The 129,589-nt window shown below is 54.1% G+C and overlaps 4 protein-coding genes and 1 long non-coding RNA gene across 8 annotated transcripts; 2 read left to right on the plus strand and 3 right to left on the minus strand.

Annotated features, from left to right (window-relative positions):
* The first annotated feature begins 1,247 nt into the window (after nt 1–1,247).
* ITPR3 (inositol 1,4,5-trisphosphate receptor type 3) lies at nt 1,248–67,702 on the plus strand. 4 transcript variants are annotated; one of them, XM_032647749.1, is made up of 58 exons: nt 1,248–1,626; nt 16,055–16,125; nt 25,563–25,684; nt 27,293–27,379; nt 27,896–28,054; nt 28,243–28,341; nt 29,614–29,697; nt 30,311–30,457; nt 30,713–30,808; nt 31,369–31,419; nt 31,621–31,763; nt 32,754–32,853; nt 32,946–33,106; nt 33,721–33,862; nt 35,263–35,424; nt 38,130–38,302; nt 38,846–38,965; nt 39,359–39,541; nt 40,411–40,662; nt 40,750–40,894; nt 41,405–41,546; nt 42,216–42,415; nt 44,369–44,498; nt 45,022–45,079; nt 46,526–46,691; nt 47,674–47,838; nt 47,915–47,989; nt 48,376–48,501; nt 49,277–49,399; nt 49,482–49,682; nt 50,999–51,250; nt 51,502–51,627; nt 51,738–51,863; nt 53,673–53,793; nt 54,356–54,546; nt 55,089–55,237; nt 55,389–55,497; nt 55,627–55,717; nt 55,825–55,994; nt 57,187–57,361; nt 57,527–57,711; nt 57,973–58,173; nt 58,319–58,429; nt 58,923–59,018; nt 59,140–59,241; nt 59,331–59,417; nt 59,984–60,094; nt 60,186–60,378; nt 60,620–60,745; nt 61,136–61,308; nt 61,990–62,154; nt 62,823–63,015; nt 63,480–63,584; nt 63,672–63,799; nt 64,576–64,741; nt 65,391–65,551; nt 66,687–66,848; nt 67,433–67,567. In XM_032647749.1, exons 1-58 carry the CDS (start codon nt 1,538–1,540, stop codon nt 67,499–67,501), a joined length of 8,016 nt encoding a protein of 2,671 aa, XP_032503640.1. In that variant the 5' UTR covers nt 1,248–1,537; the 3' UTR covers nt 67,502–67,567. The 4 variants fall into 4 exon arrangements, with proteins under 4 accessions (XP_032503640.1, XP_032503639.1, XP_032503642.1 ...); XM_032647748.1 differs by having other exon boundaries at nt 1,277–1,626; nt 60,186–60,396; nt 67,433–67,702; XM_032647750.1 differs by lacking the exons at nt 1,248–1,626; nt 16,055–16,125; nt 25,563–25,684 and adding an exon at nt 26,190–26,209 and having other exon boundaries at nt 60,186–60,396.
* LOC116761678 (ubiquitin carboxyl-terminal hydrolase MINDY-1-like) lies at nt 23,044–24,005 on the minus strand. The gene is given in 2 exon segments (XM_032647755.1): nt 23,044–23,667; nt 23,670–24,005. Coding segments are annotated over 2 exon segments (924 nt in total). The 5' UTR covers nt 23,970–24,005.
* Nucleotides 67,703–69,253: 1,551 nt separating the features above from the next.
* On the minus strand, nt 69,254–91,027 carry LOC116761677 (ubiquinol-cytochrome-c reductase complex assembly factor 2). Its single transcript, XM_032647753.1, has 4 exons — nt 90,856–91,027; nt 73,342–73,416; nt 72,434–72,503; nt 69,254–69,440 (listed from the first exon to the last, which is right to left on the minus strand). Exons 1-4 carry the CDS (start codon nt 90,991–90,993, stop codon nt 69,313–69,315), a joined length of 411 nt encoding a protein of 136 aa, XP_032503644.1. The 5' UTR covers nt 90,994–91,027; the 3' UTR covers nt 69,254–69,312.
* Nucleotides 91,028–101,654: 10,627 nt separating this feature from the next.
* LOC116761679 lies at nt 101,655–104,774 on the plus strand. Its single transcript, XR_004352077.1, has 3 exons — nt 101,655–101,838; nt 101,971–102,141; nt 104,158–104,774. It is a non-coding gene; the product is annotated as an uncharacterized LOC116761679 (long non-coding RNA).
* Nucleotides 102,148–114,219, minus strand: IP6K3 (inositol hexakisphosphate kinase 3). The gene is made up of 5 exons (XM_032647752.1): nt 114,033–114,219; nt 107,844–108,054; nt 106,582–106,757; nt 105,397–105,572; nt 102,148–102,750 (listed from the first exon to the last, which is right to left on the minus strand). The coding sequence occupies exons 1-5, from the start codon at nt 114,217–114,219 to the stop codon at nt 102,331–102,333; spliced, it is 1,170 nt and encodes a 389-aa protein (XP_032503643.1). The 3' UTR covers nt 102,148–102,330.
* Between the last annotated feature and the right edge of the window lie 15,370 nt (nt 114,220–129,589).

Here is a 129,589-nt window from a genome sequence, read left to right on the forward strand (position 1 = left end):
CTAGGGGTCTTTGTGAAAAAGCCACAGGCCCAGGGGCTTTTCTCTCACTCCCCCTGCGTGTCAGCAGCTGTCTCTCTGCTCTTCGCTGCCTCACCCCTCCCCGGGTCTTTCTCCTTCCTGCTTCAGTCCTCAGTCCCCTCCTCCCTTTCTCCCAGGGACAAGCCTCCCCCTTCCCAGGAAGTCAGGGTGGGGTGGGGTGTGGGGTCGGAAGGGAGTAAACGTGATCGAATGGCGGTGGCAGTGAGCACTGTATCCCAGAAGCAAAAATAAAGGACTAGGAAGCAAACACCCAAGCACCCGGGAACGGAACAGAAAGTAGGCGAGCTGGGGACGTGCGTCTGAAGGGAGGACTTCGTGAGCAAGAGCTCAGCGGCGACACCGCAGCGGGTCACTCACAGGGGGCCGGCACTGGCCTTGTGCTTGTTGGCGCTCGGGTGCGCAATTAACTAGCGAAGGTAGTTTTCACTCCTGCCCCCCTCCCCCCGTTAAAAGAAAAGAAAGAAGAACCCGGGAGTTTTGGAGCCAACTCCTGGAGAGGGAACGGCTGAACTGATTCGGAAGTTGGATCTCTTTGTACACAGGAATGCGGAGAGAAAAAAACAAAACCCACCCCATTGCTTCATTTCCCCCTCCAAGCCCGAGCACTTTCTGTTGTGCAATGAAAAGGCTTTTCACGTTGAGAAAAATGAATCCCGATTTGCGCTGCGAAGGAATGAGCGCGCCTCTCGGAGCGAGACGGCTCTCAGCTGGGCGCGGAGACGGCGCGGTGGCCGCAAGGCGACCGCGGCCTGGGCGCTCGGAGGCACCTCCTCCGCGCGCGACTCAAGGTAGCGCCCGCGGGGTCGTTGGACTCCCCCTTCCGCGGGCTGCTGCACGGCTCTCGGCGACCCGAGGGCCGAGGAGTAGATAGTTCGGGGAACCTCGAGGGCGAGAGCCCCCAACTACGGCTGGGCCTCCTGGGGATGGCGGTTCCGCGAGTTTGGCTGGGGACTCGCCGGAACTGAAAACCTGTCCCGGGAGCCCGCTGGGGCCCCGGGAGCCCGCTGGGGCCCCGGGACCCCTCGGAATCGCTGGGGGCAGGAGGCCGGCTCGGCGTCCGGGAGACCGGGCCGGGACGCGCTAGGGGCGCCGGAGGAGGGCCGGCACACGTGGGTGCCGGCGGGCGGGCCGTGGCCGGGTGCGGGGTGGGGGCGGGGTGTGGCTTCTCCGCCTCCCGGGCGAGATTTACATGTGTGTGTGGCGGCCCCAGACTTCCTGCTCTGCTACGCTGCAGGTACGCGCGGGCCGGGCCGGGCGGGCGGCGGGTGAGCCGAGACGCGGGCACCTCCTCACCCGGACGCCACCGCCGGCTCCCGGGCCGCGCCGCGCAGCCTTCCGCCCCGGGGGCTGCTAGCCCGCCCCGGCCGCGCCAAGCGCCAGGCTCCGAGGTGGGGGCGCGCCCCGCTCGGCCTCCCCCGTCATCTCCGCCCTCAGCACCTAGCCTGGCCGCGCGCCCCTGGGCGCCCCCACCGCCCAGGCTCCCCGGAGGGCCGCAGCCATGAGCGAGATGTCCAGCTTCCTCCACATCGGGGACATCGTTTCCCTGTACGCCGAGGGCTCAGTCAATGGCTTCATCAGCACTCTGGGGTGAGTGAGCCGAGTTCGGGGCGGGGGGGCGCGGTGGGCCCTGGTGCTAGTTGCGTGCGTCCTGCTGCCTCCCGCCGACAGAGGACCTGGACGTCCCCAGCTTTAAGGAGAGGGGAAACGGCTCGCCTCCTTTCAGAGAAAGGAAGTGAAATGTTTGCCCAGGTAAAGTCGGGTGCCCAGCCGGAGTTGTCAGGAGGCGTCCCCCTTCGCGAAGCCTCCACCCTGGCGCTCTCGCCCTTCTTCAGAAGGGGCGGGGAGGCCGAGACTTGCTCTGCAGGTGGTCCTTGTAAGGGGGCAGGTGGGTGGCTGGGGCGTTAGTTAGGGAAAGGCATCCGGGCCTGGACGTGACCGGCTCTGGGGTGGGGCGGAGCCGTGGCGGGGTGGGCAGGCTCAGCCCGTAGTCCTCTAGTAACAGACCTGTCGCACCTTTGAAGGGTCGCACCTTTTCCTCCTAGCTCTCTTCTGCCCTGCGCCCCCCCCTCCCCCGCCCCCATCACTAGGAGTGTCTTCGCAGCCCTCCCCTTACAGGCGTCCCAGGTTCCTGCCGGCTGCCCCCTTCTCCCCGCCTCTCCCTGTCAATTTCCTGAGTAGCTCATCTGGCGCCTCTGGGTCCCTGGTCCCAGGATCTCTGGAACACTTTACCACCATTAATTAATTCTGGCTGCCACCCCACAGGGTCTGGATAAGCAACGAATCAATTCAAGGCCCTGGAGAGAGCCAGGCCTGAAGCTGGCATAGGGCAGGGCAAGAATTAGAGCGAATGGGTTTTATCTTCAGAGAGCAGTTGAGTGAGTCGGTGGGGATGGGACGTAAGAGTGATTTCTCCACCTCTCCAGCCTCAGGGCAGGGCCTGTTACCTTTGTCACATTTTCAGTCTGGGTACTTGTGTTAAATGGTCTCATCTTCCCCACCACACCCAGCCGTTTTATTTTAGGGTAAACCCACCCTCTTCTGCCGACCCTACCCTCATCTGGATGCCAACCAGCTGCAAGGTGTCCTCTCCCTGGGGGCTTCGGAGGACAGCCTTGGCACTCTAAACCCAGGGCTGGCTCGCCCTGAGCTGGGGAGGTGGGAGTCACCTGGCTCCCTTGGTGTCTTGTTGGGAGTTTAGCTTTAGTCCTGTGGGAAAGATCGGGAGGGTTGGAGGTCTGGCTTAGCCAACGGGGAATGGATGCTGACTTGGAATTCCAGAATACCTGCGCTCCTTATCTCAGCACCCTCCAGGCCTTCTCATTCCTCTCCCCATTCACATGTGGACTCCCCAGCCCTGCATTCCCTCCCGGCTACATCTCACTTGTCTTTCTCAGTTTACTAGAGGATGGGGTAAGCTGCATCCGTGGCACATAGTAAACACGTCTGATAGCGCTGAGGGAAGGAGCAGAGACTGTGGGGACGTGGGGGATGCAGGGACAGATGGTGTCCCCCTGCCTGGTGTCTGAACAGTGCTGGGGGCTTTTGGGAAATGACCATCTTCTCTGTTGGCTCTGAGTGCCAGGCTCAGGGCTGAGCACACTGTGGGGGCTTTTTTTTTTTTTTTTTTTTTTTTGCGATGCGCGGGCCTCTCACTGTTGTGGCCTCTCCCACTGCGGAGCACACGCTCCGGACGCGCAGGCTCAGCGGCCATGGCTCACGGGCCCAGCTGCTCCGCGGCATGTGGGATCTTCCTAGACCGGGGCACGAACCCGTTTCCCCTACATCGGCAGGCAGACTCTCAACCTCTGCGCCACCAGGGTAGCCCTGTGGGGGCTTTTTTAGCACCTGTGAGGATCTAACAGAACCAAGGCCGTCCACACAGGCCTCATCCCCTCACTAGGGATTCCCTCTATTGCTTCCTAGCACAGCTCCCTCCCGCCCTGGCCCTTCCTGCCCCAGGAAGCTGCTTCCTCCAGTCCAGTTTGATTCTGAGGCAGGGCCTGGTGACCGCCCATAGCCATTCTACTCCAGGGGCCGGTTCCCAGTGCAAACATCTCCAGGAGCTCCCAACTTCCGCCGATACACGCACGCCCACCCTCCCGGCACTCCCACCCTCCCAGCCTGGCCTTCTAGCACTGGCATGTGCTGGCCCCAGCTTAACTTTCTATTTTTTTTTTTTTTTTCACCACCCCCTTCACGACCCTGACACTCCAGGTGCACCACCTGGATTGGGATTCCTGGAACCTTCCCCACGCTCTTGCGGTCTGGTGTGCTCTTGTGGTCTTGTCCCGGTCTCTTTACCTTTGTTCCAGTTGCTCCTGCCCTTCAGCCAGCCTCCACCTGAGTAAATCTGACCCACCCTCTCAGACCTGGTACAAATCGGCCCTCCTTTGTGAGATCCAACCCCCCTCCCCCACCCCGGCAGAATTAACCCCTTTTCCCCTGTGCTTCGCACTGCTTTATACACTTTCCTCTCTGGTGTTAATTGTGTTGTTTTACAATTAGTTGAAGGTTTCTCTGTAGAGCCCTCTAACACTGGGCACTTTGCCAGGATTATCACCCCATTCCTCCACTCAGGCACTGTGCCGGGCGCCTTCTTAGAACTTCACGCAGTGAAGGAATGGTTTCTAAACACCCTAAGGCATCGCTACTCAAAGTGTAGTCCTTGGTTCAGCAGCATCAGCATCTCTGAGAAGCTGGTTAGAAAATACAGTCTCACAGCCCTGCCCGTCCTGCTGAATGAGAAGCTGCATTTTGCGCCCCAGGGGATTTGGAGCCTTAAAGCGAAGCATTGCTCTATGTGATTCTCTCTCTGCTCCAGCCTCACCAGAATCTTTCTGCCTCCATCCTCAGCTCTGGTCCCCTTTGCCTTCATCCTGGCTGTTGGTGCCCATGTCTGCGAACCCTGGAGGCTGATTTGACTGAGTTCCCAGGCGATCGCAATGCTCGGTGCCCAAGAGGTGCCAAGTAAGGGCTGGAGAAAATGAATTTGATGAGGACAGGGGCAGCCTTGGTGGACAGTGGGACTGGCTCAGCTGGGGGAGTAGAAAGGGGGGCGGGCATTGTTGGAGGAGGGAGTCTGGGGCAGCTTCAGATTCCAGCCAGGCTCTGCAGAGCCAAGTGGAGGAGGCCAATTAGAGCTGCCTGCGTAATTACAGCTCCCAGTGGAGATTGTACATTAACTCTGGGTTGGGAGGATGGGAGGGGTCTGGGGAGTGGATCCTGGAGCAGGTTGAGACCTCAGCCGGGACGGGAAAGCAGGCCCACGCCTGTTCTTGGGAGGAGAGCATGGCCGGGGACACTGCCTTATCCCTCACTCCGGGTGGGAGGCAGCAGAGGCCAGGGCTGCAGCAGCGGGTTAGGGCCACTTCAGGTGAAGGATTTACTATGGCTCCCGGCCAGTGACTGTGGGAAACCGGCCCTGCGTGCAGGGTAGGCCCCTCAGAATCTCACGTCCAGTTCCTAGAAGGTCTCTTTTGAGTGCCCAGAGGGGTGGCCCCCAGACCACTGGGATAAGCTGGGGAGTGCAGGTGAACTGGGTCTTGCAGTCGAGCTCCCAAGATTTGTCAGATTGCCTCCGCCTGCACATGGCTGGGCCTTGGAGCACCATTTGGGGGCTCTCAGGGCCTCTGGACCTGTGTCACCCAGGGCTGGGTGATCTCAGGGAGTAGGGTCAGAAGTGACCTTGGGATTCCGTGTCTACCTTCCAGCCTGATCTGCTTCCCCAGGAGGGTGGTAATTGGAGGTCTGGACCCAGAAAACGTGGAGGTAAATGTGGAGGAAGTCCCAGGTCCCCAGGGTCAGTACCTGCTTTGTCACTAACTGCATGGGTGATTTTGGCAAGGTCCGCCCTCTCAGAGTCTGTTTCTATCAGCCTGGTTGTCCTCTGAGGTGCTCTGTTTGCACCCGAGAATCTCCCTGGGGGTCTTTAAAAAAAAATTCCAGCTCCCATGTCCCATGTCAGACCAACTGTAGTAACATTTCTAGGGGTGGGCATCTGAGGTTTGGATTTTTAAAGCTCCGCAGTGCTTCTAATGTGTACCTGGGGTGGGGGGGTCCCTTCTCAGGGCCCTCTCAGGCTGACAGGCTGTGAGGAAGCCTAGCTATTGGGTCTGCCTGCCCCTTGGTCCAGAGAGCCCATCTCTTAGCCTTCATCAGACTTCATTAAGTCATTCAACAAACATCTAATGAGCACCTACTATGTGCCAGGCACTGTTCTAGTCACTGGGGAATCAGTGATAACCAAGACAGAGTCCAGCCTGTTCTAGTCTGTACAGCGGAGAGCTGGAAGAGATGGTCTTTAAGGGCCCTTTGTGCCTTAAGTCCCTGAGACTCATGTGATTTCAGGAGGGGGCGCTGCCCCTCCCGTGCAGACGACATTCCACTGGCAGATTTCAGACCTGCCCTTGGCTTTCACTTAATTGTGATTTCACTGGAATGAGATGTTGGACTTAGCCCTGTCCTGTGCCGCAAGGCAGGGTCTCAGCCTCCACTAGGTCAATCCATACAACTCATGTTTTTTAGGAAAATGTATATTTTTTTCTTTCTTTCTTTTTTAAATGAAAAATTTTTTTTCGCCGCGCCCTGTGGCTTTTGGGATCTTAGTTCCCTGACCAGGGATTGAACCCAGGCCCCGGTATTGAAAGCTCTGAGTCCTAAGCACTGGACCACCAGGAAATTCCCATACATATTTTTTTCCTGATTAAAAAATAATATATGCTCCATGGAGAAAACTTGAAAAACTAAAATAAAAAATGATCTGTAATACCACTGTGATTATATTGACAGCCTCTATATGGGCTTTCTAGCCTTTTATGCACATAAATAAAGATTTACAAAACAGTATCACATTGCACATCTGGCTTTGTATCCTGTCTTTCTGGGGGGAATACATTAACCTGTGTTTTCCCATGCGTGCCAGCCTACGACTGTTGTGGCCACAGAGCATCCCCTGGTATGATGTACCTTCATTTATTTAAGCAACTCTAGTATTGGGCATTCAGCTGGTCTCTAAATTTTTTGCTGTTCCAAACAATCTGCCCTGAACATCCTAGTCCATACATGCCCGAACACTTGTCCAGTTATCCTCTCAGGATAGATTCCCAGAAGTGGAATTCTGAGATCAAAGGGAAGGCACATCTTTATTTAATTTTTCCTGCCGCGCCGCGTGGCTGCGTGGCTTTTGGGATTGTTCCCTGACCACGGATTGAATCTGGGCCCTCAGCAGTGAGAGCTCAGAGTCCTTACCCCTGGACCACAAGGGAATTCCCAAGGCACATCTTTTACCTTGCTGGCTCTTTCTAACTCTGCACACTTCTCTGGTGGCGGAGGAGGTGGAAACGGGGACCCTGTGCCCTGGGGGATCTAGCCCACTTCACATCACGAGTTTGAGAGTGTTGTGCTAGGGATGTGGGGAGTAATACCAGCCTCTGCCCTCGAGGTTGGGCCAGGTTGGGCGTGGCGGCTGCAGTGGGGAGGGGGTGAAGTAGAGAGAGGGGTGGTGTGTGGGTTGCCTGAGGACAGGATCAGCCCCAAGGTCCCACCGAGGGACTCCAGGGACCCAGGCTGCATGCAGCTCCTGGGCCTTAAAGAATCCTGCTGTAGCCACTTGCTTACACTCTGTCCTGCCCGACGTTCCTGACCCCATGTCCCCTCCCCTCCCCTCCCCTTCCTGACTTGGCCCAGTGGGGCTGTGGGGTGGAGGCTTGGGTTGGGGGTGGAGTGCTGTGCTGGATTTTAGGGTGGGGTCACAGGAGCTTTCTGCTGCCAGTTTAGGGGCAGGTGTTTGGGTTTGAGTTACCCCTGAGCACACGTCTCCTGCAGTCTACCCCCCCCCCGAGGCCTGCTCGCCACACTTCACCCCACGTGGAGCTGGGGGGCTCCTGCCTGGAAGTGGGGGCTGTGAGGGAGGTGGGAAGGAGGCCTGGGAGGGGGGGAGGAGAGCAGACCCCAAATCTCCAGTAAGTTCATCACAGGCCTCTAAATGTCAGCTCTGAGCTCCCCCAAGTGCATCACGCAGGTCATGCCCAGTAGTGGCAGTGGTTCCCAGCAGTTGTGCCTGTAGCCAGCCTGCTCCAGGGAGGACCCCTGGCTTAGTGGGGCTAAGCGATTTGCTGGGGTGGGGCTGGGGGACGTAAGCCAGCAGGAGCCCTGCGCGCCACGCCACCAGAGAGGAGGCTGCAGGACTCTTCACACCGGGGTGGAGATGAGACTGGGTGCTGACAGCACAGTGCATCTGGGGGGCAGGGAGGATACACTGCAGAGGGCTTCCCACCTGAGGAGGTAGACAGTAGGGACTCCTTGCAGGGGATTGAGTGGGGGAGTCAAACGATCACTGTGGTGTGTAAAGGTACATATTTGTTTCGCTGGCAAGTGGGCAGAGCCAGGAGAGACAGTGAACGTAAATCTTAGCCCAGGGGCAGCTGCAGGTGTTTGAGGCAGACACCTGTGCATATCTGGTTCACAGATCCCTCTCCCATCACTCAGCCAGCCAGCCATCACCCGCTTCTACCAGCCTGCGGGAGAGCCGGCTCTTCAGGGTCCGAGTCTAGAAATGGGTGATGGGGGTGATGGAGGTCATGCGAGGGAGAATTCAGTCTGTGTCTCAGAGATGCAGCTGATGATAGTCGGACTTCACCGAGTGTTTACAGCTCTGGCCTGTGCTGTCCCTTTGACCCCTTACCACCAACCGGAGGCGTATATATAATTTATAAAAGTAGAGAGAGGGACTTCCCTGGTGGTCCAGTGGTTAAGACTCCATGTTCCCAATGCAGGGGGCACGGATTTGATCCTTGGTCAGGGAACTAAGATCCCGCGTGCCACGTGGTACGGCCAAAAAAAAAAAAAAAAAAATAGAACCATTGAGAACACCCATATATCCACCACCTAGACTTAATCGTTGTTTACATTTTGCCATATTTGCTGTTTCTTCTTTGCTGAAGTATTTTATGGTAGATTACATGCATTGCATTTTTTTCATCTCTGCATCCTTCATTTTACAGGAAATAGGCTATGTTCCTGTGTAACCACAGTGCTGTTATCATACCAATTAGTAATTTCCTAATAGCGTCTGATGCCCAATCCATAGTCCAATACACTCAATTGTTCTCAGTCTAGCCTTGACCACTAGTTTCTTTAAATTAGGATCTACTCAAGGTCCACGTGTTAATTTGATTCTTATGTCTCTTAAGTCGCCTTTAATCTAAAGCAACGCCCGGCCCCCACCTCTTTCTACCTCCCCCGGTAAGCGGGAGGTTGTAGACTTGTCTCACTTTCTGGAGTCATCAGGGCTGCTTTGCTGCTCTATTTCCCAGAGAGCCGAGCAGGGATGTGGAGGAGGGTGGCCTGGGCTTCACGGCTGCCCTGCTAAGGCTCCTCCAGCCTCAGTCAGGTTTGCGGGGCTGAGAGCCCAGTCCCCGCATGGAGAGCAGGAGAGAGGCCTGGGCAGGGCAAGGCCGACCTGTGAGGGAAGGGTGGGCTGGGTGGCCCAGGGTTGCCCCTCTTCTCGGCCTTTTCTTGCGTCTCCTGCTCCCCATCCCTCTTCTCCTTGGCCTAACAGAGACCCCAGGACTTGCCAGAGCCCACCAAGTCCTGAGAGCCAGCAACCCAGGCCTGTGGCAGAGGCAGAGCCCCGAAGGCTTGCGCCCTGGCCAGGGGCCCTTCTTTCTGTCGGGCCAAGTTTAGTCACTTTTGCTGCCTCTCTTCCTCGCTGTAGAGGCTCTTAGGGGTTCCCTGAGTGTGTGGCTTACTGTCCTTCCTAGACTTGAGCTCTCTGAAGGGATGAGCCATGCTTGTTTTAAATTCCATATACTGGTCCCTTCGGTGGCTCAAAGTGGATCCTTGGTAAAGACCTGTAGAGGTCAAGTAAATGGATGTTTTTGCAGGGATGCAGAAGTGAAGTTCTTTTCTCCGATGGGGCCAGTGATCCCAGCCAGTGAACCTGGGCTCCTCTACCAACATTTCTCCCCACCCCTACCTAGTGGATGTGACTTTGGTTTTTTGGGGAGGGGGAATCCAAGGCCCCAATCCTCCACCAGCCAATCCCAGTGTTCTGACAGTGCCTGCCTTGGGAGTGGCCTTCTGTGGGTCTAGCCTAGATCTGTGGGGGTGGTGGCCAGTGCCCTGGGCTGGGAGTCAGGGGATCTGGGGTTTGGAACTGGCTGTTCTTTAATTGTTGTGTGACCTGAGCTCGTCAGTTTCCCCCTCCACCCTCTTTTCCAGGCTAGATCAGGGAGGGGCAGTCTGGGGACCCTTTGGGATTTCCCTAGTCTGGTGTCCTCCTCCCTTAGCTGCTCCTCTGATAGTCACTTGCCCCACTTCTAGCTCCCTTCTTCCTCCTGTTTATCTAATCTTTCCGGACAGCACTGACCTGCCCCACTGCCTTTTCCATGGCTCCCACCTGGATCTCAAAGTCCACCCTGGTCAGAATGGGGCCAGCCAGGCCCCTGGATGCATGTGCCTTTCCCTCTTCCTTCAGACCAAGGTCTTGGGGTGCAGACCCCGGGGGCATTTCAGGGACAGCGCCCTTCTCCACATCCTTCTAGAGCAGAGATGTCCACCAACTCCTGCTCAGAGGGTCCAGGGCAGGCCTGCCCACAGGCTTCCTGCCCGACCCTCCCTGCCCCTACTACCCCCTCCCCTTGCCCACTCTACTGATGCCCTGTTGGGCCCTGCACAGTGCAGGCTCAAACTCATCTTGTGTCACCCAATGGATAGAAGGCTTACAGCAGACTGTCCTCAGGGCTCCTGAGTGTCCACTGGGCTGGGGGGGTGGGGGGTGGATTGCACAGGTGAAGGTCGTGGCTCCTGTCCTCACAGCACACAGCATGGTGGACGTGAGCTTCCAGAGGGTGGGTACCACACCCAGCACATAATCCCTTTGCAGTAAGATTTTGTTGAACGGATGGAGACCTAGATCGTATAGGTGCCATCAACTGACCAGCTGTGTGGCCCAGTGGTCCCTTAAACTCAGTGAACGTCACACTGGACTGTGGTAAGAATGGAACGAGGTATCGGGTGTAATTTATAAATTAAAGTGTTCTGCACATCGGAGCGTCGGATTTTCTAAGATGATCTTGGCTGGGGTGCCTTTAGTTAAGGGGAGATGCCTCATGTGGTGGAAACGGGGCAGGGAGCTCTGCAGGAGCCTAAGCGCGGCCTTGAAGATGGCAGGACTCGGAGGGAGCTTCTGCGTGTGCAGAGGCGTGGAGCGGGGGACAGCGAGATCAGAGGGCTGGCGGGGCGCGGGAGTAGGCCCTTCCCTGGATCTTGGGCGGAGGTGGACGCGCTCAGGAGGGGAGGGGGACAGTGAAGCGACACGGCAACTTCTCCCAGGAGAACCCGGCTCTGATTACAGCGCCAGGTGCGCATCGGAAGCCGGACACCAATCCACACAGATACCCCCACCACAAGGGAGAACGGGGGAGCTACGGCCCGGGATGTAGGTGCCATCAGGTGGGGAGGTCCTTCGGAGCCGCCTTCCGCGGGCTCACGGGCGCGGGGTGAGGAAAGCGCGGGCGCTGGTGGCTTGTCCCGCGCCCAGCCCCTCGCGCCCGCCTCCCACCGCCCCCGGGCGCTCCTGGCACAGGCCCAGCGTCCTGGCAGCGGCCTGCAGTCGGAGGCAGGCCGGGGCGAAGCCGCGCTCGCATCCCCTCCGCGACACGGCTGGGGCGACTGCCACACACTGGGAGGCGAGTTTCGCTTCTCGGCGGGGGCGGGGCTCGGGCGGGCGGACGGAAAGCGCACTGAGGCCTCGGCGCGTCAGCTGGGCGCGTCAGCTGGGTCTCGGCGGGCCGGGGCGGGGTTTCGGAGGGGCGGGGGCGGGGCGCTCGGCGACCACCTCGCTGCCTCTCCCTCTACCCCGAGGGACAGAAGTCCCGCCGCGCCCTCTGAGGCTTCTCCTCCATCAAAACTTACCTGTCTGCTGTAACTTACCTGTCTGCTGCTTACCTTGCAGCCCATCTGATAAGGGCTTTCCTGCTTATCTGTTAATGGCTTCACGGGACACTCCTCCCATCCCCTCCCGCCCAATAGCACCTTCTTGGGATACCTCAGTCCTAAGGAGTAGGTTCAGAGGAATGGAGGGGAGGCTTGTGAGGGGGCGCTTGGGGACATTTTGGGACTCTAAACATCCTGCTGCTGGCTGCCTTCTTTGCCTACGGACTTGGTGGAGGGCTGCCCTAAGCTACAGCTAGGAAATGAAATGATGGGAGGGGCGAGGCGCCATCCCTTAGAGGTTGCAGGGGAGGGGTACAGAACGTTCCCAGGGAAGTCGATTTTGCTCATCCAGAACCCACACTTGGAGGAGGGAGGGGGTGGAATGTTGGATCCAGGAGGAAGTTCTGAAAGTCCCATCTTCCTGACCTTGTTTTCCCGATACCTTGTGGGAGCCCCCTGCCTTTTTTTTTTTTAACCGTCCACGTGGCTTGCTTCTCTGTTCTTACCATTCCTGACCCCTCTTGGCTGCAGGTCTGGGATGTTTTCCTTCCCAACCTTGCTTGAAATTCTCCTCCTGGAGGCCATGCTCCCCTACTGACCAGTCCCTCCCCTTTTCTAAGTGGCTTCAGCTTGCGCTCCCAAAGCAGTGCCCTGCTTTGTAAACCACTGGGCACTGGGGAGGGGCTGAGCTGGAGACAGCAGGGTTTCAGAAGCTGTGCCAGAGTGGGCGGGGACAGAAGGACATCCACATAATGACCAGGCAGATTTGTGCCAGGGGGATTAGGAAAAGCACGCCAGGCATCCACTTTTGCATGTCTTTTTCCTGGGGGATGGAGGGGTCTGGGGTGAGGATGGGTTTTCCTCAGACAGGGAGTCTCTGGGGAGGTGGCCTACACAGGGCCTTGTGCACTGGTCAAGATGGTGGCTGTGGGGACTATGCCAGCCTCTCCTCAGTTGCACCAACTTCCATGATGCCCTATGGCTGTCCAGCACCCCCAGCAGTGCCAGGTGCCAGGCCCTGGCCGAGGCTTCATCCCCTTCCCTACCAAAACTTACCATCCTGTGTCTCCTCCCCTCAGGGCTTTGCCAAGAGAACCAGCTAATCTGATTCACTAATCTCTGACAGGAAATTCTATGAATTATTCAAGGCTTTGCACAGCTTCTGCTTCTTCTTTCACACCTTGTCTGATTGACCAAGCTCTGACCTCTCCCTTCCCTGGACGAAATCCACAGATTGGCATCAATGCATATTCCTTATGTCATGAACTCTTCTGAGTATGTGACTTGTCTTCCTGATGAGATTTTAAACTCTCTTAGGGACCTTATCTTTTGCTTCTTGTGGACTTCCCACAGCAGCTAGTAAAATGATTAATTCACTCAATATGTGTGTCCTGTGTGCCCGCTCTGCACCAGGCAGGTGGTCCAGATGCTGAGGGTACAGGAGGAAGCAGAACAGACACATCCCTGTCCTCATGAATCTTCCATCTCAGGTTGGGGAGGATAGGAGCCAAAATAAATAAAATATATAGCAGGCTGGGTGGTGATATGGAGAACAGGGAGGAAGATGAGAAGTGTGGGAGAGAACAGTTTACAGCTTTTAAAAGGATAGGGAGGGAGGGTGTCCATGGGAATGGGTCATTTGAGGCGAGATCTGAAGGAGGTGAGAGAGGGAGTCAGGAGGGTGTCTGGGGCAGAGAGTTCCAGGCAGAGGGAGAAGCCAGGGTCAAATCTCCTGGAATGTTTGAGGAGCCTGGAGGAGGACTGTGGGGTGGAGCAGAGTGGGCCAGGGGCTTGGGGAGGAGATGAGGTCTGAGAGGTAAGGTGGTAGATCATGTGGGGTCTTTCAGGCCATAGTGAGTTCTTGGGTGGGTGGTTCTCTGAGATGGGTGGTTCTGGAGAGTTCTGAGCAAAGAACTGCCCTGATTTAACTGACCTTTTAAAGGGATCCCTTTGCTGCTAAGTGGGGAACAGGCTGTAGGGAGATGGGGGGGGGGCAGGAGACTAATGGGGAGGCAGTTACATCTAGGTGAGAGCTGGTGGGGACCTAGACAGGGTGGTGGTGGTGGCATGATGAAAAGAGGTCAGATTCCATACATATATATATTTTTTAATTTTTTAACTTATTTAATTAATTGATTAATTAATTTTTTATTTTTGGCTGCCTCGGGTCCTAGCTGCGGCACGTGGGCTCCTCGTTCTGGCGTGCAGGCTCCAGGGCTAGTAGGCTCTGTAGTTTGTCGCACGCAGGCTCTCTAGTTGAGGCGCGCGAGCTCAGTAGTTGTGGTGTGCAGGCTTAGTTGCCCCGCGGCATGTGGGATCTGAGTTCCCTGACCAGGGATCAAGTCCGCGTCCCCTGCATTGTAAGGCGGACTCTTTACCACTGGACCACCAGGAAAGTCCCATCATATGTATATATTTTTAAAAATTTTATTGAAGTATAGTTGATTTACCATGTTGTGTTAATTTCTGCTGTACAATAAAGTGACTCAGTTATCTATATATATTCTTTTTCCTGTTTTTTCCATTATGGTTTATTACAGGATATTGAATATAGTTCCCTGTGCTATACAGTAGGACCTTGTTGTTTATCCGTCTTATATATACTAGTTTGCATCTGCTAATCCCAAACTCCCAGTCCATCCCTCCTCCATCCCCTCCACCCGCAACCATGTCTGTTATCTATATCTGTGAGTCTGTTTTTGTTTTGTAGATAGGTTCATTTGTGTCATATTTTAAAGTCAGATTCCATACATATTTTGAAGATAAAGCCCACAGGGTTTCCTCACAGATTAGGTTTGAAGGGTGAGTGGAAGAGAGGACCAAGGATTGACCCAAGGTTTTGGGCCCAAGCAATTGGGAGGATGGATCAGCTGAGATGGGGAGGACTTCAAGGAGAGCAGGAGCTCAGCTTGTAACGTGCTGAGTTTTCGATGACTGTGGACATCCAAGTGGAGGTGTGGAGTGGGCAGTTAGATCTATGAATCTGGAGTTTGGGGGAAGAGGGATGGCAGAGGTGGAGGTGGGAGTCATCAGTGAATGTATAAGTGGTGCTTTGAACCCATGCTTGTGGCCGAGATGACCAAGGGTCAGTGCTGATGGAGAAGGGGAGAGGGCTAAGGACTGAGCTAGAGGCTGGGGATGGGGAAGGGGACCAAGTGAGTCCTCGCAGCAAGCTGCCCTCTCCCCTCCCCTCCCTGTCACGGAGAGGTCCCCCACAGCAACCCCTGCACCCCCATGCTTCTGGGACCACCTCTGTAGAGATGAGAGCTCCAGGGACCTTGAGATCAACCGGAGGTTTAGCACAGCTGGGGCAAGGAGGTTGTGAGGCTAGCTAGGGAATGGGTGGAGGTCAGATCACAAAAGGCCTCGTTGGCCAATCCAAGGAGGGGAGGCGCAGAAGGAGGCTTTGGAATTAGCTCTGTGGCTTCAGACAAATTATTTAATGTTCAAACCCAGTTTCCTCCTCTGTAAAATGGTGCTCATGACTAGCCCCTTGGGGGAAGTTGGTGAGAATTCAGAGGAAGTGGTTGTGAAGTGCCGAGATAGAGTTGGCCTCTGAAATGGTGGGTCATCATCATCACTTTATCCTAGAGGCTGGGGTGGCATTGAAGAATGTTAAATGCAGGAATGGGTGGATGGATGGATGAGTGGGTGTCCTCCAGAGACTCAGGATTAACCTCAGCCATGGCTGGAAGGGAGGAATTTCAAGCCCAAGGGTGACCAAAGCAGAGAGTGTGAATTGGGCCTGACTGAAATCGGGAAGGTGCAAGGTTCACTGTCCTGTCTTTGAGACCCGGAGGCCTGTCCCCGTAGTTTGGTGTCTCATAAGCTTCTCTCATCTGTTCGTCTGTCTCTAGGCTCTCTGTGCTTCTGTTTCTTATCCTGTTTATCTTTCTGACTCTGTCTTTTCTGTCTCTCCCTTCCTCTCTGTGTCTCTGTGTCTCGGTCCCCTTCTCTCTTCCTCCTCTATCACCTGCTGCCTTTTCAGGTCTGGGCAGGGTCTCAGGGCTATGACAGGAGTTATATCCGCAGTGTGTGACAGCCCAGACTGGCAGCAGGTCCCCAAGGGACAGCTCCAGCTGGGGGGTCGGGGCTGGGCTGGGTGTGTCTCTGAGCTTTTTGTGGGGTCTCCCCCATGCCCATCCAGGAGACCTCGTCTTTTAACAGTGGTGCCAGGAAAGGGGATGACCTGATGGCAGTGGGTTGTCAGTGATGGAGAAATTTCTTTGTTTTGTTTTTTTAATTGAAGTATAGTTGATTTACAATGTTATGTTAATTGTACAGCAAAACGGTTAAGTTATACATATATATACATTCTTTCCTTTTTCGTATTCTTTTCCATTATGGTTTATCACAGGATACTGAATATCGTTCTCTGTGCTCTACAGTAGGACCTTGTTGTTTATCCATTCTACATATAAAAGCTTATATCTTCGAACCCCAACCTCCCACTCCATCCCTTGAGAGGTTTCTTTGGAGGCCTCCCTGGTGCCCTGGAACCTCCTGCCCTGAGGGAGGGACGGGACACCTGGGGAGGTGGGTGTCTTCTTTCTGCTGACCCAGCTGCCTTGTCGCCCAGGTTGGTGGATGACCGCTGTGTCGTGGAGCCCGCGGCTGGGGACCTGGACAACCCTCCTAAGAAGTTCCGAGGTGAGATCTCTGCTCCCCCCACTAACTCCCCTCCCCCTCCTGGCTGCTGAGTCATGGACCTCGGACAGAACCCATTCAACCCAGGGCCCCAGTGCGTGGGTTAGGCAAGGTGCCGCCCACAGCCCCCTCACACTGCTGCCTGTGGAACCCCCATCGGCTTGAACGATGCCATCTCGGCAGGATGGCCTCTGCCTTCGTTTTCCGGGGACCACACCCCACTTCTCAGGGGCACACCCACTTCTGGCTGGGGGCCTGTTCTCCCCTGACCTCCCTACCACCCACAAGGCTTTCTTTGTCTGTGTGACTGGGCGTTTTCTGAGGGAACAGGGGAAGAAAAGAGAATCTCCTCAGGTGTTAGGAGGCCCAGGGTGAGAGCCCTTCTCTGTGCTGCATGGTGAGGGGGTTGGACCCCATGGTTCCCGGGCAAGTGCCTTCCCTCTCTGTGTCCTCCGAGGTCAGTGGGCGCCTCAGCCCCGCCCCACAGGCCCGGGGGCCCTCGTGAGGATGAAATGATATCCTGCTGTCACTGCGCCCTGCAGGAGAAGGTGTCATTGTGGTGATTACTTGTGAGGCTGAGACAGACAGGCAGACGGAGCCTGGGCGTGGTGGGCAGGTTGGGAGCAGGCAGGAACACGCCAGGCTGTGCCACCTTGACTGCCCACGTGGCTGCTCCTCTGGGGAGAGAACAGCTGGGATTGTCCTCGAGAGGGATGCGGTTGAGGGAGAGGAGTGGGATTTACGACAGTCTTGTGGCATCCTTGGCGCTCTCTGTCTGCTGGGGGCCTTGCCTATCTGTCGGAGTGTGGAGGAGATAGAGGGCTCCTCCCAGGCTGCAGGGGGGGCCCACATCTACTGTTCTGCTTCCATCGTGTGCCTCTGAGTGGGGTCTTAGGTCAGGACGTGCCTGGCTCTGTGGGGCCCGCCTCTGGCACTGGACCTTCCTCACCACCGCAGACCCCTCTGTCCTGCCCCATCTGGCCGCACTGCCTCTCACCTCATCCCCTACCCCTGGCCCTCCCTCGTTCCCTTTCGCCACACCAGGCCCGCTGCTTTTCCTCACATTTATTAGCTGTGCTCTGGGTAGAGATGGGGGTTCCGGGTGGTCGTGTGGGCTGCCCGCTTGGAGGTACAGCCCTGGCACTTTCCCGGAGCCAGGAATAGGAGAGCTTTGATTTCTGCTCTAGCTGAGGGTTTTGGGTGAATTCTTGGGAAGAACTTAGAATGGAAGAGAGTGGTTGAGGTCCCGAGGCTGGGCGGGGCCAGGGCAGGGAGGGGACCGGGGCTGAAAGGAGAAGGTGGGTGGTGTGTCTCGGAGTGTGCAGTCAGCTGTGTGGCGTGATTGGCGGTGACAGGGAGGTGGGTGTGGCAGAGGATATTTGCCCCTGAGTTCCGGTAGACAGAGTTTGGGGCCAATTTTTGACAACAAAACAGCTACTTAGCAGAACAAGTGCTCCTTTGACTTCTTGTCTGCCTCCCACTCCCTCCTTTCTCTTCCTTTTTATTTTCCCAAAGCCCGTGAGCAGGGCCCACCCCAGCGTCGGGGGCTGCTCCGTGGTCCCTGAGGCTGTGCTGGGCACCCCCAGCTCCGGGAGATGCCAGAGGGGCTCAGCCCCCAGCCTCCTCCCCACCCACCCTGCTCCTGGCCTGGCCTGGGTGTCTTGGTGAGGCGGGCAGAGGCCCCTCTGGACCCCCTGTGGCCCAGTGTGGACCTGAGGAGAGCCCACCTTCTGGGACAGAACCAGGTCTCTGTGCAGCCCCTTGGCTGGCGAGTAAGTTGGAGTGTGAGAACCTGGGACAAGAGACACAGACTCCAACCTCTTCAGCTTTGAGGTTGAAGCCCAGAGAAGAAAGGTTGAGCTTGGCCTCCAACCCTGGAGTCCCGGTTCTCATTGTTCCATGTTTCTCCTGCAAACAGCCCCTCCCTGGAGGGAGGTCCCAGCAAGGGCATGGGGACCATGGCAGGCATTTTAGAACTTGGTCGGAGCTCATCAGAGATGGCCAAGGTGTTCTGAGGCCACCCTGGGGTGGGCCCGGCCTTGGCTGGGAACTGTGGTGTCTCCCTCTCTCCCCGCACGGCTCGCGCTGGGTCGGCCAAGCCCGTGAAGCCCCCGCCCTGCCTCCATCAGCCTCTGGTTAGCTCCCTGTTTGTGGTTTCAGCTCCTGCACCTTCCAAGGCCATCTCAAGCCCCGACATGTTCAGGGAATTTTTCCCAGAGTTTGCAGGGCCCTGGGAGGCCCAGGCTGCCAGTGCCCCAATGTGTAGGGCACCCCACGCCAGCCCAGCCTCCCCGACCTCCGCTTTGTTGTAGGGGTCTTGGGTTATGGCTGCTCAGAATCCTGCTCTCCTGGCCGGGCCAGGTCTGGGCAGGTCCCCTCCCACAGCATAGGCGTGGGAGACCCATTGCAGAAGGACGTACCTCCCCGTCCACCTGGGAAGCTCAGTGCTCACACCCCCGGCTAAGGCGACCCCACGAAATGTGTAGCAGTCACTTACCCACGTAGTGGGCGGCAGGTGCTGGGGAGGGGGCTGATGAGGGGACCTCCCTGTGCTTGCACCCTGGGTGCCCTCCGCCCCCAGCCTCATGCCTCTGCTCTACCTGCCCATCTTCCAAGACTGGTTTATTGTTACTTTTATTAAGATCCGCTTCAACTACTAAAACGTAAAAGTAAAGAGAAAGATAACACACACCTATGCACCCACTACTGAGCTCTCTCAAATCCTTTTTCCTGTGTTTATTTCAGGTCTTTTTCATTTTTAAAGAGATAGCATCTTATGCATGTAGCCAAAGCCCCGTGTGCCTTCCCCTGACCTCTTTCTCTTCCCCCTCCCCAGAGGCAGACACTCTCAGAAACTGGTATGCCTCATTCAGGGGCCTGTTTTTATACTTTTGCTTTAATACGTAGAGGTATTTCTATGATGAATTATATAGGGTATTCTTTTCCATTTTTCCAACCCTGTATGTTGAAGGTAGCCTTCTGTACAAATCTTTCTCTACTTTTTTCATCGGTGGCTTCTCTTGTTGCGGAGCACAAGCTCTGGGCGCGTGGGCTTCCGCAGTTGTGGCACATGGTCTCAGCATTTTGTGGCTGACAGGCTCTAGAGCACAGGCTCAATAGTTGTGGCGCGTGGGCTTAGTTTCTCCGCGGCATGTGGGACCTTCCCGGGCCAGGGCTCGAACCCGTGTCCCCTGCATTGGCAGGCAGATTCTTAACTACTGCGCCACCAGGGAAGTCCTCTGCACTGTTTCTGAGACTTATCTGTATTGACCTGCATGGCTCTAGTTCATCTGTTTAATTGCTATGTAATATTCCACTGAGTGAGTAAACTGCAGTCCTTTTATTGGTTCCCCCGTTGATGGACGTTTATCTCATTTGCAGTTTTTGGTAACTGCCAACAATGCTGCAGTGAGCCCCCTGTACACGTATGTCTCCCTGGGCTCGCGGGCAAGAGTTTCTTGGGTGCGTTCCAAGGGAGGGTGACCTGGGTGAGAGGTATCTCTCCTGTCTTGCTAGGAGCGGCCCTGCCGCCTTCCATGGGGGCTGTGAGTGTTTACCCCCACCCCTCGCCCCCGTTCACCCCTGCCGGACTGTGGGTGCATGGGGTGGGGGTGCTCTTGCTGCACCCCTATCCTGGCTACACTTGGTTTTGTCCCACTTAATTGTCTTCCAGCCCGCTGGGTGTGAAATGCCATCTCACTGTGGTTTTAATTTGCATTCCTCTGACTACTAGTGAGACATCTTTTCATATGTTTATGAGCCACTTAAAATCTTGTTCATCATCTTTTCTTTTTCCTCTTTATAAAAGTAATACAGGGCTTCCCTGGTGGTGCAGTGGTTCAGAGTCCGCCTGCCGAAGCAGGGGACGTGGGTTCGTGCCCCGGTCCGGGAAGATCCCACATGCCGCGGAGCGGCTGGGCCCGTGAGCCATGGCCGCTGAGCCTATGCGTCCGGAGCCTGTGCTCTGCAAGGGGAGAGGCCACAATAGTGAGAGGCCCGCATACCGAAAAAAAAAAAAAAAAAAAGTAATACAAATACAGGCTCTAGGATCCAGCAGATGGGAGCATCCCATCCCACCCTCACTCACCTCCTGTTCCCATCTCCAGGGACAACCCTACTAGAGAATCCGACTAGGTAGTTTATTCATCCAGTTACACCTCCAAATGTTGTGCAAACATCCATCGAGAATCTGCTCCCACGGCCCTCTCCCATCTCCACTGTTGTCCCTCCAGGTAACCACTTTCTTTAGTTTCTTACACATCCTCCCGTGGTCCTTAATGCAACTGCAAACATATGTTCAGACTTCCCCGATTTTCTTACACTGGGGTAGCATTCTATATGCACTGCTCTGTTCTTTGCTGTTTTTACTTTATGAGTCTTACTGTGGATAATAGATCCTACTGGAGATCTTTCTATATTAGTATATAGAGGTCTTGAGCTCTCTTTCTCTCTCTTTTTTTCACTTAAAAACTCATTTTTGTTCATATCCTGGACAACTGTGAAAACAGTGTTCCTATGGTTTACATAGTTTTAAGCATTTCAAAAATAATTTTTTTTCAACTGTGGTGAATAGCCACGTGAAGTTTACCATCTTAACCACTTTTAAGTGTACAGGTCGGTGACATTAAGCGCAGTCTCATCAGCCATCACTGCCGTCCATCCACAGAACTGCTTTGCCTCTTGTGAAACTGAAGCTATATATCCATTAAATAATAACTCCCCGTTCCCAACCCATCCCTCACCCCAACCACCGGCCGACTTTCCATCTGTATGAATCCGACTAGTCTTAAGTACGTCACCTGAGCAGAATCGTACCTTATCTGTCATTTTGTGGCTTATGTCACTTAGCATGATGGCTTCAAGGTTTACCGGGATTGCAGCCTGTGTCAGGGTTTCTGACCACTCCCCCCTCTCTCACAGCTCCATAGCTGTCCTTCATGTGGCTCCATCGTAATTTATTTAACCAGTCCCCTCTCATGGGCACGTGGGCTGTTTCTAATCTTTATCATTCCCGACAGTGCAGTGAAGACCCTTGTCCCTTGTCATTTTGTACAAATGCAGCTGTGCTCTTGGAATGAAGGACCCGTAGGGGGATTGCTGTGTCCAAGGGAGGGGGCATCTGTGGCTCTGATCTTTCGTCTTGCGCCTTGTCCAACAGCGTAATAAGAGAAAGCAAACCCATTCACCCTTCTCATCGGTTCTTCTGCTTGCTACCCCAGGTTTTGCTTATTCCGGGAGAGTTTCTCTCTCGGCCCATCCCTCCACTTTCTCCCCTCCCCCTGCCCCCAGCAGCATGCTGGCGCTGTTGTAGATTCTCCATGGTCACCTTTATTAACCCAAGTGTCATAGTCGCACCTGAATTTCTCATTCTGTCAAGTCCTGCAGTGCTCCGCCTCACGTCTGCCTTCCACCAACCACGCGCCCTTTTTTAGTTTTACATCAAGACTGAATAAGCTTTGCATTCTCTTCTGTAACCGCAATGGAGTCTTCGGGGTTCTGTAAGTTGAGTCTAAATGTTAAAGATTAGAAACAGATGTTTACATGATTTATACCGAGTTTATGTGTAATTGTGGCTGGATAACTTTATTCCCTGTGCTCTGTTCTTGTCTCGAATCCCCTGCTAGTGCTTTGCAGCCTTGGTTGGGCAGCAAAACCATTTGGGATCGGGGGTGGGGGTGGGGTGTGCCTTTCACGATGCATATCTGCAGGCCTTGACCCCTACCAAGATCTATGGGGGAGCTGAGAGTTTGTATTTTTTAAATCTTCCCCCGCCCCAGATGATTCTGTGCAGTGGTAGTGAGTTTTTGGAGTATTGCATACCTTAGTTTCGGGGAATGTCAGCTGACTTTGATAAAGGAATATCCTCTTGTCTGTAGCCTCACCAGCCCTGTGCCCCCGCACCCACAGGTGCATTCCCCCAGCACACACAGTCCTTACAGTAGGACACCCCCCTGGACCCAGACTTTTCTCTTGGCCTTTGCTGCTGCTGGTCCTGCGTGGGCCCGGTCTCCTGGCTACCCTTTCACCCTCTGTCCTCTCTGCCCTTCTGCCCCACAGTTTGGTGAGAAGGAAGGTTCTGGCCCCTCTTGGGTTTTGGACAGGGTCGCCTTTGGGCAAAGAGCACAGCAGAGTAAAAGCATGGAGATGTGCATTGCTCATAGGGGTGGGCCACAAACATTTTAGAGGGCTCAGATCATTTATTCATTCAACAAGCATTTTTTTCCCGACTTGTGTTTCTCTTCTTTTTTTTAAACCATTTTAGAAAATTGAAGTATAGTTAATTTACAATGTTGTGTTAGTTCCAGGTATACAGCACAGTGATTCATTCAGTTATACATAATGTGTGTGCGTGCCCGCGTGTATATATATTCTTTTTCAGATTCTCTTGCATTATAGGTTATTACAAGATATTGAATATAGTTCCCTGTGCTATACAGTAGGTCCTTGTTATTTATCTATTTTATTTTTTATTTTTTTCTCAGGAAAGAAGTTTTATTTCCAAACCCCTAGGAAGGCATTACAAATAATGGAGATAGAAACCCAAATTAAACCCTGAAACAAACAGATGGCTGGATACGGGTGGGCCTGCAGGAGCAGAAAGTAGGGGAGATGTGTTCTAGACGGGGACCTCACCCTGCAGCCCGAGTCTGTATATTAATGTGACTATTCTGGGGAAGGGGAGTTGGGAATCAGAAATCCTCACCCCACCAACCCCAGTGTTGCCCGGGATGGTTGGGAGGAAGAGGAGGCAGCACGTTGGGGCAAAGACGTCACCAAGTCTGACCTTGGCATTTACTGCCTGCTCTGATCCCCAACATTCCATAAATAAGTTACCCTGCATATCTCAAGTTGAGCTGGGGAGCAAGCAGAATAGCCCCAACCTCTGAAAGCGGAGGCAGGGCAGCCTGGAACTGAGCGGGGCTACAGGAGGACACAGTCGGACTCTTGCTTCGGCCTTTGCCGACACTCGGCAGCTGGGCGTCCAAATGCGGCTCCTCTCCCCTGCGGTGACAGGGCCCGTGCTGACGCGGGCTGGGCTGCTTGGCGCTGTTGGTACGCCTCTTGCTGAGGTTGCTGGGCCAGCTCCAGGTCGCTAAGACCCAATGTGCCTCGCGACGGCTGCTGCCGCTGCAGGGACAAGTAGATCAGGTAGTCCTGGTCCACCTGCTGCTGCTTTTCTGGGGAGCCACTCCCACCTTCTGCTCCAGGTCCCTTGCCCAGGGAGTGACTTAGGTGAAAGTCACAGTCACAGAAACAGCCGTCTCCGTCCACGTTGCGCAGGCTCTCCCACACCACTTGCTCCTCCTGTAGAAAGCCCTGGTCGGTGACCAGTAGGTACAAGTGACCCTTGTGCTTAGTCATAGTGCTAAAGTGGTTGTTCTGGAAAAAGATGCTAAGTTCGCCCTCCTTGGCAGCTGTTGTTAGCTCGCACAGACCATGGTAGGTCAGCTGTGCGGCGGTGGTCTCCAGGAACTGCTCTGCAGTCAGGCCTTCTGTCCCGAGGTTGGTGTCACTGGAGTGCTTGCAGGTGATGATTGGTTGTAACTCAGTTGGTTACAACTGAGTTGGTTGTAACTCAGTTTCCCACCTGCGCTCACAGCCTCAGGACTCTGTGGGTCAACAAGCCAGCCATGGTACAGAGGTATGCCTAGTAGGTCAAAGACACTGCACCCGGGTGTATACTCAGAATCAGAGACACCTGTGAATAGCACATTGCCATCCAGACCTGTGGCCAGTTTAGGCAGCACGGTCATTGCATCGTCCACATTCTGCTGAAAATTAAGCTGAAGTCCTTCTGACTTCTCCTGGGGCTTGGTGGACAGAAGGCAGTCTCCAAGATGGGCCATGACCTCATCCGGTGTGATCACTTCCTTCTGAGGTGGCATCTTCTATTTATCTATTTTATATATAGTAGTGTGTATATGTTAATCCCAAACTCCTCATTTATCTCTCCCCCCAACACCCCCCATCCCCTTTGGTAACCATAAGTTTGTTTTCTGTGTCTGTGAGTCTCTTTCTGTTTTGTAAATAAGTTCATTTATCTCATTTTTTTAGATTCCATGTGTAGGTGATATCATACGGTATTTGTCTTTCTCTCTCTGGCTTACTTCACTTAATATGATAATCTCTAGGTCCATCGATGTTGCTTCAAACAGCATTATTTCATTCTTTTTTATGGCTGAGTAGTATTCCATTGTGTATATGTGCCACATCTTCCTTATCCATTCATCTGTCCATGGACATTTAAGTTGCTTCCCTGTCCTGGCTATTGTAAATAGTGCTGCTGTGAACACTGGGGTGCATGTATCTTTTCAAATTAGAGTTTTCTCCTGATATAAGCCCAGGAGTGGGATCAACAAGCATTATGTGACATATATATAAAGGAGGCATGAGGCAGGGCCCTGTCTCTGAGATCTGCTCCCCCAGGGGCCCCTGTCCAGGTTCCCAGCACAACCGTCTTCCTGTGTTTCTGCTGCGGGAGCACTGCTGATTGTGGAGGCACTGCGGCCTGGGAGGGGTCTTAGAGGCTGTGAGCCCAGCCCTGTGCCCTCCTGGGATTCCCTCCTGTGACGGGGTGCTCACTGCCTCCCAGCACGGCTCATGCTATCGTCAGGCCCAGTCCCCATGCCAGCGTTTCACCGGGATCCAGAATCCTCTATCCCTTCACATCACACTTTAGAATAGGATTTTCCAACTCATGCCTCCTTTCCAGAAGTAGAAAAATCTGACATCCTTTCTGGAGTTTGGGCTTGTGAAAATCATTGATGCTTTATCTGTGTCCAGAATAAAAATCAGGTAATAAAGAACCTGTTTCTGGAATTCTGATTGGCACTCTCTTAGGTTGAGTTCCCTAGAAGCAGAGTCTACAGCGGGAGCATTATTGAGGAGGGGTCCCAGGAGGAGTGTGAGGGCGCCGAGCAAGGAGGTGGTTTCGGGGGAAGAGAGGCCTCAGGCTCATCCCACAGGGACCACTGCAGGCGGTCCCCTCCTGCTGCCAGTGGATGGAGGACACCCCTTGGGGGCTGGGGGGAATGTAACTTCCCAGGCATCTGTGGGCAAGATGGGGGAGGGCCAGAGAAAGGATGCTGATGTGAATGGTCAGCTGCCAATGTCCACAAAACCTGGACACAGACGGGGCATGGGGTGGTGGCCCAAGGGCCTCTGATAAATCTCCCGTGGGGAAGAGGGCACGCGTCCGCCTCCCAGGGGGGGTCCCACTCTCCGACCTTCTTCTGGGCCCCTCCATTCTACTCAGCACAATCCAGGATGCTCCGAGTTCCACGGGGGTCTTCTGACCACTGCCCCTCTACCCAAGAAGGGCGGCGGGGTGGAGAGGGGTGGGGAGAGCAGAGGTGGGCTTTGGGGGCAGGGCTGCAGGCCAGGGTTTTCCCCTGAGCCCCGCATGAACCGAGCTCCCTCCTTTTGCCCTCCCTCCTCAGACTGCCTCTTCAAGGTGTGTCCCATGAACCGCTACTCGGCCCAGAAGCAGTACTGGAAGGCCAAGCAGACCAAGCAGGACAAGGAGAAGATTGCCGACGTGGTGCTGCTGCAGAAGTTACAGGTGTGTGCACGCGCAGGTGTGTGTGCCCTGTCCCAGGCCGCGTGCCTCAGTGAACTGTGGACTGCACCTCAGCTGCCAGCCAGTCCTTCAGCTGGACACCGCAGTGCAGTGAACGGCCTGTGCAGCTGTACATGGAGTTACCAGGGGCTCCTAGAGACAGTGGCTCCAGCGAACCTGATTTAAGAACTAGTCTTGACCTCACCACTCATTTTATAGAGTTGGAGCCTGGGGCCCTTCAAGGGGACTGGGCCATTGTGCTCATCCTACGAGTTGGCAGTGGGGCTTAGACGGTCCCTGGGTCTCTGGCCGACCTTGGTGTGTGGTGTGAGGGCCTGGTGGTTGCTCTCAGGCCTCTCAGTTTACATCCTGGGCGGTTCTCTCTGGACAGAGCTCAGGGCGTCCAGCCCAATCCCCATGGAAAAGAGAGTGGGAGGATTGGCTGTGGTCAGCAACGTTGCAGCCTGCTTCTGAGACCCTCCCCCGGACCTGGGGCCCCGCCCCCCATCAGGCAGACCTTGCTTCCCGGTATCCCCTTCTCTGAGGAGGTGGTGTGAAATGGGCAAAAGGTGGGCTCGGGTGGGCCCCACCCACAGCTGTGAACTGGGCTGGAAAGAGGGGGCTGGGTGTGGGCTGCTGAGCTCTGTTATAAATAAGGTCGTCTCTTGTCCTGGGCTGGGGGCCGTCGCAACTTCTTCCTGCTGCCGCCACAGGCCCAGGCTGAGCTGTGGATCTGGCTGGGCATAGCGTATTCACGCGTGCGCAGACACTCAGAACCACACGTGGTCACACAGCCGTACACTGTAGGTTTGTGGAGAGTCACGTGGTACCTGGCATGGCTCCCCAGCAGCCATCCTCCCACCAGCCTCCGGCATGAGGCCCGGATAATGGGACTGAGGAGATGAAAGGGGCAGAGGGGCCACTGCCCTCAGAGAGAGCCGGTCTGATGGAGGAGACAGAGCCCCCACCTCCAGGACCCCCCAGTCTGATGGAGGAGGCACAGTGTATCCTCGGGCAGCTTCCAGTCTAATGGGACAGAAGGACCTAAAATGGTGTCCTCAGTGGGATGCAAACCAAATCCTGGAGGCATCAGGGTTGGATCTGTCAGAGTTGGATGTGGCTCGTCAGGGAAGGCTCCCTGGAGGCGGTGGGCTAGGAGCACACACAGTTTGGGGAGGGAGGGTCACAGAGGAGTGAGGGTGGAGGGGAGGAGGAAATGCCGCCAAGCACACCTGCTGGTGTCTGGGCTGGGCCAGGGGTCCCCTGCTGGGGCGCCAGGGGTCTGGTGAGGCAGGGGAGTGAGGCACAACCTTAGGGTATCTGCTGGGGGTGTTGGGGCATCGGGGGCTCACAGGCCTGCTGGCTGCCCCCTCCAGAGGGAGGTGGCGAGGAGGGGCCTGAGGGGAGGAATCTGGTGCCGCTGGCTCTGTGCTGTACACACTCTGAGCCTCGTTCTCTCGTCGGTAGTGGGAGGAACAGGCCAGATGGCCTCAGGAGGGTCACTCTGGGTGCAGTGCCAGGACCTGCATGTGTGTTGGGGGGGTGGGAAGATGTGTGCCTTCAGTAGCAGGCTTCTGGGCCCACCCTCCATCTCTGTGCATGTCTGTGCAGCATGCGGCCCAGATGGAGCAGAAGCAGAACGACACAGAGAACAAGAAGGTGCACGGGGACGTCGTGAAGTACGGCAGTGTGATCCAGGTGTGACGCCGGGGCAGGTGTGGGGGCGAGGGGTGCCAGTGCCATGGCACCAGCCAACCCGGGACTGTCTCTGTGACTGCGTGTCTGCCTCTACACGTGCGCGTTGCTGTGTGGCCTGAACGGCTGTGTGCGTGGGTGTGTGTTCAGCACTGTGGCCACCAGCACAGATTCTGGAGCCCCGAGGTCCAGGTTCACATCTTGGCTCTGTGACCTGGGCAAGCGACTTCACTTCCCTGGGCCTCTGTTTCCCCAAATGGACAATCAGGCCAGTGATAGTACTTCCCTCTGGTTGCTGTAAGGTTCCTCGAGCTACTACTCTTAGGGTGTTTAGAACAGCGCTAGCTCTTTGTGTGATCACCCGGGTGCTGGACTGGGTGTGTGACTGTGCGTGTGGCCATGTTTGTCTCGGTCTGTTTGTCCAAGGGCCCAGTGTGCCCCCCAGCCCCCCCTTTCTGATGGGCTGGCCTCCTGGGGTGACCTCACCCCCCCACTGCTTGGCCGCCCGCCGCCTCTCAGCTCCTGCACATGAAAAGTAACAAGTACCTGACCGTGAATAAGCGGCTGCCGGCCCTGCTGGAGAAGAACGCCATGCGGGTGACACTGGATGCCACGGGCAACGAGGGCTCCTGGCTCTTCATCCAGCCCTTCTGGAAGCTGCGGAGCAACGGGGACAATGTGAGGACAGGGCTGGGGGGAGGGGCCTGCTGGAAGGCGCAGGCCACAGCGCCAGGGGGGCTTCTCTAGGGTCTTTGGTGTGGGGACTGCATGAGCTCATGCCTGTTTCTTAGGGGGCAGACTGGCCAGAGGGAAGCCTGGGGGCCCCGCCGTCCCCACCCTCACTCTGCTGCATTCTGTCCCCATAGGTGGTTGTCGGGGACAAGGTGATCCTGAACCCTGTCAACGCTGGGCAGCCTCTGCATGCCAGCAATTATGAGCTCAGTGACAATGCTGGCTGCAAGGAGGTGAGCGGGGCGCTGGGCTGAGACAGGCTGGGGTCAGGGGCCTCTCACGGGAGTGCTTGCTCCTGGACAAGTGTCTCCCGAGCAGCAAAATACAAAGAAACTGTAAGGGACTAAACCTACCCGCACCCATGCACAGTCAGGGCAACGATGAACAATAAGATACAAAAACGCCAAAAACCAGCTGCTACTTCTGAGGTCCCAGGAGCAAAAGCCAACTACTGCACGTGATCCCCGCACCACCAAGGGGGCGCCACCGAGGGGGCGGGCAGATCGCCTAAGCCACGTCTCCGACCTAACCCATGGATCCGCCCCGACCTCAGCCCATTTAAGGGACCAGCTTGCCCGGCCTCAGGGAGCAAGCAAGGGCACCTGTTCCTTGTTTTCACTCCCTCGTGCTGTAGCCTTGCCTGAATTTCTCATCTGGTCTCTTATCTATTTCTCCTGATTAAAGAGGCCAAGAACCTGGATTGGTAACAGGGTGGTGGGTTGATATAGACTGGGACCTAGGACCCTTTATGGGAGTGCTTGCCCTTGCACCTGGACAAACATCTCCTCAGGCAACAAAATACAAAGAAACTCTGAGAGACTAAAAGGAACTGCACGCGTGCACAGTTGGGGCAAGTTGTGAACAGTAAGGTACAAAAAGGCCGAAAAAACCAACTGCCATTTCTGAGGTGCTGGGAGCAAAAGCAGGGTACTCTGCAGGGCACCACCAAGGGGGTGGGCAGGCCACCTAAATCGCCCCTCCGGCCCCATCCATGAACCCGCCCCCGCCCCCCCCACCCACCGCCATATAAGAAGAGTGAGCAGGGCCACCTGTGTCTTATTTTCCCTCCCTAGTGCTGAAGTAGGAGTCCTGCTAAAGCCTTGGCTGAATTTTTCACCTGGACTCTTACTCATTTCTGTTGATTAGAGTCCAAGGACCCTGGTTGGTAACGGCCAGCCCGGCAGCGGATGGGTGTCCACGTACCCCCCCCCCGCCACCCACCCAGGGTTGCTTCCTCCAGTCCTGTCTACAGCTGGAGGGGCTGGGTGGGCCTCCCTGCTCCCTGCCTGTCTCCCAGTGTCTGCCCACATTCTCCACCCCACTGGGTGGCGGCCCCAGGGCAGCTGGGCTGGGGTTTGGGGGCCCTGGTTGGGAGAAGACACCCCCCTGTGCTCTAATGGGGGCTGGGCTGGCCTCCCCTCACCCGCTTCGGGTCTTAGGCACAGGCCCACTCCCCAGCGGCTGGGGGCCTGCCCGGCCTCACGGGTCTCTGTGCGCTTCCGCAGGTCAACTCTGTGAACTGCAACACCAGCTGGAAGATCAACCTGTTTATGCAGTTCCGAGACCACCTGGAGGAGGTGTTGAAAGGCGTAAGGACTGGAAACTCCCCGGAAACAGCCCCGCCCCACCCCCACAGGTCCCCCTGCCTGCCTGCCCCCACCTTCCGAGCACCCAGCTCTGCTCCCTGTCTGGCCCTCCCCTCCATGCTGCCCCTTCTCTGCCTCTGCACCCCCATCCGGCCTCCCTCCACTCCCACAGGGCCCTACCCAGCAGCCCCAGCTGGTCCTCCCCTTCTCTTGTCTCTGGCCCCACAACCCCTCTGTCCATCCTTTCCCAGTCCTGGCTGCTCTCACTTTGCTGTCTTGCTAAGGGGGTGGCAGTGGAGTGGGGGTCCCCATCCCCCCACCGTGGGGTGGGCCCAGATTCTTTGAGCACCCTGTGCCCTCGACACCTCTCCACGGTTCTAGGCCAGGCCCCCTGCCCTTTGCCCTGTGCCCTCTCGGACAAGGATGCGAGGCTGTCGGGTCGGGGCCTGTAGGACATAAGGGGTTGGCAGGAGGGGCCGCCCTCTCGGAGGGCTAGGTGTGCACCCCACCCTCGGCTTGCTGGCTCAAGAAGGAGCTGCGCCAGTATCTGAGACAGGTGGGCTCCTCCCCCGGGAGGGTCCTTGTCTGCCCCGAGCCCACGCCCTGCCGCCTGCAGGGAGACGTGGTGCGGCTGTTCCACGCAGAGCAGGAGAAGTTCCTGACGTGCGATGAGTACAAGGGCAAGCTGCAGGTGTTCCTGCGTACCACGCTGCGCCAGTCCGCCACCTCGGCCACCAGCTCCAATGCCCTCTGGGAGGTGGAGGTCAGATCCCTGCTTCCGGCACCTGGGCCCCAGCCCTCCTCTGCAGCCCTGGGCTTCCCCCGCTCCTCCTCCCCCTCTAGGGTGGGAGGTCCACCCCCATCCGTCTCTCGTCTGAGCCCCTCTGCAGCCAAGGGGCCAGAGAGGGTCCCAGAGCCATCCACTCAGAGCTCTCCAGGCCTGCGGTGCCCCTCCCCGCCATGCCTCCCCTTCCCCAGCCAGCCCCTCCTTCCTGCCTGACACGCCTGCACCCGCCAGGTGGTCCACCATGACCCCTGCCGTGGAGGAGCTGGCCACTGGAACGGCCTGTACCGCTTCAAGCACCTGGCCACGGGCAACTACCTGGCTGCTGAGGTGAGTGGGGAGGCAGAGGGCATCCTGGGAGCTCAGGCCGTGCGTGCACGAGCATGTGTGCCTGGTACCCGTCTGCACAGAGATACATGTGTCTGTGGACCCTGGCTTCTCTGCACTCAGGCATCTACTTAACAAATACTGTCAAAGACGTGCATGACTATGAATAAGTCTCACAAATATGACTGTGTCTCCTACTATGTGCCAGGAGCTATTCTAGGCACTGAGGATACAGCAGTGAGCATGACTCCCAGCCCTTGTGGAACTTACATTCCACATCCTTGTCTGTCCGTAACGCACAGGCTTGTGTATATTGGGGCATTCATGTGTGTGTGTCCGCGTCCATCTGTGGGTCTTTGGAGAGGGGCCGTGGAGGACAGGGCCTGGGGCTGTAGTTGGTGCCTCCTCCATGTCAACAAGGAGTGGCATGAGTTTTGGGGCTGGGATGGGCACCCTTGGGAGGTTGGGGGGGGTTCCTGACTGCCCCAACCCAGGGCCACATGTAGACTGTATTTTGGAGTGGGGTCATGTGGATAGCCCCCCTATCTTGTATCTCTGAGCAGGAGAACCCCAGCTACAAGGGTGATGCCTCTGATCCCAAGGCAGCGGGAACGGTGAGGACCAAAGGAGGGTTCCAGGGCCGGGAAGAGTGACTGCACAGCTCTGGGGTGGGCGGGGGTGGGGCCGGGGAGGCCACGAAACCCTGGGAGGTAGGTGGGCAGGAGGGAGACGGCCTCTCAGGTGGGATCCTGGGTGGTTTCAGGGGGCCTGAGAGGAGGGAGGGGCTCCTGCCTGAGTTGAGGTCCTCACCACAGGGTGCCCAGGACCGCGCAGGTCGCCGGAACGCTGGGGAGAAGATCAAATACCGCCTGGTTGCTGTGCCCCACGGCAACGACATTGCTTCTCTTTTCGAGCTGGATCCCACCACGCTGCAGAAAACCGACTCCTTCGTGCCCCGGTAGGTAGGCGCCGTGTGCCTGGGTGCCGGCAGGGGTGCCCAGGCTGGCACCTGGACTCCCTGCGCCCCCCACTCCTCAGTCCATCCCCTCTGGCGATGCAGCTCTGAGGCCTGTAGGCAGCTCACCACCACTGAATGCTTGCCATGTGCCCGGCCCTGGGCCCTGCACCCTGGGAGCCACCTTGTGCTAGTTCTTTATCAAAATGCCTTTGCTCCAGGGTTCTTTAAAGCCAGTCAGCCTGGGGCTCAGGCACAGGTGGCATGACAGCTTGTCCAGGGTGCATTGGATGCGACGGCTGGACCTCCTGACTTTTAAGACCCGCCCCCCACCCAACCCCGAGATTCTAAAATGTAACATCAGGAAACTTCCTGGGTGTCAAGCAGGCTTTAGCATTGACTGGCTGGCTGATCTCAGGCAGCTGATTCTGTCACTTTGCCCCAACTTCCTCACCTGTGAAGTGAGACTATCAAGTTGCCCGTCAGCAGGGCTGATGGGAGAATTAATTGAATCACTGTAGGCCCACGATCCCTTATCGGAAACTCGGGGCCAGATGTATTTGGAGATTCAGATTATTTTTCATTTCTGAATGTTAATTGTATTTCATAATCAAAGACGTGAGTATTTCCGCCGTGAAACGCATGCGTAGTTGACACTAAATGGGATAGTTTAAATAGCCTCATTTGTCCCAATGAATTTGGGTCCTGAGCTTGTAATTAAGCCTGGGCTTTCAGAGCTTGGTTCTGGGGAGAGCGGGCAAGGCATGTGGGCCTGGCAAAGCGCAGCAGTTAGTACAGGGCCTGGGGGCCATGTTGCTGGTCTCTCTTCTCTGGCTCAGGCTCCTCACCTGGAGGGGACCCGTGCCCCTGTCCTACGGCTGCTGGGTATGGAGGCAGGTGGAAGATGGGAAGCCCCAGGGGTTAGAGCGGGCAGACTGCCGGGTCACGCTCCGTGGCGCACTCCCCCTGCTCTCTCCGCCCCCCTGCCTGCAGGAACTCGTATGTCCGGCTGCGGCACCTCTGCACCAACACGTGGATCCAGAGCACCAACGTGCCCATTGATGTCGAGGAGGAGCGACCCATCCGGCTCATGGTGTGGGCCCATCGGGGCTAGGGGGCTGGGCTGGGGGCTGGGCTGGGGCCCAGGCTGGTCCCTGAGTGCCCTGCTGACCTCTGTCCCTGCAGCTGGGCACGTGCCCCACCAAAGAGGACAAGGAGGCCTTCGCCATTGTGTCGGTTCCTGTGTCCGAGATCCGAGACCTGGACTTTGCCAACGACGCCAGCTCCATGCTGGCCAGCGCCGTGGAGAAACTCAACGAGGGCTTCATCAGCCAGAATGACCGCAGGTGGGCCTCAGGGGCAGGGTTGCCGAGGTTTCCTGAGAGCCCTTGTCCTCCTGGGGCCTGTGTTTCACAAACAAAGGAGTCACAAAGCAGAATCTGGATAGGCTGGATGGGGGCAGGGTGACAGAGGTGGGGACTGGTCCCTGCGGGGCCCTGGCTGACCTTGGACCCCAGCCTCACTGCTCACATACTCCAAGAACTAGCCTTTTGATGGAGCCATCATTACCCTTGTTTTACTGATGGTGGGATTGAAGCTCAGAGAGGTTAAGAGACTTGCCCAAGGTCACTCAGCTAGGAAGTGGTGGATGGAAATGCAGAGCCCTTCACATCAAACACCCCGCCTGTGCCCTATTGGTTCTTTCCAGATCGGAGTATCCTGAGATTCTTTGTCTAGAGGGCACTTTGGAGCCAGGGTGGGTGGGGTGAGGGGTGTGTTTGGAAAGAGTTTGGGGTGAAGCTGGGAGAGAAATGGAAGGCAGATGATGGGCTCTGTGTTGTGACAGCAAGGCTGGCACGTGCGGAAGGGCTGGTTGCCCCAGGGGGCATGTGACGGGGGTCCTGGGGGGTGCCCAGGGTCGGCACCTCACACTCGTCACCCCTGGCATCCCTTTGTGAAGATTTGTTATCCAGCTGCTGGAGGACCTGGTGTTCTTCGTCAGCGACATCCCCAACAATGGGCAGAACGTGCTGGACATCATGGTTACCAAGCCCAACCGGGAGCGGCAGAAGCTGATGAGAGAGCAGAACATCCTCAAACAGGTGGCCATGCACATGCGTGGGGGGTGGGGGGCCTCGGGGAAAGGCCAGTGACCAGGGAACAGGACATCTTTTGCATGTGGGATCTTAGTTCCCTGACCGGGGATTGAACCTATGCCCCCAGCATTGGAAGCACGGAGTCCCAACCGCTGGACCGCCAGGGACGTCCACTCCTGCTTTTTTTTTTTTAAATTTTGGGAACAGGATGTCTTGTGAACGTGAGCTTGCCTTTTCCCATCTCCAGCTGAGCTGCAGTCTCCCTGATGTTTCTCATCAATTCCTTTTAAAAATTAAAAAAAAATTATTATTATTTTTAAAAAATGGAGGTATGGTTGATCTTATCATCTCTTAAAAAAAAAAAACAACACCCGCAATATTTATTGCACTCTTACCATGTACCAGGCACTGCCCTAAGTGCCCTACATGAATCGACTCATCTGATCCTCCCAACCCGGGGAGAGCTTATTTATTAATCATTCTCCCTATTTTACCCATGAGGAAACTGAGGCACGCAGAGGTTGGAGTAACTTGACCGAGAATCCACAGCTAGGAAACAGCAGGGCCAGGATTTGCACTCAGATATCAGTCTGAGAACTTGAGCTTTTTTTTTTTAAAAATAAATTTATTTATTTTATTTATTTATCTTTGGCTGTGTTGGGTCTTTGTTGCTGCGCATGGGCTTTGTCTAGTTGCAGCGAGCGGGGGCTACTCTTCGCTGCGGTAAGCGGGCTTCTCATTGCAGTGGCTTCCCTTGCTGCGGAGCATGGGCTCTAGGCACACGGGCTTCAGTAGTTGTGGCACACGGGCTCAGTAGTTGTGGCACACGGGCTCAGTAGTTGTGGCTTGCAGGCTCTAGAACGCAGGCTTGGCGTTTGTGGTGCACGGGCTTAGCTGCTCCGTGGCACGTGGGATCTTTCCAGACCAGGGCTCGAACCCATGTCCCCTGCATTGGCGGGCAGATTCTTAACCACTGCGCCACCAGGGAAGCCCAAACTTGTGCTTTTTAAAAAAATTTTTTTTCTAAATTTTTATTATGAAAATTTTCAAACATTGAGAAAGTATTGAAAGAATAGTACAACGAACACTGCCTGAATTCACTTGTTACCACTTTGCCAGCCTTGCTTTATGTAACCCTACATCCCCACATCCATCCTTTTGGACAAGGCAGGCCTGTGTCTGGTCTCCTAAGCTCTGGCCACACGGGCCTGGCCTGCCTTTTCTCTTAGCCTCAGGAGAGGGGAGTGAGAAAGGGGTGGGCGGGGGTCATGGTCTAGCTTAGAATCAGCTCAGGGTTAATGTCAGGGTGGCTTCCAGGCAGGGTCAGTTCGGGGCTTAGGATTCTTGGGACAATTAGGGGTGCAGGCAGATGTGGGGATCCCTCCTGACTCTCCCTGCTCCCCTAGATCTTTGGCATTCTGAAGACCCCGTTCCGTGACAAGGGGGGTGAGGGCCCCCTGGTGCGGCTGGAGGAGCTGTCGGACCAGAAGAACGCCCCCTACCAGCACATGTTTCGTCTGTGCTACCGTGTGCTACGCCATTCCCAGGAGGACTACCGCAAGAACCAGGTGGGCTGCCCGCCGCCCTGGAATGCTGCCCCTTCACCTGCTGGCCGGCTCGCTCCCTCCCTCACTCCTGCTCTCGTTCACTCAGCACGTGTTCACCAAGGCGCACCGCGGTGTGCCAAGCGCCGTCTCAGGCCCCAAGGATGAGGATGCTGCAGGGAACCAAACCAGATAGTAGGGCTGTCCTCACGGCGCACAACCTGGCTCCATCCTTAGAGGGGCCTCATGCTGGGTTTAACTCTCCACTGTGGCTGTCTTGAAATTCTTAATTTTTGAACAAGAGTCCTGCTATTTCTTTTTTTTAATATTACCTCTAGTTTATTTATTTATTTATTGAAATATAGTTGATTTACAATGTTGTATGAATTTCTACTGTACGGCAAAGTGATTCAGTTATACATACATATACATTCTTTCTTTAATAGTCTTTTCCATTATGGTTTATCATAGGATATTTTTAAAAAATTAATTTATTTATTTTTGGCTGCATTAGGTCTTCGTTGCTGCGTGCAGGCTTTCTCTAGTTGCGGCAAGTGGGGGCTACTCTTCGTTGCAGTGCAAAGGCTTCTCATCGAGGTGGCTTCTCTCGTTGCAGAGCATGGGCTCTAGGCGCGTGGGCTTCAGTAGTTGTGGCGTGCGGGCTTCAGTAGTTGTGGCATGCGGGCTTAGTTGCTCCACGGCATGTGGGATCTTCCCGGACCAGGGCTTGAACCCGTGTTCCCTGCATTGGCAGGCGGGTTCTTAACCACTGTTCCACTAGGGCAGTCCTATCATGGGATATTGAATATAGTTCTCTGTGCTCTACAGTAGGACCTTGTTGTTCATGCATTCTATATATAAAAGCTTACATCTCCTAACCCCAACCTCCCACTCTGTCCCTCCCCGAACCCCCTCCCCCTTGGCAACCACCAGTTTGTTCTCTATGTCCGTGAGTCTGTTTCTGTTTCATGGATAAGTTCATTTGTGTCATATTTTAGATTCCACATATAAGTGATATCATACGGTATTTGTCTTTCTCTTTCTGACTTACTTAGTATGATAATCTCTAGTTGCACCCATGTTGCTGCAAGTGGCATTATTTTGTTCTTTTTTATGGCTGAGTAGTATTCCATTGCATATATGTACCACATCTTCTTTATCCATTCATCTGTTGATGGACATTTAGGTTGTTTCCATGTCTTGGCTATTGTAAATAGTGCTGCTGTGAACATATCTTTTTGAATTATAGTTTTGTCTGGATATATGCCTAGGAGTGGGATTGCTGGATCATATGGTAATTCCATTTTTAGTTTTCCGAGGAACCTCCATACTGTTCTCCATAGTGGCTGCACCAACTTACATTCCCACCAACAGTGTAGGAGGGTTCCCTTTTCTCCACACCCTCTCCAGCATTTGTTATTTTTAGACTTTTTAATTAATTAATTAATTAATTAATGGCTGTGTTGGGTCTTCATTGCTGCACACGGGCTTTCTCTAGTTGCGGTGAGTGGGGGCTACTCTTCGTTGCAGTGCTCGGGCTTCTCATTGCGTGGCTTCTATTGTTGTGGAGCATGGGCTCCAGGCGCACGGGCTTCAGTAGTTGTGGCACGCGGGCTCAGTAGTTGTGGCTTGCAGGCTCTAGAGCACAGGCTCAGTAGTCGTGGCGCATGGACTTAGTTGCTCCACGGCATGTGGGATCTTCCCGGAGCAGGGCTCGAACCCGTGTCCCCTGCATTGGCAGGTGGATTCTTAACCACTGCGCCACCAGGGAAGCCCTAGACTTTTTAATGATGGCTATTCTGACTGGTGTGAGGTGATACCTCATTGTAGTTTTGATTTGCATTTCTCTAATAATTAGTGATGTTGAGCATCTTTTCATGTGCCTATTGGCCATCTGTATTTCTTCTTTAGAGAAATGTCTATTTAGTTGTTCTGCCTATTTTTTGATTGGGTTGTTTTTTTTGTTGTTGGGTTGTATGAGCTGTTCGTGTAGTTTGGAAATTAAGCCCTTGTCGGTCGCATCATTTGCAAATATTTTCTCCTATTCTGTAGGTTGTCTTTTCATTTTGTTTATGGTTTCCTTTGCTGTGCAAAAGCTTTAAATTTGATTAGGTTCCATTTGTTTATTTATTTTTTAATTTCTTTTGCCTTGGGAGACTGACCTAAGAAAACATTGGTACGATTTATGTCAGAGACTGTTTTGCCTATGATCTCTTCCAGGAGTTTTATGGTGTCATGTCTTATATTTAAGTCTTTAAACCATTTTGAGTTTATTTTTGTGTATGGTGAGAGGGTGTGTTCTAACTTCATTGGTTTACACGCACTGTCCAACTTTCCCAACACCACTTGCTGAAGAGACTTCTTTTTCCCATTGTACATTCTTGCCTCCTTTGTCGAAGAGTAATTGACTATAGGTGTGTGGGCTTATTTCTGGGAAGAGTCCTGCTATTTCATTTTCACCGGGCCCCACCAATCATGTAGCTGGCCCTGCCAAACAGACAGGGTCCCTCCCTCGTGGGGGTTTCACTCTGGTAGGGAGATGGATGGTGAGCTAAATAACTATATTACATAAAACTGCCCTCTGCCCGGAGCTGGCATCCTCTCCTGGACCCCTTAGCTTCCTAGGGTCGGGGTCCCCTGCCGGTGTCGGGTCCTTGTCTGGGGCCCTGGGAGCAGTGTTCTGGAGCAGAGCTGGGCTCCCTGTGACCCCCAGCCCGGCCGCCCCCCAGGAGCACATCGCCAAGCAGTTCGGGATGATGCAGTCCCAGATCGGCTACGACATCCTGGCCGAAGACACCATCACAGCCCTGCTACACAACAACCGCAAGCTCCTGGAGAAGCACATCACCAAGACGGAGGTGGAGACCTTCGTCAGCCTGGTGCGGAAGAACCGGGAGCCCAGGTGGGCCCCCCTCCCCTGCCATACCACCCCCCTCCCCCCTCCCTTTGCTGCCCCGGGGGAGAAAGCTGCTGGCGCTGGCTGTTAAATACTGAAATCCTTCTGCACTTGTTGACAAACTGCCACCTCTCTGAGGCCCTGGCCCCCCCAGCCCCTCCCTATGTCCCCTCCCATATTTGGCCCAACCTAGCAACAAGGGGGTTGACTCCTGGTAGAGCAGGAGGCCCCCAGATCCTTCTCCAGCGGCCAAGCCAGTGCCTGCATTGGACCAGTTAAATATTTTGAATATCACTCCTTCCTTGTGTCTCCTTTCCTCTGACCCCCTGGACTCCCATCTAGCCCCAGGGTGATGACTGTGGGTCATCCCTCCCCAGGCAGCCGGGAGTCCATATCCCTGTCTACAAGCTTTGAGAAGGTTGCAGGAGCAGCAAACTCCAAGTGCCAGGGAGCTGGTGCTGCCAGCTGGGGAAGGAGGAGGGTGGGCTTTGTCCCCACTGGGGGGCCACCTCTGAGTCCCTCACCCCACCCCTGCTGTCACCACTCCAGGTTCCTGGACTACCTCTCTGACCTGTGTGTGTCCAACCACATCGCCATCCCCGTCACCCAGGAGCTCATCTGCAAGTGTGTGCTGGACCCCAAGAACAGTGACATTCTCATCCAGACCGAGTGAGCCGGCTGCGCTGTCTCCTACCCGCAGCTCACATCCCCCCCCAGGCCTCCACCCTGCCCGGACCCCCCGCTGCCTTAGAGCTGGGGCCCTGTCTGGGTTCACGCTAGAACCTGCAGGCTCTCTGCAGCTACCCAGTACCTGCTGTGTGGCCAGCTCGGAGCTCGGCACTGTGTGGGGGAGGGGATGGGGGCACAGAGGAGGATGAGCCCAGGCCCCTGCCTTGCAGAAGCTCATGGTCTGTCTGGGGTCGCAAGCTGGAGGTGGGTCCCACAGGGGAGGCAGCCTGACTGGCCCTCAGCCCAGCTCTGGGAGGGGAGGTCTGTGTGGCCGGGGGTGCTCGGGGAGGGCTCTGGGCCCCGCTCCCTGTGATGGGTTCCGTTGGTCTGCAGGCTTCGGCCCGTGAAGGAGATGGCGCAGTCCCTTGAGTACCTGAGCATCGAGTACTCAGAGGAGGAAGTGTGGCTCATGTGGACCGACAAGAACAATGAGCACCATGAGAAGAGCATCAGGCAGCTGGCTCAGGAGGCACGGGCCGGCAACGCCCACGATGAGAACGTGCTCAGCTACTACAGGTGCCTCGCCAGGCCCTGCCCCGGGACGAGCCCCAGCAGCTTCGAGGGGGCTCCTGCCTCTGCCTTCGCCAGGGAGGCTAAGTGATGGGTGACTGGGCGGCCCGAGGCAGGGCTCAGCACAGTGATGAGGCCTGAAACAAACCCACACCTGTCTCCATACATTCGTATTTGAAAAATAAGAATACTAGATAACACTCATCAAAGGCTCCCTGTCTCCTGGGCACTGGTCAAAACACTCACCCAATCACTCATTTCAGCGTCACGACAACCCTGTGAAGTAGAGACTATCATTACTCGCATTATAAAGTTGGGGAGACAGGCACAGAGAGGTAAAGGAACTTGCCCAAGGTGACACAGCTGTAAGCAGGGAGCCACGATCCAAACCCAGGCTGCCTGGCCATGGAGCCTGGGGTAGGTAATGCAGGCCTCCGAGGAGGAGGCAGAGGGCATGACTTGGTGCAGAACAAAGCTTCCTACAGCCTTCATTTCTGTAGCTCTTGCACCCTCCCCTCCTCTGTCTCCCAGTCGTGCCCTCAACCCCCTGCCTGAGCAGGGTTCCTTTTACCGAGCTCTCCTCCCTTCCCCCTCCCACCCTTTCTCTGTGCCATCCCTCTTCCCATGAAGACCTGTCCTTGCTGAGCGAGAAGCACCTTCCTCCTTAGCAAAGAGGGGAGATTTGCTATTACTCAATCCCAGACTGTGTTTCTGTCCACTTGGCTTGCTCAGAACTGGGTCCTGTTACGGTGGCTGGTGCGTGGTTTAACCTAAGTCCCTTTGCCACTTTCTCAAGTCCTCAGCAGGCCCAGGCCTGTGCCAGCAGCCCTTGCGAGCCCACCTGCCACGTCCTCACCGTCCTCCCTGCCCCGCAGGTACCAGCTGAAGCTCTTTGCCCGCATGTGCCTGGACCGGCAGTACCTGGCCATCGATGAGATCTCTCAGCAGCTGGGCGTTGACCTCATCTTCCTGTGCATGGCGGACGAGATGCTGCCCTTTGACCTGCGTGCCTCCTTCTGCCACCTGATGCTGCATGTGCACGTTGACCGTGACCCCCAGGAACTGGTCACGCCCGTCAAGTTCGCCCGCCTCTGGACTGAGATCCCCACGGCTATCACCATCAAGGAGTGAGCTGGGCGGAGGAGGGTGGGCAGGGTTCGGCTGGAGGGGGAGGATCTCAGGGGACCCTCATGCCTCGCCGCCTCCACCCCCAGCTATGATTCCAACCTCAACGCCTCCCGAGATGACAAGAAGAACAAGTTTGCTAGCACCATGGAGTTCGTGGAGGACTACCTCAACAACGTGGTCAGCGAGGCCGTGCCCTTTGCCAATGAGGAGAAGAACAAGCTCACCTTTGAGGTGGGCTGGGGCTCAGCAGCACGCTGGCTTGCCCCCTCCTGGGTCTTGGTCACTCCCCAGGGTAGGGTGTGGGATATACGACCTCACTTCCCTCAGTGCCCCCGCCACTGCAGGGAGACCTCATAGATTGCTGGGAGGGAGGCTTCTCTCCTGACGCCCCGGAGAGGGCTGCCTCCCCCTCGCCCACTCACCACATGAGCCCAGGGCTGGGTCACGGGGCCCTGGCAGGAGCCACCCGCCACTTCTTGCATTTCTGCCCTGTCCTCCCCACAGTGGCCTCCTCTGCAGGCCTCTCTTCCTCGGTACCCCTCTGGGGTCAGGCTGCCCTTGTCTGGGACTCTTGGTTCCGTGTCCATGCAGCCTTGACATCCTAGAGCCTTTCCCGAGGAATCTGTCCCTCATTATGCTCCCTGGGCTGGCCCCACCCACAAGACCACGCCCTTCATGAGGCCCCACCCACCACACTTTGGCCCCACCCACACTCACCTCGGCCCCACCCCCTCTCCGCAGGTGGTCAGCCTGGCGCACAACCTCATCTACTTTGGCTTCTACAGCTTCAGCGAGCTGCTGCGGCTCACACGCACTCTGCTGGGCATCATCGACTGCGTGCAGGGCCCCCCAGCCATGCTGCAAGTCTATGAGGACCCAGGCGGTGAGGCTTTGCTCCGCCGGGCCATCCGCTACCCACTCTAGTGTTTCTCAGTCTCCTTTTACCTTTCCCATCGACCCTCCTGTGCCTCCTGCCTCCTGGCTCTTCTGCCAGTTAGTGTCTTAAGCCCCAGTCTCCTCCAGCCTTGGCTGGACCAGAGAGGCCCCCTGCCTAGGCACTGTGGAGACCCTGGGGTCTGGGCGAGTTGCCTTCCTACATAGCCTGGTCTTGAGGGAGATAATGACGCCCTGCGGGGGAGCTCTTAGTCAGATGGGGGGACACACCCTGCTATCAAGAGGAAACAGCCCAGCCGTCAGGGACACCCACTGGTGGCATAAACTCATTCAAACAAAAGGTGCACGGAGGCTGACCCCTGGCCTTTAGTGCTCTCCACACAGTGTCCCCTGAGTCCCCCGTGCTCTGTAACAGCTCTCGTGATTTCCCACATGAGAATTCTCACTGATCTCCCCACACAGTTCACCTTTGCCCTGGCCCTCCCTTCTTTTCCCAGCTTTGGCTGAAAGCTCACCTCCCCCAGGAAGTCTTCCTGGGGTGGAGGAAGCCCTGCCCCTTCCTTAGGGTGGCTTTGCCCTGCAGCTGAGAGAGACAGAATCAGACCAGGTGCCCCTGCTGTGTGTCCTCTGTGACCCCCTCCTGCTCGCCGCTCTGCAGGCAAGAACGTGCGGCGGTCCATCCAGGGAGTGGGGCACATGATGTCCACCATGGTGCTGCACCGCAAGCAGTCTGTCTTTGGCGCCCCCAGCCTGCCTGCCGGCGCCAGTGCCCCTGAGCCGCTGGACAGAAGCAAGTTTGAGGAGAATGAGAACATTGTGGTGATGGAGACCAAACTGAAGATTCTGGAAATCTTGCAGGTGGCTGGGCCAGGAGCGTGGCGGGAGGTGTTAGGAAGAGGGCAGGAGAACGGGGGGCAGGTATGAGGAGGTTGGTGAGGTGAACCCCTCTCAGATCATAGTATCTAGTGCTGGGAGGCTCCACAATGAGCCGTCTAGCCCAGTGGGTAGCCGAGTGGGTCTCAAAGTGTGGTCCTCCGACCAGGAGCATCAGCCTCACCTGGGAACTTAGAAATGCAGGTTGTTGGGCCCCACCTGGGACTTATGGATCAGGGACACTGGAGGTGGGGCCTGTTGTCTGTGCGGTAACAAGCCCTCCTAGTGGTTCTGGTGCGCGCTGTCCCCTCATTGTACAGATGAGGGACGGGAAAGCGGGGAGGGGACTCTTCTGCAGTCACACAGGTTTTGAAGCAGAGCTAGAGATTTGAGAGCTTGTTTCCTGGTGGGGTGGACACAGTCATCCTTCTTCTGGGTGTCTTCTGGGTCTGAGACTCCTCAGCAGCACTTGGGGAAGGGGCTTTATAGGGTCCTGAGAAGGGATAAGGACCCTTTGCTTTTGCTGTGCTTCCACCAGAGGATGGGAAGGGTAATGCAGTGATGTCCCTGGGGACCCAGTCTGGGCAGGGTCTGTTTAGGGGAGTCAGAAGAGGGGACTTTTAACTCATTCTGGGGGCTGGGGGCTTCCAGATCTGAGTCCTGGGTGTGGCCAGAGGCTCTGTTTCCCATGATGACAGAGGATAGAGGTCAGTCAGGGGTGTCTGCAAACCCTGTGTCCTCACCCCCCACCCCGCCTCTCCTGCTCCCCCATAGTCCTTGGTTCCCTCCTACTCCCAGGAACCCCAGGGTCTGTTTGGCAGAGAAGGATAGGAGGACAAGAGTCGGCCTTTGGACCTGGGGAGCTGCCTTCCCATCCCTGTTAGCGTCCAGCCTGGGAAAGAGGGACTGAGTGGGCTGTGACGGCGGGGGTGGGGGGGGGGTGTCTCTGCCTCATTCTGAGAGGAGGTACCATTCACCATCACTGAGGCAGGAGCTGGGGAGAGGGCGCCCTGGACCTCCCTGGGAAGAGGAGTCTTTATTTATTTATTTATTTATTTTTATTGAAGTATAGTTGATTTACAACATTGTGTTAGATTTCTGCTGTATAGCAAGTGATTCAGTTATACATATATCCACATTCTTTTTAAATATTCTTTTCTATTATGGTTTTTCACAGGGTACTGAATATAGTTCCCCGTGCTAAACAGTCGGACCTTGTTGTTTATCCATCCTGTATATAATAGTTTATGTCTGCTCATCCCAAACTCCCAATCCTTCCCTCCCGCACACCCCCGTTTCCCTCGGCAACCACAAGTCTGTTCTCTGTGTCTGTGAGTGTGCTTCTGTTTCGTAGGTAGGTTCATTTGTGTTGTACATTAGATTCCACATATAAGTAATATTGTATGGTATTTGTCTTTCTCTGTCTGACTTACTTCACTTAGTATGATAATCTCCAGGTCCATCCATGTTGCTGCAAATGACATTATTTCGTTCTTTTTAATGGCTGACTTATATTCCATCGTGTATATGTACCACATCTTCATTATCCATTCCTCTGTCAGTGGCCGTTTAGGTTGTTTCCATGTCTTGGCTGTTGTGAATAGTACGGCTATGAACATAGGGGTACAGGTATCTTTTTGAATTATATTTTTGTCCAGATAATATGCCAGGAGTGGGATTCCTGGATCATACGGCAGCTCCATTTTTAGTTTTTTGAGGAACCTCCATTCTGTTTTCCACGGTGGCTGCACCAGCATGCCTTCCCTGGGTAGGGGAGTCTTGATGTTGTTGGTTGTGTTGTCCCATCGGGTCCTGAACATCAATGCTGAGCCTCCGGAGTGCTGGAACTCATTCGGGGTGGCCCCTCACTCTTCCTAGAGCGAGATTGGCCTCCTGACCTCAGACCGGTCCTCACCCCATCCTCTCCTCCTTCTCCAGTTCATCCTCAATGTCCGCCTGGATTACCGCATCTCATACCTGCTGTCCGTCTTCAAGAAGGAGTTTGTGGAGGTGTTTCCCATGCAGGACAACGGGGCTGATGGCACAGCCCCGGCCTTCGACTCCGCCAGTGAGCCCCCACCCTTCCCTTCACCCTGACTTCACGCTGAGGCTGTGTGACTCGCCCAGGGGTACACAGCAGTGGGCTGCGGCCTGGGGTCACTTCGGGCCAGCTCCCCAGCCCTGCCCCCATTTCCCAGTCTGCAAGGACCTTTCCTCTCCATTGTCTCATTTAATTGCCCCAGAGAGGGCACGGGGCAGGGGTCATCCCCTCCATTTCCTAAATGGGGAAACTGAGGCCCACAGCGGGGCAGGGACTTGCCCAAGGCCACAGTTGGTCAGAGGCTGAGCCGGACCAGCACCCCCAGCCCAGAGCTCTGCTCGCCCCGGCAGGGCAGAGTGGCTGATCTGGTCCCTGCCCTGGTTGGTTCCACCTCTGCTGCCAGAAGAGTCAGGCAGAGGGGCTGCCAACCAGCCAGTGTGGGGAAGGGGGTGGTTTGGGCGTCTCCCTGCCCCCTCTCCCCAGTGCTCCCCATCTTTCCTGGACATGGACCAGCCACTTGCCTTCATCTGTGCCCTCTTGCTCCCCACAGCCGCCAACATGAACCTGGACCGCATCGGGGAGCAGGCGGAGGCCATGTTTGGAGTGGGGTGAGGCCAGGGTTGAGGCTGGGGGTTGTGGATGGGGTTGGGTGGGTGATGCCGACACAGGCTTGAGACCCCTCCCCCCTCGGTTAATCCTCCTGCAGACCCTTACCAGGCTCTGGGGTGGGGGTGCCCCGGCTTTGCACTCTGACCCTCCCTTGCCTGCCCAGGCCCAGTGATATCGGGACCACTTGGGCCCCACTGTCATCCTGGTCATCCCCCTGCCTCCCCTCAGGGCAGTTGTGCCTTTGTGTGTCAGGACTTGGGCCAGGTGGCTGGAGGGATGTCCCTGTGTCCCACAGCAGGGAGGGCAGCCTGTTCTTCAGAGGGCTGGAGCAGGGTGGGGAGGGTCACCCCAGGAGCTGGGGGCTCGTAACTATTTCTGTGCCATGCCTTTGGCGTCTGGTGAAGGCTTTGGCTCCTTTCTCAGAATGGCATTTTTATTTTTTATTTATTTATTTATTTTTGCTGTATGCGGGCCTCTCACTGTTGCGGCCTCTCCCGTTGCGGAACACGGGCTCCGGCCGCGCAGGTTCAGCGGCCATGGCTCACGGGCCCAGCCGCTCCGCGGCATGTGGGATCTTCCCGGACCGGGGCACGAACCTGTGTCCCCTGCATCGGCAGGTGGACTCTCAACCACTGCGCCACCAGGGAAGCCCTTTTTAAAAAATTTTTTTTTATTTTTGACTGCGCCGTGCGGGATCCTAATTTTCCGACCAGGGATTGAATCCGGGCCCACGGCAGTGAAAGTGCTGAGTCCTAACCACTGGACTACCAGGGGATTCCCAGAATGGCGTTTTTAAATTCATAAAATAGTGCACACAAAATTACAAAGGAAACCAATGGCATTGAGATGCAGTTATCAAAATACTGGAGAAAACAAATTTGAAGTGACAGTTATATATGTGTGCCTCTCTATTAGCACATTAAATAACAATCCGTGCCTGGGGTGTAATTAGTACCATTACTTTGAAGTCTTGATGACTGTAAATGATATTTTTGCAATTTCTATAGCAACACTTAGGTGATGGGAAAACATCTGTGATTTTTTTATTGGTGACAAAGTCACAGGTACCGCTAATTTTTTCTCACTGAAGGAAATGTTACGTTTTGGTGAGAGGTTGGTGAAAAGAAAGATGGAGGTCTCCCCCCACCTCTGTTCACAGCCCCAGCCTCTAGCCATGAATCCCTTGGGGGTGTCTTTGGGTCCCCTGTGAAGAGTCCCTGCCTCAGCTGCTGTGTGGGACCTCAGGGGACACAGGGATCCCTAGGGTGCTCAGGGTGACAGCTGTTTGCAGAGTGAGGAGGAAACATCACTATTTTTAACCAGCGTGACATGGGGCACCACAGCTACCTAATGGGTGGCAGGGAGCCTGCTTGTCCCCTGGGCCCCAGGAAGGCGCCGGCCGTGCCCCCCATCACCCTCCTTCCCGCCCCCCGGCCCACGCGCAGGAGGACGAGCAGCATGCTGGAGGTGGACGACGAGGGTGGCCGCATGTTCCTGCGTGTTCTCATCCACCTCACCATGCACGACTACGCGCCCCTGGTCTCGGGGGCCCTGCAGCTGCTCTTCAAGCACTTCAGCCAGCGTCAGGAGGCCATGCACACCTTCGAGCAGGTGCTGGCTCCCCTGCCAGAGCGCCCGGCCCTTGGGGAGCGGGAGGAAGGCCTGAGGGGGGCTTCTCGGGAGCCAGCAGGCACCGAGCAGGTGGGCTGCAGACTGGACGCTAGGCGGGGATGCCAGGACGGAGCAGCTTTACAGCCCCGGGGCAGCTCGAGATGCCTCCCTGGGGTGTTTGGCCTTGCCGAGCCCCTTAAAGGGGGAGCTACGTCTTGGCCACCTCAGTCTCCTCTTAGCCTGACTCCAGGCCTGTCATGTCTTATGAGGTGGACAGCACTTTACAGATTGCACACTCTATCACGTGCACCTTAGCTAATAAATGCTTTGAATCATGCCTAGTGCGCACTCAGCCTTCACCAAGGGGACTGGCTTTGTCACTGTGATGTCGTGTGGTCTCGACCGCTCCCTGTGAGAGGGGAGTGGTATTTAATGAGCGAGCACCGTGTACCAGGCACTGAGCACTGGGCTTGCATTCATGTAATTCTCCAAGCAGCCCCGACAGCGTGATTTCTACTCTCATTCCTGTTTTACAGGTGGGAGAAATTGAGGCCCAGGGGGCTTTAGCTTTCTTCCCTTACCCACTGACCCAGAGCGGGTAAGGTGGGATAGGAGTCAGGGTTCAGTTCCCAGCATTCAGTGATGTCAGTATGCCTTGGCCCGCCCTGTTCAGGTTTTGCGTGAACAACTGACAGGCCACAGCAGCACGTGACATGAGTCAGTGAATAACTGAAGCCAGATGATGACGCAGCTCATGACCGGGGGTGCAGGGAAGTCTGTGGCCATCAGGGAAGGCTTCCTGGAAGCAGTGGACTTAGAACAGAGTCATAAATTCCGAGTAGGATCTGGCTCGGTGGAGAGGAGCAGTTGTAGAGTGGAGATGCCGGGAGCAGAGAGGCCAGGACAGTGCAGTGCCGGGAGTCTCTATGAGGCAATGGACCTGGGGGTGCTCTCACCAGGCATGCCTGTCCTTGACCTTCAGGTGCAGCTGCTGATCTCAGCCCAGGACGTGGAGAACTATAAGGTGATCAAGTCGGAGCTGGACCGGCTGCGGACCATGGTGGAGAAGTCGGAGCTGTGGGTGGACAAGAAGGGCAGCGGCAAGGGCGAGGAGGTGGAGGCAGGCGCCGCCAAAGACAAGAAGGAGGTGTGCGGGGTGCGGGAGTGGGGGCAGGGCCCCCGCGAGGGCTGGGCCTGGCTGACACCGCTCCCTGTGCCCCCAGCGGCCCGCGGACGAGGAGGGCTTTCTGCACCCGCCTGGGGAGAAGAGCAGCGAGAACTACCAGATCGTCAAGGGCGTGAGTGGCCGGGTCCTTGGGCGTGGGTCTGCGGGCCGGCCTCTTCCGCCTCCGCTCCCCGCCGCCTTGGAAGATATCCTCCAGCTTTCCTTGAGTGTTGAAAACAACTCTGCCAAGGTCCAGATGGAATTATTTTAAAGCCGAAGGAACTTAATGAAGTTCCATTTCACAGTCATGTTGTTGTGTTAGCTTTGATGGGTGGAATTGGGCTTTTAGTTCTTTCCTGCCTTGCTGCAGGGATCTGATTCAGCGGCCGTGGCCTCCTTCCCTCTTCCTGTCCCCGGTGTGAGCTGGGGCTTGGCTGTGGCCGGCTGAGGGGTGGGTCGGGCAGAGGGGAAGCTTGAGGAAGTGGGAGGGGGCCTTGGGCTCACCCTCCCCTCCCCCAGATCCTGGAGCGGCTGAACAAGATGTGTGGCGTCGGGGAGCAGATGAGGAAGAAACAGCAGCGGCTGCTCAAGAACATGGATGCCCACAAGGTCATGCTGGACCTGCTGCAGATCCCCTATGACAAGGTGACACCCGACTTCTGACCTCTGACTCCCCAGGGCAGCTTCACCCTGAACCCTGACCCAACCCAAACCACACACTAACCCCTGATGCTGACCTAGCCTGGCCTCACCCTGACCTTTTACCTTGGCCTGCCCCACATACCTTGACCCCTGAATCCAATCTTAGTGTCATCTTGACCTTTGACCTTCCACCCCTCATCCTGATCCACTTTGACCTTGAATTGACTCCAGTCTCACCCTGATTCTTGACTCTGACCCCAGCTTCTGTTTCCCTCTCTGGTCTAATCCTCATACTCTCAGCATCATTTTAACCTTTGACCCTCAACTTCCTTACCCTGACCTATGTTAACCCTAATCTGACTCCAGTCTATCCTTGGCCCATGACTTGGATTCTGTACCCTAGCCTCACCCTGATCTCTTACCCTGACTGTCCCCAAGCCCACCCTGGCCCATAACTGCAGGCATGGCCTCATCTCCACCACGGACCCCTCCCCTTGACTGATCTTGATCTTGATCTTTCTCCAGCTTCACCCCACTCTTGACCCTGACACCCCCTCAGTGTTCACCTGATCCTGACCCGTTAGCCTTGCTCCCCGACTCCGGCCTCATCTCAGCCTCTGACTCTCAGTCCCTCACACATTTCCATATCCTGACCCACCTTGAACCTGGCCACCTTGGGGTCCCAATCCTGAGCCCTGACCCACCCCCACACCCGTCTGCGGGCTGGCCTTCACCCTGTGGTGGCCCCAGCACCCTCTCCCCTCCTGTCTGCGTCCAGGGCGATGCCAAGATGATGGAGATCCTGCGCTACACGCACCAGTTCCTGCAGAAGTTCTGTGCTGGGAACACCGGCAACCAGGCCCTGCTGCACAAGCACCTGCGCCTCTTCCTCACGCCGGGGGTGAGGGCGTGGGGCCCGGGGCTCCGGGGCAGGGCTGGGCTGCGCGATCCCCCCCTCTGACGGACGTCCTGCCCCCCTGCAGCTGCTGGAGGCGGAGACCATGCAGCACATCTTCCTGAACAACTACCAGCTGTGCTCTGAGATCGGCGAGCCCGTGTTGCAGCACTTCGTGCACCTGCTGGCCACCCACGGGCGCCACGTGCAGTACCTGGACTTCCTGCACACCGTCATCAAGGCCGAGGGCAAGTACGTCAAGAAGTGCCAGGACATGATCATGACCGAGGTGAGGGCGGCCGAGGGGTGCTCGGGGAATTCGGGCAGCGGGCAGGCAGGACCCAGACTTGCAGGAGTCAGACAGTGGGTCATAGAGAGGCCTTGGGGTGCTGGGCTGTGGAGGGGACTTGGGGGAGAACTGAGGACACAGAGGCTGGTCTAGCAGAACTTGGGCTGCGGCCTAACAGGACTCAAGCAAGGCCCAGGAGAAATTAGGCGGCTTGTAGAACTCAGATAACGGGCCTGAGAGAACACATTCCTTCATTTATCATTTATTGTCGTTTATCATTTATTGTCGTTTATTTACAAATCATGAGGCACCTGCTATGTACCAAGGTCCATGTATCCCTGGGAAAAACCAGTCAAATGAAAGCTCCGAGGGCAGTGTGCCGGGGGGACAGGGATCACAGCTTTTGTGCTCATTGCTAGGGCCCCAGGGTCTGGCACACAGTAGGTACTCAGTAAACAAGGGGTGAAGGGCTGAATCTAAATCTGGAACAGACATGCTCTCTGCTCTGGAGCATCTCAGAGTGGGGAGGAGCAGGGAGAGAAAGGAGCAAACACTCAAGTGAGATGAGGGGACTTACCAATGAGACGTTGTGTCTGGAAGTGCTGTGCAGTGTCGATTATTAATTGCTATTATTGTATTACCGTGACTAACCTAATCGCCGACACCAGAGGGATGCAGTGTATGCTCCTCGAGGGTTTAAATTACAGCTATGGGGGGCTTCGCTTGTGGCGCAGTGGTTGAGAGTCTGCCTGCCGATGCAGGGGATATGGGTTCGTGCCCCGGTAAAGGAGGATCCCGCGTGCCGTGGAGCGGCTGGGTCCGTGAGCCATGGCCGCTGGGCCTGCGTGTCCGGAGCCTGTGCTCCGCGGCTGGAGAGGCCACAACAGTGAGAGGCCCGCATACCGCAAAAAAAAAAAAAAAAAAAAGTCTAAATTACAGCTATGGGAGCACAGGGGAGAGAGGGAGAGAGAGGGTGAGCCGGGAGAGGGTGGGATTACAAAGGACTTCCTGGAGGAGGCGCCTCTGAGACAAGCCCAAGTGGGATTTCTTTCCTTAGAGGAGGGAGGACTTCCTGAGTCTGGGGTTCAGTGTCCTAGCTAACAGCAGAGGGCCTGAGACATCGGGCAGCGGGCAGGGATGTCCCAAGGGTCAGGGAACCCCAGAAACTCAAGCACGGGAGGGTTTTCCTGAGTGTCGGGTGAGGGCTGGAATCAGAGTCCCAGAGTCCCAGTCTCTCCCTGGGAAGCACAGGAGAGGGCTGGGGCCCCGAGCCTGCTGGACTGAGGGGGTCTGATGTGCCCCCTTCCCACCCACAGCTGACCAACGCAGGTGACGACGTGGTCGTGTTCTACAACGACAAGGCCTCGCTGGCCCACCTGCTAGACATGATGAAGACTGCCCGGGACGGCGTGGAGGACCACAGCCCCCTCATGTACCACATTTCCCTGGTGGACCTGCTGGCCGCCTGCGCCGAGGGCAAGAACGTCTACACCGAGATCAAGTGCACGTCCCTGCTGCCCCTGGAGGATGTAGTGTCTGTGGTGACACACGAGGACTGCATCACCGAGGTGGGGCCTGTGTGCACATGGGGATCCCGGGGGGCTGGGGGAGGGTGCGGGGGTGGGGAGCCAGCCCCTCAGCCCTACTGGGTGGGGCAGGGGGAGGGAGGGAGGGAACGTGGGGGAAGTAGACAGGGCTTGGGAGGTGGGGAGGTGGTGGGGACTCGGGCAGAGGAGCGAGGGGAGGGTCGGGAGGAATCAGGGAAGCGCAGAGAGGAAGACCCGGCTCGTGCCCTGACCTCCCGGCCCTGCCTGCCCAGGTGAAAATGGCCTACGTGAACTTTGTGAACCACTGCTACGTGGACACGGAGGTGGAAATGAAGGAGATCTATACCAGCAACCACATCTGGACACTCTTTGAGAACTTCACCCTGGACATGGCTCGGGTCCGTGCCTGTCGGGGTGTGGACTGGCAGGCAGACCATGGCGGGGGGCCAGCGGTCTTCCAGGGGGTGGGGGTGGAGGGGCCCCCAGGCATCAGTCTCTCCTACCCCAGGTCTGCAGTAAGCGTGAGAAGCGCCTGTCTGACCCCACCCTGGAGAAGTATGTGCTGACCGTCGTGCTGGACACCATCAACGCCTTCTTCAGCTCCCCGTTCTCTGAGAACAGCACCTCCCTGCAGGTGAGCTCCAGCTGCTGGCGGCTTCTGTGTGGGCAGCGGGGGGCGGGAGTCAGAATATATATATTCATATTTGCTTGTAGCTTATAAAGATACAGCAGAAGAATATAAACGCGTATTAGTTATCAATGCTGTGTAGCAAATTATCCCCAAATATAGCAGTTTAAAACCACAAACGTTTATTATCTCACAGTTTCCGTGGGTTGGGAATTACAGGGGCAATTACCACAGAACAGGAATTCCTAAATTCACTTGGTACGATGGGTCCCAGGGTAGCCGGGGACACCTGGCAGCCCTTATGCACTGAAGACAACGTGTGACGATCACTGCAGTGGATGGCAGAGCCATCTAGTGGATGGCTAGTTGGTCGTGGTGTCCCTAGAACTGAAAGAGGTAGACAGTCTCCTTAAAGCCTTTCTTATCCGTAGAGGCAGAAGAGCTCTAGGCTGTGAACGGGTGTTGGACTTGAATCCCTGAGAGTCACAGCCCCTCAATCCCCAAATTCCCAGACTCGAGCCAGGTCACAGCCCAGAGCCCCTTGAAAGGAAGAGACCCAGGTTCCCTTGAGGAAGGACCCTGCTACACCACCTAATTCATAAGGAAACACTGGAAGGACACACAAGAAACCAATCAAAGGGCTGCCTATAGGTAGAGGGACTGAGGGTGGAGCGGGGATAGTGCTTCTGAGCGAAAAAACACTGGGTCCCGCCCTCCCAGCCAGGATGGGCTTGTTTTGACACATATGAGTTTGGGCCCTGGGACCCCTTTGGGACTCTGGTGATGTGTATCGGCTTTCCCCACCTCTCATTAGCCACAGGGTAGAGCGTGGGAGAATGGGGGCGACGGGGTCAAGACTTCCTTTTTTTTTTAAAGACTATTTATTATTTATTTATTTATTTTTGGGCTGTGTTGGGTCTTAGTTGCGGCACTTGGGATCTTCTTTGAGGCGTGTAGGATTTTTCGTGGTGGCGCGTGGGCTTCTCTCTAGTTGTGGAGTGCAGGTTTTCCCTTCTCTAGTTGTGGCGCGCAGGTTCCAGAGCACGTGGGCCCTGTAGTTTGTGGCACGCAGTCTCTCTAGTTGAGGCACATGTGCTCAGTAGTTGTGGCGCGGGCTTAGTTGCCCTGAAGCACATGGGATCTTAGTTCCCTGACCATGGATCGAACTTGCGTCCCCTGCATTGTAAGGCAGATTCTTTACCACTGGACCACCAGGGAAGTCCCAAGACTTCTTTATTATTATTATTATTTTTTGTGGTACATGGGCCTCTCACTGTTGTGGCCTCTCCCGTTGCGGAGCACAGGCTCCGGACGCGCAGGCTCAGCGGCCATGGCTCACGGGCCCAGCCGCTCCGCGGCATGTGGGATCTTCCCGTACCAGGACACAAACCCATGTCCCCTGCATCAGCAGGCGGACTCTCAACCACTGCGCCACCAGGGAAGCCCCCAAGACTTCTTGAAGTATTCTTTCTTATAACCTTTTGGTTTTTGAACCATGTAAATATATCCCCTTTCCACAATATTAATTTATTTGAAATTTTTTTAAAGGAAGAAGAGGGTCAGCAATAGGGTTATAAGCCCCAGGCCTGGACCTTGGGGAGTTCTCACAGGGCTGCCATGTATAGTTGCGCAGGTTGTGCACTGCTGAGAGGAAAGGAGGTGCCTTTTTCCAACTGGCATAAAAGCCCATGGTAGCTATTGGAGGCCTTATCCCTCCACCCACGCCCAGACTCAGTAGGCTCTGGTCACCAGCCTGGGGCTGCCCAGGGTGGAGTGTGGGCTGGGCTGCGGCAGCAGGCACGTTGCCTCTTGCAGACACACCAGACGATCGTGGTGCAGCTGCTGCAGTCCACCACACGGCTGCTCGAGTGTCCGTGGCTGCAGCAGCAGCACAAGGGTTCCGTGGAGGCCTGCATCCGGACCCTCGCCATGGTGGGTGAGTGTGCCGGGGCACTGGCCAGCCCCTCCCCTCCCCTTCTCTCTCCTCCCTTCCCCTTCTCTCTCCTCCCTCGGGATGCCCACCCTCAAAGTAAACACCTTATCCTGAAGCTCGCCCATCAGCTGCTCCTAGGTGGTGCTCAGTAAGTCCTTCCTGGTGTCTTAACTGGCGTCTTGGCAATTGAGAAAGGCTGTTTTCTCCTCTGAGGCAGTTCCCTGGAGGAGAGTGCTGGGTGACATCTCGCGAGCAGAGTTTCTTGGGCTTACAAATGGTCTCAGGCAGGAGGGAGGCTGTAGATTGTTAGGGAGAGTTAGGGAAGGGGAGAGGGGAGGCGGGAGAGTGGAGGGGTGAGGGGTCAGAGTGGAGCCAGGCTGGAAACGAAGAAGCAAAAATTCCCTCTTTTTACCCTAAAAAGGGAAGAGTGCACCTCAGTTCAAGTGGGGGTCAGGGTGGGGGCCCCTGCACCCCAGGCCCTGTCCCCCAGTGCAGCAGACCCTGAGCCTGGCCCCTCTGGCTGAGCCCTCACCCCCCACCAGCGCCCCGTCCCCTCTCCCCTCAGCCAAGGGCCGGGCTATCTCGCTGCCCATGGACCTGGATGCCCACATCAGCTCGCTGCTCAGCAGTGGTGCCAGCTCTGCAGTTGCCGCCCAGCGGAACGTCTCCAACTACAAGACGGCCCCGCGGGCCTTCCCCCGCGTCACACCCACCCCCAACCAGTGGGACTACAAGAACATCATCGAGAAGCTGCAGGTGGGCGTGGGGCTGGGGAATGTCCCTCCCTGTGCTGCCCACGCTCCCTGGGAAGCGGCTGGTCAGCTCGTCCACTCCTGGGGGCTGCTAGGGGCAGGGGACTGAGGGGCACCATTCCAGGGCTGGTGCTCGTGAAGGGGCCCGGTATGCCCTTCGCTCCCAACAGCACCTTTGTGTTTAGAGAACACACTCTGTCCACTGTCTCACTGGCTTCTAGAGGGGGTGTGGTGAGTTACTATCCCCATGTGGCAGAAAGTCGAGGCCCAGAGCGGGCAAAGGGTTTGCCCAAGGTCACACAGAGCTAGAGAAGGGGATGGGAGGAAAGCCAGGGTATGCCCAGGGGCTCTGAGCAGACAGACATCATGCTCTGTCCTGGGTGGCTCCGTGGGCCCAGGGCCCCTCAGACGGGCACAGGCCAATCCGTGGGGCGCTTTGGCGTTGGGCTGGGGGGAATGGCAGTCACGCCCTGGTCATCCCTTGGGCCTGGGTGGCCTGCATCTCGCCCAGCGGTGACCTTGCCCTCCCCACGCCACCCACCCCAGGACATCATCACGGCCCTGGAGGAGCGGCTGAAGCCCCTAGTGCAGGCCGAGCTGTCCGTGCTGGTGGACGTCCTGCACTGGCCCGAGTTGCTCTTCCTGGAGGGCAGTGAGGCCCACCAGCGCTGTGAGAGTGGAGGCTTCCTGTCCAAGTGAGTGGGATGCAGGGCCGGGGCATGGGGGTGGCAGGGGCACAGCGGCCCAGGATGGGGAAAGCCCATGGGGGCAGAGGGCCGTGGTCAGGAACAGCAGCTGGAGGGGGGATGGGTCCGCCCCAAGTTTGCCCTCTTCCCCGCCGGCCAGGCTGATCCAGCACACCAAGGACCTCATGGAGTCGGAGGAGAAGCTGTGTGTCAAGGTGCTGAGGACGTTGCAGCAAATGCTGCTTAAGAAGGCCAAGTATGGGGACCGGGTGAGTGCCCAGGTCGGCTGGATGCCGGGCGGGCTTGGCCACGGGGTCCAGGGCCTCAGGACCAGGACCGCTGGGCTGGGGAGTGGAGGGTGAAATGGGCCACCGTAGGCCTCGCTCCCTTCCCTGCAGGGCAACCAGCTGCGCAAAATGCTGCTGCAAAACTACCTCCAGAACCGGAAGTCCAGCTCGCGGGGGGACCTTCCAGACCCCATGGGCACCGGTCAGTACCGCGTCTCCCCTGCTATGCCTCCAGGAGGCCCATTCGCTCTGGGCCCTTCCTTCCCCTCCGTCCACCTGCTCCCCCTTAAGCGAGTTTGCCCACTCCAGGCCTGGACCAAGACTGGTCAGCGATCGCAGCCACCCAGTGCCGGCTGGACAAGGAGGGGGCCACCAAGCTGGTGTGTGACCTCATCACCAGCACCAAGAACGAGAAGATCTTCCAGGAGAGCATTGGCCTGGCCATCCGCCTGCTGGACGGTGGCAACACCGAGATCCAGGTGTGGAGGGGGGCGGGGCTGCGGGGGGGCTCACCTCCTTGGTTGATGCCCCCTGCTCAGGAGGGGGACAGCGTGCCAGTCCCCAGGCCATGGGGATGGGGCTGCAGGGCTGGATGCCGGTGGCCAGTGCGAGTCCGGCTACTCGTGGGAGGCTCTGCGTCCCGTATCTGCCCCCATGTCACGTGGCCCTTTTCTATCCCACACCCCCGCCCTGCTCCAGCCAGGTCTGGGCCTGTCGCCCACCATCCCGCCCCCTATTAGTCCACCATTCTTGCCTCTCAGCCTCTGCTCAGGTCTCCTTCCCTCCTCTTCCACATCCTCAGCCTTTGGTGTCCAAGTAAAGGCCTACTATCTCCAAAAGTCCTCTCTGATTATTTTATCTCCATTCATTTATTTACTCACTCATTCATTCTTCCCGTAAGTCTGCATTTAGTGAGTGCCTTCTATGTGCCTGGCAGTGTTCTAGGTGCTAAGGATTCAGCAGTGAAGGAAAGAGACAAAAACCCATGTTCTCTTGGTACTCGTATCCTAGTGGGGACAACAGTCCCTAACTGCAATCCCTGCGTAATACGGAGAGCATGCTGGCTGGTGATAATTCAGACAGGGGGCTTCAGGAGTTCTGGGCCAGGGGTATCTCAGAAGGAGTGATGGGGAAGACCCCTGAGAGGGGACCGTTTGAATGAGGACCCGGAAGTGAGCACGTGAAGTGGGGCAGAGCCGGCAGCAGAAGGCCGTGAAGGGGAAGTGGCTGATGTGGCTGGAGGGGGTGGAGGAGGGGTGAATGGGAGGAGCTGGGGTCAGGGAGGTGGCAGGCCATCACGTGTGGCCTCGTGGGCACTGTGGGCCCAGGCCTGCCCCTGGGGAAGATTCAGGGTTTTGAGCAGGGGAGGGACGTGACTTAGACTTCAGAGAGACCCCTCTAGCTGCTGTGTGGGGAACTGACGGAAGGTCAAGGGCAGATGCAGGTGGGTAGGAAGCTAGTGCAGGCCTCCAGCATCGCCGGCCCTTCCTCCTCCACCTCTGCTGGTCCTGACTGCCGCCCACCCCAGCCTTAGGCGCAGGGCACAGGGGCGTCTCTGTCTCCGCCGCCTTGTCCCTGCAGCACAGGATGGAGCCCCCCGGGTCTCGCCGAGGGCTGCTTAGAGCCAGGCCTGGTGCTGAGGCTGCCCCCTGTCTCACTGTCCACCTGCAGAAATCCTTCTACAACCTGATGACGAGCGACAAGAAGTCAGAGCGCTTCTTCAAGGTGCTGCACGACCGCATGAAGCGAGCCCAGCAGGAGACCAAGTCCACAGTGGCCGTCAACATGAGCGAGCTGGGCAGCCAGCCGCGCGAGGACCGGGAGCCAGCAGACCCCACCGCCAAAGGTCAGGCTCAGAGGGTGCAGGGTGAGTGGGGTCACGGGCCCCAGGGATGAGGACGTGGGCACAAGGCAAGGTGGGCAGGCTGGGGACTGAGGGTGGGAACGGAGGGTGAGGGTGAGGGTCTGGCGGCTCCCCGCAGCCCCAGCCTAACCAGGCCTCACCCTGCAGGCCGCGTGGCCTCCTTCTGGATGCCCAGCTCCTCATCCCGCTATTCGCTGGGCCCCAGCCTGCGCCAGGGGCATGAGGTGGGCGAGCGCGTGCAGAGCAACGAGATGGGCACGTCCGTGCTCATCATGCAGCCCATCCTGCGCTTTCTGCAGCTGCTGTGTGAGAACCACAACCGGGACCTGCAGGTGAGGCCCTGCCCCACCTGACCCCGCCTCCCTGTTCCCGGCCCTGCCTCCCGACACCTGCCCCGCCTCCCCGGGCCTGCCCCACCTCCCGACCCCGCCCCTACTCTGTGCCCCGCATCCGGCCTGGGCACCACTGCTCTGAGGCCGGCAAGGCCCCCACCCCTGCAACCTGCAGCATCGCGGTCCCCAGGCGGGCCCCTCCCTCCCTGCTGCAGCGGTGCCACGCCGCCCCCCCCGCCCCCCCACTCCTGTGCTCTTCAGAACTTCCTGCGCTGCCAGAACAACAAGACCAACTACAACCTGGTGTGCGAGACTCTGCAGTTCTTGGACATCATGTGCGGCAGCACCACGGGCGGTCTGGGGCTGCTGGGGCTCTACATCAACGAGGACAACGTGGGCCTCGTCATCCAGACCCTGGAGACCCTCACCGAGTATTGCCAGGGCCCCTGCCACGAGAACCAGGTGAGCCGTCGGAGCGGTGCCTGGCAGCGTGGACATGGGGGAGGATGGAGCAGGCCGGGCAGGGGACAGACCGAGGCCCCTGGAGCTGCCACGATTCTCAGGGGGCCCAGGCCCCGTGTCACCCGCCACCCCTGCCTCCCGCCAGACCTGCATCGTGACGCACGAGTCCAATGGCATAGACATCATCACCGCGCTGATTCTCAATGACATCAGTCCCCTGTGCAAGTACCGTATGGACCTGGTGCTGCAACTCAAGGTGGGGCCCTTGGCAGCCCATGTGAGCATGCGTGGGTGTGCATGTGATGCGTGTGTTGAGTGTACATGCTGGTGTGTGTGATGTTAGCAGTGTGTGTGTGTGTGTGTGTGTGTGTGTGTGTGCGCGCGGTGTGGGCATCACGTGTGCAAGCATGGGTGACGTGCAGGTGTGTGATGTGTGCATGTTTGTACACACAAATGCATGTGTGAGCAAACGTGTTGGATGTACACTTGCTCTAGAAGCAGACATGTTCTGGGTTTATCCGAGGGCCTCCTGTGTCCGTGTCTGCTGTCTGGGGGGTGCACAGGGTGGGGGAAGGTGGCCTGTGGGTGGACTAGATACGCAGCATCCTTCTCACAGCAAGCCCTGGGGGTAAGTGGGGAACAAGAAGGCCACGGGACTTACGGGCCAAGAGAGGCTGTTACGGAGTAGTCAGTGGAGGGGGTGGCGGGGGCCCTCAGACTGTGGCCTGTTCCTCCCTCCTCTCCCCTAGGACAACGCCTCCAAGCTGCTCCTGGCTCTGATGGAGAGCCGGCACGACAGTGAAAACGCCGAGCGCATCCTCATCAGCCTGCGGCCCCAGGAGCTGGTGAGGCTGGGCTGGCGGTCGGGTGGGGAGGCGGACCGGGTGGGGTGTGCGGGGCTGGGGATCAGAGCCCAGCCCGCCCCACGCCCCAGGAAGAGGGCATTCAGCAGCCCCTGCCCGGCAGGTGGACGTCATCAAGAAGGCCTACCTGCAGGAGGAGGAGCGTGAGAACTCGGACGTGAGCCCTCGGGAAGTGGGCCACAACATCTACATCCTGGCGCTGCAGGTACCGGCCCCACCCCACGGCCCCGCCCTAGCGGCCACGCTCCCACCGGCAACCACGACCCAGTGACTCTGCGCTGCCATCTCACTCAGCTCTCCAGGCACAACAAGCAGCTGCAGCACCTGCTGAAGCCCGTGAAGCGCATCCAAGAGGAGGAGGCCGAGGGCATCTCTTCCATGGTGGGGGCCCAGAGCATAGGGCTGGGTGTGGGGCGGGGCTTAGACCTAGGGGCGGGGCTCGGTGGGAGATTGGATGGGATTGTATTGGGGGTGCGGCTAGGAGTTGGAGGGCGTGGCTATGACTCGGGGGCGGGGCTGAGGGCAGAGCTGAGACCTCAGACCCTGGCTGGAGTCTGGGATGAGGCTGGGGGCGGGGCCAGGAACTTAGGGCAGACCTGTGGCCCAAGGCCTTGGCTTGAACCTGAGTAAAGAACCAGCTCAGAATTGGGGGGCGGGGCTGAGGACCGGTGGGAGCCGGCCTGGTGGCCAGGGCTGTCACCGGGACAGAGGAGTGGGAGCAAGGCTGCGGTGTGGGTCTGGGGCGTCTGGCAGCCTGGAGCAGGACCTAGCGGTGCACCTGGGCAGGACTGTGGAGGGTGCTGACTGTCCTATAGGATTGTCTCCCACTTCGGGGCTGGGTCTGGTCTAGCTGGGGGTCACTCAGTGGGGTGTAGGTCACAGCTGGGCCCCGGCATGGAGGTGGGGGTGGGCCTGACCTCGGCATCCCCCCCACCCCCCGCCCCCAGCTCAGCCTCAACAACAAGCAGCTGTCACAGATGCTCAAGTCCTCAGCACCGGCACAGGAGGAAGAGGAGGACCCCCTGGCCTACTATGAGAACCACACGTCTCAGATAGAGGTGGGACCTGAGAACAGCTGGGGGCCGCGAGTGCGGGCTGGGCCCTCGGGGGCCACGGCTCGGATGTGACCAGGTGCCCGTGTGCGTCCAGATCGTGCGGCAGGACCGCAGCATGGAGCAGATCGTGTTCCCGGTGCCTGGCATCTGCCAGTTCCTGACGGAGGAGACCAAGCACCGGCTCTTCACCACCACCGAGCAGGATGAGCAGGGTAGCAAAGTGAGCGACTTCTTCGACCAGTCCTCCTTCCTGCACAACGAGATGGAGTGGCAGCGCAAGCTCCGCAGTGAGGACCCCGCGGCAGGCAGGAGGGCGGGGGGGGGGCGCTGGAGCTGCTCACTGATGCCCCTGATGCCTCCCTCGCCTACTGGTGGGGGTCCCACCCCTGCCCCAAGGAGGGCTCCGATCACGTTTTCCTCCTGAAGTGGGGCCTGGAGCTTGTGCAGGCTCTGCGGCCTGGTATGGGGTGGGCAGATGGTGTTAATCAGGGGCCCCCCTTACCCTGGCCCCGCCACCTCCTCCCCCAGGCATGCCACTCATCTACTGGTTCTCCCGCCGCATGACCCTGTGGGGCAGCATCTCCTTCAACCTGGCGGTTTTTATCAACATCATCATCGCCTTCTTCTACCCCTACGTGGAGGGCGCATCCACAGGTGAGGACACAGGGCTGGCAGGTGGCGGCCCTGAGCCCTCCATGCTCCCTCCTCTGATGTGAGCTGGCCAGGCTCTGAGGGGACAGGATGCAGAGTGGGGAGAAGCAGCCCCTTCACTGGCCTCTGGGTTCTGCACCTCATCACGGGGATGGATAGGGTCCTTGACCTCTGGAGACAGCACACACACATACAAGGGAGAGACCAGTTACGGTAGCGGCAGATGGAGAGGGCCTCCTACCTTAGGCCTCCAGATGCAGGTGTGATGGGCGGGGCCCTACAGCCGGGTGAGCAGGAACTTACAGGGAAGGCTCCCAGAAAGGGGTGGCTTCTTGGGGTCTGCTGGGTGGGTGGGCTTGAGCAAGCCGCCCTGTCCCTGCTCCCTGCCCCCAGGTGTGCTGGGCTCCCCCCTCATCTCGCTGCTGTTCTGGATCCTCATCTGCTTCTCCATCGCGGCCCTGTTCACCAAGCGCTATAGCATCCGCCCCCTCATCGTGGCGCTCATCCTGCGCTCCATCTACTACCTGGGCATTGGGCCCACGCTCAACATCCTGGGTGCCCTCAACGTGAGTGCCAGAGGGCCCCCACCGCCCACCCCCAACCCCTCCTGGGCTTGTCACGCAGCTGGACCCAAAGCTGGCCTGCTGCTCTGCCCCTTCCCCCTGGTCCCTGTGTTGGGATCCCAAGCTCATTATAGACCCGAGGCTGGGACCACTCTGTCTCCTCTTTCCCCTGGACAACTCGGGGCAGCAGGCACTCAGAGCCAGCCAGCCAGGAGCCGCTTTGGAGCACCAGCTTCAGGGCTGCTGGGTTCCCAGTGTTAGTTGTGCACTGCCTGAAGGCATATTGAGGACATCAAAGATTTATGTGTTATGACAGTTTCCTGACAGGTAGAAATAAGGTGTCTCGAGCACGTGGGGGGTGCCTTTTCCTAACTTGCCTAGTCACTGTAAAGGCTAAGGACGGTCTTCTCTGACCCATTCTCGTTTATCTGCGTCTCACTTTCTTCCTGTAGCTGGGGACCCAAGGGGCTTCTCCTCTATTCTAGTCCCAGAAGCCCAGATGCATTTCAGGAAGCATTTTCATTAAGGCTGTGTTTGCCAGGCTCAGCAGGACCAGCTCAGATCCACTCCCCTGAAGACCCAGCCTTCGCCTCTGCTCTAGGCACCGGCTGGGCCTGGCAACAGGGGTGGAGATTCAGGGTGGGTGGTAGGGTACTGACCCCCATGCCCTGCACTTGCCCACAGCTGACCAACAAGATCGTGTTCGTGGTGAGCTTCGTGGGCAACCGTGGCACCTTCATCCGGGGCTATAAGGCCATGGTCATGGACATGGAGTTCCTGTACCACGTGGGCTACATCCTGACGAGTGTCCTGGGCCTCTTTGCGCATGAGCTCTTCTACAGCATCCTGGTGAGGCGTGGGTGGGGCTGGGCAGGGGCAGGGGCAGGGGCAGGGCTTCCTGCCAGTCGCTAACAGTTCCCCATCCCCAGGCCTCTTGCTGCTGGGCTGGGAGGAGTGGATTTCCAGTGTCCTCCTCCGCTGGACCCCAGCCTGGCCTTCAAGACCCTGATATCTACTCATGGCCCCATCTCCCCTGTACAGTGGGGGTTCAAGCCTGGACTCTTGAGCCAGACCATCTGGGTTTACATCGCAGTGTGGCCCCTCCTAGCTGTGTAACTTTGGGCGGGTTTCTTAACTGCCCGTGCCTCAGTTTCCTCATCTGTAAAATGGGGATAATTAACGGCACCTGCCCTTTAGAATAATTGTGAGGATGAAGTGAGCTAACACACAACAGTTGTGTAGAGTTTGTCCTGGCACGTAGCAAGCACACCGTAAGTGTTGGCCATCCTTCTCCTGCTGCATGTGGTATGCACTGGCCATTCCACCCTCTAGCCTTCTCCTGGACCGCTCCGTTTCCTGGGCCTTGGAACTCCAGTTTCCTGGGAGACGACGGCCCCAACAGGTCCGCCAGCCTGGTTCCGCCTGCCCAAGAGCAGACGCCGCTGAGGGAGGCGGGGGGAACCACTGGTAGGCAGGCAGCCCGTGGGTCCAGCGGCGGCCCCATCTCTGCCCTGCAGCTCTTTGACCTCATCTACCGCGAAGAGACGCTGTTCAATGTCATCAAGAGTGTGACCCGCAATGGCCGCTCCATCCTGCTGACCGCCCTGCTGGCCCTCATCCTGGTCTACCTCTTCTCCATTGTTGGCTTCCTCTTCCTCAAGAATGACTTCATTCTCGAGGTCGACCGGCTGCCCAGCAACCACTCCAGAGGTCTGGGGGCGCCTCTCCTGGGCGGGCGTGTGGGGATGAGGGGCCTGCACAAGTGGCTGGAGTTGGGACCAGGGCCTGGAAGCGCTTATCCCACCAGGCCCCCTGCCTCAGTTTCTCCTCTTGGGTTCTGGGTGGGGGTCTAGCTCACTGCCTCCCTCTTCCCTGGACAGACTGAGGGAGTGGGAGCGCCTTGGGTTGCTCTTGTTTGAAGACCCTGTGGTTCATGTTAAACTCGGTACTTGTGGGAGCTGCCGGTGCGCCAGGGCTAGGGGTGCAGACCCCCCTCCAGGCCCTTGGGGCACAGCCCGGTGGGGGCAGGTACATGGAGACCCTTCACTGTAGCCAGGCCGTGGGGAACTGGTAGGATCAGGGCAGGCTTCCTGGAGGATGTGATGTTGGGCCCAGAACTGGGGAGATGATAAGGACAGTCCTTCACCTCCTGATCTTGATCCTGTCCCCTCCAGCCAGCCCCCTGGGGATGCCACATGGAGCTGCCACATTTGTGGACACTTGCAGTGGGGACAGCATGGACTGTGTCTCAGGGGTCGTGGTGCCCGAGGTCCTGGCAGGTGAGGGCAGTGCGTCCTGGGAGTCAGGTGCGGTGGGGGCAGAGGCAGGTGGCCTGGCCCGGGGCTGAGCACACGCCCTGCTTGCAGAGGATGAGGAGCTGGACAGCACGGAGCGGGCCTGTGACACCCTGCTCATGTGCATCGTCACCGTCATGAACCACGGGCTGCGCAATGGTGGCGGTGTGGGCGACATTCTCCGCAAGCCCTCCAAAGACGTGAGCGCCCCCTGCCCCCTCCCCGGTCCACGGGGGCCCAGCCCCGCCCTCGGGTCATGGCCAGCAGAGCAGCTTGGCCTCCCTCCACCTTCAGGGTTGCGAGTCCCTGCACCTTTGCGTCCCCTTCTCCCCGCTGTCCCGCCCAGTCCCGTGCAGTTACGGTGTAGCTGAGCTATCCAGGCCCCTGTCTACCCAGGCATCCCCACCAGCTCACTGTAGACGCTCTGAGGAAAGACCTTGGCACGCGGCTTTCCCCGGCTAGGGAAGCCGTGAGTCAGGCAGCGGGCGGGTCCCCGGCCACAGCGGCTTCATCTGAGAGGCAGAGCCCTGGCCCGCAGCCAGGGTAGGCAGGGTGGGGAAGCCGGGCTGGCTCCATAAGGAGGCCTCAGGGTTTGGCTCGGGCAGCCCCATGTTCTCAGAATGTCAGTCTGTCCCTAGTGGCACAAGGGTGAGAAGCTTCTCCTTGGCCGGAGGGTTTCTAGAACGAGTGAGACCAGGTGTCATGCGGGCAGGCAGAGGAGTTCAGAGCTGCTCTTCCGCTAAGCAGCAGTTGGGGGCGGGCCATGCCCGCAGGCCTGGCTCCCCACGCCAGACTCCTCGAGGGCCCCGTCCCGGCCGCTGAGTCCTCATCCACACTCAGGGCCCCTGATCGTGATTCTCGTTCTGTGTGGTGAGGCTGGGTCCTGTCTGCCGTCTTCAGGGCCCTGGGAGCCAGATGCCCTTATTCCCTTCCGATGGGGGCTGCTGACCCCAGCCTCCCTGCCTTCCCCCCGTAGGAGTCTCTCTTCCCGGCCCGCGTGGTCTATGACCTTCTGTTCTTCTTCATTGTCATCATCATCGTGCTGAACCTCATCTTCGGGGTGATCATCGACACCTTTGCCGACTTGCGCAGTGAGAAGCAGAAGAAGGAAGAAATTCTCAAGACCACGTGCTTCATCTGCGGTGAGGCTGGGCTCTTGCCTGAGGAGGCCGTGGCCGTCGGCGGCGTCGGCCTCAGTCTGGCCCTTCCCAGATTCCTGTGACCGCCGGGGAGCCCTGCCCTGGGGCCAACGGCTTGGTGGCTGTTCGCTCATCCCAGAACTGGGGAGAACAGGACCCTACCCGAACTTGGAGTCACAGAAGGGAGTGGGAAAGGGCCTCAGAAATCCTCCCTTTGAACTCTCTGGGTCTCAGATGAGGAAACGAGCCTGGTCAGTGGCCTCAAACCTCTGGTCTCAGTGCAGGGCCTTTCTCCCCACCCCCTAGGTATGAAGTGCAGGTCCCCTCACAGCCACCGCAGGCAAAGAAGCAGGTGGGCCCCTGTAGGACAGGACCCTCATCCAAGCTTTTCCGGCTCCCCGGCCCCCGGGATCCTGGCGTCTGCTCCCATGGTCCCCTCTGTGCTGCGGCAGGGCGGGGGCTCCATGGCTATGTGGCTGCTGCTTTAAATAGAAGTGACCTAAAGAGCCCAGAGTGGGCTGTCGCCTGCATTTGTCAGAACTTTCAGCCCAAGAACAATGTCCCCACTGCATCGGGAGGCCGTGCCTGCCCACCGGGTCTCTTGGAGGCGGGGGAGGGGATGTACCCTCACCCCCACCTCCTGCCTCCGCAGGTCTGGAGAGGGACAAGTTTGACAACAAGACGGTGTCATTTGAGGAGCACATCAAGTTCGAGCACAACATGTGGAACTACCTGTACTTCATTGTGCTGGTCCGTGTGAAGAATAAGACGGACTACACAGGGCCCGAGAGCTACGTGGCCCAGATGATCAAGGTGTGGGCCCGGGGAGGGGGGGGTGGTCAGGACAGCTGTGGACACTTGTTAACAGGCAGCCGGGGACAAGGAACAGCTGGAGCCGACCTCGGCTACTCAGGAGCCCCGCCAGCTGCTGTGCTGCAGGGGGGCCTCCGGAAAAAAGCCCCCAGAGGACGCGCGTGGCGTCTGGGGCCCGTGGGTGCCTGATGCGAGGCGGCCCTGCTTGTGGCGGCTGCTCGGTGGCCCTTTCTGAGGGGCCTTTTCTAGCTGGGCGAGAGGGAGGGCAGCTTTCTGAAGCCTGGGTGGTCGCAGGCCAAGAGGGCATCTGGATGAACTTTAAACTGTCAAACTTAGGAGAAATCAACCATCACTCCAATGCAGGAGCGAAGGGAGTGAAGCAGTGAGTAATAAAGGTCTGGGCGCCTTTAGGGTGAAGGATGCCCATCAGTCCCATCAGATGTAGTGCATCTTTAGATTATTGCACATTAGAGAAAATGCAGCCTAAAAGGAAAGAAAGGTGTGGGGGGAGGTTCTATGCGTCTTCGGAGTCTGTATTTGGATTGGTCTTTGAGCGCAGGTTATTATCTGTTGATCTGAGAACTCAGAGCTTGCCACAAGGAACTAGAAAGCTGCTCGGTGTCCCCTCCCGCTCTGCCTCTGTCCCGGGAAACGTGGTTTTGCCTCACGTGTCAGATGCCAGCCACCCTCAGTAGAGCTCTGCTCCCTCAACGCACCATCTGTCTGACTGGCATCTTCCTGGGGTGTGGGGCGTGCTGTCGGGGCGGGAGGAAGGAAGGAAGGGAGGGAGGGAGGGAGGAGAGGCAGGGTCTGGGTGCAGAGGCCTGCCTTCCACCGCTCGCAGGGTGTTTGTTAGGAGAGTAAACAGGTGGTGTTGGTACCAGGGGGAGACTCGGGCTGTCTAGCGGAGGTTGGCCTGTCTCTGCTGTGGCCTCCCCGCCCCCTCAGGGTCACTGCCAGCTCACTCTGGCCCCGGGGAGGACACAGGTCAATTCAGATTTTCCCGTGACACATCCCTGGGGAGTAATTTGGCCAAGGGTGTGGTAGCAGGCTCCCGCACACACAACTGCTTTTCTAAACAAGGCCTTCCTAGGCTGGACCCAAGCTCGCTCACCCCACTGGTGATGTTTTTCAGAACAAGAACCTGGACTGGTTCCCCCGGATGCGGGCCATGTCACTGGTGAGCAACGAGGGGGAGGGGGAGCAGAACGAGATCCGGATTCTTCAGGACAAGCTCAACTCCACCATGAAGCTGGTGTCCCACCTCACTGCCCAGCTCAACGAGCTCAAGGAGCAGGTGTGCCCCTAGCCCTGTCCTGGCAGCACACCGGTAGCCTCAGGGCCTGCTTCGTGGCGTGGGGGAGGGTGTTGGCGCCTTCACGCTCCCCCTGCCCCCTTTGCTGCTGGCTCCTGTTCTTGGGTCTGGGGTGGAAAACAGGTTCCAAACACACTTCTCCCCTCTGTGGAAAGCTAGACGGGGTCGTGGCCCCTAGCCTTGCGCCCCAGAAAGACAGGGCTGAGTGGAACCTCGTGCCGGTGTTGGGGCCTCCCTTGCTTTAGCGAGTCCCCCTCAGGTGTTGACTGGTGACGGCAGGGTAAGGCCTCTTTCCGCTTCTCAAGAAAGATCCCCTCTTGCCCAGAGCACCCTCCGCTCCATCTGGCAGTGACTAAATGAAATCGGCAGCCCCTCTTTTAGGTGGGGTGCTTTCCCAGCTGCACCAAATCAGTGGTTTGCGACGCGCTGAGGACAAGGGTTTGGGGCTGACATCCCTGCTACACCCTGGGGGCACCTCGGCCTGCCGCCAGGGCTGAACCGCAGCTGGGAGGGAGGGTGGGTTCTCGGCAGCCTGATCCAACCTGACGGCATCTGTTTAAATCTAGATGACGGAGCAGCGGAAACGCAGGCAACGCCTGGGCTTCGTGGATGTCCAGAACTGCATGAGCCGCTGAGTGGAGCCACGGAAGGCCCGTCAGGCCACATGCGACACTGGAGAGCTGAGAGTGGGAACACCGCCCCTCAAGGCCAGGTGCCCACCCAACCCCCAGCTCCACCTCTGCCAGACCCCGCCCCGGGCCAACGTAGACTCTGAACAGCTTAGAGGGGAAACTAGAGCTGACAGTGCTGCCCAGACCAAGCTCTTAAAAAAAAAACAACTCAGAAACTCAGTGGGACTCGGCTTACCTTAATGCCTGAGTCCTCTTAAAGGACTATTGCTTTGTCCCTTATGACTGATGTGCCTTTGTATTCCTCCTGGTGGGTGATTAGGAGTGGCGCCTCCATTTTATTCCAAGCACTACATTTTGGTTACTGCCGCCTCTGGGGGGGCGCGGTGATGCTGTCGCTAGTGATTTTAGGGCTTTGTTATTTAACTTATTCACGGTGCCAGGCTCAGCCCTGGCCAGGGCCGTGCAGCCCCCCTGTGCCTCGGAACTGCCGTATACAGCGCGTAGACCTCAGTGTCCAAGTCCACGCCACCCGCTCTGCACAGCCCTGGCTGGACTGGTGACCACAGGCTTGGTCCTAAGACCTGCCTCCTCCTGGGCCTCCTGGGCAAGAGTCACACGCCCAGGTGACAGGGCTGGGGCGTGTTAACAGGGGCTGGTTTTGACTGCTTGTGTTTTCTCCTTTTGGTGTAATGTTTTACAAATCCTTTGGCCCGAGAACTAATATGTTAATTACCTTAAATAAATTAATAAATCTAGTCCGTTAGAAAGGGAGGCTGGCTCCCGTGCTCCCCAGGGGCTGGGGTGGGTGGTAACGTGGCGCTGGCGGAGGATACGGAGAATATGAGCCCTGCCTCCTGGCCTAACCTTGGGCTCTTGGGAGATGCTGAATGCCATCCTGTCTTGCAGCGATTCTGGGACAGAACTGTACTACGGGATAACTGGTTTCTATCATAATCCTATGAATTTTATTTTATGCATTTCAAAACACAGTGAGGAGTCCAGGTAAAATGAGGTTAAGAACCCACTTCCACTTCTTCCCAACAAGGGGTGCTGTCGGCCCTGCCCTACCCCTTCTCTCAGCTCTGTTCTTGACAAGAAACCTGAAGTAGGGAATGTAAACATCTACTGGTAAGAGCTAAGGTCCCGTGGAGTAATAAGGTGACCCTGTGCGTGTCCCCGGCCAGGGGAGGGGGCCTGCCATGTGGCCTCCCACAGAACCCGCCCCGAGTGCTGAAGCCGACTCAAGCCGAGGCCCTGCCTGGCCTGTTGGTAGCTCTACTCTGCCCCTTAAGCTAACTTGGAACATGGCTTTGCTGCAAGGTCAGGGGCAGAGGACTGGGCTCTGGCCTTCTGAGTCAGTGGGGAGGAGGGCCAAGCAGGCTTTTCTCATCCCTGTCATACACCTCCTGCTGCTTTCTGTTTGCAACAGGACGCCTTCTTCAGTACTGAACGCTATTTTTGGCTCTCTCCCAGGAGCTCCTACAACAAAAGGGAGCCTGTGAATCTTGCCAGGAGCCAGCCAGACCTCTGTTGGCAGGTGGGGCTCCTGTGGCCGTGCAGGAAGCACCTTGCCCAGAGGCCCCGTCACCATCCCTTCTCAGGCCCAGACGGAGACCCGCACTTCCTCTCCTGGAGGACATCCTAGCCTGACTGGTGGGCGGGCGGATGCTCAGCTGGCGTCCCTCCTCAGGCCAGAGCTTTCTTTACAGCAACAAGGGCTTCCTTTCTTGTGAAGGCCAGATGAGATTCCCGAACTACAAGGAAAGGGAAATCAGGGCATTTTATTGATAATGGCAGCGTCCACGACTTTACGCTTAGGTATGTGGGCGTGTTAAGGCCCGAGCCCAGGCCTTATGCTTCTCCTCGGGATCCCTGGGGGCAAACTTCTCCTGCAGTTTCTTCCACATGCCTTTATTCATCTCCTTAAACTCTTCCAAGGTATCTGCAAAAGGAGAAGACAACAAAAAAAGGCTGAAGTCTAAAATGATTACACAGGTTGGCCCCACAGGGCTTTCGCCACACAGGCATGTCTCGCTTTTCACAGTATGTTCCTAAGAAAGAAAGGGAAGTGTAGCCCCAACTTCTGATCAGCAAATCAGGCAGGGTAACAGACAAAGAAATGCAATTGTGGATGAGCACTTGTGTACCAGAGACCGTCTTTACAGTGGCCTCTGTTCACATCCAATTATAATTCAGCACCTAAGCAGGGCCCTCTCCGCTCTGCTCCACGTGAGCAAAGAAAAGGCACTGTAGCATCAGCTACACAACGCACAGGCCCAGAGGCTTATCTCAAAACCTGGCCTGAGCCACACAGACCTTACTGTCTCCATTTTACAGATGTGGAAACTTGAGGCAGAGTGAAGTTAAGGAACTTGAGCAGGCTACACGGCTAGGAAGTGGTGGAGCTGGGATCTGACCCCAGACACTTGGGTCCACCCCACGCTGTGGAGTTGAGCAGGCACCCGGGAGGGAGCTGGACCTGGGCCCCCATCCCTGCCCACCATTTCCACACTGGGTCCCCTCAAGCAATCAGTTCACTCTCTGAGCCTCGGGTTCCTCATCTGCAAAGTGGAGATCAAAACACCTGCCTCAAAAGTTGTGAGTTTTTTTTTTTTTTTTTTTTTTGCGGTACGCAGGCCTCTCACTGTTGTGGCCTCTCCCGTTGCGGAGCACAGGCTCCGGACGCACAGGCCCAGCGGCCACGGCTCACAGACCCAGCCGCTCCGCGGCATGTGGGATCTTCCCGGACTGGGGCACGAACCCGTGCCCCCTGCATCGTCAGGCAGACTCTCAACCACTGCGCCACCAGGGAAGCCCAGTTGTGAGTCTTAAAGTAAATAATGGAGGTGACGTACCTGGCACCTGGCCCACACTCAAGAAAACGTAGCCATCTTCACAGGCATGAAGGCAGCGGGAGCTGGTGGGAGCCAGTGGGGCCTCTGTTTAAAAACATACATCCACCCCCTCCCCCCTCCCCCGTAAAGGCAGGATTTCTCAGTGACATTTGGGGCCAGATAATTCTTTGTTGTGGGGCTGACCTGGCACTGCAGGAGCATCTTGGCCTCTACCCACTAGATGTCAGTAGCAAACTGCCCTTTCCCCCGCAAGCTGTGACAACTAAAATGGTCTCCAGACATTGCCACAGGTCCCTGGGGGACAAAATCGCTCCCGGGTTGAGAACCACTGGTCTAAAGTCTGCCCAGGGCTAAAGTTCTATGATACCTAATTTTACTTGTATTTTAAGTTTAGATTTTCACATTATTTAAATTTCATAGCCTGGATTTTCATCTCTTAATAAAACTTCTGGAGAAAAAGAATAGCTTTTCTGAACAAAAAGGTAACTTACATCATCTATTAACATTTATTGTCAGTGGGCCCTTGACTAAATTAGGACACGCACTGTACCCCGGCCAGCATTCCACCCCGGGACTTTTCCAGAAGTCCAGCTTCCTTTGTGGGGCACAAAACGGGTGCCGAGGCCTCCTTCAGAGACTCCTGGGACCCCAAGCCAGGATGGACACACTCGGGACCTAGACTGCGGCCACATTTCAGACTTGCCAGGCCCTCAAATCCTCATGACAAACACTGCAAGGTGTCCTGCCCTGTCAGAGGAAACACTCAGTAAGCTTATTCCACAGAGTCACAACAAAAATAAGAGGCTTAAAAAAAAAAAAAAAAAAAAAAAGAGGCTTGCTGTGAAAGCAAATTGTCAGCTAAGTTCCTAAGGCTGAGCTCCCAGCCAGGACAAGCTGCAGCACGGGCTAGTGGTGGGGAGTCGTACATCTCCCCCTCCTTGGCTATGGGCCGTTGTCTCCGAACTCAGACGTCCCGAAGTTAACCAAGAGGCAGAGGCTGAGCCTCTGGAACTTCTTTCCATTCTAATTTCAAGTTCAAACTTTGCTCAAACTCTTCGGGGTCCTCACAATGACACTGTGCATCGATGCTGGTAATTACATGAGCCCAGGGACATGGGGGTACTATGTGGGTGTGTATATACACACACACACACACATTTTTAAAAAATTGCCAATAAAGTGATTCTGCCTGGCCAAAATCTCTCTACCCCAGTTCCCAGGGAGTAAATATAAAAATAGTATCAGTCAACATACAATAGCAGATGACACCACCAGGTTTTAATCTGTTCAGAAGGTTAAGAGTTTTCTGGAAGCCTAAATTCTCAAACCTTAGTTGCTGAAGGCTGCCAGAGGAATAGGAAAGAGAAATTTCTAGAGTACCAGGAGGCAATGTTTCAGGGCCGTGCCCTCCCAGAAAAGGTTAGCCTATTTTTATATGTGGTATCCTTGGCAATAAAAATAGTTAATTTTCCAGAACCTGCCTGTTTCAACCCAGGCTTCCCCTGCCACCACCCGCCACGTCCCCCTTCAGTGACAATGGAGATGGGGAAGTAAGGAGGGGCCGGGCTAGACAGGGTTTTTCCTTTCTTGTTAATCGGTCTATCAAGGACTCCAAAACATACCTAGTCAAACCCATATCTAACCCACAGACCACGTCCCCTGGGTCAGATAACTCTTAGGCGGATATCCCCATACACGTCTATTGAATGGCTTTTTGTTTTAATTAAAACCCTCCTGCTTATAAAGCCCCCTTAGGGCCATAAAGATAAAGTTATTTTCCTTCCATCCTGATTTCAACTACTTCCATTTGGCAAATACATATTCCCCTGTTCCCTGCTGCCCAGCCTTGAATTTAAAAGCTCTCGAGATGGATTTGCTTTTTTTAAATAATGCCTTTGACCTTCTCCATGTTCTGTGGCCAAAAAAGCATGAGCCCTGTAGCTTCAGAATTTCCTGTGGGCTATTCCACAAGACTTTCCATCAAGCAAAACTGTCTTATTAGACAATTCCCCTTGGCCACTCAAACACAAAGACTCATTTGCAAACCAACCAGAAAGGGCAGCAGCTGTGCTTTCCATACCTGTGGACAGGATCAGTTTGTATTCTTCCAGGGACAGACCACTGAAGCTTGTGTCTCTGGGGCGAGGGTACTGGTCACACGGGGCAGAGGGGAAGAGAGAGGGAGGGGAGAGAAGATTAGTTCTGCAGCACAACCCAGGACTGGATGGTCCTGGAGAGAAGCCACGCTCTAACTGCAGTTCACAGGCCATGGGTGTCTGGAGGCCAGAAGGAGAAGCGCAACGCCACCTGGAGGCCAAGCCAGTCCGGCCTGGAGAGGCGGCTCTGACTTGAACACGCGCCTGAACCCTCTGGAAAATGCAGGCTGGGCCTCGGGAGCCTGGGTGGGGCCTATGATTCTGCATTTCTAACCAGCCCCCGGGTGGTGCCCACGCTGCTGCTCACAGACCACACTTTGAGCAGTGAGGATTTAGAAGAAATCCCCTCTTCATACAGACTAGGCATTTGGCCGTGTAAATCTGTGGTTACTGAGCACATTTCTCAAGTCTGGGGAAAAAACACACTAAACGGAATTTGACAGCAATCATGTCAGGGCCGAGCAGAGGTCCAGCTTTGTCTGACAGGACTTTCCCAGTCACCCCGTCTTTATCTCCGGAGCGTGGGGAAGACCAGTTCCGTCAGAGGGGGTGGGAAAATATGCGTGAGATCCAAGAGTTGTCAGACACACCCGGCACCCACTGGCATATAAAACACATGGCTTTTCTTCAAAATTAAAAACGGCTTTCATTTAGGTGACCTAAAAGCCTCTACCAGGTGCCTTAGTTGGCTTGGTTGAAATTACTTGTTACATTTGAAAGTAGCAAAACCACAATTCTTTACAGAACATCGTATAATCAGATTTCACTCACTCTTACTGGTCATCTCCAGTCGGAGGGCTGGGGACAACACAAAAGACTGTGGCCCACTCACCTTGTGTTTGTAGTAGTTCGCATGGAGCCGTGCTAAGCTCTCGTACATCTGATCGCAGGCCTCAGGCTCTGAAACCTGAAAAACAAAACCTCCAAGAAAGTGAGCAAATGAGCCCTGCCCCCACACGGGTCTGTACCGTATGCCTCCAGGAAGGACAGGAAGCAGGCCTGCAGCTCAGAGCTGGCTTCTCTGACCACAGGTCCCACGGTCAGAAATCACCTTTTTGGAATAATGGCTCCACCTCAGCCAGCTCCCCAACCTGCAGGAAAACTCAACCGGCAAACAAACATTTGCTGAACACCTGTGACTTGTGAACCAGCAAGCCACCGTGGTGGGAGGCACTGCGGTAAAAACACAACACTCCAGGAGTGCTAGGGGCAATGTGGGCCACAAGAAGTCAGAGAAGGTCAGCGGATCATGCAAGTGAGACTAAGCTGGTTTCTGAAGGATGCACAGGAGCTGGGGAGAGTGGAGGGGGCCTTCCTGGTGGGGGCGGTTGCATGAGCAGGGCAGAGGAGGCAGGGGTGCTATCTATACCTATGCCTCACACCAGACCATCTGGCTGAGGGCCTGAACATGCAGGTAAAAGAGCCTGGGTGGGAGAAAAAGAAACAGCTTTTTGAGTTAAACTTTCAATATGAAATGTATTAAAGATTCTTTTATGAAAGGAAAAAAAATCATCTGAGCTTTCATCTGTGGTAAGTGGGGAGCTGTTGAATTTTACAAGTAAAGAAACATGAAGAAAGTAGTATTTTAGGATGAAACAGGTGAACTGAGGAGAACCAAGAGGGAGAATCCAGTTAGGTCCTGTTAGGAAGCCTTGAAAATAGAAAGGGGGAAAGAAAGCAATACTCCGGATGGCCCTGCTGGAAGTTCCAGGGAATGCGGGCAACATGCAGATGAGAGGTGGGTTTTTCCCTCTCATACCTCTTAGAAAGTTTTCCCTTCCTTCTGCCTTTGCCACTATTTAGCTACAGTTCCTTACATTATTCTGCCAAGAATTCTGAAAGCTCCCCAGAATGAAACTTTCTCTTCAATGTTTTTTCCCAGAATTCAAATGATGGATTTTTCCAACTTAAATCCTTTCTCGAAGAAGGCAGAGCATAAATAAATCAGTAGTTAAGCATTTTAATAGGCAGCTCCACTTCTGCCTCCGTGTGCATGTCAAATAAGGTCCCCACTTTACAGCAAACAAAAAAGACAATCCTGTCATTGAGTTCCACTCAATCCACCCCCAGGTTCAGGCCACCCATCATGAGAACGCCCAGGCAGCCACATCAGAAGAGAAAGGGTGATGGGCTGAGGAGGCAGCCAGTGTTTGTTGACTAATGATCAAAGGCATTATTTGAGTGCACTGGGGCTAAAGGCTGAAAAAGAAGAACGGATATTAACACACGAGTCTGACTCCCTATCGGGCGGCGCTTCCAAGGAAAGTCCAGCTGGAACAGAATTCTGCAGCATACACTTTGGGGGAAAGCGTTTTGAATGTTCTGTCTTCAGCAGGGCGTGCAAAACTACGAGCTAACCAGACGACAGACGAACAGAAGGCACAAGATGCAAAAGGAAAAAGAGGGTAACACCAGCCAAACTTTTAAAGAATATTATGTAGATTATCAAAAGATAATTGTGCATTTCATCATTTGCTTGCCCTCTTCATACCTGTACAGATGTGTCTGCTTATAAATTTAAGAGAACCTACAGTGTGCCCGGCCCATGTAAGAGCAGGTGTGCATAGCTGTGGGGAGCTGTGGAGTCCAACTGCCTGCACTTGGATCTCATCCCTTACCAGCTAAGGGGTACTGGGCAAATCACTCCATCTCCCTCTGCCCCCGACACTTAAAAAAAAAAATTTCCCACTTTTCCTTTATCCTTCTCTATATCTATATATACATAATATTTCAGTATGTTTCCTAAGAACGACACTCTCATATAACCACAGTTCCATGACCAAATTCAGGACATTTAACATTGATACAACACTTCTATCTGTTCCATTGTCCATACTCCAACTCTGTCAATTGTCGCAGTAAAAGTCTTTATAGCAAAAATCAGTCCTTTAGGCCCAGGATCGCCTCCTGCACTACCTGTCACGTTTCTTTCTCCTTGCAGCCAGGACACCTCCTCGGCCTTTGTCTTCCCAGCATTGACATTTTTGAAACATACTGCCCAACTTAACTTTTCTTTTAAAAGAAAAGATAATAATTGTCCCTATTTCTGAGGGCGATGTGAGGATAAGTAAGGTAATGCCTGGACTGCTCTGAATTCAGGGCCAGGAACACTGATGAATGTGAGGGATTAGTCTTGGTTACTATTAGTAGTAAACAGTTATAGTAAACACAGGCCTTTACTGCACTAACTACAAGGCGAAAGAAGACTTAAGGATGATGCCGGTGACAGCGGAATGAGGGGTGCGTGGAGGGCCCCTGGAAGCCCTGCCAAGGGTCACGGCGAGGGTGGGCGGAAGTTACCAGTAGGACGTGGGGGCTCTCCAGGCACAGGACCAGCTCATGCACACGCCCAGGGAACAGCAATTAGGACACATCAGCGGATCAGTGCTGCTGGTGTGACTGCCGGGTATGGCTGGAGGTGAAGTGATGAAGGGATGGAAAACCACCGAAGCTTCACTCTGTCCCTGACTGGACCTCCGGCCCTGAGCTTGATGGCTCTCAGTGGTCCCCAAGTGTTTCATGATCAGCTTGGCGGGGATCACGCACTGACCCTTGGTCTCTGCTGAGCGAGTGGCTGTCTGCAGCACCTGTCCTCCACCTGATGGCCGTGCAACCCGACCTTCCCCTCCCACCACCACCGACCACCCTCCCAACCCAGCTCTTAATTAAGAAAGGCATTCACAGCACTGCCTCTGCCCAGCGCCTCTCTCCCGGGCTCCCTCACTGCTGGCAGACCACCAACACATCGCGTCCTCACCAGACCCGCGCTCCCACCAGATCCTCACCTTCAGAGATGCTGCCAAAAGGAGTCCCCTCCTGCCTTTCCTCCAAATCTAACAGTGAGAGCTGGCCGGAGGGCTGCTCAGCCACCTCCGTCTGTACCCTCAGTGGGGCGAGCAGGGTGTCTCCTTCCTGCTCAGCTTTTCCCACCTCCGACAGAGAAGTAGGGCAGAGGGGAGGGACACAGAGAGAGAGGATGGGGTCACCGTACAGAGCATTGCTCAAAAACCAAAGTGACCCTCTGTGTTCCCTGAACCTCTCAAAAGTCCTTCAGTATTAAAGAGACAGTCTCCCAGATACTTTCCATAAAGCCTGGCGCCTCAAAGAATAATCTGAGAAGCACCTATAAATAACAAATCACCAAAAAAGGACCTTGTCACCCAATTTCTCATCTGAGGTCAGAAGGTGTCTGTACGAGGCTGTAAAAGTAGCTCAGTGGAGGTGATGAGAGTTTGAGGTACGGCAACTTCAAGCCAAGTTATTACTGCCTAAGCAGAGATGGAGCCAAGGCCAATTCTGGGTTCCTAGTCACACCCAATCCAAGCTCAGCAATTACAAAATTGTCTTATTTACTACTTAAAAGTACATCAATAGAAATACTTGTCTAATTCCGGAAGCCTCACCACATACCTACATCCCACACTCTATTCACAGACTCCAGCGCAAACATCGCTGAATTTTGAAATGCAGTTTTCCCAATGAAGTGCACTGTGCACTTTTAGAAATATTCTTATATACAAGCTATAAACTACCTGATTTTGCATTCACACCTAATGAGATTATGGACATTTTAGGACTAATAGCAAAGCTGGGTTTAAAAAAGGCAGCAGTGGGATATTATGAAAAATTCAGCTCTGCTCCCTAAATGTGAATAAAATAGATGTTCAAGTGACAAAGTGTCCTTTTTGGCTCTATTTTGGCTCCTTTTGCATTTCCCCCCCTCAGTCGCCAGTAAATTTCTCTTTACCATATTAAACTTTTATACATACAAATCTACATCACTGCCGCAGGCACTGATTTTGATTTTCAAAATTGAATTTTGGGTGGTGACAGCAACTGGTACAGCAGCCCCTATTCCAGTCACACAAAGGGATGCATAAGCACTTTTGGGAACGTGTTGCAAATTGCTTTGCTAATTAAGGTAGAGCTGGATTCAGTCCAGAAGGATCTATGAGAAAAGGCTTTCATGACTTGGTAATGAACTTCCGAAATGAGTTCATTCCATTATGGGAGTCTATTCCCTTGAATTCAACTGAAAATCTATTTCTTGAGCATCTACTATGTAGAGAGCTCTGCTAGGCGGCTGTGAGGGGACATAAAGACCCAGCCTCGGCTCCAGAGAAGTTGGCAATCAAGCTGAGACAAGATACACACACATTAAGAATAAAAAATGACCAGGACAGAGTGTAACTGAGTGCCAAGAGTTACAGGAGATCAGAAGCAGGAGCTAGTTACCAGGCCTGGCTCACATGGCAGGTGTGGTTCCCTTACAGGGCAGGTTTGCGTTTCACTGCAGTGACAGGTCACAGAGTGATGGGGAGTCAGAGTCCCTCACTTTGAGGAGTGTAGACTTCAGAGCTGGGCAGAGTGGGGATCAGAGGAGGGACTGGGAGGAAGAGGCATGAAAAGGCAGGGGGACAAGGATGGTCCAGGCAGGCAGGGTCTTAAGCTGCGCCAAGGAGTGCTTCAAGGCCTGGGAAGCCACCAGATTCTTGACAACCTCTGTGTCTGGGCTTTGGTCCACAGTGCACTAGGTTCTCAAAGGTTAAGAACCTGGGAGCAGAGATCAAGATGGCAGAATAGAAGGACGTGGAGCTCACGTCCTCCCACAAATACATGAAAGACACATCTACATGTCGAAAAATTCTCACAGAATATCCACTGAACACTGGCAGAAGATCTCATACAACCAAAGCTGCAAGAAAGATCACCACATAACTGGATAGGATGAAAGAAAAAAAAAAAAGCAGGAATCAGGACGGGACCTGTGCCCCAGGAGGGAGCTTTCAAAGGGGAGAGGTTCCTTTACCCTGGGAACCCCCTTCACTGACTGGGAGGTCCACTGGGACAGACAGGGAGCCTCAGAGGAGAGCACAGCAGCCGGCCTGTGGCAGGCAGGACAGAGGGAGACCAGCACAGACAGTCCACGCTACCTTGCTGCACTTCCCAGCCCAAGACACATGCCTGCTGGTGTGCAGAGCGGCTGGGGGCTGGAACTTGGCCTTCAGAGGACGCACTCTGGCTGCGCAGAGACAGCCTGAAAGGCTTGGAGTGTGGTCCGGGGCGAGGCTGGGGGTGCTGTGTGCAGGATGGAGCCCAGGTCTACTGTCAACGTGCGTGTGAAGCGGGGTTGCGGGGGGCGTGACCCCACCACATTGGCCTCATTCTCTGGGTGCTCACGGCAGGCACGGCTCTGCCATTATGAGCTCTGGGAGCACACAAGCGCCAGTGGATTGCCAACACGCAGAGGTAGGGCTGAAATCTGAACTGATTCCTGGCAGGTGCGTGACTTCAGCAAATTCACGCCAGCGGCAGCGTCTACAGGACATCTGAGCTGATTACTGGCACTCCCCCAGCTGAGGCAGGTCTAGTGCCAGCAAAAACAAACTTTGTGGGCACGCACACGCAGAAGCAGGGCTGATATCTGAGCTGATTACTGGTATTCCCACAGCAGAGGTGGGGCCGAAGGCAGTGTCAACAACAGTGTACTTTTTGAGCACGCACACCAGGTGACAGGAGATGTTACAGAGTGCATGTCCGGGCAGACAACTCTTGGGGAGGAATACACAACAGCTCCTTTCCCAGTGGGAGCGCTCCTGTCCCACCTACCTCACACCACAGTTTAGGACCGGATCTGGGGGCTTCTACTTCAACAACTGGGGAGCAGACGCTGCCCCTGATAGGGCTGTGACAACCACAGAGCAAAGAGGAGGTCCTGCCCAACATCCAGTGCAGGCTCTGGTCACCACAACAATCACACCCCCTATCAAGGGGAGAGGGGCCAGCACACCCTGAGGAAAGACATGGCAGGCATCCATACCAAAAACAGCCTTTGCACCAAAAATGTTAGACTCACACAGGCTACACAGGGGTGTTTCCATGTAAAAACAGCCCTCCATGACCACAGTAGATAATGTTTCCCCTAAATTCATAGAGTCAGAGTAATATAAGTAAAATGAAAAAGCAGAGGAACCACTCCCAATTACAAGAACAAGAGAAATCCCCTAAAAAAACAATGAAACAGACCTCTCCAGTCTACCAGACCCTGAGTTCAAAAAGAAGGTAACAAAAATGCTGAAGGAGCTAAGAAAAGCTATCTACAGCAATGCAGATCACTGTAACTAAGAACTATAAAGAGGAGGCAATCAAAATCAGACAACTTAATTGCCGAGATGAAAACTGAGCTAAAGGCAATATATAGAAAACTAAATAATGCAAAATGAATAAGTGATTTGGAAGACAAAATAATGGAAATCACCCAATCAGAGCGGCAGACGAAAAGACAAATGGAAAAAAAAAATGAAAGCAATATAAAAGACCTATGGGACACAAAGCGTGCCAATCTAGGCATAATAGGGATTCCAGAAGAAGAAAGAGAAAAGGGAATCGAAAATGTATTTAAAGAAATTATGGCTGAAAATTTCCCAAACCTAAAGAAGGAAACAAATATTGAGGTACAGGAAGCACACAGGGTCCCAAACAAGATGAACCCAAGCAGACCTACACCAAGACATATCATAATTAAAATGGCAAAAGTTAAAGATAAAGAGAGGATTTTAAAGGCAGCAAGAGAAAAACAAAGAGTAAGTTACAAGGGAACTCCCATAAGGCTATCAGCTGATTTCTCTATAGAAACTTTGCAGGCCAGAAGGGAGTAGCAAGATATATTCAAAGTCCTGAAAGGGAGAAACCTGCAACCTATGATACTCTACCCAGCAAGATTATCATTTATAATAGAAGGAGAGATAATGAATTTCTCACACAAGCAAAAACTAAAAGAATACAGCAATACTAGACCTAACCTAAAAAGAATACTGAAAGGTCTTCTCTAAATAGAAAAGAAGAAAGAATCTATAGGAAAGGGAAAATCACAATAGGAAAAGCAAATATATGAAAGGATTGCAGATCACTTAAATAAACCAGAACATACATTTAAAAAAAAAAAATCAAAAAAAATGTGTGGAAGCAATTATAACTACAATGAATGCCAAAAGGATAAACATGAAAATATAAAATAGGACATCAGAATCAAATTGTTCTTACTTGGGAGAGGGGAGTAAGAAAATGTAGATTTTTTGGAATGTGTTTAAGCTTATATTACTACCAGTCTAAAGCAAGCAGATACAGTAATGGGTTAACATACTTGAAAACCAGGGTAACCACAAATCAAAAACATACAACAGATTCACAAAAAACAAAAAGAAGAGAACTCAAGTGTAATACAAATGAAAACCATCAAACCACAAAAGGAAAAACAAAAAGAAAGGAACAAAGAAGAAATACAAAATCAACTGGAAAACCAGATTTAAAATGGCAATAAATACATACCTGTCAATAATTACCTTAAATGTCAATGGACTAAATGCTCTGACCAAAAGACACAGAATGGCAGATTGGATAATAAAACAAGAGGCTACAACACGCTGCCTACAAAAGACCCACTTTTGGGCAAAGGACACCCACAGACTGAAAATGAGGGGATGGAAAAAGATATTTCACAGAAACACAAATCACAAGAAGCGGGGGGTCACAATATCATATCAGACAAAATAGACTTTAAAACAAAGGCCATAGGGACTTCCCTGGTGGCACAGTGGTTAAGAATCCACCTGCCAATGTGGAGGACATGGGTTTGAACCCTGGTCCGGGAAGATCTCATGTGCCGTGGATCAACTAAGCCCATGAGCTGCAGCTACTGAGCCTGCACTCTAGAGCTCAAGAGCCACAACTACTGAGCCTGTGTGCCACAACTACTGAAGCCAGCATGCCCAGAGCCGTGCTATGCAACAAGAGAATCCACCGCAATGAGAAGCCCGCACGCCACAATGAAGAGTAGTTCCTGCTTGCTGCAACTAGAGAAAGCCCGCGTGCAGCAACGAAGACCCAACGCAGCCAAAAATAAATAAATAAATAAATTTATTTAAAAGAAAAACAAAACCCAAAACAAAGGCAATAAAGAGGGATGCTATATAATGACAAAACAATTGATGCAAGAAGAGGATATTACACTCATTAACATATATGAACCCAATATATGCTTTAGGAGCACCTAAATACATAAAACAAATACTAACAGACATAAAGGGAGAAATTGATGGGAATAAAATAAAAGTAGGAGATTTTAACACCCCACTGACATCAACAGACAGATCTTCCAAACAGAAAATCAATAAGGCAACAGAGATCCTAAATGACACAAGAGAACAGTTAGACTTAATTTGGTATTTTCAGGACACTACATCCAAAAAAACCAGAATACACATTCTTTTCAAGTGCACATAGCACATTTTCTAGGGTAGACGACATATTAGGACACAAAACAAGCCTTGATAAATTTAAGAGGATAGAAATTATTTCAAGCATCTTTTCTGACCATAATGGCATGAAACTAGAAGTCAACCACAGAAAGAGACACGAGGAAAAAAAACGATTACACAGAGACTAAACAAGTTATTAAAAAACCAATTGGTCGGGCTTCCCTGGTGGCGCAGTGGTTGAGAGTCTGCCTGCCGATGCAGGGGACACGGGTTCGTGCCCCGGTCCGGGAAGATCCCACGTGCCGCGGAGCGGCTGGGCCCGTGAGCCATGGCCGCTGGGCCTGCGCGTCCGGAGCCTGTGCTCTGCAACAGGAGAGGCCACAACAGTGAGAGGCCCGCATACCACAAAAAAAAAAAAAAAAAAAAAAAAAAAAAAAAAAAAAACCAATTGGTCAATGACGAATTCAAAGAGGAAATTAAAAAATACCTTGAGACAAATGACAATGAAAATACAACCATATAAAATCTATGGGATGCCGCAAAAAGCATTTCTTAGAGGGAAGTTCATAGCAATACAGACCTTCCTCAAAAAAACAAGAAAAATCTCAAATAAACAACCCAACCTACCACTTAAAAGAATTAGAAAAAGAAGAACGAACAAAACCTAAAGTCAGCAGAAGGAAGGAAATAATAAAGATCAGAGAGGAAATAAATAAGATAGAGATTAAAAAAAAAAGAAAAAAAAATCAATAAAACCAAGAGCTGGTTCTTTGAAAGAAAAAAATCAACAAACCTCTGGCTAGGCTCACCAAGAAGAAAAAAGAGGGGACCCAAATAAACAAAGTAAGAAATGAAAGAGGAGAAATAACAACTGATACCACAGAAATACAAGAAGCCATAAGAGAATACTATGAACAATTATATGCCAACAAACTGGACAACCCAGAAGAAATGGACAAGTTTCTAGAAACATACATCCCACCAAAATTGAATCAAGAAGAAATAGATAATTTGGGGGTTTTCTGGCCACGCTGCATGCCTCACAGGATCTTAGTTCCCTGACCAGGGATTGAACCCAGGCCATGGCAGTGAAAGTGCCAAGTCCTAACCACTGGACCGCCAGGGAATTGCCAAGAAGAGATAGATAATTTGAACAGACTGATCACTAGAAGTGAAACAGAATCTGTAATTAAAAAAAAACTCCCTGCAAACAAAAGTCCAGGACCAGATGGCTTCACTAGGGAATTCTACCAAACATACAAAGAACTTAAACTGATCCTTCTGAAACTCTTCTTCAAAAGACTGAAGAGGAGCGAACACTCCTAAAGTCATGCTATGAAGCCACCATCACCCCGATACCAAAACCAGACAAAGACACCACCAAAAAAGAAAATCACAGGCCAATATCTTTGATTGATATAGATGTAAAAATTCTCAATAAAATACTAGCAAACCAAATCCAACAACATATAAAAAGGATCATACACCATGATCAGGTTAGATTCATTCCAAGTTAGCAAGGATGGCTCAACATATGCAAATCAATCAGTATGACACACCACATAAACAAAGGAAAAGACAAAAACCACATGATCATCTCAACAGATGCAGAAAGAGCATTTGATAAAATTCAACATCCATTCATGATTAAAAACTCTCACCAAAGTGGGTACAGAGGAAACACATCTCAACATAATCAATGCTCTTTTTGACAAAACCACAGCCAACGTAATATTCAACAGTGAAAAGCTGAAAGCCTTCCCACTAAAATCTGGCAAGAAACAAGGATACCTACTCTTACCACTTCTATTCAGCATAATATTGGAAGTCCTAGTCACAGCAATCAGACAAGAAAAAGAAAGAAAAGGTATCCAGATTAGAAGGGAAGAGGTAAAAATTGTCATTATATGCAGATGACATGATACTCTATACAGAAAACCCTAAACACTCAACACAAAAACTTTTAGAGCAGATAAATGAATTCAGCAAGGTAGCAGGATACAATATTAACATAAAGAAATCAGTTGCATTTCTCTATATCAGAAAGAGAAAGTTAAAAAAAATCCCTATTAAAATCACATCAAAATATATATATATATATAATAAAACCACCTAGGAATAAACCTGACCAAGGAGGTAAAAGACTTATATGCTGAGAACTATAAAACACTGATATAGGAAACTGAAGATGATTCAAAGAAATGGAAAGATATCCCATGCTCTTGCATTGGAAGAATTAAAATTGTTAAATTGGCCATATTATCCAAAGCAATCTACAGATTTAATGTGATCCCTATCAAATTAACCATGACATTTTTCACAGAACTAGAATAAATAATCCTAAAATTTATATGGAACCACAAAAGACCCAGAATTCCAAAGCAATGCTGGGGAAAAGGAACAAAGCTGGAGGCATAACCCTCCCTGACTTCAGACAATACTACAAAGCTACAGTAAACAAAATAGCATGGTACTGGCACAAAAACAGACATATAGATCAATGAAACAGAATAGAGAGCCCAGAAATAAGCCCACACACCTACAGTCAATTACTCTTCGACAAAGTTGGAAGAATATACAACGGAGAAAAGACATTCTCTTCAGCAAGTGGTATTGGGAAAGCTGGAGAGCCTCATGTAAATCAATGAAGTTAGAACACTCCCCACGTCATACACAAAAATAAACTCAAAATGGCTTAAAGACTTAAATATAAGACATGACACTATAAACTCCTAGAAGAGAGAACACAGGCAAAACATTCTGACATAAATCATACAAATGTTTTCTTAGGTCAGTCTCCCAAGGCAAAAGAAATGAAAGAAAAAATAAACAAATCAAACTTAATAAATAAACTAAATAAATAAATTAATTAATTAAATAAATAAACTAATCAAACTTAAAAGCTTTTGCACAGCAAAGGAAACCATAAACAAAACAAAAAGACAACCTATGGACTGGGAGAAAATATTTGCAAACATTGCAACTGACAAGGGCTTAAGTTCCAAAATATACAAACAGCTCATACACCTCAACAACAAAACAACCCAATCGAAAAATGGGCAGAAGACCTAAATAGACATTTCTCCAAAGAAGAAATACAGATGGCCAATAGGCACATGAAAAGATGCTCAACATCACTAATTATTAGAGAAATGCAAATCGAAACTACAACGAGGTGTCACCTCACACCAGTCAGAATGGCCATCATCAAAAAGTCTACAAATAGGGCTTCCCTGGTGGTGCAGTGGTTGAGAGTCTGCCTGCCGATGCAGGGGACACGGGTTTGTGCCCTGGTCCGGGAAGATCCCACATGCCACAGAGGGTCTGGGCCCGTGAGCCATGGCCACTCAGCCTGCGCGTCCGGAGCCTGTGCTCCGCAACGGGAGAGGCCACAGCAGTGAGAGGCCCGCGTACTGCAAAAAAAAAAAAAAAAAAAGTCTACAAATAACAAATGCTGGAGAGTGTGTGGAGAAAAGGGAACCTTCCTACTCTGCTGGTGGGAGTGTAAACTGGTACAGCCCCTATGGAGAACAGTAGGAAGGTTCCTTAAAATACTAAAAATAGAATTGCGGTATGATCAAGCAATCCCACTCCGGGGCTTATATCTGGAAAAGACTAGAACTCTAATTAGAAAAGATACGTGCACCCCAATGTTCATAGCAGCACTATTTACGATAGCCAAGACATGGAAGCAACCTAAATGCCTGTCGACAGATGAATGGATAAAAAAGATATGGTACACAGATACAATGGAATATTACTCAGCCATAAAAAAAGAATGAAGTAATGCCACTTGCAGCAACATGGATAGACTTGGAGAAAATAAGTCAGAGAAAGACAAATATCATATAACTTATTTGTGGAATCTAAAAAATGATACAAATGAACTTAGTTACAAAACAGAAACAGACTCACCTACATAGAAAACAATCTTATGGTTACCAAAGGGGAGGCAGGGGAGGGATAAATTAGGAATTTGGGATTAACAGATACACACTACTATATATAAAATAGATAAACAACAAGGACCTACTGTATAGCACAGGGAACTATATTCATTATTTTATAATAACTTATAATGGAAAAGAATCTGAAAAAGAACATATATATAGTATATACATGTGTATATAGTATAAAGGGGGTAACAGGTAACATCTTACAGAAAAATCTGAATGAACTTTTTGGCCAACCCAATATAACTGAATTGCTTTGTTGTACACCTGAAACTAACACAACGCTATAAATCAAATATACTTAAAAAAAAAAAAGAACCATTTACATTATGACCAATTTGGGAGGCAATGAGAAGAAGCCCTCATTGGGGCTGGGGCACACGCTGGAGTGTGGTGAGGCGGTGGGACACAGGCTGGATTAGACAACACTGAAGGCCTCACAAAGCTGCATTACTCCAGAAGGCAACAGGCAGACCCAAAGATCTCTAAGTGGTAACCCACTGAAAGTGGTGGATAATCTAGCCCTCCAGGAGGAGCACCTACATCTCTAAACATGCCTAGAAAACTGCCATGCCTTGGTCTAAACACTACTTTAACTCCCTCCAGCTCCATCTGGAACTGGGGGAGAAAAAGAGATGGAGATGCCTGCATTCCCTCTCTGACATGATTCTCCTCACAAGGGCTGTTTTGCAGTGGGCTCAATATTACAACTAAAAATCACATAATCTGGGCTTCCCTGGTGGCGCAGTGGTTAAGAGTCCGCCTGCAAATGCAGGGGACACGGGTTCGTGCCCCGGTCCGGGAAGATCCGACATGCCATGGTGTGGCTGGGTCCGTGAGCCACGGCCACTGGGCCTGCACGTCCGGAGCCTGTGCTCCACAACAGGAGAGGCCACAACAGTGAGAGGCCCACTTACTGAAAAAAAAAAATCACATAATCTGTTCTCAGGCCCCTCCTCAAAAACTGGACTTCAGAGGACCCACACACAGGGGTGGGTAACGCTGGATGGCATCACCACTGCCAACACACACAGGGCTACACCCCGCCACACTGAGCCACAGACCAGGCCCCGACTGGATGACTGAGAAAACAGAATCACAGAAAACCTTTGAATTCCCCTCTGAGGTGTTGGACATATCACCTACATTACTGCCAATCCAAGACAAAGTTCAACTCCTTTCAAAGGGGGCCGATATTATTTCAACCTGGGTATTTAATTCAAGAACTCCCTGGTGGGCGAGCCCCTTCCTGGGTGGCTCCTCAGAGCTGTGCCCCGTGCTGGATAAGTGGGTGCTGCCACGGACCTTTTAGGAAGCTGCCTGTGCATCTAATGATCTCATTAGAAGAGTTTGCACCTTCCCCTGTACTTAAGTCAACAATTACTGTTGTTTTGCCACCTTCCCCCATGTTGTGATTATTTTATTAAGCTCTTGGGGCTGCAGGGAACATGCGTTCTCTTAGGGAAACTGAACTGAAACGGGGCAAAATCCATAAACATTAGCTTTAAAAAACTGCACAATAGGAGAGAGGGTGTAAGAGGTGTTTAGTGTGTTTCTGCTTCCCACCTCCTTCTTGGTGGGTTTAGGGTGTACCGTGAGACTCCCCAAAGGGCAATCTGTAGTGGAATAAATGGAGGCAGTTATTTTTGTACCCTGGTTTCAAGTCTGAATGATTAATTTGCTTTCTAGTGGTTCTGGCTCTTCTGTGCTGGTGTCCCACCTGAGGACCATCTTTTTCCCCATCCACGCTGGGTAGGCAGGGGCTGGGCCAAAGAAAAGCAGGTGGGTAAACAGAAGGATGTTTAAGTCTTTGCCAAAACTGTCCATGGTCCAAAGAGGTCTTGAGCAGGAAGTGAGGGCGAGGGAGGGCTTGAAGTTCACGGAACAAGAGGCCTTTCTAACAAGAAGAAATAACTTGGGAGGAATGGGAGCTGAGGATAGCTCAGGCACAAAGAAGACAACGCTCACGTGTCTTGCCATTCAACTCCTGGGGAACCCCGAATAAGCTGTTTTTCTTTTCAGATTTTGTTTCTTCACCTGTAAAATGGGAACAGCGATGGAGACCTCAACGCAGCTGCACTAAGGAATAGACTGAGACCATGCATGCAAGTGTGTCACACACGCGTTCAGCGTTATTGTTCAGATGCAGGAAGCCACAAGGCTGAGAGCAGGACTGCCTGCTCCTCTCCTCCACAGGAACAAACACGCGGCGGAGGAGAGCTGCCTCCCCCTCTAGTCCTGTCTTTCTGGCACATGGCATAACCGAGGGGGAGCTCCGCATCGATCAGTCGACTGGGTCGAGTGCCTGCCCCTGGCTGCCAGCTTTCTCAAGTTCTTTATAAATGATCCGGGGGTGTCAGTGGGAGTGACTCACAGCACTGTTCTCAATTCCAGCAAGGGACTGCTCCTTCTAAAAATTACCACCAAGATTTACTAAGCCCAGGTGCATTCCTGGATGACATCAGGATGAGGTACCACAACAATGGTCCTGAGTCATGTGCCTGCTGCCATCATGATGCACTGGTTCACTCTACCAGGGATGCACTCGTGAGCTGCTCTGGAACCATCAACCGAGCCATGACTTGCATCTGCAGCCGTGACTCACATTCGTGTGGGCCTTCTACTCATCAGAACTATCTGCCTAGGTGACGACAAAAGATGACAACTGCAAAAGGGAAAGCTCTACCCTCCTTTTCTGGCTCCTCTTACACTAACAGTCAAGCAGGTGAATGTCATACTCTCACCTCCCCAGGGATCTAGCCTCTGTCAGCGTCTCTGCTGGCTGGTTTCACCATTCGAAGTTCATTAAAGTAAGTCACGTGTCTGTCCAACTGTAGGCTCCTTGGTGATAAGGACCAGGTTATGTCCCTCTTCTGTAGTTCCTGCAGTTCCCCACACAGAGTAAGCTCACAAATTAATTCTCACCACTCAGGGCACAGACATATTCCCTTCTCACTCTTCACTACTTCTCTCCATCTAGTTCTGCTACATCTGCAACTATATTCAAATGATTTTTGTCTCACGAGCCATAACCAATCATTTATTTACCCATTCATTCAGACATTTACCGAGTGTCTTTTATGTGCCAGGAACTATGCTAGACACTGTGGGGAGAAAGATAAAAATAGCACCGTCTCTATTCTCAGGAAGCTCACACTGAATATGTGAAGGGAGCATAGCCCTAGAAAGTCTATGGGCTGTGGGATTTGCAGAGTTGGGACTATGACTCTTGCCTTCAAGATCTTTATACTACGGGCCAGTGAAGACCACTGTAAGAAGTGTGAAGGCCCTCAGTGTTGTGTGACACCCCAACCCCCCCCCAACAAAGCCCTGAGCCAGACACTCCGTCCATGCCCACCACCCAGTCAGCACTTGGTTTCGATGATGCCACCGGGCATGTTGTCCTTGCTCCATTAGGTGGGCTGGTTTGGGTCTGGGTTGGGCTAAGTTGCCAAAAAGCCATGCTCCTGCTTTGACAGGTTGTGGCCAAATTTCGCAAAAGTCATTTCTTCAGGCTGTGTGTGTATGTGTCACATCTCATGTGTCTGACCTCTTGCCTGAGCCCCAGGCTCAAATATCCCACTGTCTACTTTGACATTTCCACTTGAAAGTAAATCCACTTTGCATCTCAAGTTTAACATGTCTTAACACCAAACTAAAGATGTTCTTCCCACACCCCACCTGCTCCTCATCTTGTCTTCCCCATCTCAGCAAACTGCACCACCTTGCACCGAGTCGCTCAGGCCAAAACAATCTAGGTGTTAGCCTTGGTTCCTCTTTCCCTTTACCCTATATCCAATACATCAGCAAGTCCTGTTGATGCAACCTTCACATTGCAACCCCAATGTGGCCACTTCCATCTCCTGTGCTGCATCTTCCAAGCCACCACCATTTCCTGCCTGGGCTACCAGAGTGACTGTTTCTATTCTTGCCTCCCTATAATCCATTCACTGGTACAGCCAGAGTGAGCTTTAAAAAAAACAGTAAACTAAGTCACATCAGCCCCCTGACTAAACCTCCCCAGAGGCTTCTCACTGGTCTTATGATAAAATCCAACCCCTAACCAGAGCCTGCCTATAAAACCCTACCGTGCCTGACTCCTGTCCTCCTCTGACTCAACTCTTAGAAAACGGCATTTCGCTCACTACCCTTCAGCCACTTGGGCTTTCTTCCTGCTTCCTGCCTCAGGACCATTGCACTGCCTGAAAGAACACCAAGTGTTCATTGTTGGCTCATCGTCTTCCCTTAGGTCTCATCTATGTGTCACCTCCTCAGTAAGCCTTTATCTATCATAACTAATATTACCCTTTTACCATGCTACTCTATTTCATATCCATCATAGTACTTCTCTGCACTGCCTACGTGTGTCTACTTGCTTATTGTGTCCTGAGCTAGGACGTAAACTTAAAATTTCATGTGGGCAGGACCTCATCTAATTAACTACTGTCTCCCCAGCACGTGGAACGGTTCCTGGCACAAGGTGGGTGTTCCGTAAGTTTGTGCTGTATGAATGAACAAATCCCAGAAGTGCAGCACCAACCTGGAGGACAGCAAGAACACAGGTCTACTACTCACACACACGGGCACGGGGTGAGGACTCAAACCTGCCGCACGGGCTTACAAGGGCCCAGGAAGCACACCAAGGCTTAGCGGGGACCCTGCATAGGTCCTTGGGCATCAGCTCAATCACTGCACAACACTTCGAGGTAATGGCATCGTGTCAGGGGAGCAAAAAGCCTATGACTGTCACCACCTAGGACTGGTGTTGTGGGACTCAACCCTGGCTGCACCCTGAATCATCGAGAGCTTTTAAAAACACTGAGGGCAAGGCCTCACCCCCAGAGATTCTGATTCAATAAGAATCAGATGGTCCCAGGTATCTAGATTTTTAAAAAGCTCCTCAGGAACCTCCAACGTGCAGCCAGGTGAAAGTACTGAGTAGAGGATAGGATCACCGCTCTCCGCAGTTTCCCCGGGCGTTAAGAGGGTCCCCGGGTACGCGCGGCCAGGGAGGAAAGGCGCGCGCAAGCGCGGGGCCCCGCCGCCAGCCCGCTCGTGGGCCCCGCCCTGCCACCTCCTTTCCTCCCCTCGCCCCAACCGCCTCCCCGCCGCAGGCGGACCCCACAGTCTGGTCACCTGGGTGTTCTCTCCCTCCCGAAAGGCCTGCGCTACCCGCTGCCGCAGATAAGCGCCCAAGTCCCGGCCTCTTTTGGTCTCGTCCACTGGCCATTCCTCACAGAGTCTAAGAAAACGCCTGTAGCGGCTAGCCGCCATTTTGGGGCCTGCTTGTCTCCGCCCCTGAGGGAGGAGTCGGCGGGAACAGGTGGAGCTTGCGCACTAAGCATCGCCGGCTTCCCGAAGAGGTGGGGTGGGAGGGAGGAGTGAGCATGCGCTACTTGGCCGGCGCCCTGCTGCTTTCCGGGCGGGGCCGCTGCTCTCCTGTCTCTGCAGGGCCGGCTGATTCAGTCTTCGTCCTCCTGGAACCAGCCCGGTTCCCAGGGGCAAGTCAGTCGTGGAGTACACCGGGGATAGCTTGCTTCTCTTTTTCAGTGACTGCACAAGCTCCAGACTAAAAAACCCTCCTCTGAGACCTCTGCTAATTGCATAAGCGACTACATTTGCATGTAAATACAGGTGGTTATTCGATGAAGATGTGTTTGAACTTAATCACGTAGCATGCACACGTGGTTCGCAGTCCCCCTCCCCTTTCTCACAGTCCCTGTACCTGTCGCTACCATTTGGTGATCTGCCACAATTCCTTCTTTGGTGCTACTCAGCTCTGTCCCTCTTTCCCCAGCTTCTATCAGTATCCTTTTGAGCGCCCCCTCCCCAAGCCAGCTACTTTTCCCTGCTTGAGCAACGTCATCTGGGTTGATTCAGCCTGGAAAATCTTGTCTCACCAAGCCTTCTCTTCTACATCTCCAGCTGCATATCATGTGGGATGCTCTGATTTTTCTTTTCAAAAGATACCCCCACCTTCCAGATTTTCCTTAAGAAAGTCTCAGCCCCCTTTTGCATCTTTACTGCCTGAATTTAGCCAGGACCATCCTGTGCACACACTTGGCTTCCCGCAAACCTCTTCCTTCTCACCTTGCCTAATTCATAAGTCCAGGAGACTCCTGCCCTGAGTCAGGAAGTGAATACATAACCAAAACACAAAGTTAAAAGTGACAAGGGCTTTCATTGAAGTGTTAGGGAATACTAGGAGTTTGGAGAAAGAACTAGTACTTCTAGCTGTTCAGGAGATAAGGAGGTGGAAGATCAGGGATTGCTTCCGAAGGAGATAGCATTTGGGCTGGGCCTTGAGGATGGTTAGAATTTGGATAAGTGGGAATGGAGGAACATTCCTTCCATAGCAAGAGCCAGGCCTGGGGCAGAATGGGAGAGCTGAAGAGGGAGGAGGAAAAATCAATGGGTGGTTTTAACAGAGAACAGCTCTGAACTGTCTGAAGTCCTTAAGGGTAAAGACCTATGAATGAGAACCTTTGGGGACCCAGGGTGTGTGATGCCCACTTGAGGTGAGTTCAGGGGGAGTGGAAAACGAGGCGCTCAAGGGCACCCCCAACGCATTCCCAGCCCAACAGTACCTACCTGCTCCACTCTCACCACAGCTGTATTTGTAATGGGGAAGAACAAATCTGAGTCCATATTGGATCTGTTTCTTTTACTTTAACCCTTGTATCTATTGCTTTTGCTACAAGAGTGTTGCCTATAGCCTGAGATATACAGGATAGCCCATTCTCAAGGCTCTGACCTTTAAAGGTATAACACTTTCCATTCATACAGAGATAAAAAGTTGCAGAACAGAGGATACCATTTGTCTTGTTGGAGGTTTACAGGAGCATTAAGACTGGACCTATGTGGACAGCTGCAGGAACAAAGGATTCCGGCACCAAGAAGTTTGCAGCAACCAACCACACCCATTTTGGTATAAAAGAAGCCTGAATTCTAACTCTGGGAAGGTGGTTCTTTGGGACACTACTTCACGATCTTCTCAGTCTGTGGGCTTTCCGAATAAAGTCACTGTTCCATGCCCCAACAACTCGTCTCTCGATTTATTGGCCTGTCGTGCAGTGAGCTTGGACTGGGTAACATATTTATAACCACATAGTTTTGATGGCTGTCCCGAGGCCCAAAGAGGAGGGTTATATCTATTTACTATCAGTATCAAGCTCCAGGTACCTAGGGCTGTGCTGGGTGCCCCAAGGCCTTGTCGTTCTGCCTGAGGCCCCATCACAGCTGTGGCTTTGAAGAGCACCTGGCTGGCCAACAGGTGTCTTGGGAGGCAGGGATAGAGGTCCCTCTGTCTTCAGCAAGAGAAAGAGTAACATGGCTTTCACCTAACTTGAGGCACAAGCGGAAGCACAAGGAGAGGTTGAGAAGAACAAGTGGAGCAGGGGAAATCCGAACCAGTGCCTCTAAGGCTCTCGTTTCCCCAGCACAGCATCTTCTGGATCAGCCTGTTGTTGCCCTGGTTCAGTACCCACCTCTCTTCCCCCCACTGCAGGCTTGTCTGACTTGATGGTTCAGTAGTGAGGCTGTGGAGGCTGATAGACGTGGGTTGGAATGTGGACTCGCTCATTCATTCATTCATTCATCCAGGACTATCTGTACAATTTGTGGGGGCCCAATGAAAAATGAAAATGTGAAGCTCCTTATTCAAAAATTATGAAAAATTTCAAGACAGTAACAGCAGAGCATTAACCTGGGGGCCGGGGTGGGGGGGGTTGCCTTCAGATCACAAACCCACAAAGCCAGCCCTGAGCTCCTTCCACGTGGTGGACAAAACAGGTGAGGGCCCTGATCCCACAGGTTTTACATTTAAGTGGGAGGAAACAGACAACAACCAAGCTAACATACCATAACAATAACAATAACCATCATAATGCTTTATACGTATTCAGTCCTTTAGTAAATGAACAAGATCATTTCAGATGTGATAAGTGCCAGGGAGGGGTCAAGTCAGGGTGCTACATCCACAGTGATTGGGGTGGGGGCGGGGTCTGGGTGGCCTGGAGGCGCTTGTGTTTGAGAGAGACCTGAGTCACACGAGCGGCAAAAGCAACTTCCAGGTAGAGGGGCAGCAAAGGCAAAGGCGTTTGGAGCAGCCAAACTTGGGTGGGCTATTTAATCACTCTGAGCCTCAGCTCGTCATCTTAAAATGGGAATTATAATGATAAATTGACACGTACTGAGTGTTTGCTGTGTGCCTGGCACTGTTCTAAAGGCCTTCCTGTTGACTCATTTGGTCCTCACAATGGACCTCAGAGAAAAGTACCACTTTTATCCCCATTTTATAGAGTTGGAAACCGAGGCACAGAAAGGACAAGGACTTGCCGAGGTCACCGGGTGGGTAAGTGGCAGAGCCTGGACCTGGACCCCAGCTGACTGACTCCAGAGCCTGTGCACTTACCCCTCCATCAGATGCCTCTTCAGGCCTCCGTGCAGCATTATCGCTGTGAACTGCATGCATGGTGTGTTTCTGTATTTTCCCAGGGGACACTGGGGGCATCTCTGGCCTTGTTTTACCTTGTCACCCCCGCCCCCCCAATGCCTGTGGGTGATTGGAGCCTGAGTCTGGGCTCACTGGCTTGTCAGTCACCGGGTGCCATTCTGTGCACGTTAATAGGCGTTGCCTGGAATGTGGCTTGGCAGTGCCAGCCCCTCTGGAAGTTGATGACCATGTTAACACCCACCTGCTGACTGTCGCTCATTCCACACTGAATGCAGCCTCCCCTGGCTCCTTGAAAAACTCCAGCGGGGCTGCGCCTCCCAATCCATTTAGGATGGGTATTTGGGCTTTATGGAGCCCTACTAGCTCTTTATAGAAACCAGGCACCATCAGGGGGAGGAGAGCAGAGGGAGGGAGCGCTGCTTCAGTTTTTCAAATTATAACGATCCCAGTCACTGAAACACCGAATCGCACATTTAAATCGCTTGAAAGTAAAAATATCATTTTGTAATGCTGCTGTTAATAATGTAAACATTAAAACCGAATTATATACTTAGCTGTATTGTGGGGCACAATTGCCTGATTTTTCTTCTTTCAGCTTCTTCAACTGTAGGAAATGATTGGCTGCAGTACCCAGATATGTTACCATTAAAAGTGGGTCCGGATTTGCACTGGAGGACCTAGTCATTTAGTGCCCCTGGAAGGGTCATGCTGGCAGCAGACTGCTGCCTTTCTCTGGAGGTGAGCTTTTTTTCAAGATACGTATGTGTTGGAGGTGTGCTGGGGGACGCTGGGGTCTTAAATTTCAGCCTAATACATCCAGACCCCTCAGCTCTGTTGAGATGTCTTGTCATCTGCCCCAGGGACCTGCCTCCCCACCTTCACTCTGCTCTCTACTCAATGCCACCTCAGAGAGTCTTTCCCTGGTCCCCATTCAAAGTAGCAGCCCTCTCAGTTTTGGTTCCCTTTTCCCTCCAAGCACTAGTCACTATCTGACAACAGGCCCTGGCAACCAGTCATCTCTCACCAAAGGAATCTGAAGAGAAAGGACGTTAGAATAAACCGAGGTCTCCCAGCCTACCTGTGCCCACCCTCTCTCTTTTTTTTTTTTACATCTTTATTGGAGTATAATTGCTTTACAATGGTGTGTTAGTTTCTGCTTTATAACAAAGTGAATCAGTGATACATATACATATATCCCCACATCTCCTCCCTCTTGTGTCTCCCTCCCACCCTCCCTATCCCACCCCTCTAGGTGGTCACAAAGCACTGAGCTGATCTCCCTGTGCTATGCGGCTGCTTCCCACTGGCTATCTATTTTACGTTTGGTAGTGTATATATGTCCATGCCACTCTCTCACTTTGTCACAGCTTACCCTTCCCCCTCCCCATATCCTCAAGTCCATTCTCTAGTAGGTCTGTGTCTTTATTCCCGTCTTACCCCTAGGTTCTTCATGACCTTTTTTTTTTTTTTTTCTTAGATTCCACATATGTAAGGCCAGAAACTATCAAACTCTTAGAGGAAAACATAGGCGGAACACTCTATGACATATATTACAGCAAGATCCTTTTTGACCCACCTCCTAGAGAAATGGAAATAAAAACAAAAATAAACAAATGGGACCTAATGAAACTTCAAAGCTTTTGCACAGCAAAGGAAACCATAAACGAGACCAAAAGACAACCCTCAGAATGGGAGAAAATATTTGCAAATGAAGCAACTGACAAAGGATTAATCTCCAAAATTTACAAGCAGCTCATGCAGCTCAATATCAAAAAAACAAACAACCCAATCTAAAAATGGGCAGAAGACCTAAACAGACATTTCTCCAAAGAAGATATACAGTTTGCCAACAAACACATGAAAGAATGCTCATCATCATTGATCATTAGAGAAATGCAAATCAAAACTACAATGAGATATCATGTCACACTGGTCAGAATGGCCGTCATCAAAAAATCTAGAAACAATAAATGCTGGAGAGGGTGTGGAGAAAAGGGGACACTCTTGCACTGCTGGTGGGAATGTGAATTGGTACAGCCACTATGGAGAACAGTATGGAGGTTCCTTAAAAAACTATGAATAGAATTACCATACGACCCAGCAATCCCACTACTGGGCATATACCCTGAGAAAACCATAATTCAAAAAGAGTCATGTAAGGCTTCCCTGGTGGCGCAGTGGTTGAGAGTCCGCCTGCCGATGCAGGGGACACGGGTTCGTGCCCCGGTCCGGGAAGATCCCACATGCCGCGGAGCAGCTGGGCCCGTGAGCCATGGCCGCTGAGCCTGCGCGTCCCGAGCCTGTGCTCCACAACCGGAGAGGCCACAGCAGTGAGAGGCCCGCGTACCGAAAAAAAAAAAAAAAAAAAAAAAAAAAGTAATATACCACAATGTTCATTGCAGCTCTATTTACAATAACCAGGAGATGGAAGCAACCTAAGTGTCCATGATCGGATGAATGGATAAAGAAGATGTGGCACATATATACAATGGAATATTACTCAGCCATAAAAAGAAACGAAATCGAGCTATTTGTAGTGAGGTGGATAGACCTAGAGTCTGTCATACAGAGTGAAGTAAGTCAGAAAGAGAAAAACAAATACCGTATGCTAACACATATATATGGAATCTAGCTATCTATTTTACATTTGGTAGTATATATAAGTCCATGCCACTCTTTCACTTCGTCCCAGCTTACCCTTCCCCCTCCCCGTGTCCTCAAGTCCATTCTCTACATCTGCATCTTTTTTTTTTTAATTAATTAATTAATTAAATTATGGCTGTGTTGGTTCTTTGCTGCTGCTCACAGGCTTTCTCTAGTTGCAGTGAGCGGGGGCTACTCTTCGTTGCGGTGCAAGGGCTTCTCATCGCAGTGGCTTCTCTTGTTGCGGAGCACCAGCTCTGGCACGCAGGCTTCAGTAGTTGTGGCTCACGGGCTTCAGTAGTTGTGGCTCATGGGCTCTAGAGCACAGGCTCAGTAGTTGTGGCACATGGGCTTAGTTGCTCCGTGGCATGTGGGATCTTCCTGGACCAGGGCTCGAACCTGTGTCCCCTGCATTGGCAGGCAGATTCTTAACCACTGTGCCACTAGGGAAGTCCTTATGTCTGCATCTTTATTCCTGTCCTGCCACTAGGTTCTTCAGAACCATTTTTTTTTTTTTAGATTCCATATATATGTGTTAGCATACGGTATTTGTTTTTCTCTTTCTGACTTACTTCACTCTGTATGACAGACTCTAGGTCCATCAACCTCACTACAAAAAACTCAATTTTGTTTCTTTTTATGGCTGAGTAATATTCCATTGTATATATGTGCCACATCTTCTTTATCCATTCATCTGTCGATGGACACTTAGGTTGCTTCCATGTCTTGGCTATTGTAAATAGAGCTGCAATGAACATTCCCACCCACTCTTTAGAGGTCTGAGGGAGAAAGGTGAAGGGCAAATCGGGGGTGGGTAGATTCCTGGAGTTTGTTCTAGGATGAGCTCTCAAACTTCCTGTCCCATCTCAGGGCAGCTTAGTGACAGAAGGGAGGGGTTCTGAGCAATGCCTAATGGAAAGGAGCCAACCTGGGTGCAAGTCAGCCTGTCTGTCCGGCGCCTGACTTGGTGTCATCCCAGAGCTGCTTTCCTCCCTCCCTCCCTCCCCTCTGATTCTTGGCACCCACACTTTCACTTTTGTTCTTTCCCTCATCTTCTGTTTTATGTTTTGGCCACAGAGGATGCAGATTTAAATCAAAAGTCCAAAGTTTAGATCATTCTGAAGAGATGCTGGGAGTGGTCTTGCCTTGCCATGTGTTTTATTAGACTGCTTCCTGCCCTTTCCAGCATGGTCTAAAAGGTTCTCTGCAGCTGGGAAGAGTGATGGGGCTGCCAGGGTGCTGCCCAGAGGCCCAGGCCTTCCTGATGACATTGCATTATGGAAAAACTGTAGTAACACTCTGCTTTTGAGCTTCCTCTTCAATCACACAGGGGACTCCAGAGGGAGAGAGGTGGGGCTGGCTGACTGTCTCCCAGGCTGCCCCTGTCCCTGCACCCCAGCCGGTGTGTGTGTGGGGGTCAGGAGCAGCTGCTTCTCCCCATCACCTGTCTTGAGGACCGAGTCAGAGGTCCCGTGGGACAGATGAGGAAACTGAGTTTGGGGAGAGGCTAAGCCAATCTGCCAGCACTCTGGGCACACTCATTGTGTGAGGACATAGCCTGGGGGAGGATCTGGGTCAGAATCCCCAGTTCTGGTGCTAACAGTCCCCTGCTAACCCCACATGCCCCCCCACTTGCTCTTTATGTCTCTGTTTCTCCCCCCATAAGTCAGGTATCAATTTGATGTGAGGTTTATGGAGAAAGGTTACAGTAGAGACACGCTAGGTTCTCATCAAACCCATTTCCTCATCCCGTGCACACAATTAAAGTAATCTCAGCCCCGCGACTCCATCTGGGTAGGGCCACAGGATGGGATATGAGGTCTGCCTTCTCCATGCTGTCTAAATTTCAGGACTGTGGTTGAAGATGGTGGTGTCACAGGATGGAAGGATCCTGGATCCCTGGATGGCTGTGTGGAGCAGAGACTCTCTGCCAACCCCCAAGTGGATCGAAATGTGAAGCCACTGATATTTGGAGTTGTCTGAAAATAGTTATCCTCCTCTGACTACTACCTGTGTGTTTCTCAGTTCAAAAACGAAGAGAGCTCCCCAGTCTGGGGAAGAAAGGCTCTTGCAGTGTTCCAGGTGAGAGCTGGCAGTAGAGGCGGAAGGTTCAGAGGCCCTTTCTTTTTTTTTTTTTTTTTTTTGCAATACACGGGCCTCTCACCGCTGTGGCCTCTCCCGCTGCGGAGCACAAGCTCCAGTCGCGCAGGCTCAGCGGCCGTGGCTCACGGGCCTAGCCGCTCCGTGGCATGTGGGATCTTCCCAGACAGAGGCACGAACCCATGTCCCCTGCATCGGCAGGCAGACTCCCAACCACTGCGCCACCAGGGAAGCCCCCAGAGGCCCTTTCTAACTCTCACATTCTGGGGTTTCTCCATTTCCATCTTAATCTCCCTCGGTGCCCCGTACATCATCCTTTTGTGGTCAACACAGGCCACTTGCTGTGCCCTGAGCAGAATGCTTGATTCCCCGTTCCTGTGGTTGTTGATCCTTTTCCTGGAACACCCGCCCCTCTTGATCACCTTTCAGACCTGCCTCCCTTTCAAGGCTCAGCTTCACCTCTGTGATCACCCCATGTGGCAGGGAGTCCTCACTGCCTCTGCTCTCCTGTGTAGCACTCTGCACTGCTAAGCAAACGGCCCCCATCCCCTGTTGAAGCACCCGTGATATTTTCACATGAGGGTCTTTACTCTCTCATTAAGTCATGAGGTTCTTAAGGATAACATCACAATCCCCACACTTCCTGGTTTCCTATAAGGCCCTGGCACCGTGCGTCAAGCACCAGGCACTCGGAAAATATCTTTTGGGTGGATGAATGGAGGGAAGGAAGGACAGATGAATGAAATCGCGAACAAATGAATGAGATACTTGGCCAGATTTCCAAGGGTCTCCACCATCTGGGCTCACTCCATCTTTCTGCTCACTTCTACTCCCAGCCACAAAACCCCCACCCTGACTGGGCTGGTCTGTTGACAGACTCACGAGCCTGCTGGATTTTTCCCTCCTTCCACTCCCCACCCCTCACCAATGCCCCAGCCCCTTTCCACTCCTGTCACCTTTCATGGCCCAGATGAAGTCTCACCTCCTCCAAGTTTCCGTGATGACTCAGCTCTCCGCAAACCTGTTCAACTTTATTACAGGATTGATCACCTGTACCATGTGGATTAATCCGCTGTATCATTAGGTATGTACTGTGTGGTTTGTGTCAGTTCATTTGTTTTTCTTGCCTCCTCAACTAGAATCTAAGCTCCCAAGAGCTGGATCATCCATAGCACTTAGCAAAGAGAACAGCAGGGAACAGCTGAGCAGGACAGGGCTGTGCTTACAGATTGCTGGGTACCTGGGGCTCCCTCACCCTTTTGCCATTTTTCAGTAAACTCAGATTGGAGAGCAAACACGTACACACCCATCACTTTCTCTTCTCTCTGAATCTTTCTGTTCTTCTCCCTCTACCCAGATTTGCGATACTTGGGTGGACTCATTCAGCCAAGTTGCTGAATCTGTAAAGCCTCATACAAGCTTCCAGACCACAGTTGCCCCTCTGAGTCCAGGAGTCTAGGAAGAACAGTCTAAAACGGTAGCCAACTTTGTCCCTTGCAGCAAACTGCACTATTGTTGGTGATATCTTCAGGAGGAGGAGAGAATCATTTGGGCTGAACCTCAGAAGATTTGCAGAGGAGGAAAAAGACTGCCCATGAAGGGCACCGTGGGGTAAAGGGGTAGTGGGTCAGCACATCGGCAGGAAGATGGAGCCAGCCATGGAGAGCAGTTGCAGCATGGTTGGCCACATGGGTGGCCAGTCCGAAAAGACTTAGATTCCAGCTGACATTCCCCTCAGCCTCAGGCAGCTCCCACAGTACAAAAGGCAGAGAATGGGGACAGAAATCAGAAGCTCAGCCAGGGAGCTTTGGACTTGGTTGACGTGGTACCAGGTTCTCAAGCAAGGAAGTGACCCAGAAAAAGCAGTATATCGGGCTCCCTTTCATCATTAGCAAATCTTTTGTTTTCGGCTGACTTCCTTCTGCCACTCAGCGTGCTTTGACTCAATTCTCCACCGTGGACGCAGGGCATGCAAATCACTCACATCTTTACCTCGGCCAAACATGAGTAGGCAAGTTACCTCGCTTGGAAATCCATATAATGTAAACTAAAATTAAACAAAAGTTTTTATTGTGCAGGCACTCTTTCCTTCTACTGGTGTGGATTTTTTTTTTTTTGGTGCGAATTTTTGAAAGTTGATGATAATTAGCTATGAGAACACAAAAATGGTTTCATTTTGCACTGTATAAGGTTCACGTGAAAGGACCACTTATTTCTCAGGTATGGTGCCCGCCTTGTGATACACGCAGATATTTTATTAGCCACCATTTCTCACCCAGGTTCCCCGAAGGATTACAAGGAAATCGGTGAAGTGTTCTTGCTGTGTATACTTTAATCACCCATAAATTGGAATTACCATACAGTATCATGATCAGAATCAACAAACAGAAAGGGTAATGATGCACACCAAATAATCGCTGGTGACCTCAGCAATTTTATTAACAAATTTATTTCCCTAATTGGGTAATGTATCTCAGTGCTTGACTCGAGGGCATTATAATAGGTTTCCACGCTGCAGAAGAAGGAATTAATTAGAACTGTTTGCTCTCAGTTCCGTATTTACACTTGTCCACCCGTCTCATAAACATTGCCTGGTTTCCTGGGTCCTCCGGGCTCCTCTCTTCTGACTCCCCCACCCCACCCCCTAAATAAATAAATAGAACTGGAGAGTAGAAGTTCACATCTTCCTTATGTGCAGTTCACCCCCGCCAGAAGCTGCATTTCATGGTCAGAATCTGACAAAATCATCACTTCCCGTAGGACCCGCCTCTCCACGGGCCAAAATGGGGAAGCTGGGGTCTTGGTTTGCCAGTACTGTGTCTGGGATTGTCCTTGTCCATTCAGAACCTGGGGACAAAGCTGGTGAGATGGGCAGATCTGTCCCAGTTCACCCTGCCCCACCAACAGTGCCTCTGAGGAAGGTAAGAGACATTCGTTAGCTCTGTCTGCCTTGGGAGCCAGCAGCCCATGTGAGCAGAAAAACGATAACTAGGGAACTCATTCTTCCAGGTTTCCTCAAGTAAGGTTTTTTTTTCTTTTTTTTTGCCTTACAGCTTGTGAGACTGCAGCATGACAACAAGAAAGCATCTTTAAATGCAAACACTCCAGAATCTCACTGTAATGCTGGCCTGTATCTCCTCTGCACCCCACCCTTTACTCCAGAAAGGCGCCATTTCATCCTGCCGTGCAGCCTGCGACGACCGGCATGAGTGCAAGATGCCAGGGTACGTGAATCACCTCCAGAGCTGGTTTCCTTAGCAGCTGTTAGTATAGCCTGTCATGTATAGAGATGGCTTTTGAATGTAGATATAATTATTACAGACACATCTCAGGGGTGTGTAGACTACCCTAGCTACCAACAGGCCCCTTTGGAGAGCTATCCTCCAGAAAAATCTGGATGGACCCAACAAGTCTCATTCTCCTTCTTGAATATCCTGCAAGATCTGGATGAGGTTTTCCAGGCCAAAGATATAGCCTGGATCTGGTCCATCGTAGGTGGTGTGTTCATTCCAGGAGCCTTTGTATGTTGTGTGAGCAAAGTCGATCATCCGGATGTCAACTTTGACGACATTGCTGCCGTGGGGCATCTGCAGAGTCTCCTGCCCATCGTAGATGATGAGGAGAGAGCTGGAGTAGAACCGGTATGAACTCTGGCTCCTAATGACTGAGAGGAGGGCCCGGAGCTGGCGCTGGATGGGCTCTAGCAGCTCCATCCGGAGCCGGGTCCCGTCGTGTAGGAACTGATGAAGCGCTTGCCTGAAGCCCTCCACTGAGAGTTTTCTTCCATAGTACTTGTCTTTGAAGAGAAAGTGCTTCTTATCGGTTTGATAAACCTTACATTAAAAAGAAGATAGAAAATGTGAAGAATTGCAAACTTAAAAAAAAATCACATCTGCTACAGGGGCAGCATCACAAACTACCTAATATATAAACAGATTTCTAGAGATGCAGGGCAAGAATGGCTGCAATGACTGGCAGGATGACCTTTCATCAAGCACCAGTGTCACTTTTACATTTTAAAATGCTTTCTGTGCAAGCCTTTAATAGGAATCCAAGGTCTAAAGATCCTTCATCCTATGAAGGTGACCCTCCGCCCACCAGGAAAAGGTTTGGATCTCCTTTCTTGTGAATTTCCAATGTCAACCTCCAAACCATGATTTAAACCCTGGCTTCTGGCCCTCTTTAAATATTAGCAAACCCAAGCAAGAACGCTTTAGTGGGAATCTGAAATCACAGCCAATGGTCTTGGAAAGCCAAGTAGATTAAAATTTCCCCCAACAAAGTTTATGAAGTCCTTTCTCTGCAGATTCTAAGAAAACCGTAATGACTCTGGGGGTAGAGTGGGGTGAATTGTTTGGAGATGAAAAGACAGGCTAGATCAGGTGTGGATGGAGTTTTTAGGCAGCCAGTGAGATTGAGGGGAGCCTGGATGGAGCAGGGAAGGTTCGCAGCAGCTCTGTGGGGTTGGTGGCTCCTCTCCTTAGCATCAGCCCTTCTCCCCTACACTGTTATGTCTTGGCCACTGGAAGGGAGCAGATGGAGGAGAGATGCCGAGGGGGGAGACAGTGGCAGCCGCTCCCATTTCATTCAGATGACAGAGGCGGGCAGAGACTGAACGGAGGTCAGTGGCTGGCATGGCCAGAGGGTGAGTTGGCACACCTCTGCCTGGCACACCTGGGAAGGGCTGCCCGTACCTGACCAAGACAGTTTCTCAGGTCTTCCCTGCCTTCAGATTACATGATATGTTTACAGAAAACAGGAATTGAAAAAAAAAATCAGAAAGATACCATCGACTTGGTGTTGCCTTTGGAGGGCTGGAGATCAGCTGTTACAATTAGCCTTCCTAAGCACAAGACAGGCATCTCTTTGTAAATAAATCAGATCAATTTCAGAAGGTTTGAGGTCCAGAGAGAGATTCCATGTACTCCACAAATTGTCACACTCCATTCTCTTGAGGACTGTATTCCAAGCCTTCCTAGGGACATCTGTGCCACACATTTATAGACTCAACTTCCAGCTTCAAGGGGTGGCAGTTTCAATTAAGGAAAGCTATAACGATTACCATCAAATCCGTGTCTGGTTTAGCTTTAGTAGATAGACTCTAAGAGTGAGCCGCTGGAGGAAGTTTATTTCCTCCTGTTCTCCTGCAGTCTTGGCTATAAGCCACATCAGAACAGCAAAAATGAAGTGTGGAGTCGGGGCAATAAAAAAATTAACCATTCCTTTGCTGGGCTTTGCAGGTTACGACCTTCCCACTTTGTTAACAAGAAGAGGTAGCAAGAAGCAGCAGAAAAAGCAGAGAAAGAACAGGAAATGGCCAGTAACGATTCAAAGAGCAGATTGCCCGCCAGCATCTGAGAAGGAGAGGGTTCAGCTTCATGGTTCAAGAGAACGAGGAACCAACGGAGCACGCAGAGAAGCTTTCTCTCAGTTCTCTCCCAGACCTGCTCGCACACTGTCATCAAAGGTCTGCTCTCAACATGGGCAGGACCAACGTGGTCACATGGAAAGTTCCAACTGCCAGAGATCCTGAGATGAGTTTAAAAATGGTGGTTTTTTAAATTTTATTGACGTACAGTTGATTTGCAATGTTGTGTTAATTTCTTCTGTACAGCAAAGGGATTCAGTTATATACATTCTTTTCCATTATTGTTTATCACAGGATATTGAATGTAGTTCCCTGTGCTATACAGTAGGACCTTGTTGTTTATCCATCCTATGTATAATAATTTGCATCTGCTCATCCCAAACTCCCAATGTATCCCTCCCCCCCACTTGGCAACTGCAGTGTGTTCTCTATGCGAGTCTGTTTCTGTTTCATAGAAGTTCATTTGTGTCATATTTTAGATTCCACATATAAGTGATATCATATGGTATTTGTCTTTCTCTGTCTGACTTATTTCACTTAGTATGATCATCTCTAGGTCCATCCGTGTTGCTGCAAATGGCATTATTATGGCTGAGTAATATTCCACTGTATATATATATACCACATCTTCTTTATCCACTCATCTGTCGATGGACATTTAGGTTCTTTCCATGTCTTGGCTATTGTGAAAAGTGCTGCTACGCACATAGGGGGTGCATGTATTTTTTTGAATTACAGTTTTGTCCAGATATATGCCCAGGAGTGGGATTGCTGGATCATATAGCAATTCTAATTTTTTTTTTCATATGGCAATTCTATTTTCAGTTTTTTGAGGAACCTCCACACTGTTTTCCATAGTGGCTGCACCAATTTACATTCCCCCCAAATGGTGGGGTTTTGATATCACTATCCTGAAAGGCGCTCTTTAAAAAACCCAGTGTGTCCTAGACCGGGATACACGTTTTCTTGGTGAAAGAGGTGCTTGGCCACCGTCTCTGTTGCCCCCACAAAATGAAGGGTCCTGCGGGGGGCAGCAGCATCTGGTTGGGAGACATCCTTGCCCCTAGTGGACATGCCAGGATGTCCAGCCCCGCAGATGTCCCCCACCTACCTGCATGCCGCAGATGCGCACGCCCAGGCAGGCCGAGGTGCTCCGTGCACACTTCCTCATGTGGCGGGCCTTCTTCTCCTCCGACGCATCGTCCCCGTGCTGCCGGGTCCCCATCTTCAGGTCTAAGATGCAGGGATGCTTGTACTGTGACACGACGTTTTCCAGCAGCAGGAACCCTGGTCATGCTACTTTAAGGAAGGCTTCTGAGGACATAAAGGCCACTGCCCCACAGGAGGCGGTTAGCAGGCCTCTGAAACTGGCTGGAGATTCCCTCCTCTGAGCCCCATCCCTTCACTCCCATTTCTTTCATTACAGACCAGCCTGTCAGTCGCTGTGAAGAATTCAAGGTATTAACTTTGCAGGCTGCTTTCATAAGTCCATTTATTTAGGGGGAGTTGATGAGGATGTGAGCTTTTTTTCCTTTCCCTTTTTGCTCTGAGGTTGTAATTTAAATTCAGGAGTGAAATCCCTGGCAGACCATGCCCAATTTACATGTTATGGCAGAAAATCATAAGGCTAAAACCTCGAGTCACTGAATGGGCCAATACCTTTTGGGGAGAAGTGGGTTGATATTAGCTTCAGAGATGAGTTGCAGGAATATTAATTCCAGCAGAGTAGTTATCCTGCAAAAGCTTATTAGGGATGAGGGCTGCAGATGTCTTAGTAAATACAGAGAAACCAGCCACCGGTGCGTGGGAAGGAGCTCAGAGGTGACAAAAGGGGGGCATTTCAAGCCTGAATTTGCTCACTGAGTTTGTGGGAGGTGTAAAAGGGAGAATGGGTGCAGGGACCCACTCTCCCTTCGAACCCGCACCCCTACCCCCACCCAGCGTGGCAGTCATCTTTCCTATCTGCCCACAGAGACCCCAGCCCTGTCCATCCCCACTGCCCAGGTGGCAGAGACACAGTCAGTGGCCCAAACAGGCTTACTCTGTTCAGCTTTTCCCGCATTCCTCCTTCCCCATCCTCTGGCTTTTCTTTTGGAGAGATCTGCTTTCTCCCAGGTCCCAGGTGGGAGGGCTTGTGCCTCCCACTCTCTCTCACATCAGGCTGTCTCTCCCTACCCACACCTCCCTTGGCCCTGCCCCGAAACGTCTGTCTATCACTCCCTTCACCGCCCCGCGCCCCTGACAGCACCGTGCGCAGTGGTGGCTGGGCGGGCGGGCGGGTCATGGGCAAGGATACGGTGCCTCTTGTTCTCAGGGTACTCAGCGCACAGGCGGCTCAGGTGGGCCTGGTGGCAGTGCAGGCCCCACGGGTTAAAGCTTCTCCTCTCTGTCTGGTTCCCGTTCACATCCTCCACCAGGGAGGGGACTTGGGCCTTGAGGTGGAGCTTGGACCTCAGGAGTGCTGTGGCTGGGCTGCGGGCGGGGGGAGCACACGACAGTCAGGGCCCCTGTGACTGGCTGGGCTCTCCCGGCTGGACCCTGATGTGGACTCTCCCTGGCTACTCTCAGGAGTGCCCTGCCGGCCCTGCTCAGGCCCCGGGGCACCAGATCAGGCCACGCTGCAGGCCTCGAAGGGGTCTCTCTAAAGTCCAGAATAACTCACCGGAGCACGTCACCTCCTCAGGGGGCTGAGGCGGTTTAAATTCACTTGTAAATGACCTGGGTCATTACCTCCCTTTGGAGGCAACACAGTATAGAGGTGGCGACCCTGCCTGGAATCAGAAGGCTGGAGGTTAGGCTGTTACTGTGGCTTCAGATGCCATGGGGGGAAGAATCATAGGTCCTGGGTCCACCCTCTCCTGCCCTCTGCATCTCTGCTTCCCCGTCTGTAACATGGAGATAATATGCACCGCTTCCTGACGCCAAGCCAGGAGGCTTAATTAGATCCTTGGGGAAGGGAGGTACTTTCATTGTATTAGCTCCCTTTTGTTTCCCATAAGAGTTTAAAAAATCCCCAGGGATCCTTTTCATCTGAGAAAGGTCAGCTGATCTGAGAACTGTCCAAGGACCCTGGGCTCCCGCCTGAGTCTCCAGGGCCCCACGGAGCACTGCAGTTGACCTCTCTCCTCTCCAGGCTTGACCGCTACAGAAGGTGATTTTAGAGAGGCATTAGCCACACTTTTCCTTTATGTCAACTCTTCTGGGGTTTCTGCTCTGCACATTCTCCCCCTCCAGAGACACCTCATGGTCTCAGTGAAACAGGTATTTAATGAAACAAATATACACTGAATGTCTGCTCTGTATAGGACTCGGCGTGTGCATCCACTTCCGAGATGAAATGAATTGAAATCCTCCCTCTAGAAGTGGCACCGAAGAAAACGCATTCCTTTTTCTTTTTGGTCACGTGGCTTATTCTAGACAGAGCCTTCATCTGAATTTCTCCTTTTCTCGGCTCTGGCCCTAATGGGGAGCCATCGGCCTGGGCACAGGTGGGAGCAGTGCTGGTGCCTGCTAGGGACATGCGGCCCGGGTTCTGTCATCCTGCCAAGTGGCCCTCACCTCTCCTTGAGTGAGTGTGCCAGCTGGGTGTGCTGCCACTGGGGGAGGGGGAGGGCACCACCGCTGCTGGTGGCCTGCTGGAGGGTCTGCCATATGGCCACGGCCGCCGACTCCGTGGAGACCTGGAAGGGCCCCCGGATCTCCTTCAGTGGGTTGGCAACCAGGCTGAGATGGCCTCGGCTGTCTTTCTGGAGGTGCACGGTGATGGTGCCTGCAGAAGGGGAGGGATGGAGAAACCAGATGACATTTACGGAGTGGATGCAGTGTGATGTCCTTTTGAACTATAGTTTAATGGCAGTGGTCAACTGCCCCCCTTCCCCAGCTCGTCTCTCAAGGAAGAGCTACGGGGACTGGCCTCAACCCGATCCTGTTCCAGAATCAGCCCAGAGCTGCGGAGCCTGCAGAAAATGGCCTCGTATGGATGCTGGCAAAGCTTCTGCTTCGTCACCTCTCCCTGCCCCTTCATGCTTGAAACAAAGCAGCTGCGTACATTTTGTCCTCACATCTCCACTCCTCCGTGCGCGAGCACACCACCCAGGCACCCCGCAGCACCCCACCGGGGCCCAACCTGGGGCATCCGAGCTGGTCCTCTGCAAAGAGGGCCCCCGCGTCTGAGTGGCAGTGAGGGAAGCCGGGGGCTCCTCTCATTCCTGCCCCTTGTCCTCTGCCTCCTTCGACACCCTGGCTCTCCCCTCTGTTAACCTGTATCTGAGCAGCTTCCTCCAGGAAGCCTTCCTCTAACAGCCTCCTGGGCCTCCTGGTGCTTCTTTCATCCTCCCCCCATCCCTGGCTTTCACACTGACGTTCGCCATTGCCTACGGTTAGACGCACAGCACGTGAAGATTATGGACAGAATGTGGTTCTTTGATAGAAAACAGAAGGCGTGTGAGATTTCTCCAATGGTACCTCCTAACCACCGGTGTTTGTAATCCAGGCATAACATCCTACTCCAGTCGCTGGCTGTGATAGCGAAGGATGTGAGGACACCCATGGAACCCATGCGCTAGCCGAGCTTCTCCTTTAGGACATTGACCAGGTCAGGTCATTGGCTCTGGCCTGTACGTTAATGGCTCTCTGGTGTTCTTTGGACTTCTCGCTCTGGTGGCAGGGTCCAGCCCTCCCTCTGTGGGTGCCCAGCCTCGCCAGAGTTCTGGTGAAGGTGGAAGATACTCATGGTCGTGGCCCGGGAGACGGCCACACGAATGTTTTTGAGAGAACCGGCTCTCTACAGAGTCCTTTGCTCCCTGTTCTTCCTGCAGCTGATGCCGTGAGGACCCTCTCTTTGCTCCTTCTTCTACCAACCCATTCTCCATCCATCTTGTGCCTGGGGGCTGACTCTGGCATGCAGCAATGGCTCTTTTTTTTTTTTTTTTCGGTGCGCGGGCCTCTCACTGTTGTGGCCTCTCCTGTTGCGGAGCACAGGCTCCGGATGCACAGGCTCAGCGTCCACGGATCACGGGCCCAGCCGCTCCACGGCATATGGGAACTTCCCGGACCAGGGCACGAACCCGTGTCCCCTGCATCGGCAGGCGGACTCTCAACCGCTGCGCCACCAGGGAAGCCTGCACCAATGGCTCTTTTGCCTGACAGTTGGGCCAATGAGGGACACTGGCTGGAGATGGGGGGAGGGGAGGAGAAAGGTTGGGGCTTTATCCCACTTGTTCCCTCCCTGCTGCGGCGTGGCTCTGCCGTGGCTGTGTTTCTCTGCAGCCTCCCTCTTGCTCAACTCTACCACGCCCTCACCTTGGCCCTTCAGGCCTGGGGTTGGTTACAGTCTTCCAGTCGTGCCGCTCCCTGGTTGCCTCACCATCCCCAGTTGTTCCCCCCCTTTTCTTTTTGGCAGCGCTGCATGGCATGTGGGATCTTAGTTCCCCAACCAGGGACCGAACCCATGCCCCCTGCAGTGGAAGCATGGAGTCCTAATTCCTGGACTGCCAGGGAAGTCTCCCCAGTTGTTCCCTTAATCCTGTGTGCAATTCTGTGAATAGTCCCTTGAAAAATTCTCTTTATTTAACTCCCTTGGCATGTACTGCTCATTTTCCGCTGGGACCCTGACAGATGGGAGGGTTGTCTGTGGTCACATCCTCCCAGGTGTTGCTTTCCTCCCCTGGCCACTTGGTCACCTTCTCAGCGTTTAAGTGGTCATTTCTGCTGGACCAGCAGCCAAGGCAGCCGATTTCCCCTCGTGCGGCCCTGCCCGGCCCTCCTGGGCTGCTCAGAGCAGACACTCATTTTCAGGGCTGCTCTATAATTCAGCGAGGCACGCTCCAGGCCCATCTGTGCCTAGCTCAGTGGTCTCTCTGGGCCAGGCCTGTCATCTCAGGTTCCCAGTGCCCTAATCCTGTAGCCTGAGCGTGACCTTCGGTTCCCTCCAGTTCCTTAAAAAACTCTGCTCTTCCTTAGCTCATCCCAGGCCCCAGTGTCCCGTGAAGTGATCATGATAGTAACCATAACAGAGCATTCTGTAGTTTACCTGGACAGTAGCCTGCATCCCTAGACCAAGCCCACCAGGGCTGTCCTGCTCATGAGAGCAGGGGGCTGATGGCAGGTCAGGGACACAAGTACGGTAGTAATAACCACTGCCTGGTCTTTTACACCTACTGTGTGCCAGCATTCTGTGCATTTTGTTGATCACTAAGCCTGCAAGGCACTTGACTGTGGTCACTGAGGCTCAGAGAGATCAATAACTCACCCGAGGTCACACAGCTGGTAAGGGATGGAGGCCACGCCAGCCGTGAATGTGGGAGACGGAACAGGCTGTCGTACTGAGCCTGGGACTTAATCGGGAGACTCCTGTGTCATCACGCTATGTTTACCCGTGTGTGGACGAGGCACACTCCTGCTGTGTCCCCAGTCACATTTGTTCTGGTCCTTCTGTTCCACAGGAGCGAACGGAGAGGCTACGATGCCACCACCTCGTGAGAGTGCCGAGGGCCGGAAGCGCCAAGAAGCCCAAGGATACGGTGTTACATTTCCAGCCTAGACTTCTTGGCGGGAGGGTCACTGTGCTTGTTCCGGGGAGGAGGACTGGCCTGGGAACCACCCCCAGGCCCCAGAGCCTACCCTCCAGGTGTGAGAAGAGGGGGAGCTGGCTGGCCTCTGTGCTTGCCTTGGGTGTCCATGGGGACTTGGCGGCCCACGGGCTCCCAACACTCTGCTGTCCCTGCCTGGCCAGGAGAGTGGGGGACCCCGGCCCTGTCTGCCTGCTCACCAGCCCCCCAAGCACCTGGGCAGACACGAGTGCTCACTGCCTTGGCTGACGTGCCCAGAGCATCTCAGCAATTTCGATTTGGCTGAGTTGCTTCCGTAAGTATTCTGTCATGCACTTATTTTTAAGCTCATGAGAACATTTATTTGCCGCCGTCTGTAATATGAATCTGGCTCATCCACTACCAACCTGACCTAGGAGCATGTCCTCACTCACCCAAAGCCGATGGGCAGACTGGGAGGCAGACGGACACAGCCTCAAGACGCTGTCATGCCCAAGGAACCCAGCAAAGGGTCCAAGATGAGCTCCTGGCACGGGGAAGCTGCCCTTGGGAACGACGTGCCTGCCCAGCAGTCCACTGCCGTCACCGTGCAGGGAGTGAGAAGGAAGAGGGCGGGCTCTGCGGCATGCGGCGGCCACGTCAGGAACAGCCTCTCTTTCTGGGTTGTTCCCACCAGCAAGAAAAGGGAGACCCCTGTGGCAGCCTTGTGGGTGTTCGAGTTCCCCTGACCTGAGGCCACTAGCTGAGTGACCCTGGGCAAGTCACATCCCCTCCCACGTTGGGCTGGGTGACCCCTGAGCACTGGCATCTGAGGAGTTGTCTCTTCAGTGATAGTCACTGGTGGAGCCGGCCTGGGGGGCTGAGAGCCCACACTTGGGACCCATACTTGAACTCTGGCTCTGCCTCACTAGCTGTGTGGCCTGAGGCAAGTTGGGTAACCTCTCTGTGCCTCAGTTTGCTAACCTGTGAAATGGGGATGATAGAAACACCTTCCTCAGAGGACTGTTGTCAGGATTAAACGAGTCAGCCATGGAAACTTCTTCCAGTGTGTCTGGCACTGAGTGAACACTAAGGGTTGGCCGATATTACTTTTCTTTTCTGGTGAAACAAGATGCCCGCACAGCCTGAGGTCCTTCGAGGGACCCTTTCCCATCCCAAACCTGACTTCAGCTCCCTGACCCTGGCGTCTGAGGGCTTGAGGGTCCCACTTTTGGGCCCTTTCTAGTGTCTCCTCAGACGTACGCTTCCTTGGGTGGTGCCTGGATGCTGGCACCACGTGGATCGTGTTCGGGCAGGTGAGGGAATCAGCGTTTCTGCATCATCGAAACCTCCTGTTTGGGTGTCACGCCAGCCCATGGGCTCTGCCTCACCCTCACCCTCAGCCAGCCTGTTTGGTCTCACCTGAGAGATGTCCTGTGGTTCCCTGACCCGACCCCTCCCGACTTGTTTGCAAACATCATCTCCTGAATGAAGCCCCAAGGCAAAGACTGATGCATGAAGTGATGACTCGCATTAATCTATCAAGTTAGCAGGGCCCCAAGGCGGGTGGTACCAGGATGGGCCCAACCTGAGAGGGAAGCAGGGCAGAGGAGGGGTCTGGAGAGTCGACAGTGCCCAAGACTCCCCAGAGTGGTGCGGTCCTAACCCACCCGCGCCCGCTCCCCCCCCCCCCCCCCCCCCCCCCGCCAAATGGAGGATGGCTTGTGCAGACAGGGAACGGGGAGGGCACCAGGATGTTGTCCTGGAAACCCACCGGCCTCTTTCACTTCCCCGCTCTCCCTGGGGCTGCCCTGGCAGACTGTCTCAGCTCCAGAGCTGTGTCAAACCAGCGTGAAATGCTGCGGGCAGGAGGCCACCCCACCCGAGATCCTGCCGCCCCTTTGCTGGCTTGAGTTCAGTTGTGAAGGGCCAGATGTTAGCTCCAGTGGGTGCTCAGACAAGATGGGCAGTGATCCACAGCTGATGGGCAACACCGGCCTGCGGACCCAGAGGGCCCCCGGGGAGGCCTGCAAAGGCTGTACACCAGCCATCCACCCCTGTCTCTCATTTGTCTTATCTCAGACTCTCAGATGTGCTGGCAGCGCATGACTGAAGCAATGCCCAGGGCTCAAGACCTTGGGCCCCTCTCAGTGGGTCTGAATCTGGAGCATACTGAATACAGATTCCTAGGCCCTGACCCTAGAGATTCTGATTCAGAGGTCTTGAATGGGGCCTGGGAGCCTGCGTTTAAACACACACACACACACACACACACACACACGCACGCACGCACACACACCAGCAATTCTGGTAAAGTTGGTTGATCCTGCATCCCACTTTGAGAAACACTGATGAAGACAGGCCCCATCCTTCCCAGTTATCCACGTCACTGAAATGCAGGTAAGTTTTTAACTGACTTATTAGAGGTTTAAAATCCTCTAAAGGAGGTCTTTTCTCTGAGTATGTATCCCTTTGTGGGCCCGCGGCTGGCAGAGTCCTGCCCTGAGCCCTGTGAACCGCTTTTACCGAAGGCTGGATGTGAACAAAACAGCCTGCCCCGCGGATGCTGGCAGCCCACAGAGTGCCCCTGTCCGGAGGTCAGCAAACAGCAGCCCTCCCCCCCCCACCCCAGCCTTCTCTCCCCAGAACCTACTCTGTGCTCAGATCCAGAACACACACCGCTCCGTGCACTGTTTCCCCAGCTACACCGCGGAAACGCCCCGGCTTTGCCCTTGGATGAGGGTGGGAATTCTGGTTTCCCAAACACACTGTGAACCAGCCCCTCCATAACCTGTCTCAGACCCGAGGCTCCTGCCATGCACCTGGGTCACCCGAGGGAGGTGAAGGAGGTCTCCACCTGTCCTGTGTTTACCAACCACAGTCACAGGACCCAGCCATGGCACTCCCAAAGCACAGACCAGGATGCCCCATCAGGGCGGGGTGGGGCTGGGCAATCACTTTATCCCATTCTCAATTCCTCGAAGCCTGATGGCTTGAGCTAACTCGTAGGACGCCAAATGGCATAACACTCCAGGCCTGGAGGCTCAAAGAGTTTAGAGAAACTGGGGCTGTGAAGACCAGCTGGGCTGTGGAGAGGGGCAGGTCTCCATGGCAACACTTCAACACACCACCGTGCTTGAGGAGGTGGCAGGTGTGTGCGCCCGCCCCGTGCTGGCCCCATGCGGGGACACTGAGCACAAGGGACTGCCCAGACACTCACCTTTGTACTGCGGAGTGAAGCGCTTCATGGCCAGTGGCAGGGACTCGTAGAACCTCTGCTCCTGGGAGATGAGGGGCTTACACACCGTGTACTCATCATACTTCAGTACGCTCAGGTGACCTCCGACCTGGTGCAGGAAGGGCTCCAGTGGCACGCCAGGGGTGTCCATGCTGTCCTGCACCACCATGCTTCAGCGTGGGAAGGGGGCAACTCGCAAATCCACAAGAGGAGGGAGGGCTTGAGGTCGAGGTAGCAGCTCCCGGACAGAAGGCGGGGCTGTCAGCAGTCCTCAACTTTCTCCTTCTTGGCCTTTATCGCTGTCATAGCACAGGTGTCTTCCTGGCTGAGGGCTCTTGGTGGGGTTCCCTGGAAAGCAGAGGAGGAGGGGAAAAGATGTGAGGGAGGTGGTGTGCTGGTGGGGGCAGCACTTGAAGTCGCCAGCCACGACCCCCAGGTAGTTAAACAAGACTGTAAATAGGCATCGATTTCTTCTGGAATAATCCGTTACAAGCAACTGGTAACAGTTACTGCCTCTGGGGAGCAGGGCTGAGATGGAGACTTTTCACTAAATACCATTTTGTGCCTTTTGAATTTTAATATTAAAACGTTCAAAAAATACTACCTAAAACTGTAAGCTTTCAGAGTGCAGTGAGTGTGTCTGAACTTCTCACGTCCCGTTGCCTGCCTTTCTTTGGGAACTTTGATCCCAGCCCAACGAGAAGAGAGCAGAATCCCTGCTGGTGGGGACTTACCATCCTGCGGGGGCTGGAGGGGTACAGGAATGCTTCATTTTCATACTGCATATACATCTGCTGTGCACCATCAGGACTCCACAACATTATTGCTACGTGACCTGGGGAAGTCACTAAACCTCTCTGGGCCTCAGTTTCCCCATCTGTAGAACCCGATAATTATGATACCCATCTCGTGGACTTAGGGTTCAGAACTGAGATATAAGCCCATGAAAAGGTTAGCCCAGTGCCCGGAGCTAAGTGTTTAATAAATGTGATTTATCATGATTATTTCTAGCATTACTGCCATGGTGGTCATATTTTCCTACCGGCACTGGGAGGGCCGGTTTTATCACTGCTGCTTGCAAATGAGGAAAGCAAGGCCTTTGATGGCTTGCTGGGGCCCACCTCAGGCCAGGAGCACAGGCAGAATTTAAGCGGGGGCTCCTCGTCTTGTCCCCCACCACGTGTGCATCCTTCACCCTCCCTAAGGGCGGGCCTGCCGGACCTCAGGCAAATGCTGGAACACTGGGCTGGAAACATGGCCCCTAAAGACATCCTGACTTTGTCTCAGGAGAGTGCCAAGGAGACACTGCTAGGGGAGGCTCTTATGGTCGTATTCATCCTGTTCGAGAGTACATTGCCGCAGCGGTGCCTGTCACCACGGAGTTATTAATACTCTCTCCTCTGCTGGACTCCCGGCCGGCCAAGGATGCAACTAGGCTAGGCAGTGCTGGGTGCGATTAACCCTCTGTTGACCTTCATTCTAGACCATGGGCCTGGCTGGCTGGCTCCACACACAGCAGTACCTGTCAACTGCTTCAGGACTCCAGCTCAGAGAAGCTCCCACCAGCCACCTGGACCTCCAGCACCAGGCGGAGTTGAAAGCCTCAGCCCGGCCCGACACTCCCCTCCAGGGCGCCGCTCCCAAATTGACTACTACTTGGCAGGCCATAGAGCTCCCCTTTAGGAAGGGAAAGGGGGTGGCTTCTGCCTGGTGTGGTCATTTGCTTTGCCGGATGCGTGGCTGAAGCATGACTGGGGAGGCTGTGGGTGCTGGGGCGAGGCCTTGGGGCGAGGAGGACTGGGGCCTGTTGGCGAGCGGCTCCCCCCAGCCCTGCTCTGAGTCCACCCAGAGGTGAGCCCTGCTTGGGATCTGCCCCCAGGAGCTGAGGAAATAAGTTGGGAGACATCTAGATACAAGGAAAATCGGGAATCAGCCCTAGGATGAGTGGATACCTTCAGTCTGGTTATCAGACAAGACATGGCAGTTCCTTGGCAAACCCAATCCTCCTTGCAAACTTGGCCGAAGCAGGAAGGAGGAAGGAAGAGAAAAACCAAGGCGTCCCGACACCTCTGCTCTGGCCGGGCTCACTTGTGTGTCAGCCTTTGCCAGCTCACCTGTCCCCGGGTAAGGGGGGAAGAGGCGCTTCTGGTAAGCAGAGGGACAGCCAGGTTGTAAAGCTCATTTATAGCCACTCCTGGAAGGAGCCGAGGCCCCATGCACCACGCTGTCTCCCCAGCGCCTGGGGCTAACCAGGCCTGGCCTCACCTTTGCAAGCCCAGCTCTGGCGGCGTCCAGGTGGAGTCCCAGTCAGGCCCTCGTGCTGCTGTGCTGGGCGGCCCACCGCCCTTCTTCCCCCACACCCCCTGTCCCCCCGAGGAGCTCTAAGGACATGGATGTCACCTACCAGTGGTGGCATGGGGAGAAAATAACAATAAATGGTAACAAACACACAGCCAGGCAGTGTTCCAGGAGTTTTACATAGATGAACCCATGTAAGCCTCACAACCGCCCTATGAGGTAATTAGTTATCGGCCTCATTTTACAGATGAGAAAAATGAGGCACAAAGAAGTTAAGTAACTTGCGTGTGTGTGCCCAGCTATTAGGGGGAGGACAGAGGTTTGAACCCAGGCACACTAGCTCAGAGCACGCTTACCTGCCATGATGCAGAGGGGCTGGGGGCTGCTTTTTCTCTGCTTTGAGAGTCAGGAAACTGAGCCCCAAGGAGGCTGGGGCTTGGCCAAAGTCACCCGCAAGTCACTGGCTGTGCTGGACAGGGACTCAGGTTTTCTTGTCCCCAGGCCTGATTTCTCCTACCCTGATGCCCCCTGGCCTGCCCTCCTGCTACCTGATGACAGTGAGTGCACGTCCTAGTGGTGGCTGGGATCCATACCGCTGCAGAAACCATCGTGAGGGGTCAGGTGAGGCCCCCCTGGAGCTGGGCCTTGGTATTGACCGGCTTGGGGCTCTCTGTCTGGGGCGGTGTCATTCTAGCGCCTCTGCCTCCCATCCCTGCCACCCCCAGGGTCAGGTGTTCTCAGGAGCCCTGGTCAAACCTTCTCAGGGAGCCAGGATCAGCCAGAAGACCCCAGGCCTCTGAGACAGCTCACACACAGCCAACGTAAACTCTCCTGCCCCAGACTTGGTGTGGGTTGGCAGTGGTGGGGTGTCTGCTGGGTAACCAGTTTGTACTTTTAAAAAAGCTCGGGGCTTCCCTGGTGGTGCAGTGGTTGAGAGTCCGCCTGCCGATGCAGGGGACACGGGTTCGTGCCCCGGTCCGGGAAGATCCCACATGCCGCTGAGCGGCTGGGCCCGTGAGCCATGGCCGCTGAGCCTGTGCGTCCGGAGCCTGTGCTCCGCAACGGGAGAGCCCACAACAGTGAGAGGCCTGCATACTGAAAAAAAAAAAAAAAGCTGGACTTGAATCTGGGGAAAGTGAGGCCCTTCCACTCAAGGGTCATCTTAGGGTCTAGCTTAGGGGATATCTGAAGGTCCTCTAGCTCCTGAGCTGTGTGGTCTGAGGTTCTGAGGCAGGTTGTGGGAAGGGGCAGAAGGAGGACGGATGGGCAGTGGCTTCAGCCCCCGGGGTACCTGCCTGAGGCAGGCAGGTGGGTTTTGCTGCTGCTCGGAGAAGCACTCTGAGCCTTCCCCTTGGCACTGATGCTGACCTTGGATTCCCAAGGAAGCTGAGGTTCCCTGTCTGTTGCTGTGGGATTGAGCTAGAGAAGGCCTCCATTCATCCCATCCTTCCTACCAAGTCCCAAATGAATAATTCAGGTTGACAGACCTTTCTTAGCCCAGACCTTCCTTTTGCCACGCGCAGGCACTTCTGTCATTGACCCAAAGCCTTGGCCTTTGAGCAATGCCTCTGGGCCCCGTTCTGTTTCCCAAGAGCACTGGGCAAGGAGTCAGGTGCCCGGGTCTGCTCCAGGCGTCCCCACCAGCTTGCTGAGGCTCCTGGGATGAATTGGGTAACTGTCTGAGTCTTCATTTACCGCCCATTGCCACAGCCTTGTCAGGACGCTCAGATGACAGAATGCACAGCCCTCCTTTGTGGAGTCCTCTTCCCAAGCGTCTCTACCACTTGAGCTTTGTCACTGTGTGGGCTGTTCTCAGGACTGACCCCTGTGACTCAGCGTGGGTGCTGGGAAGGCAGGTGAGGCGGTCACCAGAGACAGGATCTCACACCCCCTCCGACACACTGAAGGGCTCCCTTTAGTGCTTTGAAGGGAGACAAATGTCCCTCTCGCCAGCCCATGCCTCCTCCCACAGACCCACAGCCCAAACCTCTTGGCCAGCATCCTTCCCTAGTGCTCCTTGGAGAGGGAGAAGTGGGAGGAAGGATGAAGGAGGGAGGGAGGAGGAAGAGATGCTCCCAGCCAGAGGAGCTCAGCCTAGTGCCCCCTCCCCTGGGAACAGTGGTCAAATGCCCCCAGATCCTTGTGTCCTCCTGCCCTGTCACTGGATCATGTCCTGAATGAAATGACTCTGGGCCTCACCCCAGGAGACTCAAAGGCTAATTTCTCTGATGGGGCCCGGCCATCAAGCTGGTCGTTAAATAAGGCCCTGGACTGTCTGTGTCAGTGCAGCCCTGTGGGGCCTGAGCAACAGCCAGCCTGCGCTGGGTTGCAAGACACTCCCTGGTTTGAAAGGAGGGTCATGGACAGCAGGGCCTGCAGTTGTATTTGGCTCCCAGAGTGGGGACGGGTGACAGTACCAGTGACGTCAGGCACAGTGACAGATGTCACCCATCAAGCTGAGGTGAATGAAGGCACTGTGGCCCGTCACTACCAATCGGCACATTTTAGTTCCTCTTCCTGAGATCCTTTCTGTATATACAACCTCTCCCCACAGGCTAAACCAGAGTTCATTAACAATTACGGAAGATACACCTCTTTTAGAACTCGCCTCTCCCATTTTAGGGAAGGTGGCCGGTGAAACCACAAATCAAACTTGTAAGGGTTCAGCTTGGACGAAATGAGTCATGATCTCTGTCTTATCAGAGGCTGTCAGCTCCTTGTATCTGGAAACTAGTTGGTTGACTGTGGTTATCGTCAAGCCTGTTCGCAAATATTCTGTTTTTTCCTACGGGAATGCTGTATGATTTCACTTCCTTTTGAAGGTACGTTGGCCAACGTGTGATGTGCTTTGGCCGACATCGCATGGAGGGGAGTGACATATGCCACTTCTGGTGGGAGCTTTTAGAGAAAGCAGTGTCCTAAATTCTCCTTCCCTGGCCAAGGTAATTTTGGAAGCACAGTCACTTCCTGAGTGACTGCATGACAGAGAAAAACATCTGGGCTCTATTAGGCACTGAGGTTTGGGGGTATTTTGTTATGCAGCTCAACCTAGTCCATCCTGACTAATTCACCAGCTCACAGCCAGATACCCTGTATGGAGCAACCTCAGGCACTCAAATATTTCATTGCACAAATATATCCTCTACGATCATAGTTACTCCTATGAAGCATCTACTATGGACCACTGGCCTTACAATGCCCATCTCTGTTTCTCAGGAGAATAATTTTCAGATGGAGACAAGTAGAAGAGCTTTCTCGGGGTCCAGAGCCAGTGAATACTGGTGCTGGGATTTGGCCACAGTGAGTCTGTCTCATTCTAAAGCCGATGCCTGTTCTGCCCCCGACATGCGGTCTCCCTTGGAAGGGAGGGGCAGCCGCTCTGGCTCCCTCTGGGAGTCCTGAGACCTAAGTGGGGGCCAGGGTCCCGTCTGAGGCCCTCTCTACGCTGTGTGTCTCAGCTGTGCACATCAGGAACGGGAGACTTGTCCTTGACTGGGTGGTGGGAGCGCCACCCTCGGGGGGAAGTGTGGATTCACGTGCCATGGGTGGAGGGCTCCCATCCGTGGGTCTCTTGAGCCCTGACCGAAAGCCACGTCACCACCACCAGCATTACCTGCAGACTAGAAAAGTAATACCCACGGAGCTCGATCATTTCTCAAATGTATCTAAATGCTTCGGTGTTTACCAAAATACAAATTCATTTAAAGGCGTTATTGAGTTCCTAGTAGTTTTTTTTTATCATCATCTGTTTTCTCAATCAACAGATACTAAAAGTCTAATGAGTATTGCACGGGGACTCATAGGGAACAAATTATGTTGAAAAATGAGTCCTAGTTGAAAAGGTTAGAAGAGATACTGCTGTCGGCCAAGACAGGGGTGGAGTGAGGGGTCCAGAAAGGGGTCTGATACGGGAGAGATGGAGGCTCAGCCTGGGGAACTTGAGGAAGGCCTGTTTGGGGGCGTGTGTGTGCAATGAGCAACAGGGAAAGGCAAGGACAAGCAGGGAGACGGAACTAGAGGGAGGGTTGCGTGGGGAGGCCGAGGTGAATGCTGCTGGGGGTCTGGGCACACAGTGGGTGCAGAGGAGGTTGGGCCACGTGGACCGGAGGTGCCTGTCTGGCCCCCTCATCAGTCTAGGCAGGAGGGGGGTTGCCTGAGATCGCCAAGGTGTGGAAGCCTTCGGGACTGCATCCCAGTACATCCGAGGGGGAGGGGTGCGTTCTGGGGAGGAGATAATTGAGAAACGGCTTGCAGCAAAAGAAGACTGCAAAATAAAATGTGTTGGGCTGCAGACTCAGAAGCAGCGTGGTTTATGGCCTGCCCTCTCGCCTCTGAAGCTCTAGGGTACGTTTTGCAGGTAGCTCAGAGCCAGAGGTTTGGTACAAGTACCATTCAGTGTATCTGTGATGCCGAAGGGAGCATTTTTTAATCTATTAGAGACGAGAGGACCAGAAAACCACTTAAAACTGTCGAGGTCGTAATGGGCAGGAGAATTTTGGAGTTTCTCATAAGGCTGAGGGTTGTGTATCATCTGGGGCCATCAGGGCCTGGAAGGCACAAGGTTATTTTCTGGGGGGGAAAAAATCAAGTTTTAAAATCCATCCTATGAATGACTCAAGGGCTGTGGGGTGGTGAGCCCCTCCATCTGCGCAGTCCCAGCCCGGTAGGATCAATACTGAACGCTGGGGGAATTCACACATCACCTTCTCAGCCATGGCTGAAAGATGAGGCTTTGGAGAGCATCTATTTCCTGGGGAAGGCTTGATTTCCAGAATCACAGAGCAATACTTCATATTCCTGACTTATTTCCAAGCCGATGTTATCCTTTGAGGGAAGGTTTTATTCCCCCTCTCCTTCTCTCTTAACATTTATGTTAAGAGAAACGTTCCTCCAATGTTCCTCCAGCTTGAGGACCAAATGCGATTTTAATACAATGATTATTAGTTTAGAAGCCCTTCAGCTCCTGACAAATGTCCTTAGCCGCAGCAGTGATGTTCTGAGCTTGCTGTCAGGGCGGGAGACGCATGGTGTAAAAATGACTCAAAAGCCGAACGCCCTGGAAGGGCTGCTCCGGGGGAGGGCTTCTCCCTTCCCAACTCCGACAGAGCCAGACCTCATGACAGCACCTTGGGACCTTGGGCACCCCTGGCCGTGGCTGGGGACAACTCCAACAGCCCCTCCCAGGCAGGCTTGGCTCCTGGGGACCTCTCCACCTGGAAGCTGTGCCCAGGGTCTTGGATACTGCTAAACACCCAGACATGCACATTTCCCAGCCTCTGATATCCTTCCCCACACCTTTCTCTAAGTCACATGACCAGCCACCTGCCTTATGAGCCAGAGATAGACGGTCTTGCCAGTTGTTAATATGGCATCTTTAGGACTCTAAGAAGAAACGGCTTTTTAAGGTCAAAACACAATAGTGGGGTGGAGAAGCGTGTGTGTGTGTGTGTGTGTGTGTGTGTCTGTCTGTCTGTCTGTCTGTCTGTCTGGGAGTGTGTGGTCACCGCAGGCCACAGGGCTAAGCTGGTCAAGTCTGAAGGGTGAGCCTTTGCCCAGCAGAGGGCAGCAGCAGACGGGCCAGAACCTCCCAGAGAGGAGGCCCTTGGCCCAGCGATCAGGAGCCGCTTTCCCCAACTGCCCTGGGTTTGCCAGGCCTGTCTTCAGAGAGCCTGGACGGTGGCTGAAGTGCCCCTGCCTTTCCCAGATGGCTATTTTTAAAGAGCTTAGAAGTTACCATCAAGGTGGACGTCCCCCCACGTTCCCATCTCTTCCTGTCACCTACCTGCTTTTTCTAAAGGTTGTCTGGCAGGGGCCAGGGAGCTTCCTGACATGGGTGAGGCACACTTTGAGGAGTGGGATGCCTGTTTCGATTCACAGGGGAGGGACCCCAAAACCGGAGACGGGGCTTGCCGAGGAGGTGGGGCGAGGGTGATGGAGGGTCCATCTGAGCAGAGCGGAAGCGGTCTTCAGCATCTACAACCCACCAGCTCCTCCCCTGGGGGTAGGTGGACCCCACACTCCCTTCGTTGGCCATATGGGCCAGCCTCCCCCTACCCCCAGGTCCCTGAACAAGCCGATGCTTGACGCTCACAAACTTGATCGCTGTTCCCTTGGCGGCCGCTGATGAACAAGATAGCAACCACATGGGAAGGATATCTTTAGGGACCCTGCTCAGAGCAGGAGAAAGCAGGGGCAGGCTGCCGGCCATGGGTGGGCTCAGCCCGGCCTGCCGCCCCCAGGATGCCCTGGGACAGAGCACTGGGACGGCCCCAGGGACCACAGCCCCTTTGAAGAAGAGGAGTTTCTCAGATCCCTGATAAGGAGCCGGCTTTGTGGGAGCACTGCGGGACAAGGGTGCAGGAAGACTGCACAGTGGGGGCAGGAGACGCAGTTCTGCCTTGACTCCCCGTCCCTTCCTCTCCGGGACTCAGTTTCCCTCTCTGTAGTGAGAGCTGCTGACCCAGCCCTCTTCTTACCCTCCCGTGGGACAGCTGGCCTTTCAATTCAGCAAGTCATTGTGGTGGGGGGGAGAATGGGGGAGCGGAGAGTGGAGGTTGGCAGAGATGCTACCAGATTGAAAGAGGCTCAGAAGACACACCGACCTGATGCCTCCTGATTGGATCCTGGTCCAAAGCATTAAAAACTATTTAGGGGGCAATTTGGGAAATTGGAATGTGGTCTGGATGTGGCCGTCTTTGGAGAGCCGATCATCTTGTCAGTGGGGTGAGGCTCTGGGGTTAGGTAAGGACCTGTACTGAGGTCTCTGAGGGGAGTGCGGTGATGTCCGTAGATTACTTCAAAATACTTTAGCCTTAGAGAGTACAGGGAAGGAAATATGGCAAAACTCAAACAGCTGTGGAAATCCAGACTGAGATTATGCAAATTTCATTGTGTCATTCCCTCTTTTTTCCCTGTAGGCTTAAAGTCTTTCATAGTAAAAAGGCTAAAAAATAAACCAGTAGCTTTTAAAAACTGTAGAAGCCCAGGTCTTGCCCTGTGCGATCTGAATCCCTGGGGAGGGGCACACCATGGATGTTTTCAAGGCCCCCAGAGAGTCTGAGGACTCTCTGGCAGGCTCGAGTTCAAGTCTGTTTTACTGGAGGGGGGGTAGAAGAGCCCCTGGGTAGGGTGACCCTAAAGACTCTGCCACTGCCCAGGGCACTGGGGGCCCCTAGTGGTGACACATCTCGGATGGCCTTCGTCCACACTCTCCCTCCATTGGGGGCGCCCGCACCCAGGCCCCAGCCGCTGCCTGCGGGAGCTGACATCATCTAGCCCTGTGGCCCCTCTCAGGCGGAAGGGTAGGGCTGCTGGGACAAGACATGCCGTTCCCAGGGCCCATGCTGCCCAGTTCTCCTGGGACAGCTGCCTCTGTGAAGGGTTAAACCCAGAGTGGCGTGGAAAGGATAACTGCAACCTCTGCACCTGACCCCACAGCTTCCCCTATAGTCCCGGCTCGCCTTGGCCCTCCCACCTTCATTCAGGAGTCAAAGTTCCAGACTCAAGAACATACTAGGAAGCGGAGAGACGGGGGAAGAGCATATGACAGAATTTCTATGTTGCTGAACTGTGCCAGCACCACCACCCCCCGCCCCAAAGCACAGACACACACAGACACACCGGCACCTCCACAGAGCGGAGCCCTAGTCATGGGGTCCTGGACAGAGATGAGGCCCATCCCCTCGGTCCCCCATGGTTTGAACAGGTCCTGTGGCCGTGAGACCCTCTCTCCCCTCGCTCAGGCGCCATCAGGGCCCTCCCTGCCCATCCCTATCCCCTGAGGCAGAACTCACCAGAGCCTCACTAGTGGCAGGACTGTGGGAATGTGTGGAAGAGGGGGTCCGGTGGAAAGTAATCTTCTCTTTCAGTGCCCGCCGTCTGTGGTGTTGGGCAAAGGCCCTTCCCGGGGTCCCAGCGTGGAGAAGTCACCGTCCACTATAGCACTGGTGGAGAGGTCTGCCCAGACTCAGGTCTGCCCAGAGGGCTGGGCTGCAGAGGCCTGGGGAGGAGAGGTCACCTGACCCTCGGGAAGGGCCTGCAGGGGCTGGCTGGCATGGCCAACTGTCAGCTGGTGTTGGGTGGCTCTGGGGCAGGGCCAGAGGGTGGGAGGGTGTGGGCGGAAGACGAGGAAGAGGAGGAGGTGTTCTGCCCGCTGTCTGGATGGATGTCAGGCCCTGTGCACTGAGAGTCAATTGCCCCAGGCCCCCAGTTAGTTTTTGATTCCCTGTCCAGGGGGTAAGGCTGGGGTGGGGGTCATGTTCTCCCTTCCCCTGTCTCCCTGCCCCCACCCCACTCCCTGCAACCTCACTGCCAGTTTGTCCCAAGCAGTGGCTGCCAGAGAGAAGGAAAGTCTCGCAGCAAGACATTCAATCAACAATCAGCTTGAGGACAATCGAGCATTTTTTTGAGGCCCTTGTGGGTGCTAGATACTCTGCTAGGCTGACCCAGGAACCTGCCAGAACAGTGCCTGTTGTTGGGAGATTACAGTCAGGGACTTCAGCAAGTCAAAGGGCAGTTCCAGGGTAAGTGTTTGGTGGGAGGACAGTGGGCTTAGGGGGGGCCCCTCACCAGCCTGGGGGAAGCAGGGAAGGCATCCTGGAAGAAGTGACCTGTGCAGACCTGAAGGAGAAGGAGGGTTGTCCAGGTTTGGTTCAGGGGAGGGTGGTGAGAAGAGCACATGCAAAGGCCCAGAGGCAGCCGGGGTGGAGGTGGGGGGTGGAGAGGTGGAGGCACTCAGGGTGGCTGGAGCAGGCAGGGAGTGGGGTGTGATGAGACATGAGGCTAGGGGGTGGGAGGGGGTGGGGAGGCGGGCCTCACAGTTCTCTGTCTTCAGCTTCTCGGGAGACCCTCAAGGGATTTATGCCGGGGGGGTTGGGGGGAGGGTTGGGGCCCTGGTGTGTGCTTAGAGGGCTCGCTCTGCTTTGAGGAGAGCGGACTGGGGAGGAGTGGATCACAGGTGGGCAGGCAGGTGATGAGGCCCCAGGTGCTGTCCTCCAGGTGAGACCCAGCCTGGTGCGGAGAGCGGGCAGTGGGGTGGAAGGGAGCAGGCAGGTCCCTGAGGTGTGGAGAAGGCAGGCTTGACAAGGTCTGGTGACGAGTGAGAGATGGGGCGGGGTGGGGGCAAAGGGCAGAGACTCAGCAAGGGACAAGCTTCAGGTCTCAGTGACCCTGGGCCAAGTATAAGGAAGGTCTGACGTCCGCCCTTCAGGTGACTCCAGCTACCCCACACTTCTGGCCGCCGTTCTTGTGGGCGCTGCGCAGCCCACTTGTCCTGACCCCAGCCTGTCCCTTCGGGGCTTCTCCATGTGTGGGTGCTCGGTTTTCAGAGGCCCCGCAGCAGCCTTGGGGTTAGAGGCTCTGCCCGGCCCCCTCTGCCAGCTTCCCCCTGTGGGCGTCCGGCCTCTCTCTGACTCTGGGCCACATCCCCCAGGGTCCCCTCCCCCCCTGCCCCGGTCTAACAAGGACCCCCGCCGACCCTGCAGATCTGTTGCTGCAGCACTGAGGCACGTGGCTTGCCCCGCCCCTCCCCGAGTTTCCACGTGTCCGTGGAGCACGCACTCGGGGTAGTCTCTCCCTCACTGCCCACTCACGGAGCAGGTGAGCACGGAGAGGAGGCAGGACTAGAACCTGGTCTCCTGGTCCCTGTCCCAGAGGTGCCCTAGGTCACTGTCCACACAGTGCCCATAGCACCCACTCTGGGGCCCGGCACAGCACGTGCTGCTCAATACATGTATTGTCGGCAAAAGAAGGGGCCTGGGGCTGGCCGCCCACAGCCCAGCTGCCCTTCCTGTGGCCAGCCTCCTTTCCCGTTCCCGCCACGGGTCCTCCCCCTGACAGGGCAGGACAGAACAGGGATTCCCAGGGCACCCTGAGGCCTGGTTTAAAGTGGAGCGAGGATCCCGTGCACCCCCAGTTGCTGCCCGGCCCAGGCCGGCGATCCCATTTCACTAGGGAAAGCAGACGGTCAGGCTGCCCCTTGAGCCTCCAGCGTGCTTGGCCCCTCACTGCCCAGCTATGCTCTGGGCTCTGGTTACCTGGCCGTGACCTCCCTTCCTCCCAGCCCTCCCCCACTTCCCCTCTCCCTGCTGGCTGGACTCAGATCCCTGTTCTGGGAAACTTAGAGCCACCACAGGCTGAGCAGGAAGCCCTTAGTGGGGCAGAGGGGAAGGGACCTCCCCCCAAGACGGCTGGTGAAGGGCAGATGCTGTGTGGACCCTGGGCCTCAGGAGGGTCGGTTCACCTTCCAGTACCTGGTTTCTGTTTTTGTTTTCTGTTGTAAAGAGCAAGATTCCACGCTGACTTCTCATTTACCCATTTATTTCACATTTTGGAGCCCCCAGTATGTGATCCAAAACACACAGCAGTAAACAAAAGCACCCATGATCTCGTCCTTTCTGTTACGCAATTGGATACGCTGCTCTATTTCTGTTTTCTGACTGCAGCCGAGTTCTCTCCATGGTCATTTCCCTGAAGCTTGGCTTCCCCTGCAAGATGCCTGCTGCTCTGCCTTTTTCCAATGCCACCCCGTCTGGGACCCTGTGACGCTGGGTCTGGCTCTTATCTCTCCTCCAGGAAATCAGTCCTGACCAGCAGCCAGGCTCTTCCGTGCACTGAACGTTCCAGACTAGCTCTCAGATGTCACCATTTGAAGGCAGAAAATGCCTGGGGCTCGTAAGCACACTGCAACTATTTGGGGCCCATCCTCAAGGCAAAGGGGTGGGCTGGTCCCTCCCTGACCTTTCCCCCCACAGACCTGACTGACCTTTGAGGACACCCACACCCCCATATCTGCACTGCTGCCTTCTCCACCAGTTCATCCAACTCCACATCTTGTGGATTTCATGTCCCAAACTGGTCCCCTTTGCTCCATCTCTGTGGCTACCACCCTGCTGTCTCCGGCACGATGTCTTCAGTAGTTCCTCCTGCTGTCCTCCCTTCTCCTCAACTCCCGTAAGCCATTCTCTCCAGAATGATGTTTTGGAACAATTTGGGTCATGTCATTTACCTGCTTAATACTCTTCAGTGGCTCCTGGTCCTAAGAATAAAGTCCAAATGCTTCCCAGGGCCCAGTTCCCCAGCCCCATCTCGCCTCTGTGGTCCAACCAGACCTTGCACAGGGCCTTTGCATCTGCTGTCCTGCCTGCCCGGGATGCCCTTCCTCTACCTCTCTGCCTGGTTAACTCCTCTTCACCCTTCAGATGCCAGCTCAAGCATCACCTCCACCAGGAAGCCCTCCCTGACCTCTCCAACACTGTCACCCACCAAGTACCTTTCTTTAGAAGCACTTATCCCAGATGTGGTCTCACTCTTACTCGTGTGATTATTTGCTCCTGTGTGTTTCCCTTCCTTGAGGACAGTGACTTGGCTCATTTTGTTTCACACTATGTCCCCACCATGTAGCACAGTGCCAGCCTCCCAGTATGTGTTTGATGAATGAATGAATGCATGAACTCATTCTGGGTCTCTGGCTTTCACAGCTGGGTGTGTGTGGAGTCATGAGCCTTTGGGGATTTCCTCTTCTCTTCCTGGCCCCGGGCATGGAGTCCTTGGCCTGGTCACTGTGATATCCTTCCTTAGCAGCTCCCCTCATGACCCAGTTTTCTTGTTCTAGAGACAACAACAACCCTCTGTGTTCCAGGACATGTCACCACCCTCTTCCCACAGGGTAAACATCATGGTGGCCACAGACGCTGCTGAGCTGCCCAGGTTCCGGCAAAAGCCCCTCCTCCCTCTTCTGCACCCAGGCTTGGCATACCACCCTCCCCTTCTTCCCCTTTACCCTCCCTGGTCGTGTGGGAGCTTCCAAGACAAGTGTGCAGACCACTCCCTCTACCCACTGCCCCCGCTCTGTGTGAGGAGCCCCATTTTACAGGCCAGGATGCTGAGGCTCAGAGCAGAAACACCCTCAGTTGCGTGATCCCCTCCACATTCTCTCTCTGTCTCCCTCCTTTTCCCGCCTGTCGGTTATTGCCTGGGCTGTCTTGGCTTTTTCTGTCTCTGCTTTTTCTTTTTTTCTCTTGAGTTCTCTTGTTGCCTTTTCTGTTTCTGCTGACACTTCTTGTTCTCATGCTGCTGTGTTCAGGCCGTATGTGAGTGTAGCGTGAGTGTGTGCATGTGTGTATGTATGAGTGTGAGTACGAGTGTGTGCATGTGTGTATTTGTGTGTGCATGTGTGTGAGTGTGCATGCCGGCAGGTGCAGGTGAGCATCCAGATGTGGGTGTGTGAGCGCGTCGATGGGGGGGGGAGCACGCTGGGCTGAACAGGTATGTCCTAATTAGTGGGCCTTTGGGATAGGCTGCTCTGGGGAGGACAGGGGTATGGGATTCTGCCCAGAGACTTGGGCCCCTGAGGGACATCACATAGGCCCTGGGTGCTCCAAAGGGAACCGCAGAGCAAGGTCCCAGGCAGGGAGCCCCTCGGCTTCCTTTGTGGTTGACGTGTGGATCTCTCTCACCTGCCTCCCCAGTTCTCCCTGAGTCGTCCAGAGGCACCCCCCCCCCCCCCCCCCGCTGGGCCCTCTGGGATTTGGCCGCCACCTCCTCCATCAGCTGCCACTCCCTCCCTAGAAAGCCCAGGATGGACCACATGCTGAGAAAGGTCACCGGTCGCTGGCAGCTTCTCGCTATCAGAGGAGACTGGGCAGCTGGTGACTCCCCCTGGACTGGGTCTGTGCTGGCCTGACTGAGCCCCTCGACCCCACCTGGAAACTTGTAGCCTGGATCCCATCCCGGGCTCTGCATCAGAGGCTGCCCGGGCTTCTGTTGGGCTCCCAGATGGCTGATGAGCTATGACCCCTTGGGGCGGAGGGCCGCAGGCCACAGCAGACACCCCACTTCCTCAGCCTCCACTTGACCCAGGGAACCCTGGAATCTGAGGAGACTGCACACTGGAGGGCAGGTGTTAAACCCTCTGTCAGTCGGCTGGGCTGCCTTGACCAGGACACAGCAGGGGTGTCACCTACCAGTCCCGGGAGTAATGTCAGGGGGAGGGAAGAGCATTGAGGGAGCCACCAACACGGCCACCATTCAGCAGGGGCAGGGAGTAGTCGGTGGGCACCCACTCTTCACACGCACACGTAACCTCATTTGACCCTCACATCCAATGTGAGGTTGGGGCCATTATTAACCGCAGTTTACAGCTGGGAAAGAGGCCCAGGGAGGCCTCATGGCACACAGCTGGTAAGTGGCAGAGCTGGGATTTGAACCTGGGGTCCCCCGCTCTCAACCGCTATCTTATTCAC

This window comes from Phocoena sinus, chromosome 11, assembly GCF_008692025.1.
Source record: "Phocoena sinus isolate mPhoSin1 chromosome 11, mPhoSin1.pri, whole genome shotgun sequence".
NCBI classification, from domain to species: Eukaryota; Metazoa; Chordata; class Mammalia; order Artiodactyla; family Phocoenidae; genus Phocoena; species Phocoena sinus.

Excerpts from the sequence above, each read along its gene's own strand:
- IP6K3 (XM_032647752.1), bottom strand. The coding sequence starts at position 114,219 with ATGGTGGTGCAGGACAGCATGGACACCCCTGGCGTGCCACTGGAGCCC. Across the intron at positions 108,055-114,032 it reads CTTCACTCCGCAGTACAAAG|GCACCATCACCGTGCACCTC; the intron begins GTGAGTGTCTGG and ends CCCCTTCTGCAG. Across the intron at positions 105,573-106,581 it reads CCCTGAGAACAAGAGGCACC|GGTTCCTGCTGCTGGAAAAC; the intron begins GTATCCTTGCCC and ends TAGCATGACCAG.
- ITPR3 (XM_032647748.1), top strand. The coding sequence starts at position 1,538 with ATGAGCGAGATGTCCAGCTTCCTCCACATCGGGGACATCGTTTCCCTG. Across the intron at positions 57,362-57,526 it reads AGCAGACCCCACCGCCAAAG|GCCGCGTGGCCTCCTTCTGG; the intron begins GTCAGGCTCAGA and ends CTCACCCTGCAG. Across the intron at positions 63,585-63,671 it reads GGTGCCCGAGGTCCTGGCAG|AGGATGAGGAGCTGGACAGC; the intron begins GTGAGGGCAGTG and ends CCCTGCTTGCAG.
- LOC116761677 (XM_032647753.1), bottom strand. The coding sequence starts at position 90,993 with ATGGCGGCTAGCCGCTACAGGCGTTTTCTTAGACTCTGTGAGGAATGG. Across the intron at positions 73,417-90,855 it reads GGGAGGGAGAGAACACCCAG|GTTTCAGAGCCTGAGGCCTG; the intron begins GTGACCAGACTG and ends TTTGTTTTTCAG. Across the intron at positions 72,504-73,341 it reads CGAACTACTACAAACACAAG|TACCCTCGCCCCAGAGACAC; the intron begins GTGAGTGGGCCA and ends CCGTGTGACCAG.